The sequence below is a fragment of the Notechis scutatus genome, chromosome 1 (assembly GCF_049901735.1).
Source record: "Notechis scutatus isolate UNSWTSFEM ecotype Mainland chromosome 1, rNotScu1.2, whole genome shotgun sequence".
In the NCBI taxonomy this organism is placed as follows: Eukaryota; Metazoa; Chordata; class Lepidosauria; order Squamata; family Elapidae; genus Notechis; species Notechis scutatus.
Genome location: NC_142009.1, coordinates 50,285,800 through 50,429,978, shown reverse-complemented (window position 1 = coordinate 50,429,978; position 144,179 = coordinate 50,285,800). Strand labels below are relative to the sequence as shown.

Sequence of the window (144,179 nt, the reverse complement as noted above, 5' to 3'; positions counted from 1 at the left end):
GGGTGTCAAATTCATGATGACACATCGTTACGTGATCTATTGCAACTTTTTCCCCCTTCACTAAACTGGGGGTGGGCATGGCCAGCACGTGACACATTTGGCTCGCTAGCTGTGAGTTTGACACTCCTGCTTTCCAGAGTGGTGATATACTACTATATACCTTTTAAGTCAAACTGATGAAACTGTATAAATTCAGATATAAATCTCAGTCGCTGGTCTGGATATTCATAGATAAGAAACATGAGTCAGCAAACTAGAAGGTTTGAAGTACTTTTATTCTTCTACGCACACAGCATTAGGCAAGAACAGTTTACTTCCGATCCAGGTTAGTGCTGGGCGCGTTTGCCTTCCAGTGCAATTTATTCTATTACCTCACCCACCTAATCGCCTCTAACCCTACCCTACGCTTGTTTCCCAATCACTGTTTCCTATTATTACTATGCCTAGCTTCCTTTAAACCAGGGATGGGATGCTATCGGTTCTGCCCAGGTCTATAGAACCAGTAGCTCTGAAGAGCAGCAGATACTGAACCGGTTCTGTGTTTGCTGCTGTTTGGCCCATCCGCCTGCCCAGGTTCTTACCTGTCCTTTATTTCCTGCTTTTTCAACCTCAGCTGCTTTGCGTGGCACAGCTGAGGTTGAAAAAGCAGGAAAAAAGAATCTTTTCAAATGCTGTACACCAGCGCGCAGCGCTTTTCAGCAGTCCAGGTGGCACAGTTTAAGGTTTTTTACACATGTGCGTGCACGCAAAGTGTGCATGCATGCACAAAATGTAGTCACCAAACTGGTAGTAGCACCAGTTGAATCCCACTCCTGCTTTAAACCTTATATGCTAAAGGGCCAGCTCTCCTACAACCGATCCCCACCTAATCCCCTGTTTCCCAGCCTTCAGTATACCCAAGAGGGCTCCCTCCCCAGGAGTCCAAGCCAACACCAAGGCTTATTGGCAATTCGCGTCTGACAGGGATTCCCCCTCCCCAGCCATTGCCCCCTAGTTGCATATAGCAGCTCTGGTTTTGCTTCAAGGAAAAAAAAGATGGTGGGCTAAGGATATGTGTTGATTTCAGGGGATTAAATGCTGCATGTAAGGAACCTTTATATCCATAAAGTTATGAATTTTTGCCGTTTTATCTTTATTTTGAATTTTAGCAAACAATGAAAAGTGTTTCATCCAAATAACTTTTAAAGATCCTTCAGATGTTATTGGATATCTCCATTAGACCATGGCCAAGGTCAAGGATAATAGAAGTCAACGAACATCTCCTCACCCAGTTTAAAGAGGATATCCGTTTATAGTAGTTGCAAGCATATAATGCCAAATCTCTCTGGTAGCAATCTGTACTAGAAGTTATTAATGCCAAGAAGAAGTCTGTGGGAACTTTGGTTGTTAATATTGGGACTATTAATATGGAACTAATATTAATATTAGTTAAGAAGAACATGAAAGCACAAGAATTCCAGCAATCATATTAATTTCAGATGAGCAACAGATACAGGCAAAATAGAGTGGAAAAATTCTGATTTACCTTTGGGCACTGACTATTGATTGAGTTGGTAATAGCTATTAGATTTTAAATCCATTCTCCCAGCACTAGTTTGCTATCACTGAATGCCATACTTATATTCTTCTTATTAAAGCTCTCTTTTGTTAGGTTTTTGATTTGTTTTTTTAAAAATAGGACTAAAAATATCCATGAACTGAGCTATAAGGATACTGCCTAATGGGCGAATATGCAGCAATATAAATCAAATAAATAAATAAAATACTAAGAAATTCAGTAAAAAAATCATCCTGAGTTACAGAATGTAGAAGTATGTATATTTCAGCTTATTGATCAACAATGCAGAGCAGAATCTTCTGGCCCATTATCAACTATGAAAGTCTCTTTACTAACAAGAATACAGCCAAAAATGAAACCCTGTAAAAGTGAGCCTTTGGAAAGTCAATGAAGATAAGGCTCATAAGTAGCTTTACATTTTCCCTATCTTTGGGGAACATTGATACAGATTTTGGGGTTGGAAAGGGAAGAGAAGTTCTGCTCTCCAGCTGACACAATGCCTGTGTGGGTCTTGATACTCAGAAGAGTATTGCCCTTGTTTGATAGATATAAGATGTAAAAAGCCAGAGGCAATAGTGGAGGATACTGCATCTCCACAATCATCTGAATTTGAAAGTAGTTAAAATAAATACAGACACTTAGTATTAGACACTTCACATTTAGTGAAAAACAAAACAAAATGCCACCACCATTAAAAGGTTCTGTTCATTCAGGGAGATGAAGACGAGAAGAAACACCTCTTTCATTCATTTTCTTGCCTTTCTTTAAGAAGTACATCAGACCATATTTCGAATGAAGCTTTCCGTTGTTATCAATAGCACTATGAAATGCGCCGCTAATTTCTTCCTTTTGGGAGGTGGGGGGTTAATGGCTAACAGCCAATGATAAGATGATTGCTGATAAAAGCAACAGTGACAACCATACTATTAAAAGTGGTAACCAAAGCAGGGCATGTAAAACAGCCGTACACCTTTGGCACTTCCATAGAAGAAGTTTGCTGAACATTGCTTGTATGGTAGGCTGAATGTAAAAATCAGCATATTTGTAATACTTCCCAATGCAAAGAGAACAGCAATTATTTATAAAACAACACATGGTTTATTAATTACCCTAATCAACAGTTGACACTTTGACAAGCATGAGTCAGTAATAGAAACTATTGTCCCATCAGGTTTTCATTACTACAGTAATAAAAGTAGAGAGTATATTTGTAACTGTAGTCTCAACCATAAAAAAGTTTTTTCCACCAAGGTGAAGATCACTGAAAAGAATTCTCATTGGTACTTGTGCTTGAACTTAATCAGTGGCTTTTCTGACCTCTGTGCCATGAAGACAAAAATCAGTGGCCAGTTCTGTTTTCTTTAGAACAATCTGGAACAAACTGGAAAGCATCCATGCCAATTGGCAGAAGTAAGCTATGGATCATTTAGCACATTTTTCCGTTGATTTTGGAATTTTTTTCTGGTGATATATGTCCCACAGGTTAACATTTGAATGTTGGGGCATGTAGGAAAAGAGCAATGTAGTTTCTCCTCTAAAAAGAGAAGGATAGATGAGGTATTTAAAGGTATTGCAGATGTGTTTGGTTATAGAGGAATCGTGAGTTTCTTGAAAAGAACTCTATAAGATCAGACCAAATCTTCTCCTAGTTCAATGCTCAGTGGTCAACCAGGTCACAGTCTGGAAAGATCACTGTCAACATGCAAGAATGGTACATATCTTCCTTTGCTAGTCTCTATACAGGTCTTTAGGGCAAATGGCCTTCAGTTCTGGAGGTAATCACCAAGACTAGAACTGATAGATCTATATTGAATAAATCTGTGCGATCATCTTTCAATATAATTGCCCCAACTGATAGTAGTGATTTTCATAGGTGTATAATTATGATTTTTTAAATCTCATAGTTAAACACATTATGGGTTAGAGCTCCATATAAGTCCAATCATCAACTGGAGATGTGAAGGATTTATAATAGATTACTCAGAATATAACTTAATGTCCTCAACATACGATGGAGTAAAACTCTCATAATTCCCATATTCACCCCCCCCACAACATAGTACCTTCCAATGTGGATTTGGGGATGATAGATGTAATGGTTGTCCTCTACTCCAGGATGTAAACTTAAATGACAAAGAACCCATGTTTCAGGTAAATGGGTGAAATATAAAAAAAGAAATAAAAGAAATTAATATCTCAATTATGCTAAAGTGTGTTACATACTTCTTACATCCACAGTGGAAAGGCAAATGGAAATAAAGGACGCCATGGTATTTAATCATAGTATAGTGATTAAATTTTCTGTAGGATGATTTATTTTATATGTTGGGTCAGGCTTACCTTGATTGTTATGAAACATTACGGACAATCAATACAGAAGTCAAACTATATTAATTTCTTTTATCTGGAGCTAAAGACACTGCACTGAGGCCTGAGTTTTGACCGCTCATGTATAGACAGAAAGGAGGCCTATCAGTGAATGCAAGAATGGAAGTAGTTTTCAAGAGATGACAAAAACATTTGTATTGGTAAGGAAAATTTCACAGTTTGATGGCCTTTTCTATATCTTCAATATTACATTAAAAGAGCCAATGTGTTAAGAATATTTTACACATTGTTGTTTTTCTGCAACAATACAGGTTGTGTTTAGTTTGAAAAAGAAGGCCTGAGGGAGCAAAGCAGGTCTTTGCTTTTCTTCAAAGTTAGCTAGTTAGATGCTACCCTTGTGATTTATGCCTGTCATTTAGACCCCAGGTATTAGGCTTGATTCAGAAGCACAAAACTATTTCAAGAGGAGGAACATAATATAGCTCAGGATTGAACTGTAGAGTCCTTGGTACTCTCTGAGCTTGTTTGTTTGCAGACATTTCTGAGGAGCCGTGGTGGTCCAGGGGTTAGAATGCAGTATTGCAGGCTAATTCTGTGGACTGCCAGCAATTTGATGTCACCAGCTCAAAGTTGACTCAACCTTCTATCCTTCCGAGGTCAGTAAAATGAGAATCCAGATTGTTGGGGGCAATATGCTGACTCTGTAAACTGCTTATAGAGTGCTGTAAAGCACTGTGAAGCGGCATATGAGTCTAGGTGCTATTGCTATTCCATTACCTCACTATGTAACATAACCAGTGCTAGTGAGTATGAGGTGTGCTCCCTTTTTATTATACATTAGCTTGCCCTACCAATGTTGGTAGGGGTGTGGTCTTCTCCTCTGTACTTCCTTAATTAGAATCCTGTTTTCTGCTTGATTGTTTGTCTGGTGTTAATCCCTGATTATCTGGATGTTGGCTGCTGGAAAGCACATGTTTGGGTCTTTTTTTTCTCTTAGCCATCAATAGACACTTGGAGATAAACCGCATTTACACACTATTCAAAAGACACCATAAAAATGCTAAGCAAGGATCTATCTGTTTAATTTGCTTGGCAACAACACAGAATTAGTTTCCCATTGTTCTCTGGATTTGGTTTTGAAGTTAATTCTCCTATGGCCGCCTGTGTGCAAGCAGAGTCCCAATGCCCTCAACTCTATTAGCCAGAGGGACAACACCAAGAGCTCATGCTTCCTCATGGTACCATTATTAGGGTCCCTGGTGGGTTCAAGCCCTCTCATCATGACAAGGAAGCAATTCTCTTAATAGGCTATAAATAAGACAAATCCTCCAAAATAGATAGCACTACTTCCAAAATTAAACATTTAATTGCTATAGTCATGAGTCTGGACACATTCAGGAGCACAAAAAATGAGCAATTAAATGGTAGTACTAAGGTTAAAGCTAAGGTTACCATTAAAAAAAACTTTTAATCCACAGTACTTGTAAGAGTGCAACAGACTCTGAGAACAGAGGAATCAAGAAAACCGACTGCCCCAAGTCGGGTGCCATCTTGTTGCTTTGACCAGTCACCTTTTAAATATTTATGTTTTATTTTTATCTCTGTGTTAGGGAGACATTATTTGTGCACAAGGCTGTTAAAAAATCAGTTCTAAGGGAAACACACTTCCAGCTGGTTTCCTCCTGTTTTCCATCTGCTGTCTGTATGAGCTTTTGGAGTCATTTAACTGTTTCCTGCCATGGTAATTGGTATTTTGGAACATTTTAGGCTTGGGAGGGAAGGGAAAAGGCAGCAAAAGCTGGGAGCATCTTTATTTCTGCTGTGGATTAGCCTAGTTTTTCCTAATCAACACTTGCAGTCTATAAAATAAGTACTAGAAGGTTTAGGAGGTAAAAAATGTATGGATTTTATTTGCATGCACGTGCTTTATATGAAACTAAAGTTTAATAGTTAACTTCTTCAATTTAATATCTTTACAGCCCTCTCTTTTTGTTCTGGTACTTCCTCCTCCCCCCCTTTAATCTTAAATATGTAAATCCTCAATTTATCTGGAATTATGTAGCAAAAGACCGATGTGTGTGTGTGGCAGATTATAATATTCTATTGCCACCCCTGATCCTCTTTACCTCTTATTCTTTTCATAGCCGATAAAAAAAAAAAGCTGTATGCATGCCATAAGAATATATTATTTTAAGAGACTCAGACTTGGAAATTGATTTCCTTGATGAGAAAAGGAAAAGTCTTCTTCTGACCCACAGGGTCACTTCATAATCCTGTCACTCTGTATGAAAAAGCTTCCCCCGCTCCATTCTTTTAGTAGAAGATGAGAATTTTTCTGAAAGGGATTCTTTAAAAAAAAACAAAAAACTAGTAGAGAAGGATGACAAGGGACTTAGCTGCTGATAGAGGGGTGTCCTATTCAGAACACATCTCCTGTGATTAGAAGAGACTCCAAATGTATTTCCAGATTGAGCAATTTTAGATTGGAATTCAGGATGAAGCCAATCTTATATATATATAATATATATCAAAAGTGTTTAAGGTTTAAGCTCCAGCTCTTTTTTTTCTTTTTCTTTTCTTTCCATTTTTTGGGGGTTAAATTACATGCAGGGGGATTTGGTTGGTGTTCTATAACAGAGATTGGTACAAGCAGCCCATCATTTTTATATATGAGTTTTCAGTTAATAAGATGGTAGATATGAAATGACTTTTCCCACTAATGATTAAACTCAATGATTTTTGAAGTGCATTGTTGAACAAAAAAGCGCTTGATATCTATTGAATGTTAAATCATCTGTTTCATATAGAATTACAGAATAACCTGAGGACATCTCAACCCATCATGTATTTAAAATGGGAGGATTTAGAATGGTTTTCTAGTAATTCCAGATTGAAGTCTTGCAAATATGAATTAGTAATACTTAAGAATGAATGATCCAATCATACAAGGTTTGGACCAAGTATTATGTATTGATTTTTTCCCCAAAACTGTCAGTGAGACATTTATCTTTATAATATTAGCTTTTCCATTCTAACTAAATAATAATTATATACACAATAATGTGAAACCACATCTGCCAGCCTGTTCTTTAGCTGTTGTTTGTCTTCATATGCATTGAGTTCTTCTCAGGAACTTATGATGACATAATGTATTAGTGTACTATATGCGCAGATACAAGCAGTATGGACTTTTGTAATTAACAAATAGAAATTTCAAAGTGCATATTTTCTTATGTGCCATCCAAGATTATTTGGAATGGCACTCAGTGTGCCAATAACCACTGGAACCACTGCAGCCAGTTTATGTCATAATCTTTCAATTCAATTTTCAGATTTTGATATTTTGTGCTCTTCTATTCCATTATCTCCTGGTATTACCACATTAATCCACCCTTTTTGTCTCTTCATTTTATTTCCAACATTATTCTTATTATGGCTGGTTGCACTTTCAGCCAGATGTTTAAACTAGATTTGGCATTTTACCCATCCTTCCCAAGGACCTAGTCCTTCCCAAGGACCTAGGATAAGCAGATATTGTTGTCTGATAGTATAAAGGTATTGCAGGACGTAAGCTGTCCCAATAAAGCTGCCTTTTGCAGTGTTGACTGATGGTAATTTGGTCAATGCCAGTGGTGTTCAAGTGTGCTCCCCATGTTTTGGGATTGCACTCAAGGCACTTACTTATTTTTACTTATCAGACTTGGGTGCCACCCTTTGCTAAAGGCAGCTTACTGACATTGAATAAAATGATGAATAAAATGATTAAAACAATAAATAAAGATCTTAAATTTAAAAAATTAAATTTAATTTTTTTAATTATCATAATTATTTTATTTTAATATTGTTTATTCATTAAAAATTAAGTAAAACTGAGCAGGATGGAGAGAGAGAATCTTCTATAGCAGTGGCCCCCAACCTTTTGGGCACCAGAGACTGGTTCTGAGGAGAAATGTTTTTCCATGGAATGGAGGGAGTGTTGTTTTGTGTGCTGCCTGCATCTCTCAGATGGAGCTTTGCTTGTTTGCGTGGATCAGTTGCTGGCATGCCATAGACCAGTGCTTGTTCTACGGCAGTTTATTGAGAATGGGATATGATCCCTGAAAAAAGGGGGGGCAATTGTCTGCATTAGTTTTTCTTGGCAGTTTTCTTAGGAAGGTTTTTCAGAAGTGGTTTGCCATTGCCTCCTTCCTAGGACTGACAAAGAGGGCTGGCTTTTCTACCTAAAGGCATTACTTGAACTCAGAGTCTCCCGGGTTCTAACCTGATGCCTTAAATACTGCACCAAACTGACTCTCTAATAAGATTTACAGTATGTATTTATCTTATATATATTTATACTATGCCTTTCTATGGTTGCTAATACTCAAGACAATTAAAAACAAAACATACAATATTAAATGCAAATTAATTAAAACATGGACAATTAAAAATGTAAGGATGATTCATGAAGTCAAATTAACTGCATATTTGTCAAACGAACTGAAAATACAGGTTTGATAAAAAAAAGAATCCTATGTGTGGACAGATATCAAAGATAAAGAAAATGTAATCTTCAGTAGCAACATCCAGAATTTGAGGGGAACCACAAAAACAACCATCTCCAGTATTCTTGCCAAATAGAATTATCACTGTGATAGATCAGCACAATCTTCTAATGCAGGGGTCTCCAACCATGGCAACTTTAAGCCTGGAGGACTTCAACTCCCAAAATTCCCCATCCAGCTGGCTGGGGAATTCTGGGAGTTGAAGTCCTCCAGGCTTAAAGTTGCCATGGTTGGAGACCCCTCTTCTAATGGATTCTGAAACTTGACCAGATTTATATGAAAAACTATGGCCTTTCAGAGTCCAAGCTGTGTAGGATTTTATAGATTCAAAAATTGGGGCAGGAAATAGACACATAGTCATGAATCTGCTGTTAAAAAAGTCACTGATTTGATTCTTATCAATACACTGGCTACAGCATTCTAGACCCCTAGACGTTTTGAATATTTTTCAAAGGCAGTGCCTATAGAGAGATTGTTGCAGGTCTCAGATGTTGCTAATAACTACTTCTATATTATTTATAATAGAATTCCATTATGTGTTTCTCATAACAAAGTCAGGAAGGGTAAATGATCAATGTATGTTCCTAAACATGCAAGACACATTAGAAGTATTAGGTAGTAATAAAAAAACTAATTAGGTAGGGTTTTTTAATTAATCAGAGAATGTCTTATTGTAACTTAGAATATGGATTTAGTTATTTATTAGACTTATATAGTTTTTAAGTAGTTGTTATTGAGTCTAACATACATGTAGATACATGAAATAAATGTACTATGTATTCTTGTTGTAGCACACAGAAATAGCAAAGTATGAGGTTCTCCAGAATTTATCAACTCAAAAAATTCATGCAAGTATGCACACAAAGTTAGTGGCCACAATTGGGGCAGATAACTTGCCATTAAACAAAACAGTCACCAAATGAAACTAAGACTGTGCTTATAATTTTATCTCAGCTTTCTTTGCCTTACAGATCTGTGAAAGTCACAAATGTGGTATTGATTGTAAATTTACTTTCTTATCTGTGAACGATGACTAAACAAGTATGTTGCTTGAACTACCTATAGTTTTGAGAAAAGAACTTCCAAAACTCAGATACTGATGCATTTTAAAAGGCCTGCATTAGGAAAAATTATACTAAAAGTGTTCCTTAATAAAAGCTAAATATTATTATGTATAATTGCAAAAATTGTGACACATATGAACATCTATAACATACATTCTACTATACTAGATTTCAGAAATGGACGTCTTTCCAAAATCTCAGGTCATTTTAAAAGACAAAGATATCCAGATCTGTCTCTGGGATCTTTCTGTGCAAAATCTTTGTTGTATTTTTGAGCTATGGGAGTGAGAATGTGTAACATGTGAGTTTAGGAAAGCATAATTCCTATTCAAGTGCATGCTTGAGTTACTGGAGTTAAGCAAAAAGCAGACTCCTACAAATTCCTATATGTGACTATTATTTTCCGCAAAGCATTTTAATAATATAGACAATTCTGGTTCATTATACTCTTTGAAGGAGTATAATGGTTCAGGAGGCTTATACTTAGTCTGTCCTTTGGCACAATACTCCTCAGCCTTTTTTTCTTGCAGCCTATAGATTGGAGCAGAACAGGTTTACAATTGGGCTACTCATAAGATTGACTTTAACTCAGCTCCTGAGCTGTATTCTGTAATGGTGAACCTTTTCAGGTTTAGCTTATTACTGAGGGCCACACTTACAACTTGTAGCATTGATGTTTCCAGCAAAGAAGCATCCATTTTAATTTTACACAGTTCTTTGAATTGAATTATGGACAAGGGCAGGAAACTAAAATTCATCCATTTTGTGAAATGCCAATTATAAATATGGTTGCATAATAAGCCCCAATAGGAAGCCCTATCTGAATTGGGGGCCCAAGACATTACCTGAAGATGTTGCATAGCAATGCTGGGTTAGCACAAGAGGTTTTGTTGCTATAAAGAAAGATACATTTTTTTCATTGTTTAATTGGGTGCTAAGCAATACAATATTATATGTAAAAGTCATGATAGGACCAGTTGAGTTTCTTATTTCATTATTTTTAATTTTATTATATTTTTATCTGACATTATTATGCTCCAGTTAAACTGGAATTAAAAACTAGTGACCAGAGTTAATCTGAATTACAAAATTCGCTTTCTCACCTACTGTCCAGATTATTCACATATAACTTGAGATCCCCGTTTAATCATACATATATATTTCAAGGGAATCATCCATACAAGCTACTTGTCATGGCTTGGATAGGCCCCACTTACTGTTGGTAGAGGATATGTCCTTACATGGAGCTTCCATATCTTTGGAAACTATTGTTAAAGCAGACTGAAAATAGACCAAAGTGGTCTCACTTGTAAAAAGTATTTTCCATTGGAAAGTGGAAGAAAAACTATTATGGAAATGTTTTTTTTCTTCACAGGGCATTGTAGAATTTTCAGAGGTCAATTACCTGCTAGACTCCACTTGATGTCTTGCAGAACTACTTCCTTCCTTCCCTCCATTCTGAGCTCTGGGCCTACATGTCCATTTCTGCTCTGGATCCATGTCTGGCATCTTCCATTTCTTCCCCTTTCCTTTCCCTTTTATTCTTCTTTGGCCAGGAAATCTTCCAGAAGACTGATATTCCCACTGGTAAGCTTCAGATAAGAGGACAATTAGAATGTTGTATAAACTAAGCTCTATACACTATTTTGTAATGCTGAAATAAAGTTGTGGCAATCTAGAAATCTTATTGTTCAAAGAACTAGTTGTTCTCAAGTCTGGGGAGAAAAAAATGGCACATTCTGTACCCTGACACCAAGAGTAAGACAGATGCTCTCAAGCAAACCTACAATCCACTCAGCACAAGTAAGGTCAAGGCAGGAGGTATAATTCTCTGCTTCTCCAAGGGATCATTTAGTGTCTGCTAATTGTTGCCCTGTGGATGAACCGTCTGTGTGGGCAGCATCATTATCAGTCTCATTCCTGAGGCATGGTTTTTTAAAAAAAGGCTGTTTGCCTCAAGGAGATGAGGAAATTACATCAATAATTATCCAAAAGATAGGTACCCTCTCTTTCTGCCAAAGTATTTCCATAGTGGAGGCAAACATCCTGGAATTGGCAGGGGCATCTGTGAGGGAGGAGATCAAAACACACACAAAAAGGGGGAGATAGTCAACCTCAAGGTCATGGCCGCCATCTTGAGCTTTTTTAAAATTCTCCTTGTGCATGTCCCTGGAATGTGAGCACCCTGAATTTGGTTGTTTTCATTTCCTTGGATGATTGGAGGAAACACGTGTTTATGTTCTGTTAAATTCCACTAGAATAGTTGAAGTGGAGGGGAAAATGGGTGGCCTCATTATTTTGCAACTGTAAACTGTCCCTAAGTGTTCATACTTGCTCATGCACACACACAGAAATTGGTTGACAACATTCAGGAAACAGTGCTATTCTGAAGAAATGACTGTAGTTACAAAGATAAACTGGCAGGAAGGTGTCTTTGGAATGAGATGAATTTAATGAATCATATCTGTATTTCTTTTTAAAAATCCCCAGCTGCTCTTAAATTTCAGGGGGATTTGAGTGATAAAAGATATTTCCTCCATCCTTTTAGATGTGCATAAGAACAGAGACAGCTTGGAAATTAACCCTTCTGGGAATCAAACCTCCCTCTTCCCTAATTTGCGTTAAAGAAAGAATGAGCCATCCATGCTCCTGAAACTTAAAGGAGCATAATTAGTTATTTGCTATTACTGAACTAAAAAGAGGAGGAGTAGACCATCTTTTAGATTTTGCATCTACTGGGCTATTGTTAAAGCAAGAGGGTACTATTCCCATTTGCCTTCCTTCTCTCTCTTCCCATCATGGAGCACATTCTTTCTGAGCACATTGATTTATTTAAATTAAAAATAATGATCCCCTTTCTCTTGTTCATTCGTTCCATTTGTAGAACTCTCTCTACAATCCTTATTAACAATTGATTGCAGGTATTGGTGTCAAAACGTCTAATCTGAGACCCAAAAGTTGAGGTGGGGGATCCACATTCAGAGTTTGGTAAGATCCACTGCTATTTGAATTTGAGTACAAGAGACTGCTGTGGGTTATGTTACCTTGATGAGATAGAAATGGGATGGTTAATCATTCAGCCTCACTGTGATTTAAATTTGCTAATGTTACAACTCCTGAGAGCTGCTCATTTCTATGATATAATATGAAGTAATGACGGCGTTTTTATTTTTGATAATAACTGCATCATCTTAAGGGGGCCTATAAGAACCAATACTCAAAGTAGCCTGTTGCAAGATCAAGTATTAGACCTATTTTAGTAGTCAAAGATCCAGCTAGGTGACAGCATTTACTGGATCACAAGAAGCTAAGATAGCATCTTGCTAGCATTTGGATGAAAGATCACTAGGCAAGCTGTAGGCCGGGATGTTGAAAAACAAAGAATCTCTCCAAAAAGCCATGTCAAACAACTTTTGCACCATTGCCAAAGTCAATGAGACCCATGCTTCTCCCTGCTTAGCTCAGTGGATATGTTCAACTGATGCAGTCATTGGTCAATATTTTTAATAGTGGGTGAACCCAGCCAGTCCTCCTTGTGAGCAATGCTACTGCAAAACATCCACTTTTTTTCTTGTCTGGCAGCCATGTCATGCCAGGTTTGCTTGATATATACTCAGTGGTGTGATTCAAATAATTTAACAACTGGTTCTCTGGCCTAATGACTGGTTGGGTAGGCATGGCTGGGTGGTCACTGGGTGGACATGGCCAATTCAATGTCACTCATGTTGAGAGAGCCTGGCCTCCTGGCCTCACCCGGATGCTCGTATGGCTGCTCACCTGGCCATTCACCTCACCTTCTGGCCATTCATTGACTGAGAGGGCAGGGGTGAGGCAAGGCAGGGGTGGCGAGGCATGCTATTCAGCCAGTTTGCTGAACTCCACAAAAAATTAGCTACCAGTTTTACTGAACCGGTGAGAACTGGTTGAATACCACCACTGTATATACTTCTGGTAAGAACAGAAACAATTCACTATGTGGTTTAAGATGTGTTCATAGAATCTATTTATTCTAATCAAGAATGTCTACAGGGTAAGGTTGCCCGGAGTCGCCTTATCAGGGAGATGGGTGGCATATAAATTTAATAAATAAAATAAATGGTCAAACAGTTAAGGTGATGATCAGAATGGGTCCTCCTCCTTTTTATATGCATCACAAAGGCAGAGGTTCAATACCAAACCACCATGGCTGCTATCTTGACTTGTTTATTTTTACTGTTTCCTGTAGTTATGATTATAACTGAAGGTATTGGATTCACATAAACACAGTTAAATATAATAAACACCATAATGATGTCACTCATGCCACTTAGAGGAGATTAAGGAATCACTAGAAACATTTGTGGCTAAAGCATTGTTGCCAGCAGCCATGTCATACAAATGGGCCCACTTTGGGATTTTCAACTAGTCACTGTCTCTTTGGATTTCAGCCTATCTAATTCTAGCCTATCTCAAAGGATTTTCATGGGAGTCACACTGGAAGAAGAAACTGTCCAGGGTAATATTGGATTCCTGACAGAATAAAAACACAATCTATGTTTAAATAAATTGATATCACAGAAGGTGACAAAAGTTTTCTTGAGCCAAAGCAAAACTAATTGTGTATCAATATATTTCTGAAGATCACTTGCATCTTAATTTACATGAGGGGAAAAAACAACACCAGGGCAAGTCTTATATTTACATACTGTTGAATATGGAAAGAGCTGTTTCGTTGAAACTTTGAATAAGTGAGCTTCATATGGCTTTAAAATTCATCCCCAAAAGCTTGTTGAGAATGGGTACTATAATGCACCCATGGAACATCTCTGTTTAATGTCAGTTTTCCCTGGTGCATTTAGCAGACCAATAGGAATATGGTGGCAACATTCCTCTGAAAGCCAATCACAGTTTTGAGTAGATTGATTTGATAGAGAAGAAAGAGTGAAAATCCCACATCAGAGGTTTACATTAAAAATCTGAAGGTTTCAGTATTTTTTTTTCTTTTTGAAAACAAATATATGAAATCGATGTGAACTTTCTCATACGGCTTAATAGCCTCTTCATGGTATGATAGGAGATTGTATTGCATAGATCCTTCCTCAATCTTTCGAGGCTGATGGACACATTCAGAATTTTTAAATGAATGCCATGGATTGGAAACCATCTGAAATAACCATTTTGCCAAATTGCAAAGCAGCGAGATGTTCCATTCCATTCCTCCCTCTCTCCCACCCACCCTCCCTCCCTCCCTCTCTCTCCCATTTCCTCTCCCTCTTTCTCTCTCCCTCCCTCCTAAACAAGGCAGTGGCTGTAAACACATACATCTTTTTTTCTAAGAAAGCTCATGGGCCTCTTTCAGGACTGATTTTGAATATTTACTGAGCTCTGGGAATCACTACACTTGATAACTATACTTAGACTGTCCTGCTCCTTGAATATATTCCTATTCTTTTTGATTTAAATAAAAGACAATATTCTAAATCAAAGAGAGTAGAGGTAGATAAAACTGTGCTATTTAAACCATGCACACTACAATTCTGTTTTATTTATTTATTTACTTCTGGCTAAGAAAATCCCCGATGAGAAATGAAGTGTCTGTGCTTAGCTAATCTACACCCTTTCTCCAAAACTGACACAAAATGAAGTGTCTAGTAACCATCCCAGCTTCCTGGCTGGGAACAAATGACTCTTCGAAGTTCAGTCACTGAACTAATTATCCGAAAATGATTGCCTGGGGTTGGATCATTTATCATCTCATCAGCATTCAGTGCCACTGCTATAGGATGAAGGAAGAAGTGAGAAGGAAGAAGAAACCCTTAAGAAGAGGATCAGATAAAAGGGGAGCAGGAAGAAGGGAAATGGTTCTGTACACAGCACTGTCTCTCTCTAATCATGCCCCCTCCCAGTCCAACATAAGAAAATAATTTGAAATGAAATTATTTTTGTGAGAGTGTACTGGAAGCTTCAGGGCTAAGGGTACCTATGGATTCTTGAAGGACCGCATTCAGACTTGCTCATTATAATAACTGGGTTTGGTTGTAACTAAATTCATGATTTGGAGGATGAATAAATATACTCCTTGTGAGACATTAGATTCACACATTATGCTAAGATATAGCACAGTCTGTTGGGCAGTTCGATCTTGGCTAATTGAGAGTTTTTGAGGGGCCACACTTGAATAAATGATGGATTTTGATTGATATATGGCACAGTCTAAATGTGCAACCCCATTTATTCTTCAGTAGGATTTACTTTATAGGTCTGTGCTGTATGTTTTAGAAAGAGGTTGGTAAATATTGGCATAAAAATTCTTCTAACTGGAAAGTTTAACAAGAAAAACAAAAAAAAATTCTAACAACTTCTCTATTTCCTTTAGAAATAATCTCTTGATGACTCACTCTCCTAGGCTTTTCTATTTATTCTGCTATAAGCGAATCCAAGTCATTCATTTCATTAGCCTCTCAAAGATTCAGAAGCAGCTATATGATGGATGTTTTCTAATGGAAATTCATGTTTAGAATACATGCCATGAAAATTTTAAAATATTATGCAGTGATAGCTCTCTGAAATAAGTTACCTTTCATTGTCTGTCCCAGAAATCTCAATGGATAGATGCAACTATATTTTATAATTCCAGACTGTGTGTTCCTTCAAGTTCTGGTACATCTTTGTAAGAAAAAAAGACTTTAATTCTAATAAATGAGTAAGTTGTATCATTAAAAAAACCTCTTTGGCTAACTCAATGTTAATGGTATTATCAGCAAGATAATACATATCATGCAAATATTTGTGGCCCACATTGTTATCTCTAATGTGAAATATGACTTTTTCCTCTTTTCTTTCTTTCTTTCTTTTTTTTAAATAAAGTTTTATTTGGGTTTTCACACATACAAAATACAAGTAAAACATCTTTTTTGAAAATAGCATGGTCCGGGGTTGAACTTCTTTATACAGACACAAAACTCAATTTCATGCTCCTTTTTGTATTCTATTCCATATCTTATACTATTTTACATTTTCTATATAGTTTTTCCCCTCTTTTAATTTTCTCAATTTTATTTTGATTATCTCATCTCAATTCAAATAATTATATTTATACTTTTGTCTGTTCTGTTTCAATTTCATATTATCTTTTCTCATTAAACAAATTTTCTCCTGTAGTTACTAATTGGAGTATGACACCTTTATATCTTTTAATTACATCCATTCAACTCTTATTTAAACTTCAATATATACCTTAAGTTTATGACATTCAATATAATACATAATACATAACTTCCAATCGAATTCTGCTTGGTACATTCTTATAATACACACTATATTCTTTAAAAAAAAAGAAAGATTGTAAATATATGTAATTATAAACCCTCATTCCATTCCAGTTCAGTTCTATCATTAATAATCATTAAAATCTTAACATCTTTAACATTTCTTTTCAATTAAATATCATACTTCCTTAAAAACACATATAATCTCCATAATTAATTTTCCCCTTATTTCTCTTCACATATGTTTTATAAATCATTAAATATACCTTTTGTTACATTTATTTATTGACAAGCATTCCACTGAATTATGATAGCTATTTTATCAGACATTTTAATCATACATTGTTTCATATTTTCTAAAATTATTTCTGTTTCTTATGTACCTTTGGAGAATCCCTTTTTCCATTAAGTTTTCACCCATTATCTCTAAATAGGCCCTGTTTCTATTTTGCTTCTGTCCTTTATAACTTCTTTTCCTTTCTTTCTTCCCTCTCATCTTCTCCCTCCCCTTTTTACCCCCTTATCTCTCTAGTTCTAATTCTCTCTTCTGCATTTCCCTCTTCTGTTGCTTTCTGATTTTATACTTATTTTTCACTCTATTTTTTTTTTTTTTTGGAATTGTTTTTCTCAATCTTAAACTTTCCATTCTCTTTCCCCCCTTTCCTTCCCCCCCATCTAAGATTACTTGTTCATTAAAGATGGCTTCTTCTTTGTCGCAATCTTCTTGTTCTGCAGGCATTTCTTGTTGTTTCTCAAATCTCCATTTCTAAAAACTGAAATACAAAGTCAAAAGAACCTCTCCCTTCTTGTGCATCTTCTTTGTACTTTTTAAGTTCCATTTTCAGTTCTTCTAAAAGTGGAGCCATTTTAAAAAGTTTTAAACAACCACCGGATTGATTTTAGTCATTCAAAATAATAACCAAGAATCCAGAAATCATCAAGTAATCTAGATAGTCCTGAGTTATATCTTCTTATTTCTTTTTCGACTTTCTCTTCCTGGGGTTTTTGTTGCAATATTTCAGTTAGAATGTATCTTTTGGAAGTCTTGTTGAGATTTTGCTGTAAGTTCTTTTTTTAATTCCAGGCAGTCTCCTCCCTTCCAGATCCTGCCCTTTTATTCTTTTTCTCTCCTTTCCTGTTTTCAAAAGCTTTTAATTATCCAGAAATCTTTATTATCCCTTTGATTTTTATTTTCAGCATTAAATGCCTATTGATGTCAAAGTGGATTTTTTTCCAATTTCTTGCTTAAGTCTCTTAGCTGTCAGTATAGGAAAAGGAGAAAACCAAATCTTTCCCCTTTTCTCTCTCCTTCGCAGCTTAAAAATCTTCTTAGGGAACAATGTTACTGTTTTTTAATAGTTTCAATTCCAGGGTACCTTATTTGTTGCTTTTGCTGTTTGACCCAGTCAACCAAAACTTTCTCTTCTTATCTTCTTCCTGCACATTCTTTTCCGGTCAAGTTCTTCTTTGTGGTGACCATTTCTGACTACTGCTGCAACTGCCTTTGGGAAAGGGAGTAATGGCCAGCTGGGGAGGAGAGATGCAGCTCTCCTCAACCCTGCAGGCAGTCTCCCCCATCTTCACCACCTCTACGGCGGAGCTTAGCCCTGAAACCAGCCGGCTCGGGGCACTCCAGCGACGAGCATGGATCGAAGTCTCGCAGAGACGAGGTTTCGGTCTGTCACTGAAGAAGCTCAAACTGGAAGCCTTTTTCCTCTTTTCTTATGATCTAAGATAGAAGCTTGAAAAATGGAACTGAAAAATCATTGGTCCTTCAAAAAAATAATGAACAAAATCCTTCAACATTCTATTCAGAATTTGGAATCAGAATCTGGAAATGTTGCATAAGAAATGGAGAACTACAGACCCAACTTGAGTTATCCTGTTCTTATCTTAAGTTGTACCATTATCAAGGTATTTAGTTTATACCAGTTAACTCCAGAAATATACATCAAAAGACAGAAAGGTCTTTATTGATAATTATCATAATTTTCCATGAGTTAAGATGAGAAAAATGTGTCTTGAAATCAGGTTTCTGTTCTGCAGTAGCAGACTGTCATTGCCATCTTTCTTTGTTTCGGAGAGAATTACATCCTAATCTTCTATATACAAATAGCGTTTAGACCGGAGACTAGGATTCTGCAAAGCTTGATGTATGGAACCAGATCTCTTTGATTGGATATAAATGACATTAACATTAATATAAACTCAATCAGGTCTCAATCAGTAAAAAATAGCAGTCCAAGCAAAACTCAAGCCAGCATTGTGAAAGATTTTTCTTTTAGATGGTATGGAATGTCTTTTGGTGATTGCAACACCAGTTCTGATTCCAATTCACTGGTTAGATTTATAGCATAATTGTCCCAGTTTATTTATATCCAAATTCTTCTTTCTTGCAAGCATGTTGTTTTGCGTCTTCTAGTAATTTGTTTTTAATATTTAAGATATATTGTTGTGATAATTTTAAATTCCCATTTAAGTTGGAGTATTTATTTCTCTGCACTGTGTTAAATTCATCACGCCTTTGGGAAGAAAAGCAGTTACTTATTTTAATAAATACACAAATCCCAGAGATCTGATAATATACTAGAGATGGAAACTGATCACACTGAGTACAATATGAAGCTAAAGTCTCAAGATCTGTAATCAGAAGTTTATAATAACACACATACTGTAGGGTATAATTGTGGCATGAAAACAAAACAAAACAAAAGTGAATTAAAGGACCAAGCATAGAATTTGGGCCTTTTCATAAATAAGGAATATCTTTGAAGCCAGCGATGATGTCTAGCCAACTTGGTGCAATTTTTATAAGTCCATTACTGAATTGTTCTACTTGCCTTCAAGAATGGCTGAAACAGAGTCAGGCAAGCTTCCTCTGATTGGAAAAGGAGACAGCATGGACCAACTGAAAGTGCAACCTGGTTGCAGGTAACTTGTGGAGCAGAAGGTGCCTCTTGTCTTTTCCTGATGACCAAGTGGGCCTGCCATCTTTTCCTCTGCATATGGAAGAAGCTATGGTTTCTTTCAGGAAGGGCTCCGCTGCCTCTTTGCACTGTGAGTGGATGGTGGACTTTCTTCAGCTGGATCGAGATGTTCAGGAGAATGCCAGGCTTGTTTTCATTGCTGCGGTTATGAACTTAGATATAACAAGCTGGACTATTAAAATGGCTAAATGAGAGCTGTTCAGTCCTATCTGCTAATTGGGGGCGTGGGTGTTCCTATTTGCAATCCATGGGAGCTGCTTAGTAAATAGGGCAGGTAGAGTAAGTTCAGGATCAACTTTGCATTTAGATCCAGTTTCACTCTGCTGAAAGAACTCAAAGAGAAGAAGTAATGGGTGGAAGCTTGTTAAAGAGAGATCCAACGTAGAATAAAAAGGGGAACGATCTCTTCTGAACAAGGCTACTTGAAAGCCTCCTTTAGACCTTCAGAAATCACACCTAGGAATGTTTGCAATAGCTTGTTTGGGGTCTTGAGATATGTTTGGTCATAGTGTTTATTCTTAACAGCCAACATGGCCACACTTTCTATCTCACGTGGCCCCTTCATGATTCTACTAACACACATTGGGTTAGTAGAATCATGAAGGGGCCATGCTAGGTTGCCAGAACTTGTTGTTGCCTAATTTAGGTAATTCCCATAGTATCTACTATGTAGCAATTCTCAACCGGATTTTCCTATCTGCTTTTGGAGTTCAGAATTCCAGGAAATGATTCAGAAGTGCTATATTCAAAATGCCTTCCCTTTAAGGTTCAATGCACTTTTTCCCCGAACCACTAGGTGTCAGTGAGTCATCTGATTTTCACTATATACAATACTAGATAGAGAAACCAGGGAAGATCCGGGTGCAAAGTTGGCCTGCTGTTTCTTTCATAACATCAAGTACAATTTAGAAAGCAAGGAAAGTTGTTTTTCTTTGTGTCCAGCAGAAGACGTTTAGATGGGATTTACACTTAAGACAGCGACAGTTCAGCTACAGCAAGACTGTGTGCTTTCCAAGTAAGCCAAACCAAATAAAATCCAGGCATACACAACTCGGAATGGGGATTGTTCTTTCTTAAATTCAGTTTTGAAAAGCAATTTAATTCCACTCTTGTCAGATCCTGATACCCACTGATACTTTAATCCCAAGCGAAGCTTTTCACTGATTTATGTAACATCTGTGGGACTTTCTTCTAGGCACAGAAGAAAAGAACCCAGAAATGAGTAGCCTTTTCAGTATCTGAAGGCAGAACTCTTTTGAGCTTTTAAGAATACACAAAGTGTATGGATTAATTGGCTGATGTGAGAAAAGAAAGTCTAGTTGCGGGGTATAGCGGAACAATCCCTCTAGACTGGAGTTATTTTTCGCCCTTCTAAAAGTAGATTTTAGACATGGGTAGAGTTGTAAGATCCAAAGCCAGATCATTTTCGTATTTTATTAAAGCTCTGGAGGTGGCAGACAATACTGTAATTGCAATGGGCCTGTTGTCATCCATCTTCTTCCCTGATTAAGATTTCAGGTATTTCATAAATGAGAGGACTGGGCAATAGATGATAGGGTTGCCCAAAAGATTCACAACAGCCTTTTCTTTATCGACATCTGGAGTTTTAAAGCTCTACATCTGTTCTGTGGACTTTAAATACGGCAAACTGCAGGTGTGAGCAGGAACAATTCACTGTACGAACCATTTGTTTCTGATATTTTTTTTTTATTCCAAGGCCAATATTATTTACACTTGTGCACATATGCATAGTTTGCATTTCCCCCAAATTTGCTTTGTCCATTTAAAACAGAGAAGAGGGAAAAGGTAATAGAAGGAAGTGAGCTATTTTATCATAACTCCTTGAAATAGGCTGAACATTCGGCTCCTGTAATTTTTCCTGACAATTGCATGCACACACTTGGTACAAAATACCTGACATGACCTTGGTTGCCCCTGGTAAATGTCAGCACATAATTGTTTTCTCAAGTAGCCCTAGCAGCTTCTCTTTGCTAATAAAGAATTCTGGTAGAGAGAAAACCATTTTTAAGACAATTTTGCCTGATATGCATATCTATTTCTACAGGAGCTATAACCTTTCCTGGTTATGCAGCTAACAGAGGATATTAGCAATATTTACATGAGCAGCAAGAGGTGTTTTTATGGCAAGATTAATTTGTCACTGAGTTTTCATGCAGCTGAGAACTGTGGCCATTTGATGAATACCAGTGTATTACATATGCAAGGATAGCCTATTTTGAGACCTTGCGCTTTGTAGATAGTGACCTGCCCATTAGAACTGGAAAAGCATGTCCACACTACAAGATTTCAAATGCTACTTGATTGAGGCTCCACAAAATAATATACAGAGCAGTGGTGGGATTCAACTTTTTTTACTACTGGTTCTGTGGGCATGGCTTGGTGGCCATGGCAGGGGAAGGATACTGTAAAATCTCCAGTCACAGATGGTATTTGCCGGTTCTCCAAACTACTCAAAATTTCTGCTACCGGTTCTCCAGAACTGGTCAGAACCTGCTGAATACCACCTCTGATACAGAGGCCTAGGAAGAAAATACTGGGTAGATATTTGCCCCAGCCTTTTTTCTGTATGCAGCAGGAAATTATGCGTATAGCATGTACAAAAGTTAAAATATTTTTGGTGCTAGAATAGCCGGATCACTTTTAGTGTGGGCCATTTTCAGAGGTGGTATTCAGCAGGTTCTGACCAGTTCTGGAGAATGGGTAGCAGAAATTTTGAGTAGTTTGGAAAACCGGCATATACTACCTCTGACTGGCCCCACCCCCATCTATTCTTTGCCTCCCAAGTCTCAGCTGATCGGCTGGGTCTTCTTTTGTTGCCCTGCACAGGAGAACGGAGCTGGAAAGCAGGTTAGTGGGGTGGGGAGGGAATGGGATTTTGCAGTAACCTTCTCCCAGGAGTGGGGAGGAAATGTGGTTTTACAGTATCCTTCCCCTGGAGTGGGGTGGGAATGGAGATTTTACAGTATCCTTCCCCTGCCACGCCCACCAAGCCACGCCACGCCCACCAAGCCACACCCACAGAACTGGCAGTAAAAAAAATTGAATTTACATAAATTAATGCCTAAATTCCTTCTGTCTCATTTCTGTAATAATCTATTACTTTTAAAGACACAGACACATTCAAATCACAGACAGAAAGATCTATTTTCCTTATTATATGCATTTGTAAGTGCACTTTCTTTCAAAATCTATACTTCTTAATATATTTTATCTAAAGGATACACATGTTAAAAGTATCCTAATGCACCTATGAATTTGCAGCTGAATCCCAGTATGCAGAAAAGTGAGAAAAACTTAATTGCATTCTGAAATGCATGTTCATATGGGAGGAATAGATCAAATCAGTAGTGGCATATGCAATGAATTTCACAAGCTTCTCCATGAGGTACAAATATAGTTTACAGTTCAGATGCAAATGTGAGTTGCAAAATCTTCAGGGTTAACAGAATAATGTGTTGACCTCTTCAGTCTCCCTTTCTTGGGAGCTACATGGCAAACTGCCAAAACAACTATTGTCAGAAACCTGACATTTTGCTATCAAGCCAATACAGTTATGGCAACAACAAAAAAAGTAAGAACATGTTGAAACTCTTCTTACCTTTGGACTGATTTGGGGTATTTTTCCAACTTTGAAACTGTCTTTGATTCCAAAAAAGTTAGAATATTATTTTTCTCTCTGTCCAGATTCTCAGTGAAGACAAAAAAGTATCTCGGGGATCATTATGAAGATTTATTGGGGCAAATTCTTTCTTTCCTCAGACCCCTGAAATATATATTCTTAGTCCCGTATATGTATTTATTCTTCTTTTGATTGGACCATCTATTTATTGTTTTTAATTTTCAACATATGAAAAAAGTGGTGTAGTCTGTGGACAGAGGTCCACGTCTATGTTATGGTACATTGAAGTGAGCACCTGTGCTTAATTTATTATTGTATAGTATTTTAGAGGACTTAAATTTCCATTCTTAGCATTGTGGTTGCAAAGCTACACCTGGTTTATGCAATATGAAGATGTATCAGTCAGAGATGGACAGGTCACTCTGTTCTATAGCTTGGTGTAGACTATAATTATCAGCCAAATAGGGAAACCTAGCCAGACTGGACATGATGTGTGATTAAGTGATACTATCTGCAATTCAGCCTGTGATACAGTATTGGGGATTGCAGCTGTGCACATTGTATTCAACATGGCATATCAACTAACACAAAAATACCACCTTCATTTCAGAATTACACGTGAGGCTGCTTTTAAAGTTCATGGATATTGGGAAAGGCTAGGAAGTAAGCGTATATAACAGCAGTAATGGTTTATCTGCGTTTTGATCCCAATTGAAAAATATTTGTTTTAATTTAAAAAAACACACACGTAAACTGCTTTCATCCTTAGCAGATGGCATTCTACAAGCCATCATACTGAGTTCCTAGGTAAATGAGTAAGGACAAGGAGGAAGCCTTTTAGATAGGGTCCCCCTATGAGTGATATGAGCTTTGGTCAGAGGTCCAAAGTCTTATGGAAACCTATGAAGACCAAAATGACCTCACTGGCTTTTTAAAAATTGGATTGCTTGTTTTACTTGTAATGGGTACTTTGAATTGACTTGTTCTACACCATCAATGTACAGCACTGTCTTTGTAGAATGTCTAAAATGTATTTTGTGCTTTAAAAAATCAGAAGGACACACATACATAACTGAAAATTGTGCAAAGTTTGTGTCTATACAAAGCAATCATATATACAGAAACGTGCCATACCAGGATTGGAGAGACCAGATATTTTCTTTAATTTTTTTTGTGGCTTTGGATGGTCCCTGTCATTGCTTCAGAATACGCACAACTTCCAATTATGCATAGATTATTCTGAATATTTAAACTGTAAAATAAGCTTTAGGGCATTACTATAGATTACTAAAGGAAACAGTACAATGAAAAATCATTTGAGACACCTGCTATAAATAAAGCCAGCAATTTTCAAAATGGCCAACGAAGATGGTGTGAACAAGAAAAAGAAGTAATGATTCCATGGTCTGACTTCCCATTTTGCATTCAGGGGAAATGTCAGACCAGGACAAAGATTTTCCCCCAAATTCAGTCCCAGAAATTTCAGCGTAAGAAAAGATCATTTTTCCAATTCAAATACTACTATTTCTGTTCTTTGGCTATGTAAATACCAAGCTACTGAATACAGCAGAGGTACAGTCTCCACAGTGCACTGAAGACACAGAAGTTCATGAAGTGAATCTAGCTAAGTGTATTGACTGAAGATGTTTATTTTAATGAAAGTTAATCATGGGCCTAATCATTCAAATATAACTTTAACTAGGATTGCCTTTGCTGAAGCAACATTTGAGTTGATCCTTTAGGTTGCATGGAGCTGTCCAGGGTACTATCTATTTTTGATTGACTTGACCTTGACTTACATTGCTCACTTTTGAATTATTTTGCTGAAACCAGGAACCTAGATCTTGCCCAGATCTGCTCCACCTGTCTATGACTTTACACTCTCCTTTGGTGGGTGGGTGGGTGTTGCTGGGGGTTTACATTTGAAACAGAACACAAGGAAGATATCATATACAATGTCAGTCCTTCAAGGTAGATCAGGACAAGGAACAGATTCCTCTGGAATGATTAGAAGTCAATTTTACCGATATGCATTATAGTTAACAGAATTTTGAACGTGTGACTGTGCTTCTGTTCCCTCTGCCTTATACCTCATGGCATTAAGGCAGAGCCAGTTTGAGTTTCTAAAATTTTCCAGGCTTAAAACATGTCTTTGTAACTGTTGCCACATAGTTTCTCCAAGGTCATCTCTGGAGCTTGCCAGAGATGCACTAGGGATTCATGCCATGGACAACTGTCCCCATGATAGATAGTTCAGGCTTATTCAATCAAGAGTGATTGAAAGATTCAACAATGAATGGTTCAGTGCAGATAAAGGGCAGAATTATCTTCTCAGGGGAGAATTGCAAGGATCCTTGTACTTCAGATGCACAGAATAAAGACTGAGCCCATATACCAAGCAGCTTTATTGTTTCAATAAACCAGAGTAAATCATATCATGGCTTACTGTTAATCAGGATCTCAGCTATGAGGTTGATTCAATACAAAAATCTTACATTGTTTAGGTAGTGAAATTCAGCTTCTTGATCCTGCTGTATCATGCTTTATGGTCTCCTTTCAGCAATACAGCAAGCTTTTAAAAGCCCCCTTCTTCTCCCCCTCCCATCATTGGCATTTTATGATAGGAGGGCTGTGATTTCCTGGCATTGTTGCTAGCCTGGAAATAATAGTTGCATCCCAACAATACCTTTAGGGATTGGGTCTAAGTATGGTCTATAAGTCAAAACAGCACAGATGGCATAGCACAAGTATGCAAACATTGCTTACTTGAAGACAATGATCTCTGTGTGCCAAAGCCCGAGTCTTGCCAAGCTTTTCATAGGGATCATTGCAAAGACAGAGCTAATGTGCAGAGACTGGCAAGGACAATGTGGAAATCTTGTAGATGTTTACAGGAAATCTACTTCCCGCTATAAAGGCCGGCAAATGCAAAGAAGTGGTCATTATTTGCCGTTTTGAACAGGTGCTTAGTCAAGCCTGACAAGAGAATCTTATCTTTCATGCTTTTCCTTCTGCTTAGCAACAAAACCATTCTGCCATGCATCCCTTACTGCTAGCAGGAAACAAAAGGAAAGGCCGGGTGTTTCTTAGGCTCTGTCTTGTTATGTGTCACATTTCTCAAGCATTTCTAATATATAAACTCTCATAAAGGCTGGGTTTCTTCTAAAGACCCTGAAGAGCCTTGGACAGATCATGCATGAGAGTTTCTTTTCTTTTGGTCAAAAACAGCCAATGTGACCTAAGTTAAACAACTTGGTTGTATCTAGGCAGAATTGGACTTCATATCAAGGACAGCTCCACCATTAGGCAGAGGGAGATGAATGCCTTAGGCAGCAGATCTGGGGGTAGCAGCCTCTAGCTCTTTCCTTGCATTGGAGAATAGAGTTGTCTATTCCCAGTCTCTTCTCTAAAGTTAGACTACTGTCTCATTTGTGTTACAGGATACCATCCTATCTTGAGTTCCAAAGTCAGAATCAACTGCTATCAGTTTGCTGTTGTCTGTGGAATGAAAAAGCAAAATGTCTCAGACTTGCTTTACTGGATATATGAAATGCTTGCCAGTGTGATATATTTGGTTGTTCACTATCCACTTCTTAAAAAACCTTTGCAAGAATCAACCCAAATCTAAGTCTTTTTTGTAGCCAGCAGAGACTCTTAATATTTTTGGAGAGTCTGAGAACTATGTTGGATGGAGTCATTTTTGGCTAAGAATTTGGGATAGTTTTTAAATTTTGATGTTGCCTAATTTGAAGATTATGTTACTGTCTTCACTTGTTCCCCACTTCAAAATACCTTTTAGCAAACACAGTTAAAGAAAGCTTTATGCGATTGTGGTATCTCCTTTTATAGGATGCCAGCATTCCAGCAGTTACACGTTAGAGATATGTTTTACAAATCAGAGATGAGATTGGAAAGCTGTTAAATTGAATTTGTGGAGAGGGAATTTAAGTACAGTTGTTATAGGTTATAGGTCCCGGAGGTGCTATTTAACATATAGTTATTAGGAATGGATGCTTTACAAGTATAATGCTTACTCTTCCTTCATGTGCTTTTTTTTAGTTACACTTTTCCCTCTCCACTTCTGTTTATTTTATTTCCAGTATTTATATACCATCCTAATCCTAGCAGACTCTGAGTGGATAATAATAAATAACGCTAGAATACAAAAACCTATTTAAAAAATGGACACTTGGCAAAGATCATGAAGCAACTAAGGTGTGAAAACATGCTTAGTTTTCATTTGTTTCAAAATGCATTGAGGCTTGCAGCCATCCCTACCACTGGGGAAAGTGTTGTCCAAAGTGTGGGGCCACTACCATGAAGGTCTGCTGCCTGGTCCATATCTTATGAACCTAACAATGAATTGGAAACCCTCAAGAGGCCATTTTTAGATGTGCAGACCAGACAGATTCTATACTGGGAAGACATTGCCAGATACATCCTGGTACATTCTCAACAGGGCTTTAAAAGTAATAATTGTCACTTACTGCAGATGGTTGAATGGAATCACCCAACACATCTTCAGTTGGAAATGCTAGAAAGACAATGTAAATAAGCTACAAATATTTTTCAAGGAAGCAGGACATGAAAAATTCTTATTTTTCCTATACAGATTTCCTCAAATTGTTTGCAAAGATTTGTGCAAGCAACAATTCTAACAGAGTGAAGAAAGGCAGAAATAAACAGCTTAAAGAAAGTGTCATTCACTAAATGACCAAGGTTGCTTTCAACAGCAATTATGTTTTCTTTGACTTTGCTCATCAAAATGCAAAAACAGTCCTGCTGTCCTGTTGTTTGGGAGAGATATCACAGCCCCAGGTATTAACCCCAGGCCATGTTTCATAGTTAATGCATGCATTATGTTGCCATAATCATATACTAATGACACTGAAAAATGGCAAATTCTTAAAAACAAAAACTCTTAAAAATAGGAAGAACCTTTCTAGTGAGGGGTCTGGGTCCCATAGCACAATTTATAGGCAGCAGGATGAGCCTGCAGTCATCACAAGTTTAGAGGCACATTATAACCTGACTGTTTGATAAGCTGAGGTTCTGACAGAAAGACTGCACAGTCCATGTCCAAGATTTATTATTACAATTCACATTGAGATAAGAAATACCTGCAATGTTAGAGTTTTGAAGGGGCCTCTTTACCCAGGCCTTTGATGGGGATGGCTGAAGTCCCTTTTTCACTTAGGTTGCTTTCTTTTGTTTTCACCCTGTTTGCCTCTACTATTTTTTATTTCTTGTTTTTATTGTCATATTTTGAATCACTTTAAACTGCCCAGAGTCACTGGAAGTCAGACAGTATATACAGTTAATCAATCAATCAAATAAACAAACAACAATCAAAACTTAAAAATAGAGATGAAGGAACAATAATTCCCCCCTGCACATATACCTTATGAGCAAGGGTCTGACTCACACACAGGATAGAAGCAATTCAAGATTTATCCCAAAGGTGCTTTTTCAGGAGGCAAGTGGACTTTCTTGTTTTTTCTTTGAAGACAAGAAAGTCCAGTTGCTTCTTGAGAAAGCATCTTTGGGACAATCATGACCTAGATCAGGGGTCTCCAACCTTGGCAACTTTAAGACTTGTGGACTTCAACAGCTTTGCTGGCTGAGGAATTCTGGGAGTTGAAGTCCACAAGTCTTAAAGTTGCCAAGGTTGGAGACCCTTGACCTAGATGACTGAGAATCTCTACAGAATTCAAGATTTAAGTCAAGAACTGAGAAAGTGAAACCAACTAATCTTAAGAGAACCTTTATTGTCATTCTTTTCTGTGGGCACTCTGGCATACATAAAAAATGAAATTCTGTTGCCTGCTCTCAAAAGTGTATACATACATAACATACATATAGATACGCTATCTACATGCATATGTATATACCTACACCTTAACATATGAATGCATATTAATATTAATCACTATCTATCTTGAATACAAAGCAGAAAGAGGAAGCTTGAGAGTTCACAAGGTTAATATTAATGGGTCTGTCCTGCCTAAAGATTCTGATCACTTAGTCTGAGTTTGAATCCAGCAATGTTTAGTATACCGAATTAAGGTTGTTATGTCTTTTCTAATGGCACCATCTAAGCCTACATTCACTGCATGCTTCTTTTCATGCTAAGATCATTTACTCTTGTTGAATGTGGCAATGCAAATGAATGAAAATGTTGCTCAATTAAATTCTGGTAGACGCTTAGCAACTCACATTTTCCCCCATATATGAGAATGAAAAACCATACTATCCCTGCCTTGTCAAACCAGCCATTGGGCTTCTAATATTTCCACAGGCAACATGCTCACAGACATCCAATGGCAGCTTACCCTATCTTCAAATAGTGACACCACTCCAGAGCCTCAATAGAACTGGGCAGTGCTTTAGAGCAGGGGTCTCCAACCTTGGCAACTTTACGACTTGTGGTCTTCAACTCCCAGATTTCCTTAGTCAGCATATGCTTTAGAGTTCTATGCAGGGGTGGGATTCTACCAGTTTGGCCCGGTTCGGGAGAACCAGTATCTCCGAGGATCAGCTGAGAGTGAACTGGTTCAGTTTGCTCTGACAATGCTGGTGCGCTTATGCACGGGGGCGTGCATAAGCGCACCAACGTGCCTACCATCCCTGTCCTATTGTTTCTCTTATTCTTTTATTTTTCTTATATGTACCCATTTCATGTATTCACAACTATGTATACACTTATACTTATTATCTTGTAAACAATTGGCAAATCAAATAAATAAATAAATAAAATAAATAAATAAATAAATAAATAAATTGTTTGGCCCACCCGCTCGCCTGGGCTCTACGCTGTGCTTTATATCTTGTTTTTCAAGCTCAACTGATTTGAGCGGCACAGCAGATTGCTGCGCGTCAGTTGTTTAACAGACAGGGATTGCTAGAGAAGGTCATTAGCAAACGCTCTGTGCGCGCGCGAAGCCACAGTGCCCACAGAAAAGAATGACAATAAAGGTTATCTTAAGATTAGTTGGTTTCCCTTTCTCAGTTCTTGACTTATATCTTGAATTCTGTAGAGATTTTCAGTAATCTAGATCAGGGGTCTCCAACCTTGGCAACTTTAAGACTTGTGGACTTCTACTCCCAGAGTTCCTTAGCCAGCAAAGCTGTCTGAGGAACTTTGGGAGTAGAAGTCCACAAGTCTTAAAGTTGCCAAGATTGGAGACCCCTGGTCTAGATCAGGGTTGTCCCAAAGGTACTTTTTCAGGAGGAAACTGTTACACCGATTGAATTGCACCCCGGCTCTATGGTTAAGTTATGCAGGGAAATGGCAATTTTTAATGGAGTAGCTTTGCCTTTCTGGTTTTAACCCATGTTATCCTCCAACTACAGGTAGTCCTCAACTTACAATTGTTCATTTAGTGACAACATCACTGAAAAAGGTGACTTATGACTGTTTTTCCCACTTATGACCATTGCAGCGTGCCCATGGTCACATGATCAAAATTCAGATGTTTGGCAACTGATTCCTGTTTGTGACAGTTGCAGCATCCTGGGATCATGTGATCCCCTTTTGCAACCTTCTGATAAGCAAAGTCAATGGGGAAGCCAGATTCACTTAACAACCACGTTATTAACTTAAGATCTGCAGTGACTCACTTAACAAATGTGGCAAAAAAAAGGTCAGAAAATGGCACAAAACTTAACAAATGTCTCAGCAACAGAAATGTTGGACTCAATTATGGTCATAAGTCAAGGACTATCTGTTTAGGGATGGAATAGGCAGCAGTAAAAAATAAATTGATCTTGAGATAGCTGAATGCCACTGCGTATCTACAGCAAGAGGTGCCGAGACTCAGAATTATGAAAGAATAGAATAGAATAGAATTCTTTATTGGCCAAGTGTGATTGGACAAATAAGGAAATTGTCTTGGTGCAAATGCTCTCAGTATACATAAAAGAAAAGATACATTCGTCAAGAGTCAAGAATCATAAGGTACAACACTTAATGATAGTCCTAGGGTATAATAAGCAATCAAATCATACTAGGAAAAGTCAATATAAATAGTAAGGATACAAGCGACAAAGTTCAATCATACAATCACAAGTGGGAGGGGGTGGGTGATAAGGAGTGATGAGAAGATTAACAGTAATAGTAGTGCAGACTTTGTAATGGTTGAGGAATTATTTGTTTAGCAGAGTGATGGCATTCAGGAAAAAACTGTTCTTGTGTCTAGTTGTTCTGGTGTGCAGTGCTCTATAGCGTCATTTTGAGGGAAGGAGTTGAAACAGTTTATGTCCGGGCTGTGAGGGGTCTGTAAATATTTCACAGCCCTCTTTTTGACTTGTGCAGTATACTGGTCCTCGATGGAAGGCAGGTTGGTAGTAATTGTTATTACTATATTGGTAGTATTTGTTAAGTTAATCACAGTTTGGGGAAAGGACATATTCTGAGAAGAATTATGGTTTTAATTTTCTGCAAAGCTCTTGAATGATGCTACTTATAGGGCAGTGTGAGAAAATGAAACGGAAGCTTTTAACTCCCTGCCATTGTTTACGAATGCCTTAGAAACTATAAGATGCTATTTACATACTAATAGGTTACCAGAAGGCACTTTCTTAAACTTTCTCAAAGTAAGGATTCTCCATATTTTAAAATATATTTGTGCTAAGAAAAAAAAAGGGGGGGGCGCACAGGCTTGTTGCTAACAAGAAATTGAATGCTGGATGCTATTTTCTTCTGGATTCTATTGGTTTTGTCATGACATTATCGTAAGTGGCAAATGGAAGAAAGGGACAAAAATTTCCTCTGTCTTAAGTGCTCTTCTCTTATGTGCATAGAATTAGGATTCAAGGTTTGGGATTCGGCTCCCCCCCCTTCATCCTTTGTTTCTGTCCTTTGCCAATTCTGTGTGTATTCACTCTTGGTTTCCATCCTTCTATATTTTCTCCCCATAGACTTGTCTCCTTAATAGTAAGCAAGAGGAAGTCAAGTCAAAGAAATGGCCTCAGCTGGCTGGAGTTTTCAGCGTGTCATCTCTCTGACTTGGAACTCCATTTCAAACATGATTAGCTCATTCATATTTCACATTAGTTTACTTATTTATTCATTTTTTTGTGTAGATCTAATTTTTTCCAGTTAAGAACTGTGTAAATAGCCCTAATGAGCCTTGAGGGCTCTCATTTGCTTAGAGAAATTAAAACAAGCTGGGAAATCTCCAAACACGTGGGTCTTTAGGTAAAAATGCATTTTTCTACCTAGAGATGGTCAGCAACTCCCCCCCCCCCCAATTTTAATCATTTATCTGTAGTAATCAGCTCCTGTTGTTGCTTCAAATTTGTGGCATAAAGATCTTATCGCACACAAATTACCAAAACTCTTTGCTGTGTACTGTCTTTGCTGAATTTTGGCTTTCATCTTTGGTAATTACTAACCCAAACATAGTATATAAATTCAGTCTAAAATACACTTTGATTTGGTTGGAGAAATTCATAATTATCATATGAGCCTTCCCTCAATCCCTAACCCAAAATCTGCACGAGTACAACTTATTCCAACTCTTCACTAATTTTCTTGGAGACAGATGATATATCAGTAATATTCACAGTGAGCACTGGTTGTTGTTTTCAAAGAGTAAATAAAATCCTTCCTTCCTTCCTTCCTTCCTCCCTCCCTCCCTCCCTTCCTTCCCTCCCTCTTTCCCTCCCTCCTTTTCTTCCATCCATCCTCTTACATTATACTACCACCTGGCATCATCATTGCTTTCCAATGATTGTGGCAATTCTTTTCCTTAGTGACAGTGACCAAAAAAACCCCAAACCCTTTGTTGTGAAGGACTATCTTTTTATAGAGAAATCAAACTCCTACTCACTTGCATGAGAAAGCTAACAAAACAAAAACCAAAAATAATAAAAATAATTGCCACAACAAAAAACTTTACTCCAACACTCAATGTCTTCATTAAACACAAAATTATGAGATTATTATTATGTGGTAGTCTCTGTTGTGCTCCTTCTGTTATTGTTTGTCTTTCACTGCTTCTGCTTCTCTGAACTTGATGCAGCGCTAAATGCTGAAGAGCAATCTTATTACCCCCGAAAATTATAAGCAATAGATTGAAAGAGAATCTTAACCACTTTTCCACTGTACAGTTTTATCATTTGATCTGTTCAAAGTCCCCAAATACTTTCATTTTCCTAGGTCTCTGCATGCTAGGAGAGTTCGAGGTCCATGCTGGATTATTTAAATCTTTCCAAAATAGCTTTCTTCTAAGGAAATTAGACCCTGGTGTAAGATATGTTAGGTGACACACGGAGTAGAGACAGCAGTCTCTGCAGGTCAAAGTAGCAAAACTGATATTCATGGAGTGCAGGCTCATGGATTTGATGAGGGGTAGAGAAATTATGCCATAGGGATATAGTTACTTGGTGTTAGCCGTGTTGCTCAAATGACACTTTGTAGTTAAATGTAGTTGAAGCGAAGTTAAGCACAATATTTAATATCACTATATCTGCTGAGCCACAGAGTGTTATTTATTTTTAATTGAATTAAATTGCTTGCAAAATGAAGGAAGCATGCTTTCATTTATATTTCATTCTAAAGTATTCAGCAATGATCACAAAATAAAACTTTGCTTCTGCCTCAGGGATTCCTGAGGACCAGTATAGGTTGTGGCATACCAGAAACAGGGCCGCACAAACAAGTTGAAGCCCCATCCACAGAATGCAGGCAGCATGCAAAACCACCAGTAGTGGGATTCAAATTTTTTTCATACTGGTTCTGTGGGTATGGATTGGTGGGCATGGCATGGCTTGGTGGGTGTGGCAATGAAGGGTACTGTAAAATCCTCAATCCCTCCCCACCCCACTAACCTGCTTTGAGCTCCATTTTCCTGTGCAGGGCAACAAAAGAAGACCCAGCTGATCAGAGAATAGATGGCAGTGGGGCCAGTCAGAACTACTCAAAATTTCTGCTATTGGTTCTCCAGAACCTGTTTGAACTGGCTGAATACCACCTCTGGAAACCACACCTTCTCTGGTCTGAGGAAAAACCACTCTCCATGGAACCAGTCCCTGGTAGCCAAAAGTTCAGGGGCCACTGCTCTAGCTGTCTAATCTTGGCATTCTGGGGACAAATTGCCACCCGAGACACATTGATGGCATATGATTATTTCCCTTGGGACCAGAAGAACTGTCAGTCAGTCTTCTTAATATTACATTTTTTTTGTTTCTGGGGGTCTCTGACTTCTGATTTCTTCAAAGTCCAGAACCACTTACTTGATTGTTGTTCCTGGATGTGGAATTGTTGAAATATTCAATGAGATATGAATAGCAATAGCATTTAAGCTTATAGTATCCCATCGCACTCTCTGGACAATTTACAACAAAGAAGTATTATTTGCAAATAGCCCCCAACAATCTGGGCTTTCATTTTACTGGCCTTGAAAGGATGGGAAGCTGAATCAACTTTGAGCCCCATCAAGATCAAACTGCAGGCTATCGGCAGAGTTTGGCTGCAATACTGCACTTTAACCACTGCGTCACCAGAGATGATGTATCAATGATGCAGTCTTCCTCTGAACTTCACTTGTAATAAAATAATTTGTACTGAGTGATCATAATAGTGAAATATCATCAAACCTTGCTTCTTTGCTCACCAGATTTATTTAGTACAATGTCTTAACATTTTCTCAGGATGCTTCTACACAGGTTTGAATTCTCTGCTCATGTGCTCCTCCTTGGCTTGTCAACTGATTTTCTGTGGTTCATAGTTTCACATTACAATACTAGGCCTGAAAATGGCCTCAGCACTCAATGAGACCTCATGTGCTTTTCTTCTATTTGTTGCTTTCCCCCCCCCCCCAAAACATGAGATGTACCTACCTTTGGGGAAGGAAGTACAGACACATTCCAGGGGAAGTATGAAGAAATGTTTAGTTACTCTTATAATAAATCCATATTTTCCAAAATTTCATTGATTGTCTTCATTGTTGATTTGTATTCACTTTGGTGTTTGGATTTTTAGGGAGGAATGTATATTAAGATTACACTAAAGGGAGGAGCAATGACAAAATGTTTAGAAATCTTAAGCGAGACTAATTAGTATATGTTTAGAGTAAGGAAAATAATCTTGATGGAGATATGCAGGAACCATTGCCGAGGCCAGAGGTCTCCAAACTTGGCAATTTTAAGACTTATGTACTTCAACTCCCAGAATTCTCCAGCCAGCTGGCTGGAGAATTCTAGGAGTTGAAGTACACAAATCTTAAAGTTAAAGGGACTTGAGACTAAAACATGAAGAACAGTTACAGGAACTGGGCATCGCTAGTCTAGTGAACTGGGTATGGCTAGTCTACTAGGCATGGCTAGTCTAGTGAAGAGAAGGACCAGGGGAGACATGATAGCAGTGTTCCAATATTTGAGGGGCTGCCACAGAGAGAAAGGGGTCAAGCTATTTTCTCAAACACCTGTAGGCCAGACAAGGAATAATGCATGGAAACTGAACAAGGAGAGATTTAACCTGGAAATAAGGAGAAACTTTCTGACAGTGAGAACAATCAACCAATGGAACAGCTTGCCCTCAGAAGTTGTGGGAGCATCATCACTTGAGACTTTCAAGGAGAGATTGGACTGCCATTTGTCAGAAATGGTGTAGGGTGTTCATTTGGGTGGGCAGTTGGACCAGATAACCTACCAGGTCCCTTCCAACTCTCATTATCTATTAACCCCTGGCCTAGGCAAACAGGACTGAAATATGTTTTGAGTCCAGAACTATGAAATAAATCTGGAAGTCACTCAGGCAGATGCCTCTCTAATTCACTGAACTATAAAAAGGAGCAGGAAATACAGTATGCTGCAGGATTCTATTATTATGGCCAATCTTGATGTAAATAGTTTTAGTCTTCCCATGGAATTGATTTCCTGGTCTGATCTACCTAGTTGGGCTGATAGTAGCAGGCAAGGCAAATCTGCAAAAATCCCCAGAACTTGGTGGCATTGGAGAGATACGTATATAATTCTTTGCTGGCAACTAGTGGTTATATAGATCTTCAAAGCTCAGATTTGATAGTGTTGCATTTGGGCAAGGTCAGATGCTAATTCTCCCACAGGGAGGCCAATTTGTAAAAGAGAGGTATTGCTCTTAGTGTCTTCCCTGGCATACTGTCCCTACATCTGAGCATGGCATTGGGTCATTTAAAACTCTTTGTGCACATGATTTGCTACATATTAATGTGTGATCTTCTTCTTTTAAATCACAGCATGAAATGACTTCTGTATCCTTTTTTATGTTATACTACACAAATCAGTGATTATTTTCTAACTAATATAGAAGAAAAGCTAGGAAGGAATGATGAAAATCAGTGTAGCTTCTAGCTACTGGATTTATCACTACCAACAACAGCAACAATGACAGTACACAATATATGTATTTTTCCAGTCAAAGATGCTGTAAAGCTGATTAAAGTTGTTAGGTCTTTGAATGGATGTCCCATCATAATATTAAAGTGAACTCTCATGGCTAAGAAATATTTTACCTCTCATGTCTTCTTTTTTAAATATTTAGGCTTATGACATTTGATTCTGACTCTCTATTAACAGCATGTTGCACTCACATTAGACATATCTGTCATTGCTCACTAGGAATAGATGACATTGAACATTAAAATTCTCAGAATTTTAATGATTTTTAATGAGAATTAAAATGAAACAAGGAAATGGCATGTTTAAAACTGTATAGTACAGTCTAGTGCAAAATTTCAGCTAACTGATTTATTAGATTAAACCCACCCAAATTCACTTCATTGTCAGGGAATAAAATAGGTACAATTGCATTGCATTAATCAGTGGCTCTAAGAAAAGTTCTTTCATCTAAGAAAAATATATATCCCATTTTAGCCATTTTTTTAAAAAAATCATATTTAAACTATGAAATCCTAATGAAAGACTAATGAAAATTAATGGCTTCTTATGTAACCAAAAAGGAAATTTTATAAGCTATTTTGAATTGGCTACTTACTATGAAAAAATATCCCTTAAAAAAGGGCATCTGATCCTTTATTGCAATACAGATTTGTCTTGGCAGCGAGAAGACGGCTCTCTCTCTGTTCATTGGTGGATCCCTTCCACAGCCCAGCACAAGGTCCTTGAAGAGAGTGCAGAATGATTCACAGCCACCTCTCTATGCTGTGTCCCTGAGTGTGAAATTATCTATCTTTTCTGTCTTCCACTTATGGCATGGCCCAAGGCCCAGGTGGTGCAACCAGCTGCAAGATCTTTAGCTCTTGTTGGCTTTGCCCCAGCAGTCTTCATCTTTTAGCGTTCTTTCACTTGCATTGAAGAAGGGGGAGTGGCAGGAAGGGACAGCAGGCACTTGGCAGCAGCTGTCCCAGGTTGGCAATTTCCCCATGGAACGTTTCTCAGGAGGCATTTATACTGAAAAGTCTCCCCAACACAAGCTTGCTGGACTCAGAGCAGGACAAATGACAGAGAATTCAAATAGTTGTGAAATCCTTTGGACAAATTGATGTCAAACCATCTACAGCAGTACTAACCACTGACCTGGTAGAACTTATTTCTGAATGGACAGGTCTAGGATTATTGTGTGTTCCTTTGAGTAGAGAGGTTTTCTTTTTGAGTGCATTATTGTGACGCAATCCAGGAAAGGGACAATTATGGTGCTTTCTTTACATCATTAGTGTTTGTGTTCTGTGCATCAGGGTCATCTGAGGTGTGGAACCTATTCAGGCACTATTCAGGTGACCCTGAGGACACAGATAAATATCCAAGTGGCCTCAATGACTCTCAGAAAGAGTACTAATGACCAGAAGACTGCAAGGAATATCCTGATCTGTATATAGGGTTTTCATGAGGACAAGGAGATGCTCTGAGATCCCCATTTTTGACGTACAATCCACAGATTAACAAAATTGAAGATCTTCTTTCAGTCATATATTGTCTTCTCTTTTTTTGACTTTGGGTCTTTTTTTTTTTTTCAGTTATGCAGTCTGCATCAGCAGTAATGTTTTGTATTCCTCAGTCTTTCTTCTAAGGAAATTAGACCCTGGTGTAAGATATGTTAGGTGACACACGGAGTAGAGACAGCACTCTCTGCAGGTCAAAGTAGCAGAACTGATATTCATGGAGTGCAGGCTCATGTTCAACCTGAACATCTGGCATCTCCTGTTTTATCTCCTGTTTTATACAAGGTTCTAATCTGCATTGGATGATGCAGCATGTTAAATTAAAGATTTTTATATGATAGTTTGTGTACACTGTTAAATTTCTTTTCTCTAGTACTGGTGTTTAGGCTAAACTCTTCCAATCTGTTGGCCACTCTGTTGTTCTCCAAATTTGCTGGCATAGCGTAGCATAATTTACAGATTATTCTGTTGCTTTCCATATTTCTGTAGCTATTCCATCAATCACTGTAACCTTCTGACTTGGTTATGACCAGAGTTCTGACATAACTTGGTCATCTACTTCTAGAGATGTTAATGGTATTGCTGGTAACTTCTATTACTACATGTTAATAGATAATATCTTTTAAGGTATCTCAGATGCTACACCTCTACTGTACAGAATTTCAGTATATTCTTCCCTCTGTTTTTGATCTTTTGGAATCAGTTATTATATGTCCATTGATATCATTTAATTTGAGGCAAGAGTACCGGTTTTGTTTTTTTTCAGGTCTGTTTCTATCTTTGATGTCTATAGAGGTTGTAAAACTGCTTCTTGTCTCTTCTAATAACCCTCTGAGATTCTTTATTAGAAATCTTTGTTTTCCTTGGCTTTGGTTTCTCTTCTATTTTTGGCAATTTCCACTGTTTGTTCTGATATCCAGTTGGCTATTTTTGATTTTTTTAGTCTTTGGAAGTCTCCTTTCACATGTGAAAAATCAAAGTTCTTTGATTTCATTCCATAATTTCTCTGGTTCTCAACCAATGAGTTTCAGGAACTCAAAGCAGTTCCTGATGATCTCCTTGAAAATGGTGGTTATGTGGTCTTGAGCTCTTTATTTCAGTTTCATAAGCTATACAGTGCACTTATGTTTTCCTTGTTGATATTTCCAAATTTGACATTGTAGTTTTTCAACCGCAAGCAATATATCTTGTTTGCATGTTCTGACAATTACAACTTCACCATAAAATTCATCAACCACCTCTTCCTTTGCCTCAGTGACTGGAGCATAAACACTGGATTAGAAGACCTCCAAGGTCCCTTCCAACTCTGTTATTCTGTTAAACTGGATAATTGTCATATTAAAAACTTGTCCGTAAATTCTAATTTATATTATTTGGTCACTGATTGCATTGTAGCCAAGTTCTATTATTAAAACTTCACTAACCATGAAAGCAACTCATTTCCTTCTTTGTTTATCATGTTGTAACTAGTAAAATGTATGACATTTTGATTATTTCTGCCCAATTCCAATCCATTTCCATTCATTTATGCCTAAAATGTCAATGTGTAGTTGATTCATATCTTATTTCATTGAATTGAGCTTTCCTGAGTTCATTCCTCTTTCATTCCATGTGCCCAACTGTAATTCTGTTTCTGCAGCTTTGGATTTTCTTTTTCTACATAGCAATATCACAGCTAGATATCCTGAAGGCTTTAATCTAGCCATGTCATAAACACAATTAGTACTCAGAAAGATCCTCAGCTGTTCCTCAGTAGCAAGTTGAGTGCCATCCAACCTGAGGGGCCATCATCCAGCACCACATCATCAATCACTTTATATTGCCTATCCATGTGATTTTCTTGTTAAAATCCAGGAGTGGTTTACTACTGTCTTTCCTATGCAGTATGAAATGATGCCTTTGCCATTGTAACTAAGGTGATTATTTGCCTCCAGCATCTTCTGATATTTCTCCTGCCCATTATAGGTGCCTCCCTGCCTTAACTGGGCAGCTGGGATGACCTACATGTCTTTGTTGACCCTGCTGGGGTAATTGTTTGTTTAGCGTATATCCTGGGATTTTTTTCCCTCATCTCTCCCAAGAACACCCCCTGCCACAATAAGGTAGTACAGCAGGACTTGAGGGGCACCTTTGATAGCTGTGTATAAAAATAAAATATAATATTGCTGGCAATAGTTGGATATAACTGACCGGTCTGCATCTGTGTGTATAGAGAGAAAGGCTCTTTATTGTTTGAAATCTGTCCCTAGTTCTACTAGCAAGAAGAAATAGACAAATACTCCTAGCTGGCTAAATGGAGAGCTGCTTGGGCCAGGAGAACCTCAATCTGCAAGAGTTAAGGAGTTCAACCTTCAGCTTGCTTTCTGTTGCAGATATTAGTCTCCATAGCTGCATTTTGCAAAGGAAGAGGATGTTATGAAGAACTGATTGCACATGGCTGAATAGAACCTGACATTGATGTCTGACACTCACCTTGATTGATTGATCAATTAATTGAAGATATTCATGGCTACATAGAATTCACAGATTGGAAAATTTCTGTCCTTAATCTTAGAAGATGACTCTTTTATTACTTTTTTTCTTATCTTTATGTTCTATTCAGTAAACAAAAAATAAATTGATCAATGAAATACCATTCTTTAACTTATAAGAAAAATTTTCAGCATAGAGAAACAGGATAAATTAGACAATTTAAGACCATTCACTTATTGACACTTGGAAATCATTACTTGGGAGTAGGCCCTTTTGTCACCAGCTCTGCTTTTGAATAGGTAGGCTTCTTGGTTTCAACAAAGATGTTCAGTATGTGAACTTTGTCCTTGTATTTGTCCTTGCTCTAGAGCAAAACTGGCCCAAAATACTACTTCCTGTGATTAAAAAAAAAAAGAATGTTCAACAAAGCCACATGGCTGAAAGTTGAGTTTTATATCTCAATGCTGATATAACGGAGAATTTCCCTTCATATTTGCCAGCAACAGCCTCAGCACAAATGGCAAAGCACATACAACCCCAACCTCCAGTACTTTACTGCATCCCACATCTGCCAGATGAGGTGGCTTCTCACCTCTGAATAAAGATAGGGTTGGGTCTGCCTTCCAAGTTTGATGAAGTCCAGATTATACAAATCAATTCTGGATATAACCTTATGCAATGTATGTACTGTAATTGTCTTAAGGTATACATTAATACAATGCAGTAATTCTTTTTGCATTCAGTAATCATTTTCTTGGGGGTGGGGGTGGGGGAAAGGACAAATCTGAAAAAATGGCAAATAAAAGGTTGATAAGTATTTTAAAAAATACTTTACAAAGGAACATTCAAGAGTAAAACCAAGAAAATAAATGATTAAATTAAATAAATGTAAAGGCTATCTTTCAGAAAAAAGAAATGTTTCTATTATAAAGAAGATACACATATCTATTTTAGTCCTAATATGTTACTTGCTTTTCTATCCGTTTTTTTTTCAGCTTTTCTCATCTTGGTGTTCATTTGAACCTTTCTCCATTCTTGGGCAAAAGAGGCTGTACAGTATGCATAAAAAGGTAGAAGGTGAACTAGTTTTCTCCATTAAAAATCTGGACAACCATTTAAATATGAGCCAGCAGTATGCAGCAGCTGCCAAAAAAACCAACACAGTTCTAGGCGACATAAACAGGGGTCAAATCAAGATCACGTGAAGTGTTAATACCACTTTATAAAGCCTTGGTAAGGCCACACTTGGAATATTGCATTCAGTTTTGGTCACCATGATGTGAAAAAGATGTGGAGACTCTAGAAAGAGTGCAGAGAAGAGCAACAAAGATGATTAGGGGGCTGGAGGCTAAAACATATGAAGAACAATTTCTGGAACTGGGTACGTCCAGTCTAATAATGAAAAGAAGGACGAGGGGAGACATGACAGCAGTGTTCCAATATCTCAGGGGCTGCCACAAAGAAGAGGGAGTCAAGCTATTCTCCAAAGCATCTGAAGGCAGGACAAGAAGCAATAGGTGGAAACTAATCAAGGAGAGAAGCAACTTAGAACTAAGGAGAAATGTCCTGACAGAACAATTAATCAGTGGAACAACTTGCCTCCAGAAGTTGTGAATGCTCCAACATTGGAAGTTTTAAAAAAGATGTTGGATAACCATTTGTCTGAAGTGGTGTAGGGTTTCCTGCCTAGGCATGGGATTGGATCAGAAGACTTCCAAGGTCCCTTCCAACTCTGTTATTCTATTCTATTCTATTCTATTCTATTCTATTCTATTCTATTCTATTCTATTCTATTCTATTCTATTCTATTCTATTCTATTCTATATCTTTTCTTTCTGTAATCTATCCTTTCTAATCTTCAAAAATGGTAAGTTAATTTTTTTCTATTTCACACAAAAAGTCCATAATGGGTGTCCAATCAGAAATAAATATAGGTTTTGTCTTTCCTCTGATCAAAGAAGTAAGTTTAGCCATCTTAGAATATGCCATTATCTTTACCAACCAGTCCTCTATTGAGGTTGTGCTGAATCTTTCCATCTTTGTGCATACAATAATCTTGTTGCAGTTGCTTTTTAAATTTCTTTGTAAACCAGAAAGTATGATGACTCACCAAGTGGAAGATTTATCCTACCACTCAGAAAATCTCTTTTGTTGTAAATTAGTTACATTTGAAAGAAATGAGGCTTGGCCAAACCTTATGTCCATACAGGATGCATTATGGCTGTGAACTTGGTTAAAATGCCTCAATTCCCAATCACTTAACTCACAAACCTCCATTCCTGCAGCTGTCTGGAGTAATCTCATGAACAGTCCATTTTACAGAGAGACTGAACCAGCCAGAATTCATTGTCTGGCCACTGATCTTCACTGCAATGTCATCCCTACTTCTTCAGGGGATGAATGTACGAATGAATGAATCCTACTAGAAACTGATAACTAAGTAAGTCCAAAAGCGTATCACACATCATCCATGAGAGTTTCATAAATGCTTATATTCCCCTGAAAGCAAGTGGGAAGAGAATGAGCAGAAACTTCATAAGATAATTATTTTTCATAGCAGTAATATAGCACGATCTCTTATCTTTCTTTATTAATTTGATTTGATTTTGATTTATTTGATTTGTCAATCGCTTACAAGATAATAGGTATAAGTATATATATAGTTATGAATACATGAAATGGGTACATATAAGAAAAATAAAAGAAACAATAGGACAGGGACAGTAGGCACTTTGGTGCGCTTATGCACGCCCCCTACAGACCTCTTAGGAAAGGGGTGAGGTCAATAGTAGACAGTCTAAGGTTAAAGTTTTTGGGGTTTGGAGAAGAAACCACAGAGTCAGGTAGAGTATTCCAAACATTGACCACTCTGTTGCTGAAGTCGTATTTCCTGCAATCAAGTTTGGTGTGGTTAACCTTGAGTTTGTATCTATTGTGTGCTCTTGTGTTGTTATGGTTGAAGCTGAAGTATTCATTGACAGGTAAGTCATTGCAATGTATGATTTTATATACCATACTTAGATCAGACTGAAGATGGCATAATTTAAGGTTTTCTAGGTCTAGAATTTCAAGTCTGGTGGCATAAGGTATTCTACAACGAGTAGAGGAGTGGAGAACTCTTCTTGTGAAATATTTCTGGACTTTCTCAACTGTGCTAATATCAGATATGTAATGTGGGTTCCAGACTGATGAGCTGTATTTGAGTATTGGTCTAGCAAATGTTTTGTATGGTCTAGTTAGTAGTGTGATATTACCAGAGAAAAAGCTACGTAGGATTAGGTTACCAACTCTTAATGCCTTTTTGGCTATGTAGTTACAGTGGGCTCTAGCACTTTAAGACCGAAGAGATGTGATTGCAGGGAGTTGTTAGTGTGTAGATGGTCTCTTGGAAAACATTTAGTAGTTTTGTCTGGTCAGTGACCAAACCCACGGTTCATACTTTCCTTATGTGCCAGGACCAATAGTAATCTGTGCTGCCAGGAATCTCACAGATTCCCATATCAAGACTTTCCTATATAGCTGCTTCATCTACACTGCTTGTATCCTTTCTCTCAGAGCAGTGATGACTCTGAACCCAAGAATGACAGAAACCCATATCAAACTCTCCAATACTCATCAATATTGGGTTGTGAGTTACATCATGATTGATGCAGAGGTTTGGAAATGGTGGGTGAGGTGTACCTGCAACTGAGTAAGAAGATGACCTAGGCCTTCTAATTAGTAAAGACTTATGAGAACTTTGGATATCACTAAGATGGGGAAGGCTGGTACTATACATAATACCCCCATGACTGGTTCAAAGTCATCACTGCCCTCAGAGAAAAGATACAAGCAGTGGAGTAGAACAGCCATGTCAGAAAGTCTAGATATGTACGCACATATCTAGATACACTCATCCACACTTATATATATATATGTATATTTCTAAAGAAATAAAAATAAAAACTAATTGATGTCTGTATATAAACCACAGAATATCCTTTAACATGATCCATGTAATGCAGTCCTACACTTATTCTCCTTTAACCTGTGCCCAAATAAGGTAACAGTTTGATTCTTCAATCAGCACAATATTGAACAGTAGTAAGGAAGGATTACATTTCCACTAGGGAAGACCCTTATCTTCCACAGTCATTGCATTGCATAAATCAAATCTGAATTAAAAAAAAAGCAAGTGTGACATTTGTGAGATCCAAAAGCTTTGTGACAGCAACTCAGATATCTAAACACATGTATTATGACAAAATTGCAAACTGCTGGCTTGGCAGTTTATTTTGAACAGCCGGGGAAGGTGATAGCTCGCTGAAAGTCAGAGAAAGGATCAATATTGAACAAATCAAAACAAATATGTGAAAGGTTCTGAGAACGCTATGAAAAATTAAATACTGGGGAACTGATGACAAGTAGGTTCTCAAATTATGAGAATAACAATACGGTCCTCACAACAGTTGAAAGTCTGGTGACTGGGTGCTTGTGTGTCTAGGATGAAAGCCAAGGGGGTATTTTTGGATGAGAATATCCAGCAATCGTGCAAGGAGCTTTTATTTAAATGTGAAGGCCTGGATGGCCTTTACAAAGGAAAAAAAAAATCCTGTCATTGTTCTACTGTGCAGATGGAGAAAATGAAAAGAAAGACAGACTTGAGGAGGTTATAAATCTTTTATGTGAACTGAGCAGTTGCCATCCAGTTATGCTGTTGAGTTTCTACTTGAAATTTAAGGATACAAAACGCTGCTGTTAAGCATGCAAAAAGATTGTATTTAATATTACAAGCATGAGTCCATGCTTCTAATCTATAACACACACACACTTGTCAGCCATTCTATTTTGAAACCTCTTAGTAAGGAAGATTCGCATCTACTCTGGAACCTCTGTGCCCAGTATGCTAGGTATTTCAAATATTGTAGATAGGAATTTTACTTTCCTTTAAGTAGAGAATCAGCAAATGAAGTATGACATGATAAGCAACTTTGGACCAGTCATTATTTCTTAGCATAATCTACTCTAGAGTTATTCTGAAAGATAAAATGGAGTGGGATTAGAAAATCTACATAAGCTTCCTTGACCCCTTTGAGAGAGTACCCAATTAAAAAATATAGGTTAGGAGAGCCAGTTCAATTAATGGTTCCACAAGGTAGGAAAGGTAGGAGAAGAATATAATCTTTCTTGACCTTCTTGGAGAAAAAGTTGAATTCAAAACAAAAGAAAACCTAGTATGCAAGCTGATTGAACCATATAGAAGAATTTAAGAGTTTGAAAGTCCTATAAAACATGAACTGCTTGTTCATGAATATATTTATATGCCAAAAATCCATCAAGGGAGAAGTGACAGAAACATCCACCACAGTAATATTCATCTGGGCACTATTGAGTTTGATGGATGAATATACACATGAATATCTTGGTCACATGCAACACAAACATTTAAAGCCAATTCAAAGCCAGTCTATTAAATATCCAGTTAACATTAAGCATTTAAAGTAAGCTTTCCTAACTTTGTGCTCCCTCCAGATCAGTTGAACTAGAGTTATTATCATCATCCTACCATAGGCTGGAGAATTGGAGAGCTGCAGTTCAATACATCCCGAGTTGACTGCTGGTAGGCTGATGAAGTCTACTTTAAAGAAAATGTATTTAGTGAACAATGTTTCTTCCTTGTTTTTGGCATTTGTTTTATCTGAATGCATTAAAATGTTCCATAAAAAAAATCCATTGTTCCATCAAAAAATATTAGACCATAATAGTACATGATTAGAAAGATATAACTTACTGGGACAAATTAACCCTATGCTGTTTCAGGTTTTGCATGTTTTCATATCTTCTCTTCAGAAATTTCTACTGATTCCATCTTTTATATATGACAGGTTGAAACGGAATAAAACTTTATGTTTCCAACATAACTTCTTTGGAACTTTACTTTTACTATATTTTCCAAAATATCTCCATCTGGCTATGGCATACAATTCATACAATGGTCCAGGTGCCTCCCCAAATCCCTCAACAATCACAGAACATTTTCTGTTCCCACGAGATTCCTATGATCTCACCTGGACATTGCATAAATTCTCAGGTGAGAATGCTACAATCTCTGTAAAGATAATACTCCCCATTATTGGAAGAAGGAAGGCTTTTAGCTTCATGGATCCCTCCATGATGGGAATGGGTGTGTCTCAGATGTTTTCCCTTTTACATCTGACTTTTTCTGGGATGATGAAAGCAATTGTCTCCTGCATCCCCATCCTGCATGTAGTGGAAGATAAAAAGAATAAGAAGAGGGGAAAAAAAGGAGTGTCAGAAACAGAAACAAATGGGTATCTGGTCCCACCCATAACTTTTGGACACCAGCCCCACCTGCTCTTTGCTTAAGCTCAGCCCACCATTCTCTGTGCCCAACGGCAATTACTGACATGGGAATGTGATCCTCAAGCAGAAAGGTTAGCCACCCCTGATTCATCTAGAAGAAAGTAAAGGAGTGGCACCTCACAATACCATTAGGGAGGATCAAATCTTGCCTGTCAGAACATCCTGCCTCAGGCTACCTGTCTAATTAAACAGAAGTTGGGTGTGTCCTTGCTCACAGCAACTTGGAGAGAGGCAGCATCATAGAGGGAAAGGAGCATTTCTTCCGATGCCATCAACTAAGTAACATCCTCCACCCTAACTCCCTTGTACAGCTTTTGGCAACTTATTGACAACAGAAGACAAAGACAAAAGTTGTACAGTTTATTATTCATTACAACATACACAGCAAACCTGCCAGATCCCATTTTCCAATCTGCATTCAGATAATATTTGATGGCACCCCAATTTACTGAAAAGCGAGAGGTTAAAATTACAAGGGATATGTGCATCTAATTTGTGAGATGGGGTATCAGTTTGTCTTTGTGTGCATTTGTATTTGTATGTCTGTGTATGTTTGAAATGTTGAACCAATCTGAGGAGGGGATCTGAAATTGCTCTTGGCCTCAAACACCTTTCAGTCTAGGGCAAGCCCTCAGCCGAATGATAACACAACAGAAACATATAACATGGATTATTAGACACATTGATGATTAGAAATGCCTCTATGCTATTTTATAGATGCTGCTCGTTTGTGTCAGCACACCCATTATTAAAGGGTCCAAGGGGCTAATAAAAAGCTAGATCTATGAATGTCTCAGACTGAAACTATGAAGAAATTGGCTTGTGGGGGTAGGGCGCCTCCCTCAACTGCAGAGCACCTTGAGACCAATGGAAATTTGTCAGAGAAACTTGTGCGATTATATGGCTGTAGATGTTGAACATATATGTGGTTAATAAAGAAGAGCCTTCCAGTTGCCCAACATTTAGTTAATGGTGACTGCTTCATTTAATACTGTCAATGTGTTATTTTTTTCCATTCATTCCATTCCATGTATTAACACTAAGAAATGGAAGAATAATGGAACTGGAGTTGGTAATAGCTATTGTGAACAAACGGCAAACATCATTGTGTAATGAAATCAGTCACTAGGCTGAATGACTGCCCCCCACCACAACTTCTCCCTCCCACTACTTTTCCTTATGCCTAAAGAATTTGCCATACTCCATCTTCAGGCTCTGAACTCCAATGACCTTTGAAATGTGAATTTATGACCATTTCATCACCTTCTGTGATCAGCTTCCTTTCTGAACAAATAGAAAGAAGAAATATAGGAGTGGGGACTGAGGAGGGGGGGGGGACATGCCGACCCATAATGGTACATTTCCAGGGTCTGCTTAAAATGTCAGAGTAATCACATCCAAGTGCTGTCCTCTCCTCTGATGTGAAATCAAGAAGCAGCTTCAACAAGGGCTGTTGTGCTGTTCCACTTTTGCTAAAGACTCCAACGCTTCCTTCTTTACCCTTTCCAAGGCTGCCGTTTGGAATTGGCAGCCGTGTTCCCATCAGAAATCCCTCTGCCAGCTCAGTACTGTACTTCATTAGGCAGCTCTATTTAATGGTTTCAACAAAAGCCATCATTTTAGCCCAACTGCCTTGACTAAATTAAAATTTCTAATCTCTGTTTTTAGTGTTCTGCAACTGATGTATACATAAGCAAAACTGGTCAACATCTGCTAGTGGGTTGGCCCAAAGTTCGGTAAAGATGTACTTCCCATTTCTGAAGCATGTGAAAAGTAACAACATCCTTATCCTCCAGAGAGCTCTCAGGATTTTACTTCGCCATTTGTTCAGACACACTTTAGCAGCATATAAGCCGTACAGTTGATTCTCCCCTTGGTTGCCGTTTTATCTGTAGTGTCATTTTGAGTAATTGGGGTATGGTAGCTGATCAACTTTCAGGTTTCTCATTGGCAGGAAGGGACTGTATTGGCACCAAGAAAGGATATGATGGGTCCTCTCGGTGCCTGAGCAAGTGTCCCCTTTTTGCACTTGGCTACCCGAGGCTGTTAGAAAATAAGCTTAATAAAGCCTCTCAGTGCTTGCGTCTTCACTATTCGCAGCCAAGGGGTGGCAAAAAAGCAAAGAAATATTTTAAAGCAAGGCGAAAGATGGTAAATGTACATATTTAGCCAGTGATCTGTGAAAGTTTTTGAATTAGTTTTTAAAGCTTTGTTAAGACCAGAATGCACAGATGTTGAAAACAAGTTCAGATGTAGCGACAGATGGTATTTGATTATGAAGCAGACTGTTCATATAATACAAAGATGCTGCTTCTGCCATACACAAGTAACTGCAGAGAGTGCAGCAGAAATTTTGGAAGCCAGAGCAGTTCAAGAGGTTCTTTGTGTGGCAATAACTTTTAACATTTTTCCAGTAGAGTTAGAAATCGGGATAATTTTCTTCTTCAGCATTTTCTCCTCCCCCCTCCCCTGCTGCTTCCCTGATTATTCCTCGTTTGGTTTTGCAAGTGGCTTGCCTTTTCATAACTGAGTATTACATCCCCACTGCATTGCTTTGAATGGAGCATGTTATCATTGTGTGTGTGTGTGTGTGTGTGTGTGTGTGTGTGTGTGTGTAGTCTCTTTTGCATTTACATGTTATTATTGCCACTGAACCAGGGAAATGGGAAAGGAGGGAAGAAATCTACCAACACTGAAAAATGAATTAAAATCCATTTGCAAGTTACACCTAAATACTTAAATATTTTAATAGTAATTAAGTCATACCAGCAACCTTTCTTTCAGGATTGTCAGAGAGCCATCATAGGTTGCCCTCCTATTACAGACAAATGTAATGTGTGAAACACCATTTTGACATTTCCTCCAAACAGACTTCCTTAGATATGTGTCCAACTGAATGTACCAATGATGCTCATGTGTTCAAAGTTTGACTGGTTAGCAGAGACTGGTTAGAATATAGTATTGCAGGCAAACTCTGACCACAGCCAGGAGTTCGATCCTGACTGGCTCAAGCTTTCTATCTTTCCGAGACTGGTAAAATGAGGATCCAAATTGTTGGAGACAATATGCATCTTATCCATTATGTAGTGACATCCAAACTGCTGCTGTTTTCAATATTATTAGTTCCCATCACCACACAGCTAATGCTTGTTTGACTTTTTACAAACTGTAATACATTGCATAGAATGCCTGCTTGGTTGTTAGATTGGGCATCAAAACAAAATCTGACCTCTCGTGTGTATCAGTTGTACCTACTCAATAGAATACTGAGGGTAGCAGAAGACAAGGAAGAAAAAATGCAAAGGAGCGATGAACAACTACAATTCCTACTACCTTATTTAAGACTGCACCAGAATGGAGAAAAGCTATGGCATGCAGCATGACTACAATGACTTGTATTTTTTTTTTCAGGTGATTGGGTCATTCATAACTTTTTGGGATGGGGAAAGCTAGACATTGTTAATGTATGGCAGATAAAACCAAATCTGTTGGGAGGAACATAGTTTGTCCTCAAATAGACATGTTGTATTAGAAGGAACAAAGACAAAATTGAGGAAAAGTGGACTCAGTCCCCAAGTAGAATAAGGCCATGTTCGCCATGAGAGAAAGCATTTTGTTCCTTCTGCTTTGGTATCCACTCTTTTCCAAATCTCTCTCTCTCAGAATTACCTTGAATAAAGATATTTTTATTAATTCAAGTTATTTAAGATATGTCATGACAATGATAAAATACTAGATAACTTGTAATGTATGTGAAATGCTGCAAGTACTGCAAAATGTATGTGATGCATAGTAACGGTTTTTTACAACTACCTGGGAAAATGACACTAATAATCAAAGTGCACCTGGATTAAAAATTTATTCCAGGAGGATTTGGGCATCTATATGATCTCACTAAGAAACTATTTGTAACTTATTGCAGAGATATGGTAGACCAGGGCTGTCAAACTCGTGACCCGCGGGCTAGATGTGTCATACCCAATTTAGCGAAGGGGAAAAAGTTGTGCTGTGTCACATGATGATGCCATGACGATGCAAGTTTGACACCCTTGTGGTAGATAATTTGATCCCAGCCTTTTCAAAAAGAAGACTTTATTTCAGAACTTACCCTACACTTTTCAACTGATAGGGCACTCAGAATGAATACAGAATGAAATATTAGCCAGCAAAAATTATTATAAATGCAACCAGTGGTGCCCTGATAAATGCATAACTGGCTCTGCTAGCTTTTCTGCTGCTCCCAAACAGCAGATCGATGCACTCGGTGTTGTGGCTCACCTCTGCTCTTCACTAGCTCACAACTTTTCTAACTATCTAACAATCAGTTCTTCTGAGACATACGAGCCAACTGCAGCACACCCTGAAAGTACAACCTGAAAGCCTGGCAGGAGCCTTTTACTGATCCACAGAAGCTCTTCATCTGAACTTCCTTTCAAGGTTATTGCTGTCTGCTATCCAGCCTTCTCTTAGTATGTGGGTTCTGATAAGAGCAAGAAGAAAGAAAACACTTTTGCTTTCTTTCTCCATTCCAAGCTGAAAACCTCTTCCCTTCCAGATGCTTGAGTATGACTTTTATAGGCTCCAACTTATCTATTAGGTTGGTTATTAACCTTCTGCTTTTAACTTATTCTGAATCTCGGGTGTAGCTTGTCTTGCAATTATAAATAAATTTCTTTTAAGATAAGAGGAGAGAAGAGAAGAGAGACAGGCAAATTGGAGGCCCCCCCCAAAAGGACAACCATAAGAATCCAGATGCTTTTGCTCCGACACTATGGATTCGGTTTGATTAAGATTGGGGATAAGATTGGTCTCTCTTCTTCTGACAATTATTAGATGTTTAAAAGATTCTCTTTGGCTTTTGCAGCATGCTGGCAGAAAATTATCACTGATGATAGCTGTTTGTACTAAAAGGTGTTAAACACTTGTAATAAATATTTTTCATTATTTCCCCCAGGATCCAGTTCTATCTCTGGCTGGTGAAGCATAAAAAAGAACGGTCATGCCCAGTTTTAATAGGCAATAGGATTTTCAGGCCCCAAGAGTTGTTTCATAGCCTGGCAAGGCTATAATGAAACTGGCCACTGTTGCCACAAGATTTTCCCCATCAAGTGTTCTCCCTTGTCACCTCCCCCAGCTGCCCATTTATTGTGCCTGTTACAAAGGAAAACAGGCCATTTGTATTGGATCTAAAAATGCATTTTTTCCCCCAGCATAAACATTTTCCTAGGGCAAGCATGCATTTCTAAAAACCGACAGTCGATGCAACCAGAATGATCCTTGAAGACAACTGAAAACAAATATTATTGATGCCTAAATTTTAAATATTTTATTCAAATAGGAACGTGATTTCTTCTTAGTACCCTTGGAATACTCATTAAGTACAACAGAAAAAACACATATGTTGTACGATAGCCATGTTGTCCAAATGGAAATCAAAATGGCAGATGAGGTTGGGATACTGGGCTCTTACAGAAAAGGTGCTGTTTTGATAAGACTCAAGCATGGATTCTATTTCCCAGGTCTCTAGAACATCCTCTACTGCTAGCAGAATCATTTATGTTGTAACAGAAGTAACCTTGAACTAAAGAATATACAGTACATAGCAAGCTCTCTCTCCAGGTGCATGCACATGTGCGTATGCATGCACACATAAAGAGTCTCCTGGTTGTTTTGTTTTGAATCAGGCAGTGGAAAATGTGCCTACAAACCCCATGAGAACTGGGAATTTGGTCCTCAAAGTTAGAGGGGATTATAGACCAAGGAATTCCAAAGTTTCTTCTTTATGTTTGTGGTTGTAGAAAGAATGGAGGAGACAATCTTCTTAGATTCCACCATCCGTCTGAAATCCCTAGCAGCTTTTCCTGAGCTCTTCCTAAGATTTCTTATAATAACTCTGGGTTCCATTCATAAAGTTTTCATTTAAATCATTTAAAGAGTACATATCAATCAATCAATCATTTAAGGAGTGCATTTTGAAACCAAAGTGGCTCCCTCATTGAATGAATCAGCATCATTGGGCGATGTGTCCAATAAATGATTCAATTCATAGTAAAGAATAGTTAAGAAAGATGTCAGCAGTTTTTGCTATTACAATTGTGTAGGGTGCATCAAGATTAGGTCACTGGTGATTTAAATCAGTGTTCCTCTGCATTCTGTCTACCATCCATCAGTAATGACAACTTCCACCACTGCTGTTGTAATTTTAACTAATAAATCTACCATGACTCTTCATTGGCTAACAAAACCACCAAGAAACTCTACTGTTCATTTGCCAAACCTTTCAGCACTCTTAGGGCACAACCAGAGGGCTGTGTTAGCACAATCCTCCAGTCCTTGTTTTGGCAGAAAAGTATGTCAGCATAAATTGTGCTTTCCTCCCTCATTGCTGATTCTGCTTCTCCCTTAGTAACAAGACGAGCAAATGGTGCTATTTTTACTGTTTGAATGTGGGACCAGTTAAGAAAAATGATTAGTGGATCCTCTGGCTTCATTCCTTTCTCACTAAACACCACCTGCTATAATTGTTCCCCTTAATATGTGGAGAGTTGGAGAGGAGTGAGTGTAACTAGTCACTTGAAATGATGTTTTAAGCCACCTGACAAGATGCCCAACTAACAGGTGATAGGTGCAGAGGTGTGCTCTGCCTCAAACTTGAGAGCCTGATTGTTTTTGAATATGGAAATAGTTCTCTTCTAGGTAGGAACTATGTCCTCAAATAGATCAAGTGATAGGCTAGAGAAACAGAGGAAGGAGAGAGAGAGCAGGATGTGATTGTTTATTAATTGGATTTGTATGCTACCCAAACCATTAATAAACATGGTGTCTTACAGACAACTGACTTCCTCCGGGTAGTACTGCAGGGGAATGGAGCCATTCTCCATAGTAAAATAGTGAAAAAGTGTGTGCATGTGAAATTCCTCATTGCTCTCCCTGGTGACATTTCTAGGAATACACAGGAGATAAAAAACTTATTTCAATCAATGTTTAGTGTAGCACAAGGCACCATTCTCTCAGGAAGAACCAGCAAATATCACCTCTGACTGGCCCCGCCCCCATCTATTTTCTGCCTCCTGAGTCCCAGCTGATTGGCTGGGTCTTCTTTTGTTGCCCTGCCCAGGAGAACAGAGCTGGAAAGCAGGTTAGTGGGGTGGAGTGGGAATGGAGATTTTGCAGTATCCTTCCCCTGCCACGTCCACCAAGCCACGCCTACCAAGCCACACCACACTCACCAAGCCACGCTTACAGAACTGGAAGTAAAAAAAATTGAATCCCACCACTGGTGTCTGGATATATATGTGTATGCATATCTGCATGTATGTGTGCAGGTAAGCATGTAAGACAAATCTATCTACCAAGCTGCCAAAATCCTGATCATGGGGAAACCAAGGAGACTTCCCACGAGGCAGGCATCATTATTAACCTTGATTTCATGTGTAATTTTAAAAGTCTTCTGCAAATAACAAACAATTGATCAGAACCTTCTGTGTAGGTAGGGAGGCAGACAGCTATAATCAGAGATTGAATTTGTCTATCATAGTATGCCTACATTTTGTTTATTCAAGACTTGATGAAGAAACTACAAATAGAAGACTTTCTTCAATGTTCTTATAAACCATGCTGTATCAATTGGGTTCACATACAGTTATTCATAAAGAATACATTCTATTTTGGGCTTTTGAACATCAAATGTGCTCCATTTTATATTGGATTTTATATGAAAATTCAGGGCTCCAGAAGTAATCTGCAAAGTGCTTTGGAGCATGCATGCTTACAAATTTAGTCCCTTTCTTCATCTTTTAATTCTTCTCCAACTTTTGAGTAGTTTCACAGTGGTACTTCCTAAGAAAGAATTTTAGTAAGAATGTAAGCCAGGAGCAATGAGCTTATAATTTATATTTTATTTTGCACAAGCTTGCATATATACTGCACATACATTCAATTTAGAGAAGATGGAAGGCACACAAGGCAATTGAACTACTGTATCCTTTAAGTGGTACAAAGCAAAAAGGTAAAGATCTGGAGAGTATACAAAAGCTGAAAACACACACAAAAAAAGAGTTCCCCCCCAACTCCTCCCCCCCAAAAAACAAATTTTCCTGATTTCTTTTCAATTTAGTAGCTGCCAAGCTAGAATTGTAAGTTTTTCAGTCAATTGTCTACTGCACCTTTTTTTCCCTCCATACAGACAGGGGAGTCTTCATGTTTTATCACATCATCAGTTAATATTACAGTACATCCTTGGCAATACAAAATTGTACACCATCAAATAAATTAGGATAAATTAAACCAATAAATTATGCAAAGTCTTCAGAACAATAGACAACAACAACCCCCCCCCACACGCACAGTTGAAATTGCCTCTATCTAAATAATAAAATTAAAAATAATCCAAAAATTGAATCAATTAATTCAGTTATTGTACTAACTTCAAATTAAAGGGTTTTTATTACAAAAGAACTTTGATAATGCTATTTACAACATATTGCTAAATAATATAAAGGCAGTGTTTTGTAACTTTTGTAACTATATACATATGAGAAGTAGCTGGGACAACAGCAATATTTATGCCTTAACCTTTGATTCTTCCAGTTTATAAAGGTACAGTATCTCTTTGATTCTTGAGTTCAGATTAATATGAAAATCTTTTTTTCTGATAAAAATGTATATGTGTGTTTACATTTTTTAAATAAATTCTACACTATTATATGAATGCCTTAACAAAGTCTAGAGTAGAAAGACTGGGAACAAACTTGCCATCTTATCTACATTTTACCATATATTCCGTGGACATTTTTGCTGTCTGAGTAGAGAAAATAACTGAAGATTTAGCACTTTTCATAGTTTGAAACAGAGTTAGCCCGAAGAAGATTCAAAGGTTAAATGACGTTTATATCCCAGGTCAAACTCTTAATATTTTCAATGGTTTATAACCAACAAAACTGTATTTCCTTTAACAGAACATTTAAGTGCAATATAGTAACTGTTTATTAATATAAATCAGTTACATTCATTAAGGGAGCTTTTTAAAAACAATGTTTATTAAAATTTCCAAACACAGAACACATATCCAAAAGAAGTCTTTGCACTAAAACACCAATAATTACTATATAATACACATGACAAATAGAAGAGGATTAAAAAAAAATACTTCTCATGTACAATGCTTCTTTGAGGGGATTTGCAAACCACTTTTATATATATATATATAATTATTTATTTATATATATATTTTATATATATATATATATATATATATTTATATCTTTCAGTTCTGCTGGTGAAAGTCCTATATTTAAAGCCACAAAATCTTCACTTTTACTTTTCACTTAATAGTAACCTGTGGAGGAAGGAATCCATTGCCAATAAATTACATTGTGCCCATAGAAAAAAATTCTGTAACGTTACGGAAAGTGGATCACTCTTCTCCTGGATACATGATGAGAGAAATCTATCTTTAAAAAGTATTGAGCTGGGTTTTAAAGAATGCTTTCAACTATCTATGCAGTTACTGCAGCAATTCCTATAAATTTAACAGATGTTTTCAGAATGTAATTATTAAAATCATATGCTTTTTGTTCAAGAAGAGCCCTCAAGCTGAATATATACATTGCTTTATAAAAATTCCCCTTGGCTATCAATGTTCACCCACATACTTAGTACAGTAACAATGATTCTGCAAACTTAAAACACTTTAAATTAAGTAATACTCAGAGGCACAAAGCAAACCTCAAGAATATATGGGTGAACACTTCCTTAAATAATTATTACATCCTAATATCTTTCACTTTTTAAAAATCATTTAATGTGAAGCGTTCCCATTACACAACCAAAGATACAGTAAGAATTAAGTGTTTTATAGCTTCAAATAGAACATTCTTCTCACAAAGCATAACAAATGTCTAAAATAGGTTCTTAATCTACACTGGAAAAATGTAAGCGTTTCACTTCACACGCTTATTGTGTGTGTATAGGTATATATACATATACATATATATTAGCAAGTGTGTATATGGTTATATATGTATGTATATGTATATACATATATATAACACGTATGAAATATTGCTCCTATACTACTGTTTGTTAGGCTAAGAAAACACAAGATTTGCACCACTGTTACAAAAAATTGGCTTCTACAAGAAATTTTCAAAATTGAATGCTGCTCAAACAATTGAGAAAAAATAATTTGCATTATCAAACTGTTCTAAAAATTATCTTCTTCAAAAACTTATTCTCCTGCTTTTGTTTTTAATTTTCTTTAAAAAGACACAAAATGTGCATAGCTATCAACATTGTGTTAAACAGCTGGAAAAAAAGTGGAGAGAAAACCAGTGTTTATTGCATCTGGGGAATTGTGTGAAGGAAAGAAGGAAGGTCCAAACATATGAAAATTGTAAGCCACAGAAGGCACAAGAATAATTGTACTGGTTAAGGGACTGGTAATTTGTACTAGTAATTTGAAGGATTTGTTTGATCTAATCCTTCCGCTGGTGCATTTAAGGTCTAGGCACACACTATAAGCTCCAGTTTCTGTAGTAGGGAAAATAAGGAAAGAAGAGAAAAATGAATGTCAGCCCAGAATTCCCAGGTCTTTTTTAAAAAGTGTTTTAAATCAATTTCTATATGACAATTTCATTTTCCTATATTAAAAGTAACTTCTGTCTTTTCTAACCTAGTCCCATCCATTGTTGTTAACAAAAATGGGGGAGGGGCATGGGATGTTCACAGGAATGGTCAAGAAAGGAAAAATAGTGGCCTTAATGGTGTGATCAAAGCTCTACGCACTTTTTCTCTGTGTTACATTGTACATAAACAGGCAGAGCTTTGATTATACTGCCATGGTTGCTATCTTTTATTTTTTAGTATAGTCTATGGACAATTTGAATAATTACTATTGCTGGACGTGTCTCAGTTTTACATTTGCTGCAGTGTCCTGACATTAGAAGTTGATCAAGGAAAGCCTGGTTACAAAATCAACAGTAATCAGGTGCAGCATTATCAAAAATTAGAATACTCATTAAAAAAAAATCCATGTCAGATTCATGGAGGTGAGGTGATCACAATTCTCTCTCAGGAATTCCCAGAAGATATAATTAGAGAAATTGGATTACGGGGCTTTACTTCATAGAATTGTTGGTCTGAATGCTTCCAAATTCTAAATCAATCAAGCCACCCTCTTGTTTTTTCTTTCTCTTTTTCTTTTTGAAGGGACAGGAGAAATAATACGACAACTTCAGCAACTTGTGCTGCTCTAGTGTCTCGGCGTGGCAACAAAATCTATGGCACGAGGTGATCATTTTATTCTTTAAAAATGGAATTCTAAAAAAATAATTGGGAGGATGAAAAACATATATCCTTAAAATAGAACAAAAAATTCACACTCAATCTAATGTGCTTTGGAAGGCAGAAAGGCAACACAATGACATTATAATGAAACAACTAGGGAAGAATCAGGTAAGATCTTTTTAAAAAAGCAAATCAAGGTTTGCTTGGTTCTCTCCCCACCCCATGAGCGTTTTGAAGCCTCACTTGCTCTCCTTCTTCCACAAGCTACATTTCAAATAAATAAACGGCATTAATTTCAAAAGGTAATTGAGTTCAATGAATCACCTTTCATTTCAAGACAAACTGCGCTAAAGTTTACAGCACTAATGTTACTAACAATGTATTGCCTTCAAAATTGTGTGTAAGAAATGAAGTATGGCTTTAGTTGGGTATATCTGGTCATGGCCAAGGTGATGATACAGTAGGAGGGTAATGAAGTGAACTGTTAGAGGATTTCATGTTGTTTTGAATATGGAGAGAGCTGAAGAGCTTTCTGTAATAAGGTGAGGACAATGTCTCTCTTTCAGAAGCGAGCTTTAAATCACTTCTTTCAAAATGAGAAGATAAAAGGACGTAATCATAATGATCATTCCCATTTTTTAAAAAAGTTGGATTGGCTCCAAATGGGTTGAAATAGCAACTTCCAGAAGGGTAGGTATGCTTTCCCATAATCTTTTCTCTTTGTAAACTACTTCTGGTAATTTAGTTCGATTTGATTTAAACTATGAAGTTCCTTGTATATATCAGGGACAAGGAATGGATTTTTTTAATGTTGGTTAAATTACATTTAGGATCCTAAACTATGTTCCAATAATGATTTCAGATCCTACTTAATAACTGATCTTAAACCCGGTTTCTTGTGTCAGATATATTGGAGAATACATCACCAGAATAAAAATATCAAAAGTAACATTCAAGAAGAAAAGCAAATATGGGAACCTATCCCTGGATTAATAAAAGATGTTTTGTTTTATTTATTAGCTAGAAGTATTACATAATATCAATCCATCCAGCTTATTGGGGCCACATAGAAATCTAGCTTTAAAAAGGTAATTCACATTTTGTTAGAACAATTAACCAGTGGAACAACTTGCCTCCAGAAGTTGTGAACGCTCCAACACTGGAAGTTTTAAAGAAGAGATTGGACAACCATTTGTCTGAAATGGTATAGGGTTTCCTGCCTGAGCAGGGGGGTGGACTAGAAGATCTCTAAGGTCCCTTCCAACTCTGTTATTCTCTGCTATTCTATATGAAAAGACCCACTGGACTTTTTCTTTAACACAGTGTGTGCTTTAGTGTATCTTGCTGGCTTCAGCAAAGCTTTTGCACCAAGAAAACTGCTATTCTGCATATTGAGAACCCTGTGTGTCTCTGTCACTAAACAAAGGCCTGTGCCCTCATTTTTTTAAAAAAAATCAGCAGGTTTTAAGGCTTTTTACTGTCAACTCTTTTAATCATTTTTGTCTCTCAAGCAATATTTATAAATGAGGCATCATTGCAATGACTAGGTCAGCTTTTTATTATTGTAATGTATACGGGGTAAACTTTCACTCTCCAAAGCCAAAATACAATTTATGTTTTGTTTTTCCTAAAAAGCAATTTCAAGAAAGGGAGGAAAAAAGGAAGATCCTAAAGAAAATATCTGCTAAACTGTAAAACTGCCAGCATGGTCAGTTAGGACTGAATCTGATTCAATTTCCTGGGGGAGACAAGAGGTAATGATAAATACCAGTCCAGATAACAATAAATTCTTACTGCATCTGTACAAAAGACACCAAAAACAACAAATACATAGTGCCATAGCATGTAGGTAATTCTACTAGACGCTACCACTTTCCCAATGTGTGAAAAGAAAAGAAAAAAGAGACCTCTGAAGAAACCATAAAAACATCCAGGATTCATTTCAGCTAGAGCCATACCACTCTTATTCCTGCTTTTCATTGAAAAATCAACATTGTTTTTGTCACTTTGAGATAAAATTCCATTTTGGACTTCAATGAGCATTCTTGTCCAGTAAATACCAACAATCATATCCAAGAAGAAGTAAACATATTCTGTCCTTGCTGAAAACGGCAGCCTTAAAATAAGCTCCTCCCATCAACAGCAAGGAACTTGCTGTGTTTGGATATTAGGACATTTTGGACTTGCCAGCCCTTGTGTCATCAAGTGCTGGTGGGGAACTCGAAAGATTGTGGTCTCAGTATGCAATTAGATTAATATCATAGAAAGTATGGAAATATTAGCAATTTCAGTGGCAGCTCTGCATTCGGCATGATGAGTTTAGCTTTATTGAAGGATGCCAGAAGTAGGACTCAGTGGCTCTTCATTGCAAAAGATTATCTTGAAAATATCAGGACAACTCTGAAGAGCTCCATTTTTAATACATTATGCACTGCTCTCGTGTTTTGTTTGGTGCAAACTTTTGCTGTAGAACAGAAAGTATTTAAATACTTCTATTCATTGGTTATTAATTATGTAAATCTGAGGAATGAATAAAGTGACTAGCGTTTATTCTTCTAGCCAATGGGACAGAAAAACAAATTTTGCACAATGTTTAGGTGCAATCCAGTTCTTATGAAGCGTGCTCAAAACTTAGAAAGTTAGTTAGCACAGTTAAACACTTAACTGTATGCAGGTTTCTTCTCCAGAGTTGTGCTTTCAGTATATATTGTGCCTAGTCTATTCCTTTAAACAATATTTTATATAAAAATGTTTCTATTCCATTTCTAATATATTGAAAGTATTCTTGCACTCTGAGATGATATCATTTTTGCCACAGTAATTTAAGAACAAAACAAACATATCTTACAACACTTTTAGATGAAAAAGTAGTTAAAACATGTTTCAGGTAAAAATATGAAATATCAAATATATACATCACGTAAAGATTTCAGAGAAGAAGGGGAGGAATACATTTGTATCAAATGCTATTTAGAAGGTGGCCCAGACCCAACTATTCAATGTGATGAAGTAAAAGGGTACAATTCAGCCAAAATAAAACATTCATCAATCATCATAGTCATTCTATAAACATATGGTTAGAAATAACTTCTGGACTTAGTCCCCAAATGCATGTGCATGGGATTGCCCCTTTGGATTCCATGGATTTCAATAGAAAATCTTTTCCCATGACCAATAAAATAATTTAAAATGCTTCATTAAGACAATATAGCAGCAACCCTTTTTTTTTTTACTCTATGAAGAGTGAAATGCTGTTGTGTTAAGGAGCTGACCATATCACAGAACTGTATTAGCCAAACTACAAATGTTCTTGCCTTCATTTGCTTTGCACAGTATTGCCTTGCTTGAAAGGAGAAAGGGAAACATAGCTAGATAAATATAGCTGAGGCAAACATCAAAAAATGAGGGCATTCCAACTCTGGAATTTGGGTTCATTCAGTTCCATCTCCAGTCTACTTTATTTTGTATCCAGTCCCTCTAACATGTGGTGAACCCAACATGGAACAGAACAGAGCATACTTTCAACTCTGTGGTGCCTTCTGAAAGAACTTGCCACTACTGTTGTTTCCCCAAATTTCCTAATAACAGAAATAGTAGGTAGATAACTCTCCCCAAAACTTGACAGTAGGGTTCAAGAAGCTTGAAACATGCTTAAGTAGAATAAAATATGCCAAAATATGGGCATACATTGTTCTCATAAAAGGAAAGTAAAAAAAACTTAGAAGAGATGATGTCTTTTGCTCTCAGTTGAACAAGAAAAAGAGGATTTATATATCTTGTACAGTGTTACACAAAAAGTGCACTTCCTTCATTAAGCAGTTGAATTAAAAATTTAGAAATCTTAGCTGTGAAAGTACCCCATAGGGTTAAGAGCTTTTAATACAAAGGGCCATCAGCTTCTGTAGGATTTTACCATGACATCTGGGGAAAAATCAACCAAGTAATGAGCAATATATAGGTGATAGATGATAGATAGATAGATAGATAGATAGATAGATAGATAGATAGATAGATAGATAGATAGATAGATAGATAGATAGATAGATAGATAGAAGGCTTGTACACACTTCAAATCATTCTTCTTCTCAAGGGATAAGAAAAGAGACCAGAAGGGGAAGAAAATGCCCCAATACTGTTTTGCCCCCAAAATGTTAAAAGTCACAGGCAAAAGTAAAACAAAAGCTGGAGTTAAAATAATTATACACTTATTATTGACCTAAACTTATAAGAAATCACAAGGGATTCTGATCTGATTTCATATATGAAATTAATATAGAAACACATACACACACATTCACACATAGCTTGGGCATAAAAAGGAAAAGTCTGCTACTTTTTTAATACATTCATAAATAGCGGTGGAAAATCTCTACTCATGAAGAAGCTCTTGGAGGCAGTTTGGGGATTTGAAAATCTCAGGAACTTCACTGTCCAGCTTACAGATGACCTTGTATATGGCCTTCTTCCAGGAAGGATCAACATCTTTGCCTGCGATAATGGCATTGAAAAACTCTCGTAATGTGATCTGAGCCACTTCCAGGAATCTCTCTGGAACCTGCTGATACAAGGAGACAATGGCATTAATAAAAGTTTTCAGTTTCAAGTCTCTGGATCTTCAAAGGAAACTGAGCTAAGTCCTTGCTTTCAAAAGGGAGCTTACATAGCACCTGCATTTTCTAAATGTAGCAGGACTCTATTCTCTTAGGCAAGGCTGTTATATATAGTACAATAACTTTTAAAACATGTGTTAGCTAGCTTTGTAAAGATGAACTACAGAATGCTAGTATTAGAATATGAACATCTGGGTTTAAAGGGTGCTGTTTTTATAAGATATAATTAACAAAGGAGGGAATGAGGGGGGAAGGTGATTGCCTTGAGGTCTGCAGGATGTAATGCTCATATACGAATTCATTACTTTCTCTAAGAGCATTAAACATGTGCTAAAAGCAACTTCTGGTCTTTGTTTCTGTGTGCTCCTAAGGTACCAACTAATGCTAAAAATCAGCAAAAGAAGAGGGCAACTATGAATTGTTTCTGAGAGAATCCAATAAAGCTTTACTCTTAACAGCTTGATTCAGAAGTTACTCAATTTCTAGTGATTCCATCAATGGTACCTCTTCAGACATAAAGCCTTATTAAAATGAATGTATGCAGCACAGGCCTCTGTACATGTGATGACCATAGATCAGGAATAGGTAAGATACAGTCATTTAAAATTTCTTCATTCACAACTTCCTGCAGCCCCAATTGGCATGGACAATGTAACTGATATCAGAACTGTATTATGGTAACACTCAGAGACTCCCAGATTCCTCATTGTATGTATGTATGTATGTATGTATGTATGTATGTATGTATGTATGTATATATGTATGTACATATAAAATACACATACACATACACACACACACATATATATATATAGTATGTGTACACACACATGTGTGTATTTTATATGTATATACACACACACACACATATAGTATGTATACACACACACGTGTGTGTGTGTGTGTGTGTGTGTGTGTGTGTGTGTGTGATGTTTGGAACTAAGTGATTAAGAATGTTTTGTTTTCATAATATTTCATTACTATCTTTTGGGGGAAAAGGAACTTGTTCCAAGAAGACAAGCAACTTTGAATCATTCATTACCTTATTGCTACCTTTCCATTTTAAAAAGCATGTAGTGAGTGTAGATTGATGGCTGCATCAGTAATTCACAAGTCTGTGAGTAATCACAATCTGAAAGCAAGTATCTTTCAGCTGCTTAGGCTGAGTAGTTTCTAAACCCATTTTTCAACAACATATTTTTGCAAGAATTCCTCATATTAAAATGCAGCTGAGTGTTAATGTTAGACAGAAGGAAAAATAATTACATTGATTCTTTAACAGAGCTCATATTTTGCTTTAAATAGGGGAACAAATTTAACTTCTGCCATTTTGATGAAAAGAACCTGGCTAGCAGAAGATTGTCTGAGATTCTGAAAAGTCATTGCCAGAAAAGAACAATATTGATGAGACAGATTGACAGCTTGACTCACATGAAACATTTTAATATGTTTTCTCAAAGTAAGGACTTGAATTCAGCACAAGCATAGGCACTCCTGAGGCAGCTGATCAGTCAATAACCCCCCTCCCCCAAAACCCCAACCCAAAACAAAAAAACAATATAATCTTCACAGATTCTTTGCAAAGAAGAGGGCAATTGCCTCAAACGTAGTAGCCATAAAGTGTGTATTTTTTATTAAAAAAAGGAAAAAGAATCAATTAAAATATAAGCCAAAGAAACAATTCTGCATGTAGGATTTCTTCATACATTCCTGCAAATGGGTAATTTTTTAAAGGCCAAAAACATAGCTGGAAGGTGAAAAAATGTAATATAAAAAAAGAAAATGTGAGGTAGGAATGAAATAAAAGTCTTTATCTTCCTTTGTTGCATCATTTTTTAAAAAATACAGTGCCAGAAGTTTTTATTTATTTATAGGGATCAAGTAGCTTTCCAGAAGGATCCATTAAAAATTTGAACCCCCCAAAATAGTCTGTAATTTCACATTTGGCTAATTAATCCTTATGCCCTATTGTTGCAAAGATGTTGGCCCAAATGTTTTGCATCCTACGTGGAAAGCTTGAAAATTTAGCTTCTTCTACTATACATAATGCACTGAAACTTTCTTACCACTGTAGCAGATCAAACACAAGCACTTCACAAATAAGATTTTGCCATGAGGCAGACATGTGATCAGCAGCTACTGAAGTCCACAGAGATTGCTTGAATACACTCAAAGGTGGAATTTGTACCCAAACACTAGACACATTTTTAAAAAAATAAATTGATTTACAATGCAAAAGAAACACTAAATGAAAACAGTTAGAAAGGCAGTCCAGACATAATTTGTTGTCACTGAAAAAAAACCTTTTAAGCAGTCAGCACATTTGTTTTATTTTAATTATATGAATACTGAATCTAATGATATATGATGCTTCTAATTTCTAGAATTATAGAAATTCTTTCCTTAACATTTCCTAAATGTTGCACGCAGTAGACATGCATCTGTAAGTTTGGGGAAGGTGGAAGGCATTTGCTAAATTTTGTTTTTATATCTCTTCCTTCGGAACTGTGACATAAGTAAGGAGGAGGGCAGACAAATATTAATAATTGTTTTATGGGTGTTATTAAAATGGCAAGAGAATTTCCTATAAAATATGAAGCTGCCTTATGTTTTTTTTTAAATCTAAATTAGGACCATCTACTTTCTGGAGTTGTCAAGATTGTGGTTTAATGCAGTAATGCAGTTTTGTTTTTGATTTTCTTCAAATGCCACTTTGGCAGAAGAAAGCAACTATTCAGAACATAAGTAGAACTCTTGGAAAATATGGTAAAAAATGGAATGATAAAGGAAGAAAACATGAAAGAATAGCTGAATGAATTCTCTATATCTTTAGCTGTAGGCCTTTAAATGAATTGCTGGAAAACCAGGGTCAAGCAGGTGTGAAACAAATTTGCCAGGCCATCAGTGCTATTTTTTGTACTAAGGAAAAGAAGAGAGGCCAACTTTCCATAGTCTGATGTTTCTCCAAACATTTTGGACTACGGTTCTGAACATTCCAGTTAACAGGGAACTAGAGATTATCCCAAACAGTTGTATATGGAAGGTAGGAATATAAAGATAAATTCTTAATTATCCTTTCCCATAGAGTAAAATTTAAACTTCATAAAATTTCAGAATGTGTTTGTTATATCTTCATTCTTCCCCATCATCAGAGATTTACTGACTTTTCCTACCCAACTTTGACTTTAAATTAAAATCAGATGATCTTACTTATCATTAATCTTATATTCATGACTGTAAGCCACCTAGAATCGCCTTTGGCAAAATAGACAGCATATAAGTTTAATAAATAAATAAATGCCAATATTACATCACTGACTATGTACAGGCATTCCTCAACTTACAAAAGTTCACTTAATGGTTTTTTAAAGTTACAACAGCACTGAAAAAAGGGACTTGTGACCATTTTTCACACTTAGGATCACTACAGCATCCATGATCACTTGATTGGATGTTTGACAACTGACTCACATTTATGACGATTGCAGTATCCCAGGGTCATGTGATCACCTTTTATAACCGTCTGACAAGCAAAGTCAATGGGGAAACCAGATTCACTTAACAATGGTATGAACAACTGCAGTGATTCACTTAATAAACATGGCAAGAAAAGTTGAAAAATGGAGCAAACCTCACTTAATAAATTTCTCACTTAGCAACATAAATTGTGGGCTCAATTGTGGTTGTAAGGTGAGGACTACCAATAATCACTTAAAGATAATCAATATTTTCCAATTTATGTAATCAGTTCCACAATTCAACAGCCCTACAATCCTGTGAAAAACTGGCTGGCCTAATGTTAACCAATGAGTCCACCCACCTATTCACCTATTCACTAGAACTGGTTGTTAACATTCTAAGCAGTTTGGAGAATGGGTTGTTAGAAGAAATTACTGGCCTAATCCTGTAAGGAAGGCAGGAAGGAAACATTCTGGTGTTGCTTACAGAAACTGCCTCTCCATTAACCCTTATTACATTCTTGGCAGGACTAGACTTCCTGTCCTAGGAACGTTTCTGGAGTTTTTTTCCCTTCCTTTGCTGGTACCTTGCTTGTTTGGAGTGACCATTCAAAGTTACAATGGCACTGAAAAAAGTGACTTATGATCATTTTTCACACTTAGACTATTGCAGTATCCCCACAGTCATGAGAGGCCAGGCGAGGAGATGCGTGCCTCGATGTGAGTGATGTTGAGTTGGCCACATCCAGCCAGTCACATGACCACCAAGCCACACCCACCACTAAGCCACACCCACAGAACCGGTTGTTAAAAAAATTGAATCCCACCCCTGCCCCTACTCCCCCATAAAATACACGCAAAATATTTGATAATAAGGATGACATGGAAAGGAGATATTAAAACAGGAATATAAACAAATACTTTTCTAAATGTAAAAATAAAACATTTTTGGTGTTGTGGTTGTAGGCACAGTGTCTACTACAGGGCTGTCAAATCTCGCCCTATGGGCTGGATGTGTCACATGCTGGCCATGCCCATGGCATGGTTTAGTGAAGGGGGAAAAAGTTCCAATATGTCACGTGATGCTGCCGTGACAACATGAGTTTGACACCCTTGGTCTACTGCAATAAGCAGTAGAACAGACCAAAAATAATAGGATTCCTTAGGAATCTAAATCAAATTTAACTTTCTATAATAAATTATCTACAATCAGAATAAAGAGTAGCCAAATATGGAGGTCATACTTATTTAGTTTAGTTATATGAAGTCAGGAGGAACTTAAGTGGCTGTTACAGGTAGTAATCCTTGCTTAACAACAGTAATTGGGACTGGCAACTCCATTGCTTTAACAATGCAGTTATAAACTGAGAGATTACACGACCATGCCAACTTGCAACAGCAGTTGTAGTAGTCCCAGTTGTTGCCAAGTGAATCACTGCAGGTCGCTAAATGAGGATGTCACATGATTATCCTTTGTGACTTCCTGGCCAGCTTCCCAATTAACTTTGCTTGTTGGAAACCAGCTATGAAAGTTACAAAGGGTGATTTATATGTCTGCAGGATACTACAATTATCGTAATTATGAGCTGGTTGCCTAGTCATAATTATGTGACTGTGAGGATATGGTAATGCCAGAACTATGAGGACTGGTCATAAGTGTCTCAAAATCTCATAACTCTGAATGGTCTCTGAATGAATGGCCATTAAGTGTGGACTATCTGTAATGCATATCTTCAAAACAATGTGTATGGTGCTTATAAAGCATGTGCTGCAAACTTCTATAAACTGACAATAATCCCTCTAAGAGAAAGATTTTAGAAAGTAAGGAATATTTCAAATTTGTGATAGCACCACAGCATAGCCATTGTATGTAATCTCCAAAAGAATTGCCCACAGCTAGAAAATTCAAAATTGTTTCGAATGTAGTAGTTTTCAGTATTTCAGTTCTCCAAAGCACAAGCAATGGAATCACTCCTAAGAAGTAATGGTTGTAAAAGTATGTATCTTTGTATGGATATGTTCGTGAGAATGAGAGAGAAAGTCCTGGGATCAGAAGAAAAAGAGAGCAATATTTTATACTGATATAGTTAAAGAGAACTGGAAAACTTAAAGAGAATCTTGTATTCTGATAAGTAGGTTCAACCTTCATAAATAATATGATGAAGAGATTTATTGAGAAGCCTTTTGGGCTTGGCAAAAGCAAAATTTCAGAAAATGCTTAACCTGTCTCTGATGGTGTGTTCTACCTCTCCCTCACTGAACAAAAGAGGAACAACTATCTCTCACCATTCCATCTACCGTAGTCCACCTTGAACAGCAATACTCAGTGGCAGCAAGTGAAGCCTGGGCCTCAATTTCAGACTTAGTGCCACTGTTATCACTCAAAGTACCGCCTCACATTCCCCCGGCATATGAGCCTTGGAAAACAACATAGTCACCCTGTGGCCCAGTTCTCCTCAGGATCAGCAGTGCTGCTTACCTTTAGGTGGTGTTCTCTTTCTTTTGACAGGCCCCTGAGGGCTACCCAAGGCTGCTCCGGGTCGCACAAGGCCTTTAGTTTTGCAGTAGCTTCAGAGAATTATCTTCTATGGTCTGAAAACCATGTGAAACCATGCCCCCGTTCTTGTGCAATTTTCAGATGCTCTGGAGGTTGCACAAGAGTACACGCCATTTTTACCCAGTGGCCGCAGCCTTCAAAAATTGCACAAGAACAGGCATGCTTTTGAAAATAGTTGTCAGATGTTGAACACTGGTGTGTCACCCAAATCGTTATGGCATGACACCTTTGATAATTTGCTATCATTGACCTATACTGAATGCTTTTTAGTACCTCATGTGTAGCCAAAATAAGTGACCACATGACCACAAAATAAGTGACCATGTTGCCTTTGGGGCCTATAAAAGTTTCCTGCTCCAGGCTATTTTTTAAAAAATTAAAAATCCAGTAAGCTTGTTCCTGACTTATTCCTTATTAACATATTAGCTAGATTTAGTTCGTAAACTTCACACCATTGTCTGGGTCCTGTTTTTTTTCTTCATACTGTACAATCTTTCTGAAGTTTATTTTCTTTCTTTTGTTTGATTGTTGTCAAAGGCATTTAAAACCTCCGAAGAACCCTCTTGTTTCACCACAAACCATAGGATTGGATGGCGTGGAAAGATTTCTAAGTCAGGAAATGTAATGACTGTCGCCCTTCTTTTACAAATTTAGCACTGTTCAATGCTTAATCTAACAGGCTGCCTCCCCTTCCCATTTCATAAGGTGCATGTCATAATTTCTTAAGAGAATGCACATTCTGAAGCAAAGCATCTAATTGTTTAAATGGATGAGTGATTAGAGAGTTAGATGATCTTTTCTTTTTCCTAGTGAGCAAATAACCAGTCAGCTGTGCTAATTGTGTGTGTCTGGGGGCAGCTTTTCCCTGATCCTAAGTAAGAATGACCTACTAAGTACATCTTTACACCTATTAGATTGAACATCTCTCCAGCAGAAACATCTGCAGAAACAATGCCTCAGTGACAAATAAGAGCCCTGTCCAGATTTCTTTTTATAGACTCAACAACAATCCCTTCTATGAACCCAGAACATTTTCCTAGCATCAGGTGGCTACAGTCAATCAAATAATAATACTTGACATTCATTTGGAAGAAAGACAATGCTGAGAGGAGGAATGAGGTGGTGGACTTCAGACATACAATCTTCTCGCAGAAAGGGAGAAGACAATGTTCCTTGTAAATTGGAATAGCCTGGAAAAAATGGACTCATATGCAGATATGGAAAAGAAACAGAAGTGCATGTGAAAGTATTATTAGAATGATTTCCTACTGATGGGGTCATAGTAAAACAAAGAAAGAACAACTTTTCTGGTGTCTGCTGATAAATATTGTGTCCTATGGCTCCCATAGAAGCCACAGATTTAGCAACTGCTTATCCTTCAAGGCTCCTTTAACATATTAACCTTCCTACCAGGAAGGAGAATAGAGCTTGATGCGGGGGAAATGTTCACTTGATCTTAACTTCAGAAAGTAATCATAATATTGCATGCTCGCCACATTTTATGAACAAACTCAGGCATGGTTTTCACAGGAATGCAGACTAATAATGGAAAAACTGTTGATTCATGTGCATGAGCAAACATCCTTGTATACAATCAGGCTTGGTACCCAGCTAAGATAATATATACAATCTGATTGTCTATGAATCATGCATAAATAATAATGACGTTAGAAATGTTGCAAGCAGATAAAGGTCTCCCTGATGTAATCATTTTTTGTATAGCATTACAGAATGCTCTACTATTATGTCATAAAATTCCCAAACACCTTATCATAATGCACAACAATTGAAATAAAGTAAATAAACTGAAAATCATGAAAACTCATAAAATTAATGCAATTGGCTTTATGAACATCATAAGATTCTTTATTTATCAAATTGAGAGATTCCCTATCTCATTCTCAGACAGTCTCTGGGCAGTCTACTACTACTACTATACTGCAGGGGTGGGATTCTACCAGTTCGCACCTATTCGCTAGAACCGGTTGTTAACATTCTAAGCAGTTCGGAGAACCGATTGTTAGAAGAAATTACTGGCCTAATCCTGTAAGGAAGGCAGGAAGGAAACATTCTGGTGTTGCTTACAGAAACTGCCTCTCCATTGACCCTTATTACATTCTTGGCAGGACTAGACTTCCTGTCTCAGGAACGTCTCTGGAGTTTTTTCCCCATCCTTTGCTGGTACTTTGCTTGTGGGAAGTGACCATTCAAAGTTACAGTGGCACTGAAAAAAGTGACTTATGATCATTTTTCACACTTACGACTGTTGCAGCATCCCCACAGTCATGAGAGGCCGGGCGAGGAGATGCATGCCTCGATGTGAATGATATTGAGTTGGCCATGCCCAGCCAATAACATGACCACCAAACCACACCCACCAACTAAGCCACGCACACAGAACCGGTTGTTAAAAATGTTGAATCCCACCCCTGCTATACTGCCATTAGTGTAGTAACAACTGCAGCAGTATTGTATTTATTCAACATGGAACTTTTAAAATCAAAGTCCAGAAAGTTTTGAGGAAGGAAGGAAGGGTTATTTTTTTAGATCAGATATTTAAATATAGTGCAGCTAAACACATTCAGAAGTTTCTCCAGTGGAATGTTGCTTAATATAGAGAACTGAAATCAAATTACTTTTCAAAATTATTCATTGGCAGTATTGTAAATTTGCAGAGAAAATTTCACTGCAACCACATCAAGCATGAAAATCCTACAGTTCCCTCAACAGGACTTAGATTTGTTCACCAGTAGGCCTTTAGGCTTCAATATTTTATCAGAAATAATGGCCACTAAACTTGATAGAACTTCAATTTGAGTAGATGCATATTCTGCTAAACCTTAATCTGCCAATAGAAAAGGTGTTTGTCTACTAGATAGAATTGTACTGATGCCAGAGCTTCAAATGGGATGCTTTGCTGTCAGTCCTTCACTCCCCACTTTTGTCCCTGTCTTTTCTTGGGAGGTTTATTTCTTTATTTTTATTTTTGCCGGAGCAGCAAAGACTTTCCCTCCCTCTCCTCCCCCCCAGCCCCCCTCCCTTCTCCTCCCAGTTGCTTTACCTTCAAGGATGATTTGTTTTATTAAACTGATTGTCCCCAGCCTCTGCAGTACATAATAAAAGCCTGACATAGCAGCCTGCCTGCCTTCTGTGTCCTGCAGATACTCATCATAAGTGTCAGGACATACCAAGGTTAGCGGTCACTGGAAGTGTGCTGGCTGGCTGCAGCTTTTGCCAAACACACTTGGCAGCTGAATGAATGTCAGAGAGAATAGAAGGAGAGTTACAAAGGTTAGCAAGAAGGCAGCCTTGCCTCCACTCCCCCCCCCTTTCTTCTTACATCTCCTACCTTCTCCCCTTTTGAAGACCCTGGTCCATTTTTGAAAGTTTGTAGAAAAAAAATATTGATCAGCCCTTTACAACTTTTTGACCAAAGCTTTTCTTTTCCCTGCTTGAAGTGTGTGTGTGTGTGTGTGTGTGTGTGTGTGAGGCAGAACTGATGTTCTTGCTATTTTTAGACACCCATGTGTCTTACCTAATTCTATTGTTCTTTATTAGTGGCAGAAATTGATTTCATTACTTTAAGGTGAAAACAAGAAGCAACCTGCTCTGTTTAAAGGATGGTGTTGGTTTTTTTGCCTCGTTAATTTTTAACAGGCAGGCTGGTTTTAAAGCTTCTCTCTCTCTCTCTCTCTCTCTCTCTCCCCCCAATGCAATCACTTATGAGCTACCTTTGTACAATCTCAACCGAAAGGGATGAGAAAAGTTAAGAAAACATCCTTGCATTGCTCCTCTTAATCCCAGAGGCGCGTGTGCATAAAAGGCAGCACCTGAGATATCCCCTATGCCAGGTTTTCCTCTAGACTGAATCACCTTAAAGTCAGAGGAGAGGGAAAGTAAAGGCGAAAGGAAGATCCCCTTTATGTCAAAACAGATCTCCCTGGGAATTGCACTTTGGTTTTGTTTGTGTTTCTTTACTATAAAAGGGCAATAAAATGCTGAGTGTAAGAAGACAATGTCAAGGAGAAAAGGGTATTGGTATTTTGGATACTCTTGACTGCTCGCCTTGGAGAGAGAGTTATTCTTGTCACAAACCCTTTTGTCTGCATCTGCTGACTGCTTGCCTGTAGCCAGCAGCATACTTTAACTGTTTTGTCACCTCCTAACATCACACGCATCAGCTGTTGTGCTTTTGTTACGGGTATTGTCAAACTAATCCACTGTGGCTGTTCTAGTGTGCAGTAAATAAAACAGAAACTGCTTCTCAGACAATTCTGCATGAATATTTCAGATGGCTTTTACAACTCTGATTCACAAAATAAAAAAGCACACACAACTAGGCTCAGATGCCTTAAAGCTAATTGTATGTGGCCGGTTCAATTGTTCTAGAGGAGAAGATAAAGAGCTCTTTTCTATCTACTTTTTAGGCTAGCTGGTTGGATTCAAAGATGGGGAAAAGTCAGAGAATGACAGCTCAGGATAACATTTTACTACATATACGTCCCTTCAGAAACAACATGTGTTTCATGAAAGTAATGGGGTTATAAAAGATACAGAAGTCTTATCTTAGTATATAAACTAAGAATTTCTCAATATTAAATATGAGTACAACAATGGAAAACATTTTTAGAAGTGAATTTTAAAATAGTCAGCAGGAAGTGCAATTATGCTGAAGTATTTAAAATACATTTTGTGCACATAAAATGTATTTGTTTAATAATAATGCTGCCACGCTGGATCTGCAAGAATACATAAAGAGATAAGCCTGCCCCACAACTATGGAAATCCTTTCCCATGGTAACAGATCTAAGCCTGAAGATCTTTTGGAAGAGACCTTGGAGAGTTATTGCCAGGAGTCCTCCAAAAACAAGAGCAGTTTTTCTAAAGGGCAAAAGCAGAAAAGACATGTTTGCAGCATCTATCATTATTATTAATATTAACAACTTGATATAGTTTCCAAAATATTTCGTAAGTATAATAGCATTTATTACCATATAAGCTTTTTGTAACAGTTCTGTTCATCATATATAAGGAATACTGAATATGTGTATAAGAAGCAAGTAGAATTTTATCTACAAAAACACATGCAATCATGTGTTTGTTAGTCCTTTACATGCCACAGGACTCTTGGTTGTGTTTGTTGCTTCTTTTCTGCAAAATAATTATAACCAATACTCCATTTCTCTATATTACAGCTGGGAGAATGAAATGGAGAAAGAATGGGATTACTTAGGCTGCCATACAGTTTATAACAGAGGAGATATTTAAAATGTAAACCTTCAGATTCACAATCCAGTCTTTTAGCCATTATACTAACAGAAGTATTATGCACCACATCTTCTCTAGGGAGAGTTATTAAACCATTTCTGAACATGATCACAGTTCCTTAGCATTATCACAGGGCAAGAAACAAAAATTGAAGTCTGAATGCCGAAAAGAAGAGAGGAAAAGAGCAACAGTGACAAACAGGTGAAGTACTTAACCGAGCATTCATTCACCCTTATGTGCACATGATTCTTCTAAACAAACTCTCCTACTATCCCTTGCTGTTTGTTAAGTAAATATTGATTAAGGAGAGATCTATCTCCTGACACCAATGACACAAGCTGGGGGACTTGCACTACAGATAAAGGGGATTTAAAACAGATAAACTTGGCAGTTTCAGTAACTCCTCACATCATCTCTTAGGTAAAGGGACAGGATGAAATGGGACTTGTTTTTTTTTTTTTCTTACCAAGGATAAACAACTGAAGTTTTAAAAAAGCATTTTTTGCCATATAAACTCCCAGAGAAACAACACAGCAGAGTACCCCAACAGCCTTGAGCAACAACCTGCTAAATCGAAATGTCATGATTTAAATTGATTTGGGCTGTATAATTAAGACATCTTAAAATCAAGCTTTCTGGTTTAACCACTTTGTGGACTGATTAAATGCAAAAGTTACATGTTGTTGTTTTTGTTATTTTTCTTTCTAAACAGTGAAGTGATGACTAAGTCCATCATAGAGAAAAACTATGGATGGTCTTTCCTGAATGGATGTGCAGCCACCATAAAATCTGAATGACAGAAAGGCATGACTTAAAATGCTTGAACTTCAATTATAATTTCTTCATTACCCAACAGAACTCTCCGACTTTCAAAAGGCTGTATGCCAATTCATTCTTATTTAAAAGAAACTCCCATTTACAGGAGTTTCCAGGAAGCCTTCTGGTTTTTTTTCCAATTATAACAAATTATAGCAAATTTCTCATTCACAGTGCAGAGAAGGATCTTCTTGAAGAAGTTATTCTAAAAGGGCCTATTAATATGTGTCTAGCTTTGCAGCCCTCAATCTAGCAAATTATAAAAAAATAAAACTTGCCAAGTATGAAACTGTTCAAGAAGTATACAACATCAAAAGGGAATTCCATCCAGTATCTGCCATACGCAAGAAAATGAGATGATTAAATTTGGACCTCAGTTTTTACAATGAATGAATCAGATCCCCCTTTCCCCCTGCAAATTCATTTTTTGCTTTCTCAAAATTCACAGTACACAGTAACCCTTTAGAAACATTCAGCTACTTCAATTGGCTATGTTCATTCATGGTCCTTTAATGATGTCTTGCTAGCATATATTGTGAACCTGCCTAATTCTTTTGAGGTTGTGTATAAAAGATAATAGAAAAATTCAACTCACTCCTTAAGCTGAGTCCTCAAACCTTCTTGCATAACAAATCTTATAACTTAAGAAAGTCTAACAAAATTCATCACTGGTCTAGATGGAAGAGAAAGCCCTGGGTAGCAGTTTCAGCTGAGCAACAGGGTGCCTGCTGTGCATGCAAAAACCCTGCAGCTCAAAACCTTGACATTTGTGGTGTAAAAAGTCATGTTGCGGGTCAGATGTCTGGAGACCTATTGCCAGTGAACAGTGCTAGGCAAGAATAATATGGTTAGATCATTTCATTATTCCTAGCCTTTTATTAAACTGGAAATCAGCAACATTTTCAGACTCCAGGCACTGGAAAAAATATATAATGATGAAATTTATGAAACCTTGTGAAATTTTAGTTGCCCCAATTCACAAATTCATGGGTATTTATTTAGCATTTGTAAGACTGAGACTGGGAAATCATTTATTTAAAAGGAATTAATTGAAATTTGTTTTAATTGAATTTGGATTTTCTGACCCAGAAAATCTAAACTTCAGTTTTCATCTGCTTGGTATAAGCCAGGCTTTGAATTCTATAATCCCCAGCTGACAATACACTGAGAAGTTATGAAGCTTGGGGATGCTACAGTGTCCCACAGTAGATTTGAATGAGGATGTTCTTGGTATGGACTTGATGAGCCTGAATATGAATATAACAACATTACCTTGCAACATTGATTATTAAGAACTTATGAGCTATATTAATTTCAATGAGACAGTTTAAATAATATCAAGTTTCCTCTAATATATTGTCCTGTATGTGAGCAGTAATGGGGAGAACAGATACAATTAAGAAACTATATCCAGAGTTTCCTAAATCGTCCTTTCACAGCCACTTTGGTTTTCTTTTTCTGCAATGCAAATTGTAATACATTCTCCTTACTGAAATAGGGCAAATGGAAATGAATCAAAGGAGAAATTGACAGGATCACATTACTTCAGCAGTTTAATGCTTCCAATATGAAAATATCAAAAGGGAGAAAGATCCAAAAGGATCTTATTTGAAAAGACCATGATGACTTGGAGGTTTTCTAGTCCAAGCTCCTACCCTGGCAAGAATCCTCAGACCATCCCAGATAAATCACAATCCAGATTTCATTTGAAAACCTTATATTGGGAAGAACCCAACCTGGCATGGAGGATCAAGCATGGAGCTAGCCTGAAGTCACTATGCAATTGCAAAAGAGCTAGGGTTGACTCCTCCTAAGTTCCTTGGAGCCTTATCTAATTGTTCCAAGGAGTAGGTTGCCATACTGTGGAAATTCCTGTATTATAAGGAGAACACAATAGTTTGATCCCTGCACATTTGAGTCTTGTTGTTCATGCCTGACAGTGTGTCACCCATGACTCCAACAGTCAGGTGGTTTCACTGCTTGGAACTTACTTTTTACTTAAAGTTTGAATCTTTCTTTGTAAGATTTTCCATCCTTTGATCTTTAGGCCTTTCGGCATTATGGATAAAAATATCTTTCCCCCTTTCCCCATGGCAATAGTTTGAGTACTGGAAAACCACTTTCAAGTGTTCTATTTTTTAGACTAAATATATCTGGTTCTTTTAACCAGAGGATTTGACCACCAAATCCCTCAACATATTTGTTACTCTTCTCTGCAATCTTCCCAATTCATCAGCATCTTTCGTATCCTGGATACAATATTGCAGAGGGCAGTTTGACTAGTATAGTGCTGAGTGGAAGTGTAACTTCCTGTGATCTATGGATGTAGCCCAAGATTATATTGACTCTTTAGATAATAGCAGCACACCTCTATCTAATGCTTAAATTGTTGTGTATCAAGTTCCATTCACAAATACAACCAAGGAGTTATTTTTTTCCTACCTAAGTATAGAAGCCTACATTTCTCATAATTAATCTGCATTTTAATGGAAAGGCCCATTGTTCAAGTCTACCAAGACCCCTTTGAACCTCAAGCTTGTCTTCTGACTAGGGACATGTGACAAGCCTCCCAATAGATGAAACTGGAAACTATAATTTACAATAAACCAAGCACAAATTCTTTAAATCTCTTTCTCTGATCTACGCTGTCATGTTTATTAACTCTGAACCAGGTCTTGATGTTTATTATTTATACTTATCAAGAAACTGCCAGAACATTTGTGGGGCATGTGACAAATGATGTGACACATCAAGGAAACCTGAAGATTTTCTATAAACAACTCTGGTGCTTTATAGCATTTCTTTAGAGAATCAAGCAGATGACCTTGACAGAAATATGCAAGAATTGTTACATAAGCAAAGAAGGCTGAAATATTTGTTTTAAGTCCTGAGAAGCAACATTGTGTTTAGAAGTGACTCCTCTCTGATTCACTATGAAGAATAGGAGGGGAAGCACAATGCAAGATTCTGTAAAGAATAGTAAAGGAAAGAATAGTTTTAGCGTTTTCTAGTCTGATCCACCTAGTGGGGCTTACAATTTCCTTAGAACAGAGCTTACTGTGTGATGTGTTAACCATGATATAGTATTACGAGAATAAGCTCTAGCAAAGCTGAATATCCTCATACAAGTAGAATTGACTAAAAATTCTATTTTAAATATTTCTAAATATCACAAATAAATGTGTGATGCTGTGGCTCCTTCTTATCAATATGAACTTGAATAAATGAATATCAAACTATGGACTTTGAATTTGGCTTTTAAAGTATCAGAATAAACTAGAGACTTAACAAGAAGCTGTAGTTTATTCAAAAGTAAAGTTAACCACCTTACACGTACAGGAAGAAGGAGATACAAAGCCAAACTTTACTACTTACGTTATGCTTGCCTTCACAAAGCTAAACCACATTGCATGAGCCTGTATTCTGCCTGAATATTTTGTTAAAAATGAAATATATTCTCATTTCTGGCATACTGATAGCTCTGTTGCATCTAGAGATGTCTAAGCAGAGTAGAATGCTGGAGTCTAATACTGTGTCACATTGCTAATGTACCCAGAGTAAACATACTTGTAGGAAACAGCTATAGTTCAAGGCTGGCCTTAAAAAAAATCAGAATGTTTCATCAGTCCTAGCACAAGAACTAAGAGCAAAAACATTCTGTCTCGTATTTTACTAAGCTTCAAAAGAACAATGTCCCATTGAGTAAAATTCAGCAGCATTCTGTAAACATTAATTTAAGGAAATCAATAAGCTCTGTGAGCTAAAGGCATATTACAAGATAAACTGGACAGAGAGCTAGTTGGTCAAACAGTTTTTAGTTTTCTTGTCCAGATAAAGATGGTTTCAAAATGGGGCTAGCGTGTCACAACCAAGGTTTGAAAGCTATGTGGCCTTCAAACAGTCTGCTTGTTCCTATTACAAAGCTGGACAAACATACTTTAAATATGATAAGGCTAAGCCAGGACAGGTTTGCTTAGCAATTTTACAGAAATGTAAGATTTTTAGGATGGCAGGCTTCCCATGCTTTCTCTGGCAATCAAGGCTTTCTCCCATGCCTTGAGAAATTATAATTTTAACAAGGCAGCTTCTTTATTTTTAATAGGAAAGCCTTTCCAAATTCCAGTTTTATTCAGTCAGTGGCCTATCTTCCCAGAAAGACTAGTTTCTATCTCCTGAAGATTTGAGACCAGAGATCTCGGGTTGGTGAAAAGTGCTTAAACTGCAGAATTAAAATGTACAAGGTGGTAAACAGGTTCAGGAGGTTCAGGAGGGAAGCTAGAAATTTCCTTTTTGTGTGCTGCAATATGAATTTCCCTTATACTGATAATAGTACATCAAGGTAGATGATTTAAAACATTTACAGCATTAGAAATATGAAACATAAAAGATAATTTTCATTATGTGCCATTTCAAGGAATAACCTTATTTCAAGACAATATAACAGGGAGAAGATAGGACATCTAGCCAGTTGAAGAGAAAATCAGTAAGGCTATCTCTTTTCTACTCCTTCTCCAAATCAGTTGGAGTTGGGTTGTTTTGCTAATTTGTTTTCTAGCCAAGAAATGTTGCTTCTAAATTCCACTAATAAGGTAGCTCTCACCTAGTCAACATACTGATGATGTCTTATTCAACTCTTCTTCTGAGTACACACTGTAACATGACAAAGACTGGAAGAGCAACCTTCCTCCTCACTAAGATATCATTGATTTAGATTAGGAATTATATTGCTACTTTGACCATTTATTCCTGATACTTCTGTCTGTCTGTCTGTCTGTCTGTCTGTCTGTCTGTCTCTGTCTCTCTGTCTCTGTCTCTGTCTCTCTCTCTCTGTCTCTGTCTCTCTCTGTCTCTCTCTCTCTCACACACTCACACACACACACACACACACACACACGGACCTGGGGTAGAATAGGACCTTCCTTAGTGGATGTCAACATTCGTGTTAGAAGTGTCTTAGAGATAGACAATAATGGGTTTACATCATCATGTCAAAGGATTTATTGTCATGTTTTTGTTTTCATCCAATTTTGAAACCAGTAGTTCAAAAATGAGAGAGACTACATACTGTAGTAGAGTTTTGACTGGTATTAATCATCCTGCTTTACAAATGTGGACTAACTTAAGATGATCTGCTTTAGGAAATGTTTGTAATCTGGAGGGTTTCTGAATGTTCTTGGAGAGCTTCTGATTAGCATAGCTAATACTCTGGTCTAGTTCTGGAGTGCAGATAATGCAAAAAGGTTCTTGTCTTGTCAAAGTGTGCTTAATGTGACAAAGCAAAAACACTCCCATTATGGAATACCCACCCTATGAAGATTTAAATACAATCTTTTTAGTGCCACCACATAATTTTTTTGTTCATCCATGCATTTAACTAGCTGATATGTTCTGTTTATTGCATGTCCATTTCCATTGAAGTTTTGTTTGGGTCATATCTTTGTAAAGTGTCCTAGTAATTGCAAAGATAAAGTCTGCTTAAAGATATTCAAACACAAATTAAAAAACAGATCTAAAAAAATTACATTTCCTTTACACAAAACAGAGTAGGTCATAAAAAGGAAAATATTAGAAACTTTATAAACTTTCAAATTACTTTGAGAAGACCCTGTGAGAGAGTATGTCAATCCTTCACAACTTACTTTAGGCTTCAAGAGCCAAATATATTAGTATACACATATTGCAGCACAAGTATTTCCTTCCATTTTTTAAAAACCAAAACATCATTCTAAATTGGTAATTTCAATGGGGAAATGATATTGATACTCAGATTCAATATTCTTGTAAGGCTTACTTTACATCATGTGAAATTTCTGCTGTAATTTGTAAAACCCCACCCCCATTATTTTGGTGACACTTGATGTATTGAATTTGGTACATTTTTCGTCCCATGAGGGAGAGGGGAAGAACGTGAAATAATTTACAAGGGGAAAAAAAAGAAAAAAAGCACGGTGTAATATTTGTTCCTGAATGATATTGTACCTAGCTCATCTGAATAAAGGGATTCTGATTCTTTTGGAAAGCTCCTTTTCCCTCCCTCCATTCAGTAAGTTATACATCCCTGCTGGTACTTGTTTCTTGGCAAGCTAATTTCATACCACAGGATATTATTTGTGCTTCTACTGGTGCTATAATTCATCAGTATCAATATGTCAAATACAAGTTTCCTGGATTTTTAAAATACAAGCTTACCTAGATTTTACCTTCCACATGTTGGTGAAAATACTTTGAAAATGAAAATGCTTTGAGATACTGTGATTTTGAAACAGTCCAATACATGTAGCAGGATGTAAACAATTAAATATTGTTAAAGGCATCTGCCTTTGTTGGCTTCACATTCTATATGAACATTTAGCTTTATCAATGGCTATTACTCATGATACTAGAAATAGAGTGTCCTTAATCAGTTGTTGTATATTTTCATTTGCTCAGAGAAGCCTGAATGAATAACTATCCCCTACAGATTTTGCCTGTGCACTTCCAAATAGTGAGATCTGGCAGATCACTGAGAGTTAGATTCTTTCATCAGCTCATCAGGCCTGTGGCAGGGCTGATTTTAGCTTTGCTTCAGCCTCAAAGGCTCACCTAACTTTTAACTCCTTGATCTTTTCCTTTTCAGCTGATATGATGGTTTATGTTGTGATTTAACATTATTGTATTGATGCTGTTGTGAATCTGCAACAGATCTTGCAGATCTAATACAGGAATGAACAATAACACAAAATAAAGAGTCAAACCAACAAAAATGCCTGAAAATCAGAAAAAAACAGGATTTGCTTATCCACTAGGTAAGCCTTCTGCCATGCATTTCACTGGAGCCAATGCAATATAGTAGATAAAAAAAGGTGGGTAAACGGATGACTACCACCAAAAGCCAGGTTGAAATCTTCCCTAAGCCAAGCACCCTGGTGGCTTTGGACCAACTCTCAGCCCAGCCTACCTCAAAGGGTTATTGTGAGGTAAAATGGGAAGAAAGAATTCTATGCTTACCACCATGAGCTCCTGAAAGAAAGGTAGGAAATTAACAAATAAAAAAGCCTCTAATGATTTCTTTACCAAACGAGATTCAGTGCTGTAGCAGATGAGAAAAAGATTGTAATTACTGCAACCCCTTTTATTGCTTGTAAGCTTTTAAGAGGTACTGACAAGATCTGTGGATTAAGCCACTTAAGAATCAGTGTTTCTGGCTTTGGAATATTGATGTTCCTAAACTGCAAGTCTGACTGAGTGATGTTTAGTAATTCCTTCCTCTGCCCTCAGAAAAACAAAGGTTCTGCCTAGAACAAATGGCTATTAAAATTTCTACAAAATTCAAAGGAATAGCTGCTCGTGTCCAATGAAGTTTCAATCTGCTTGTGTTGCGAGAAGAATCAAATCGTCCTTGGCCCACTTTCATCCTTTATTTAAAAAAAAGAGCAGGAGAAGGAAGAGCCCTATTTACAATTGTAAAACATTAAAGTGTGTTAAAATGTTATTTATGTTGCAGAGAAAAACAGATCCCCTGCTCAGAAACCCTACACTTTAATTAAGATAGCAAAGGCAAAGTAGCTAAGAAGGAAACAGTCTTTTTTAAAAGGAAATCAGGAAAGATAAAGCTTGGATTCGGTACAGATAATAATGTTAGCTTAAGCATACAGGAAATGCTTTGCAGGAGAACTAGAGCACATTGCAATAAAGAAGAGATGAAATGAGAATATTGGTTTAGAAGTGAAGAGTTTTAAAATGTAAGGATTAGAGTTGAAGAAAGCAGCAGAAGGCCCCAGCTATGGGAGAACACTGATTTTAGCAAAACCCATCTGAATCCACCATGTTATGAAGCAGAGAGTTAAGAGAGGACACAGTATGACTGGGGAGTCTCTAGTTCAAATCTCAGCTCAGCTACTAACTCACTGGGTGGCCTTAGGCAAGTCATTATTTCTCAGCCATTTGCAATATGGGGATGGGAACATTAGCAATCAACTCAGCACTCCCAAGATAATATTTGTGAGGGGGAAATGGCTTTGAAAATAGACAGCAGCAGCTGGATGAGAACTATTCTAACTCCCTGATATTTTCCTAAGCACTCTTCAATGTTTTGCTCTAAAGGGTTTGCTACACTGTTATCTGCTTAAACTTATGATCCTTTTCTTCTCATCCTCTTTATCTGCTTCACTGGAATTAGAAATGGATGGATATCATTATCATGCCGCACACCGTATTTGATTATTTAAAATATCTCAAATTCCATCTTATTATATGAAGAATGTGTGAATTTTTACTGTTCCTTGCTTTTTAAAATTATCCCTTAACAAATGAGTTCTTTTCTACCGGCACAGGCTGAATTCAGTGGATACATATAGCCGTAAAGAGCATGTCAAGGAGGAGAAAAAAGAGGAAGCAAGTCCAATTTAGCTTTGCAAGTATGGATGAATATGTAGAGATTCAAAGGCAGACTTAAAAAAAAAAAAAAAGATCTAAGCACACAAAGCTCTCTGCTTCTTGTACCAGTTTTACTTTCTTCCATAATCCATGTTTAAAAGGGAAAGGGAAAGTACACTTTGTCATACATATTTTAAAAATATATAAATTTATTAAGTTCTGATTAAAATTCTAAGTCACATCTTACTGGTACTTTCCCCTATCTAAAACAGCTCCCCCTCATGAGAAAAAAAAATGTCTGAATATGCTGGCCTATTTGTAAGGAAAGATGGATTACGAGCCTCTGTTGCTCTTTTTATTCCCAAACTTTAGAGGCGGTGGGCAATCTGCAGCCCATATGTCTCCAGACCTATTTTTGTGAGCCTTGGATTACTCCTACAATATAAGCAGTACCATTTTTGGATTTAAACAAGTGAAATAAAGGGTAAGATATGTGCTAGATTTTTTTTTTATATATCATGAAACCCTAAGCATACCCATCCACCAAAAAGAGGCAAATTCTAAAAATGCAGATTTATAAATGTTCATGCTGCAGGAATTTTTCCATATCCCATACAGCAATATGGCAGGTTCACATTGCCTACCATATTAAAAGTACATAGAGTGCTGGCAGGAATATTATATTACGACCATAGTGCTGACACTCGTTCTATTGTCATCATTCAGGGAGAAAAAAAACCCATTCAGTTTTCTCTGATGATCTTCTATTAATATATGCCTAGACTGAAGATGCCCAAGACAAAAGATAAACTGCACTTAGGGCAAGCAAGAGATTCAAGCAGAATTAGTTCTTGAGGGACAAACAAATATAATTCAGGTTGACAGGATTTAACTTGTACTTGAAAATAAATGAATGAAAATGAATAAACTTAAATAGTTTATGAGTTTATGGTTTCCCAACTTATTAAAACTTATACCCCAAAGAACAGCCATATTTAAATAGCTTTTTAAAATACTATATCCAGTAGAACATAAGAAATGGGCAAAATAAATGTTTGCTCCCAAGTCTCATGTTTGAACTTCCCAGAAAGACCTATTATAGGATCTTGTGTTTTTTGAAATATTGGAATAAATATAGAATGCATTTATTGTTACAGATAGAATGAGGTCAAATACAATGACTTATCTAAGGTTATTTTGTAGTTCTTGATATTAAACTTAACAGTACCAATTAACTATTTTCATAGTGCCCTGGACTAACATCTCACTTTTTTTCAATCTCACTTCTAATTTCAAAAGTCTTTGAAGGTATACATTTAAAAAGCAATAGCCAATCCTAAAATTAACAATTACCCAAATTTTGTTTCTTTCTCTTATGCATAAAATATTCTTTTACCAAAGCTGTTATTTAAAATATTAGAATTAGAAAAAGGCACAATATAACAATATACCAACTATAAAAGCATATTTTAATGTTACTTTCCTAGCAGCGCTTTTATTCTCTTTTTAAATGTGAAAGTTAGTTAAATATTATGAAAGAAATCTTGCTATTTTTAAATAGACTTAATTATTCAAGACTCTGAATTTCAATCCTGTTATTTGATTTTTTTAGAATTGGTGACAAATGAAGACTTTTTTAATTCTATAAAAAGAATAGGACAATTATACCGCCTGAAAGAGACACAACTTCTGTGGCTACTAGACTTAAGTCCCAAAATGACTCATCAGATTACTCTTTTAAATTTGTTTGGCATTGGTCATTGCAATTAATCGGGATAAATGTGAATTATCCTTCATAAATCTCTATTTCCTGAAACATCTTCAAATTTTAAATCTAAATTAGATTTACTTAGAAAATAGGCAAGGTCCCTACTGTTAATCCCATTGAAAGAAACAGTATCTCAACAGATTGAGTTGCCAAAATCTGAATATCCACTAGATAGCAGCAAAGTTTTTCTATATTTCTTTGCTGTCATCTAGTGGATTTATGGATTTTTGCACCCTACATCCCATGGACCTAATTCTATACTTCGAGAATTTAAACTCAATGTGTTGGTAAGAAATAGCTACTGTGAAAATGGCAAAATTAGAATGCAACTCTCAGGCATTTTCTAATAATCTTCACTGTTTTGATCAGAAAAAAATATCAGTACTGGATTTCTGCTTTCAAAATTTAAAATAAACAGCCCAAAATTTAAATGTGTCATTATTATTTGGGTAAATTCATTAAAAATAAAATTTAAAATGCCTGTTTTAATGTTGGTACCCTGATTGAAAACACACTAATGCATCAAAGGCCAGAATATTTTAAGGATTGATTAGGTTTGATTGATTAAACATGACAAATACTTTTGAATATTGTAGACACAAGACACCATTTTAGAATAGACACTCCTATTTTCTTCTCATGATAGAGGATGAAACTCTTCAAAAGCAGTATACAAATAAAAAAGACACAGTCTTTTTCTTCAACACTACAGTTTAGTCACATGAAAATTTAATTTGTTAAAATTTGATTAATTTACCATGATATTTTAAAACAAGATTATAGTTCGGCAACATCCAAATAGTGAAAAGACCATTCAGTGTAAATTAGATTCATGCATGTAGCACTTTTGCCTATAAATGTAGAAGAGAGATCCAAAGCAAGGTAAAGTAGCTAGGGAGAACAGGGCAACAACTTTATTATAAATAAATCAACTACCAGAATAGATTTTGGATTAAGATGTTCACAACCTCAAGGGTAGTGATATAAGAATGGTGGCACCCAGCCCTTGTAATGGCTAGCAAATGATATGAAACAATACTCTGGAGAAAAAAAAATATTGTACATGAGGAGGAGTATGTTCCATAGAACCTTTTACAATAGTAACAGGCTTTAAAAAAGAATTTAAAAAACCAGACAATGGATCAACACATGTATCTAAAATTGTAAATGAGGCAGAAGCAGAATGCAAGTTTACAAATCAGCACTTGCATGTATGGCATTTTTCCTGCTCACAACTCAGTGGTGGGTGGGCTTATTTTTGGGTGGGGGGCTTATTGTAGCACATGCATTCAAAAACCCAATTGGGCTTATTATCTGGAGAGGTCTTAGTTTGAGGGAAACACGGTATCAACCAATATGGTTGCTAACTAAGGACTACCTGTAATACATTCTGCATTCTGAAGAAGTTTGAAAACTCCTGATTTAAATCATTTATAAGCAGGAGGCAATATGTGCTGCTTTAGAGAAGTTCCAAGGGGTAACATGCCATTTTAAGTAGATGGATGGTTCCATTCTCTTGAGTCGACTTCCAATTATTAACCAGTAGTTTCACATTCATTTCAAACTGCACTAGAAAACAAGACCGAGAAAAACACTTCTGATCTTTGATGACATGCCCTCATAGTATTTTGAAAGATGCCCCTGAAACCAAAGAAGTATAGACCTCCTGCTCCATGGCATTGCAGCCTCTTTTACAGAGACGAAATAATTTATCCGCCAGCAGTTCATTGAATAAGGGCATGGCAGGATTGTCAAAAGGAGTTTCTAAAGCATGCCGGCTCCTCAAAAAGAGATCTTAAATGTTGTCATCACTGAAATAATGGATCCAGTGGACAAGTAAAGCCTTACATTCCAACTCAAAAAGTAGCAAAAAATCATCACATCTCTCACACAACCTACTATGAATCAGCAATATGTTACCCATTGCCATTCTTTCCTCTTCCTCCATCCATCCCTGTACCTAGAAATGTCTTGCTCACCTTTAAAGCATTATGATCAGATCATCTTTGGACAGTAACAGTGTGTGTGTGATCACACGAAGCACAAGGCAGCTACACTACTTATACTCATGCATATCATTAAGGCCTAATGTTCTTCGAATCTTGTTCCTGCAGCTCCAATGCTCAGGAGGAGAGCAGCCTATGTGCTGTCTATCGTAACTCCTAATCAAACACTATTCATTTTCAAAGTACTTAACAGAAGTGTTCATGTCAGGTTCCCTGTTACAGCCACGAGAACAAGATACTCATAAGTTTTTGGAGGGACTATGAGGAAACTATAAGAGATAGCACATAGAGTCTATGTTCCACTGTGCAGTCATGGGCATTTTCAAATGTGTGCTAAGCATGGTTATACAACGGAAGTCTTTCTTTTTTTAAGTGAGTCAGGGGAAAGATATTAGGGCATTCAGGTTGGTGTACAAAAGGTTAACTTGCTGTCATCTCCATTTTTGTCACAATCCTTTTAAGGGAGAGTTGTGAGCTCAGGACATCTGGAGTTCAGGAAAACAGGGAGGAACTGGGAAGATGAATAAAGGCTCATCATGCTGCACAAAAGAACACAGCAAAAAGAAGCCTGGGTTTGGGCATTCTTGTCTGGCAAGGCAGGCAGGCAGGCAGTAAGGCTAATGAAGCATTTGCAATATGGGATGTATGCCAGCGTAACAAAGAAGATGTGCATCAGCTCTGCAGATGTGCCAAAGCCCCCAGAGCAAAATAATGACATAATCACCATCAGTGTCACAGGCCAGACTGTACACAAGGTGACATGGGAGGGAATAAATAAGAGTCTTTAGAGGCATATAGCACACAGAGAGGAAGAAATAGCCATAGCCGTCAATGCTGCCAATTCAGATACCGTCTTATAAAAGTTAAAATTGTACTATGAAATGCTAGCAAAAGAAACCTTCAACCGAGCCAACCCTGGAAAGTGTGGCTTGTCCTCAGACTCTTCCTGATTTCTTAATTCCCCTTGCCCCGCATTGCACACAAAATGAAATGTCAGCAGAGTTTCATAATGTTTGCCAAGTTCTTTGTATGAATGATGGCAAGGAGAGAAGTGAAGGAAGGGAATGAAGTATTGAAAATAATTTTTATGTCTAATATTTATCAAAGGCTTATATACTACTCCAAGTAAAATAATCCCCAGATCAATTTAGAAAATCAATCATTATTTTTAAAAATATGATTTTCCAAACTACATCTTAATTATGTACAAGGCCATACATTCTGGGCAATTCTGACTTCAATATATTTAATAAGATCATTGGACTTCCAAAGTCAGCAATTATTAAAGGACATTTATTTTCAATAAAATATAATAGAAATTCAGTAGTAAATATTTTAGCATGTTCAACTGAAAGAAATGGTACTTAAAAAAGAGTTGCAGGAAATGTTTATACATTATTATACTTAACCAGTGACTACAAGATACCAATTCAAATGTGTAAGAAGAAGGAAAACATACTATGTAAATTAGTGATTGTGTGTAAATTAGTGTAAATTAGTGATTATGCTCACAGCAGAGAACCTTATAGAGCAGTATTTCTCAACCTTGGCAGCTTAAAGGATTTTCCAGCCAGCATCTTCAAGATCCCAAGGTTGAGAAATTCAACTATAGATAGTTACGTTCCCTTTTGGGATGGGGTAGCCAATCAGAGTGAGCAAAACTGGAACTAATATTTGGCAGGTTCAAAGAGTAGATGGACCATCTCTTTATTATTTTTCTTGTTGTCATCCCATTCTATTTTACCCCATGCTCTCCAGCAGGATAATATGGAAGGATTCTATTCTTGGCTCAGGATCTCAGCTAATTGCATGCCAAATATTCTCAGCCCATTTTCCATTTCAGATCCTCCCAAATCTATTGTTTTTCATCTTTTTCTTTTCCCTTCCATTTGAACTTCAGGATGCCCACCTACGTTAGACAAGATATCTTGGAAATACTAAACTCCACTAAATTCATGGTTCTTGATCCCACATTCATTAACGTATTGAACAGCCATAGGCAAATAGTTATTTCAAGCTAAGTTCCTGATAAGAGTTACCTAAGTAATATCCTTGTTATTTGTACAGGATTCTGCCTAAATGTTATCATAATTCCATTGTTGAATAATTTGTGGATTTTATAGCAAAAAAAATATATGAAATCCTAATGCTTTATTGCCATGCTCTGTAGTATTTTGAAGTCCTTTTGTAAAATGAAATGCTGATGTTTGGTTTCCCCAACCTTCTCTCCCCCACAGATTGTTTGGGTATTATTTATCTATACAATCCTGAATTCAAAAATAACTGCTCATGTACATAACTACTGTGATGCAGCATTTAAATTGCAAGGGTGATTCCAAACAAAGCTCTTTGCTTCACTAGTGGCTTTTTTATTTCTGACTCATGAAAAATTCAGCTGAGTAACTTTACATTTTTTTGATCCATTTTGCTTCGCTATGCTAGCAATGCTTGCCTTGCATACAGTAAAAAAAATAACCCTTGGATAAACCTGTTGCAGAATGCTTTATATAATTATAATTCATAGTGAGTTCAGAGGTACAGACTGTGTACTCTCATACATGTGTAATCAGGAATAAATCCTATTGAATTCAACTGGGATGGGAGCAATTTTGCAGGTAAGTGAGCATATGATTGCGGCCTTAGTGTTAAACCAGCTAGTTTGCAACCATTTCCCTACTGTAATTATGCGAATTTAACAAAATATCTAAAGCTCCACATGGAAAAATATTTTTTTTTGAATGGACAGCTTATCTGATACATTATTTAATGATATGCCTCTTCCTAATCTGTTTCTTGTTGTAATCTTCATTGTTAGATGAACAGTACTACTGTATTCCAACCAGTATTAATATTGTTTGGGTATACTTTTACATCTTCTCTTCTGACCAAACCTTAGCTTACTAAATCCACCAGGGAATACAACTAAATATGTATATCATTCAGTTATGTTGTTGTTCATTGAAGTAATTAAGCCACAGAGGATTCCAAATTAATCACAGAAAGTAAAACAGTATTAATAATCTGGTTAGCAAACGCTGGTTTCTTTGCTGTTTGATAGATATTATTAGGCTATTATAATTTTAATTAGGAGCACTTTTTTCAGGAAACCTGAATAGCAAAGTATTTATCGTTGATAGTTTCATCAGCTATGGTAACTGCAGGAAAGACTGCTATGTTCCTTTACTGTAAGACAACCATTTTCTCCATTCTTTGAATTAAATTATGCAAACTCAGTTTAGTGACTTATAATAATTGCATTTGGGTAGCATTTCCCCATATTTCATTACTCATTTATAAGAAACCATGTACTGAAGAAAATAATTCTATTTTCATGGACAGGGCAGGGCTTTGATTGCACTGTAGTAACTGCCTGATTTGAACCACTTGTGGGCCCTGCTGATTTGGACCTCTTAGATGAAATCTTTGAAGAATTTTGTGGAAAGTTGAATTTTGAAAAAGCTACCAAAACAACAACAATGTGTGCAATCCTTTACATACTGGACAATAGCTTCTTATTTCACACAGAGAAATTAAATTATTTACTAATGACAATACACACACACACACACACACACAATATTTCCCAGAATTATTTACTAATGACAATACACACACACACACCACAATATTTCCCAGAAATATATCACAATATTTCCCAGTGGGCAGTACCGCTACTCTCTCTTTGAATGTGGAATCAGGCCAATTCTTTCAGAGCATAGCTATAGTAAAGAGACTCACTATTTCCTGTGATACTTCAATGGCTATAACAATGAATTTAAGTTTTAGTATTTATGAGACCAGCCTATCAGAGAGTCTGTCTACCTGTCTATCTATCTCAAGCCAATGCTTCCATTAACGAGCCATTATTTCTTCCCTGCCACCTTCCACCACAAATCTATTTTGAAGGGATGCTAAAAACAAGAGTGAAATAGTGCTTACACCGCAGTAAATCCGCCTGTATTGGCTTACTCCTGAGAAAACACAGATGGGATGGGAGAGGCACCACAATGTTTAACCTCAGAAACACCCGAGTGGGAAAACATGATAAAAAGTTCTAATGATCAAAGTTGCTGAACAGCACACAAAATGGCTCTGCTGGAACGCCTATGAAATGCAAGGCAGTTTTGAGAAGGGTTGTCAGAACTTTGCAAGGCCATTTAATCCACAGACTGTGGCAAGACAATGATAGGTTTCCCGCTGAATGCAACACCTGCCACCTGCAGTTATGAAAAGGCACCCTTGCTCTCGGCTCCTATTGATAAACCTTTTGGTGTAAAGAAAAAGAGCTGAACGAAGGAGAACTCAAGGTCAGACAATAGCCCTTGTCTCTGAACTTTCCTCAGCTTGGAGGAACCATTAATTATGAAGGCCTTGGGGGGGGGGGGTCTACACAAGAGGAAACTCGCAGTAGCCCAGATCTCCAGATTTGGTTTGCCCTGTTTGCTCAACAGCCTTGCTGGTTGGACACCCAAAACAACTCATAGAACCTGTGGGTAAGCAGAACTCTGGGCACAAGAGTGAGGAGAGAAAGAATAAGGAGCTTTAATGCCTGCTAGGCCATGTATCCTTCTATGATCTGTGCAAAACTCTCCAAATGCAGAGCACGCCTATTCTGCCTTCTCTACCCACCCCCCTTCCAAAAAAGCCACAGGGTAGGTTACAGCTGGAAACAGCCTCAGAGTGGCGTTTTAAAAAGGATGGTCTTTTTCTTTGCTTCCCCCTCCTCTTCCCCTCTCTCTCCACCAAATCACTTCACAGAGGCAGAAAAACAGACAAACACAAAGGAGTTTGAGACTTTTTCTCCTACATTAAATAGAGTAACTGATAAGGTCAGACATATGATACCTAAAGACATGAATCTGTGAACTCTTGAAGTCAAAGGACTTCTCTGTGCAAAAGAACAATCTTTCAAAGGAAACAGATCACAGAACTCCACTGAATCCCCTTTAAACTTTATGAAGCAGGAGGAGAAAAAGCTCTAAGTAGGGAAGCCTGACAGAAGAGCCTTGAACTCTTTTCTGAAGGAAAGATGAGACCTTCACTAGGCTGCCACAAACTTCTTTTTTTTTTCCTTCCTAAAGGCTCTTCTGAACTTCGATATGTGCCAAGACACCACCATTGAAAGCTGTATAATTATGTGCTATAACCACTGTAGAAAATGCTTTGTTCACCTCAACAAAGAACAATAAGCCAAGTAAAGTGACATTACACTGTATCTTTTTCTTTAAGAATGTTGAGAGAGGTCACGGAGCATTATAAGTAATAGAGCTGGTGAGTAAGGAGGTTTAAAACCTGATCTTGCTGTGCTTAAATGTAACTCAATGACCAAAGGGGGGGGAGGGAATTGTGAGGAGTTATAAAATCTAACCACATCACATCAAACAAAACAAAAATCTGGGGTCTCTTTCGATGCAGTAATGAACACCTTTATTTCAAGGGGAGCAAACATCAGAACAAGGCAGCATTTTTACTCAAAACTTTATCAGATTTGGTAATTGACAAATAAGTCTGTCTGTCTGTCTGTCTGTCTGTATGTATGTATGTATGTATGTACATATGTATGTTGTGTGTTTTTATTTCATATGCTGAGCCTGGTTCAGTTTAGGAGAATTCTATTTAAACAGTAATTTATGCTATATACCATCCCTTCATATCCTTGCACACATTTTACATCTTATCATAGTAAGAGTTTGGGGATAGCAATATAATTAGTTGACGGAAGAGTGATTCATACTAAAAACAAATATAGCCTAAAATTCCATGATATAGTTACAATCTGTATCAACATGCATGTGTTTTAATGGAAAAGAAGGGGAACCAACAACTGAAAAAATTCAGTCTGTAATTTTTCTATTCCTCAATGTTATCCATTATTAATTTATTAAGGAAAATATATTCACAGACTTCAACATATGAGATTTATGACTTTCTGGTGCAGATAATAAGATTCTTATGAATAATAATAATAATCATAATATGTAGGAAATAAATGACTGCAGTTAAATTACCCTAAAAGCACCGTAGCTATTGAAAAACATGCATGTTCAGCATGTACATATGATACATATAAGTATTCATGATAAATTGAGGTACATATTTAGTATAGCCTTAAATCTGATATTATGACATGTTTAAGTCTAAACAAGGCAGGAGTCTCACTTTCAAGCTTGGCTTGGATTGACGTGATAAATCAGATCTCCTTTTTCAAGTCGTATAGTTTCTAGCTATCTGTATTTTAAAATCTCCCATACTTATTTTAATTCTAATATTTCCTATTTTTACTTTTAAAAGATAAAACAATAACAGCTATTGCAGATAATTAATTATCTATGCTCAGAATACTTAAAGCTCTCCAAAACAGATTCAGATCCTAACCTTTTATTAGAAAATATAAATACATATGAAAATGAAAAATTTGGGTCTAAAGATGTTCAAAATATGTTTAAACATGTATTTTCATTGCATTTCAAATCTTCTTAAGCACCAGTAGAATTATCACTTTTAAGACATGTACAAAGATTGAAAAAGTAGGGGAGTTCTAATGGAATTGTAGTGTTTAATTTGTAGTAGCTACATATTCAACCTTGGTTTGTCTCTTTTCAATTTTAAAAATTGATTAACAATTTTTTACATTTTGTCTTCATTTTTTAAAAGAAATTCCAAACCTCTCCTTAATAATAGCAAAAAGTAAATAAAAAATTCAAATCCTGAAACACAATGTTATATAATGTACATACAATATATATTACTATGTTACTATATTTCTGTAATAAACTCTGCATATTTTAAAACTGTTAGAGTAATGGCATTATTGTTTATGTGCTTAACAAGTGGCTGGGAAAAGAAATGGGTAGGGGCATACAAAAGTTAAATTTGATTTAATTTAAATAAACTATATTAGTACTATTAGCCATCTACATTTTGGCAAGAGCATTGGAGGCCGTATGTGAAACTTTCAGAAGATGCCGGTGAGCACTTCTATGTATGAAATTAGATTCTGTCTGTAGCATCTCCAATTGTTAAATAAATTAGAAAGCAGGAGTGGGGAAACTTCTTAACTGATTATGAAAAGCACCAACAAGTCACTGGATCAACAAGAATTGTCTTTGTAAAGTAAGCTTCATTAACTTCACAATTGTGAAAATGATGATACCTTGGTATACATTTTTAAAATTTTTATTTATACCATGTAAGCTGCCTAGAGTCACACTTGTTATTGAGTAATAAATCTCTGTTGTTGTACAGTTCAGAGATGCTATATGTTTCAATATTTGTGTCTATGATGTAACATACATTAACTGACCTGGAAATCACTAGAAGCTTTATTGTTTTTGATAAAAAATCCCCTATGATGGACAAAAATGTAGTTGTTCTTCTCAAACAGAGAAACTCAGTCCCCGAGTCAGAAAGAAGAAAATGTTTCCTTAAATTTCATTGAGTTTCTGTTATTTTGCAGTTTTGCAAATGCCTCACTTAACTATAATGAACTGTCACAAAGGTCACTTATGAAAGCTACTATGTCCTTATCTTCTTGCAGCACTAAGGCTGAGTCTATTCTTGTAGAGCCAAAAGGAAAAAGAAATAAATGAACACTGACTTGTTAATACAGTAATTTACAGTAATTTTTTGTATGTCATAGTACCATCATGCAATTGACACAAATCTGCATCACCCCTCTCATGTGAATTATGTAATCCATGTCATTCATGCCACATATTGTGGCTCCTTACAGATTCCCAAGACCTGACTTTTGTGATTCTGACTTACTTTATCCTTATTTCTTTAATATTGCATTAAAGTATCTATTATGAACATTAACTTGGCAATAGAAGAAGAAATAAAAGGCATTTATGCTATTTAAAATGGAATGCATATCAGCCTCAATTGTATTAAAATATTAGCAATAAAGAAAAATGGGGAGAAACTTTGATGATGCTAAATATAGAAAATGCTCCCTCTGCTCTGAGTATTCAGATCCAATTTCTGTTGATGTGGCAAGAATGCATACTTCCAGATTTAGTTATATGCATTAACAGTCTCTTTAGGACAATTGCAGGTACTCTTTTTAAAAAAAAGAAAATTTCCATGTCAAAGAACAGTGCATATTTGAAAATAGTAATTGCAAATCTTTGCCATGTATTTAAGGACCTCAGTTCCAGTAAAAAAATACTTGCACTATGAGTTACTTACTGGAATTATATTTTCATGGCACAGAGTTCAAATCTCTTATTCATGAAATTCTCTGGATGAGTTTAAGTCAGTCCTTGTTTCTAATCTACTTCACAGGATCATAAGAATAAAATGAGGGAGAAGGAAGAAAAATGCATGCTACCTTATGATAGTTTAAGGCAGGCAGTATATAGAAAAAGAGAATAAATAATATTTAATATAGTGAATTCTACATTACAGTCTAAGATTTGCTTTATTTAAAAAAAATGAAATTAAAATTTCTTTGCCTGAAACTAAAGCAAAGGAAATATTATATGAGTAGGTGGGGGGAAAAAAAGGGCATTTCGGTATTTAGTTAAATATAATCTTGTATCATTTTCACACGGGAGAGTTATTTTTAGAATAAATCCTGCCAAGTAATGAATACAGCTTTTATTTTTCACAATTGTTTCATCTCTGAAGGTTGCACATAATGGCCTGTATGCACATGGACATAAATGATGCACACATGCATTTTGTATACATAGAAAGTTCTATAAGTTACTTTGATATAAGTGAGGTTACAGGAAGGAAAGCTAACACCCTCCCAGTTCTTCTCTATATTTTCTGACTCATGAATATTGTAGCACCATTCTCATCAGAACTATTATATTTTAACTGCAAAATTCTGAACAACCAATAAATAACAACAGGGAAGTAGGTGGTCATCCAGATTTTTTTTCAGCCTAGATATGCTAGCATTGGTCAAAAATTCCTTCAAGAAAATGTCATCTTTATTAAACCTTTTGATTATTGCAGTGACCAGCAACAACAATATCTGCCCTGTACAAAACCTACAGTATTAGATAATCTGAGTTTGCACTGAAAAACTCTATGGTTGCTTCTCCTTGCATAAAACCCAATTGCAAGTGGAATATTGACAGATCAGGATTAAAAAGATAAGTAAGGTAGGTGAAAAACAGGAGACTTGTGAACACATGAAGAACACTATTTTTTAACTATATTCTATGGAATACAGTGTCCTATGAACAGATGGAAGTTGAGTATACCTGCTAGCTATACTTTTACAATGCAAGTGTGATTAAACTCCATAGCCAATTAAAGCTCTGTTTCAACAGATGAAAATTAGTTAATAGTCATTTAGTTATCGAAAAAGAAATCATAGATACATTAAAAAGTGTTTGGTATTCTGTGGACACAGCTATAGATGGCTATACTCAATCTCCTGAGGAAATGTATTTGATCTTAGAAAGGTATCATTGCTATACTCTGAGCTGTCCTTTTCCTGTTTGATAGAGTAGGGTCGGGTGGGGTGGGATGGAAAGGGGATGATATTGGATGGGCGGGAAGGGAAGGGAAAGAAAGGGAGTGGTCTTTACTTTTGATTTTGGCCTTTTCTCGTAATGGTTTGTGGTCATATAAGTTCATAGTAATTGGCCACCAATTTCTACTTTGAGACCTATCTACCACAAAGCAAGCAATAAAAAAAATTTCAATCAGGGAGTCTTGGGTAAAAAAAACCGTGAAAAACTGAGACAAAGTGGCCAGTCATATCTCCAGTGGCAAATTCCATGGTTTAGATCACTGAGGCAAAAAATGTGACTGGAAAAACAGTGCTGCCTCCATTAACGTTTTCAGAACTCCCTTAAGTGGGTAGGAGCAAATTATTTGAATGGTTCTGAGTTTTGTAGGTCAAAGAGCTATTTATACTTTAACTGTTCCCCCAAAATCAAGTCCTGAAGGACCTACTTACTTTGTGTGACCTTTATACTGATGTAACTTCAGCAGTTTTGGTTTAGGCTGTGCCATGAAGAAGCAACATTAGCTATTTATGCTACATATTAGTATCAAAAAAATGTCCCGTTGAAAAGTTAAAAACATAGAGCAGTAGATGGTCTTGCAAGTTGTGAAACAAAAGTCATTAGTCCAAAGTTTGCATTATTATTAAAAATTACAAGCATGCTCTCTTGAAAAACAAAAAAAAAAAAACACATTTTGATTTCACTTTTCAAATTTGATTCTCAAGAGAAGCACAGTTGATAATTGTAAGATCATAAAGCTGGAGAAATTTATGTATAAATATCATTCAATTCCAATTGTATGTGATTGACTACATGCACTTAAATGCTACATGCACTGAGAGCATTTTAAATGAGTAAAATTGCAAATGAAACTTGCACTATAACTTCCTCTATCCCTTTCCTTTTAATAAATAGCTTTATCCTTTTTCTTTTATAATTATAATCACTGATCAAGTTGTTGTTGATCCAGGCACATATATTAAACAGCAGCAATATAGAAAGACCCTGGAATCACGCAATCACTTTAGCATGGACATCAATTAATACTTTGTGAAAAAAGGCACTGCTAAACCTTTCCTATATTTTTTTATCAAGGAAACCACATGGGTAGAAAATATGAAATGTATTAGCTGCTCTTAAAATAAAGTTTTGAAGTGAGCTTACAAAGATGTTAATTTCAATCTTAGCAATGTCAATCTCGGTAGTAAAAATAATTACATATAAACATAACAACATGCATATACAATTTCAGATATGTTGATGATGGCCACCAATTAGAAAGAGAAATGTTTCAGAGAAAGTTTAATGCCTAACACATACCCTACTTCCATTAGGAACAGAACAGAATCAATATCACCGTCTGACCACCCTACTGTGAAGCTTAAATTCCAATATAACATTGTACATGTTTACAATATGGTACAATAAATACAATATTTAACATGTTTGATTAGTTCATGTTAATATACTGTCAGAAGACCTCAGGGCCATACCCTTACAACTCCCAAAACTCTCCTCTTGCCTTATCTCTGCATGAATCTATCTGGATGTAGCAAAATGGCATTGTCAGCATTGAGGAATTTGCTACTATGGGTCAGCACATTAGCAACAAAATCTGCTGAGCTGTTGCCTCAGTGGCTAACTCATGCTCGCTGATGATTAGCTTATAAGGAGCTTTTACATTGAAAGTCATCAAGCAGCAGAATGTATTCCAGAAATTTCAATGAAATTCTCCAATGGTTTTGATGGAACTGAAGGACAACCAACCTTTTCTGCCTTGTTTCTTTATTTATTTTGCAAATAGGGTACATTTTCCTCACTCAAAATATTCATTTCCAAGAAAAGCTCACGAAGACTGACCTTTTAGATAATAATGTAAGCACACTTATCTGGCATTCAAATGGAAAATGTTGGAAAGGAAGAAGAAAGTGATACCACTAAAACTATGCCTATTACAAAAGAGAGCTTTCCCATATTCTAACAAGGTAGGCTAGTTAGATTTGTCTTTATGGATCCATTTCATCATTACCCAAGATGAGCTATTTTCAATGAGGAGACAAATGAAAATACTGTGCAATCCTGTAGTTGTCCCCCCCCCCCAATTATCCATAAACCCAGGGGAAGGGGGAATAGAAAGATCAGTGCGTACCTCAAAGTCATTTGCTTTATTGTAGTGCATGTTGAGGGCTCTATACAGCTCACAGTCTCTGGTTATAGACAGCTCTTCAGTGCTTGTTACACCATCATTGATGGCTTGACGTGCATACTTCTCCATCTGAATGTAGTAGAACTCACGGAAATTGCTAAACCACTTGATGAGCTGAGAAGTAATACATCTGTTGAACTGTTAAAGTGTAAAGAGTACAAAGGATTAGATCATTCACATTTCCTCCTTTTCCTCCCCACAGCATTCTTACATCCCTTCCTCTTCCCTACCCTCACAAAGCTCACATCTTCAAAAGCTTTTAAACCTGAGGGATAAGGAGATACAAGAGGTTGAGCCAGATGATATAAAAATGTTGCACCAAACTTTTAAATAGCAAAATACTCTTTGAGTCTCATTCCTGAAGTTGCTATCCAATGCATTACTGTTCTACTAGACACAGCATCAGGCATGGAAAATATTTCAAGATTTCTAGGCACCACTATCAAGATTCTGGCACTTAACCTAGCAGGTGCCTTGGATTTCCAAGCTTTGTGCAATAGCCAAAGCATCACTATCAATAGTAAATTAATACAAGGTCCTATTGAGAACATTTATGGAATGATATATAGAGTAAAGGGAAAAACATGAGCTGCCTATTATGTCATTTTTTATGCTTCCCCAATTAATAAGAGTTTAACATTGTACAAGATTATAGACTCTGATTTTGAAAGTTAAATGAGGTATACGTAAGGCAGAACAGAGAACATATTTTTCTGATTAGAGTAATGAGGGAACGTGTTATAAAATTTTATACTTCTGCATATTAAATTTAAATTTTGTTAGCTCAGTAATGCATCACTTTAACTCATAGGGAATAAAGCTAACATGAAAAATGTTGGTATCTTTAAGGATGAGTTTTCTTACTATTTCCTATGACCTTTGAACTGAAGATGTCATTTAGGCTATGCTGCAGCTGATACCCTCTTATTGACAGCCTCTTCTATGTGTAAAGGACAGATGCAACTCAACTTGCCATGTTAAAGCCAATAAATCCATAGCTATATATCAGGCAAGCTGATATACTATCCCCTGCCTTTTGTCATCACAGGCATTCACTTCCCCTGGCCCCCAGAAAGAGATGTGCATTAATCAAAAATCAACAAAGAACACTTATCAAATGCTGGCTATGAGGACATCCAGGCCTCCAACAAGATGACAGCTAAAGTGTGCATTGGGGCTGTAATTACTACACAGAAAGTTGTTTCCATGCTAGCAAAGATAATAAACGAATGAAAATTTATGGCAGAGAATCTAAGCAACAAGGAAACAGAAGCAGGGAGACTGGTGTTTCTCCCAAAAGGCCAACTTGCATCATAATTGCCATGCAGTTGCAAGGGTCCTTACAGATAATTGACCAGAAAATGATTAAGTCATCATCAAATCGCTTCTGCTTGCAAGAGTTCAAACATGTACTTAACCTATCCAAGAATTATATTTTCCCTGTGTGTCTGCTCTGTCTCTATTCAGCCCTTGCGGGGAACCTGATTAAAAAGACAACTGAAGGACCCCTGTTATCTGATCTTCTGGTTACCGATTTCAATAGAACTTAAACCCATTATGATTTGCTGAACTTGGAGTTCTTTCCATTTTATCTCAGTAGTAAAATACACTGTCCAAATTTCCAGACACTGAGATAAGGACCACAGGCCCCTGTGACAGCTTACTGTTCCTTTTTAATTCTTTTAGAATAAGAAACAAAACATTACAAAATGATAGCAGGGTGTGCACTGGGGAATGAAAATTGCTTTGACATGGAGATTAGACTCTTGCATTGTTACAAGACATTGTCTCATATGGACAAGAGTTCTGGAAAGAGGAAAAATAGAAAGAGGACTCCCCCCGCCACTGAATCCTAGAATGGTCATGAATGCGGATAGCAAACACAACAAAAAAAAGTAGTTGCACACATATTATTATTAAGCAACAGGATACAAAGGGAGATTTAATATTTATTGTTGAGACATGAAAATGGGGAGGGGGAAGAACTAATGACAATAGAAATATAACACATGGAGCAATTACATACATAACCACTAAAGAAACAAAGACAATAATATGAAAAACATTTGAAGAATAAGTTAACACAAATGCATGAGGAAGATAGATGGACACATACATACGTAGACAAACATGCACACACATATACCTCTGCCCTTGCCTCAACATTTTAGTAAAGATACATTAGGCTTCTTTAAATTGCCAAACTTTAAAGAGTTAATTATTTCATGACACCCCTCCTTTCTGCAGTGGAGTACAAGAAAGGGATCAATTGTTCTATAAAAGAAAAGCTCTGTAGTGCGTTAATGTGTTACTGCAAAAACTAATCGCTACAATAAAGAGTCTGTGCTTCCACAGTGTTAGAGTCTCTGTGACTTTGATTAATGCTTCCCACGGGATACCTCAGCCTCAATATGGGCTGAAGAAACTTCCTAAATATTCAATGAGCATGGTCAAAAGATGTATAAAACAAATCAATCTGACACCTTAAGCTAGCTAGGCAGCAGTTGACTCAAGGGGTGGAAGGAATGAGATACATCATTTAACATGCTGAGTTGAAAAGCCTGGAAGCTCCCGTTCTTCAAAGCTAAAATGACACTGAATCTGTTGTATTTAGCAGTCTAAGAATTATTAGTTTACACATTAAAATCGGCACCAAGTGGAGCGAAAGAACTGGATACATCTGGTATTTCTTTTTACAATACCAATTAAGAAGAATATGTTCACCTTAAGTTAAAAATGGTGCTTGCATCTTATTCAGCTCTATTTAGTTTAGCCCCTTAACTAAAATAGGGGGGGTCAAAGTGCAACTGTGCATTATGACTCAAAGAACATTTCTCAGAATTCTAAGTGCAATTGATCCCCTGAAACAATTTGAATTTATTTTCAAATAAATGTACTAGGCTTATTTTTATGAAAAATACTCCATTATTTCATAAAGTTTGTTAAATTAGCTTTGATTTAAACTAAGTTGCTTTAAACATAGGACCTGTATAGACCAGCACATGGCATTGAACTGGACTTTGTACATTTATTGTGCAACATATTAGGATAAATTGTAGTGTGTGGGCTGTGATCCAAAGAGCCCTTGTATATTTTCCAAGTATTTAGTTCCAACTCAAGCTCATGTTGTATGAGAAATGACCTGAAAGATTCTTGGATTTTTTGGAATTAATTTTAAATAGGTTTTGAAAGCAATGTTTAATGATGAGTTTCTACATATGGAAGGCCTGTCTATGACTTCCTGGAACTCTATCCATGAATTGCAAAAAACCAACCAACCCATCCACCCAACACCCCAACTTCTAATTTTTATAGCCACAATTGATGATAAAACATTTTTGTGTTCTGCTGCAATATATTATTATCAATTTTAAAATCCCTTCCAATTAACTTTTAAAGTGATCCTAATAATTCCAGGAATAATTGCACCACATTGAAGGCAAATATTTTTCTCTACCATTAAAAACTTGGTTCCATAGCCCAAGATATGCTGATGCCTGAGGCAAAGAAGCAAATGACACTCTATCATCAACACAAGATGTATACAACCTAAAGCTAATTTTTCACCTTAGACATTTATTTCCCTTTTTGAATATAAAAATGTAATAATGAATTAAATGCCTAACAATTTTCTGTCATTTCAAAATAATTCCAGATCATGTCCTCAAAATGGTTACTTAATTCTGGCTAATAGTAAGACCAGACCATATATGGTTAAAGAGACTTCTTTAGTTTAACCTATTTTTTGTCCATTTTTCTTTACATGTGATACTCACAAAAACTACCAATGTATCTGACAATTGTAATGGTTTATTGACTATATTGCTGTACTACCAAGGAATTCAGTAGTTCTAAAACTCAGCTGCAAAATCTTGTGATAAATTTTTTTTACTATAGAAGATTTTTTAAAAAAGTGATCTTATGTCTTTTACTTAGTTATTCTTGCATGAAGGCAATGCTCACAACCATATCACATATCCTAGATCAGATAGTGATAGTTTGCTGAAAGAATGATTAGTGCATCATATAAATTTCTCAATATGGTGCCTTCCAGATGTGTTAAAATTAAACACTTCCAGAATCACACTTGGAATTATCAGATTGTAAAGAAGTAACATATGTTACCCCAAATAATTATTTCCCAACACTTTGTGTGGAAATTATAATTTATTTCCTTGCCATTAGACATAAGTAATAAATTATACGTCTTTTGTACTGTCAATTTTCCATTAGTTTTTAAATTAACATTGTTTCATATAGTTTGGCTAATGAGCTGATATTAAAGTTATTGGGGCATGGTATCCATTTTGGGTTCAACAGGAATTGTCTGTAGTAAATGGACAATACTGCATTAAGTTGTATCACCTGTATAGACCAGCGGTCGCCAACTGGTGGGCTGGGGCCCACTAGTGGGCCATAAGAAAATTTTGGTGGGCCAAAGAGAAATCTTATCCCCAGAGCACCCCCCCCCCAAAAAAAAAACAATTAACATGGCCTGTAGGAACCCTCCCCGCCCACTCACTCCTTACCCTGCAAACTTGCCTGCTAAATTGCTATTTTTCCTTTTTCTGACTGTCATCTGTTCTGCTGTGCTGGGAGGTTTAGATTAGCTAGGAAGCAGGAAATGGTTGGATTTCTTGTGTTCTAGCTAGTCTTTAGATTTTCAGCTCTGTTTTTAAGTATAGCCAAACCTCCCTTAGGACTGAAGGTTCTATTATTCAGTGCAGACTCATGGCAAGGAAATTTGAGAGACTGAGCTAGCCGATGGCAGATAGATAGATCACTGAATGATTCTGTGAGCAACTCAAACTGCCTGCCTACATTGCCTGATTTTGAGTAAAAGTTGCTCTTTTTTTAAATAAAAAATTCAATATTTACATACATGGTGTGTTGTGAGTTAATTTTGTGAGTTTGCTTGCAAGGAAATTTTATGTGACAGACTGAGCTAGCCAATGGCAGATAGATAGATTTATGAATGAATCTGTGATTCTGTGAGCAACTCAATCTGCCTGCCTGCTTTGTCTGATTTTGGGTAAAAGTTGCTCTTTTTTAATAAATAAATATTTATTATATTTACATACAAGTCATGCCCAGCCAGTCACAAGATTACCAAGCCACACCCACAAATTAGGCCATGCCCACAGAACCAGTTAGTGGTCACCGGGATTTAAAATTATGAGTTTGGTGATCCCTGAGGTCTAAAAGATTGGCGCCCTCTAGTATAGACCATGGCATAAAAATGGCATCACAGCATTTTAGTTCCAAACAAAATAACATGAAAAGGAACTCATCATGGGCCTCTAATCTATTTTTACATCATATGACTTTTTTGCCCTCTTACATCTGGAAAATTTTATTCAAAAACAATATCAGTCCTTCAGCATTGCACAGATCCTGCTCATTCTAAACTATGTCTATTGAGTGATATTGAAATGTTCATTTGAATCTCAGTTAATAGAGCTTTGAATGAACATGATTCAAGATTTCATTATAAAAATAGAATCTGTTGCTCTTTAGATTTTGCTGCATACCAGCTCCCATATGTCCTAGCTAGCTTGGGCAGTTATGGCTAAATTTATTGGTTGATACATGGAAATAAATACTCTAGAATGATTCCTAATGAGATCTAGCAAAACCAACAAAAATCACTTTCTTGTATTTTTCACCCCATTTGGAGTATCCATGATCATTGTACTATATATTCTATTAGGCTGCTAGATTTCTCACTTTTTCTTTAATTTGAGAATGCAAAGACTGCTGTCATATTTGAGATAATTTCCTACCGTGACAGCTTGTTATTTAAAAAAAAAATCTATCTTTCTAACTTTCCTATCTAAACACAGAAACATTCACACAGACAATGAGAGATTGAGACAGAGAAAAAAATGGAAACGATGGGCACAATTACACAAGATTCTACTCTGTAGATTGCCTATATGAACCAGGAGCTAAACCCAGATCAGTCTGAACAAATCTGCAGAGCAAATCAAAAGAGAAGCTGATTTCACTCAAGAATTGTTACATAAAATAAACATCCCAAATGTATCAACGTGGAAACCCACCCTCCAACCCCACTCCCCAAGAAAAGAGGAATGGATCTAATATTTACATCTACTGGTGTGTGATGTTGCTGACCCCGAATGGCTGTTGCCTTCCACCACGGAAGCGGTTGCCTTTCTGTGGTGGGTGAATGATCCCTATATTGGCTGTTTGTAAAGCACTTTGGGCTTCTTCTGGATGAATGATGCTATATAAATATAAGGTGGCATAACATCAAAATGTTTCATATAAACTTGGCAACATTGTAAGAAGACTGAGTTTGGTTGTCACATGCTGAAAAAAACAACAGGCACTAAATACTAGTGAAATGCTTCTGTGCAACTGCTTGAATTAGCATCCACTACAAAACAGAACATTAAGAGAGTCCTCATGAGGTTGTCTCAAGCCATCCTGAAGTCAAGCTGTAGTGATGGCTTGAAATCTCCACAGAGAACCTTTGCATTGTTACATTGCAGATAATACTTCCACAGAAGCATTGCTTTTCTTCAGTTCGTTACACACAGTTCAGAGACAATAATCAGTTGTGGGTTAAGTATATAGGACAAAACATTTTTAAGAGGCCTGAATGGCCAATGTGGAGTGGTCACTGACCACTCTAGACACATTCATCCTGTACACCTTCACTGGTTCACTTACTAATCAAACAGCTTTTCAAACTATTATCATGGCTAAATCAGTCTCTCCAGATATTTTCATTGGACAGAATAGGTTAACTCTATGTACCATGCAAACAAACAAACAAACAAAAAACCCCATATATTAATCTAGCACAAAGAATGATATTAACAAGACTAGGACAGTAATGGTTAAATTAAACAAAATTTTAGTTACATTAAATACAGTATTGAGGTTTAGTTTATTAAACCAATTAATAAAATATGACAGCTAATAAAAAGAAGGAAAACCCCTACTTAAAATACCTGTTTTATTTTAGAAGGGCACATAAGAAGAAAACTGTAAAGCTGCTCTATTATAGAAGCAGGCCATTTTTACAAATTCAGATTTGCTAGCGTCTGGAGGTGGGAATAGAGTTAAATATGCAGAGAATTTCAGAGAGAAAGGGACAGGATAAGAAGAATTTAAATACAGCAAATTTAAACTAATATGATGTTTATTTTTAAAGGTTTTCAAAATTATTCCATGTATGTCATTATAATAATTGGAACCAAAACTAGTTTTTTTAAAAAAGATGATTAACACAAAAATCAAGTTGATATAAAGAAACAATTACTTTAGAAAAAAAAATATCAGGAGGTCCTAATATTCTTAGAATAAGGGGAGGATGCAGCTGTACGTCGACAGCTTTCATATTCTCATTTGAATAATGTGGCCTGAATCTGTCAGTTTATTCATCCTCCTTATGTTCAGTGTACTCTGCATCAACAACAAATTAAGTTGTAAATAAGAGACAATCATCACTTTTGTTTTTAAGCAGCCACTGCATGGAGAATTTCAATGTTGCATTCCTTTTTTGATGGAAGAAAAAGGGATCTCCATAGTGGGCATTAATGTAAGCAGAATATTAGAAACAGGCCTGCAATAAAACAATTAAAGGAGAATTTTAAATCTGTCTTCCAAAATGCCCTCAGATAGTAAGCTAATGCCACTAATAGAAATTTTCAGCATTTGATTTTTTTTTCTTAATATCTATGTCATATTTGAGGTCAGAGAGAAACATTAGAAAGAAAGTACAGTTCATAAATACATATGTAAATTGAAGGCAGGCAGGCAGGCAGGCAGGCAGGCAGGCAGGAAGGAAGGAAGGAAGGAAGGAAGGAAGTTTATAAAACTTTGTCAGAATATTTTATTAGCAAAATTAAATGAAAATTAATAGGCATTCAAGAAACATTCAAACATGCAATCAATAGGAAGAGAATAAACATTAAAATAGCATTTCCTACCTTTACATCTGAGAAGTAGGTTTTCAGCATATTGGAACTTGGGTACCGAGTATAAAAGAACATAAGCTTGGCCTTTTTTAAGTGGTTTGGTGACAAACCTTCCTGCATGTAGGACAAAATGAGTTAAGGAAAACATATTTGGATTGAATGACAGCTCTCAATATTAAGGGCTAACAAATAATTGTACTACTAAATTAGTGTTCAGTTAGCATAATATACAATTACTTAGAAAGGGGGAAATTATGAATCTGAAAATTATGAATCTGAGCTTACAATATAATTTACAGATCTCAAGTGGTACAATTCCTTGAGCATAGTTCCTATTCAACACAATAAAATATGGCTACAATTTCTCCTTCTTGGGAAGAAGAATTGGAAGAAATATTTCAAGTGTGCCATTTGCAAACATGTATGTTCATTTGTTGCTAGGAAAAAATATATGCAAATATGTGCATATAAAAGTTTGCCTTTCCTTTACTCAGTTTCCTTTTCCTTAAGCATCACATTGTTCACATGAATCTTATGCAGAAAATACCAACAGAAACCTTCTTCTATAGATATACCAAAGTATATGGGGTCATTTAACCTATCTGTTTTCTGAATATTGTTACCTTTCAGGTCTGCAAACTGAACAATCAAAAGAGTTCCCAGGAGAATATGGTACTAACTATAACAATCCAGGCATTCTGGTGCTCCTCTCCTCCTCCCCCTTACTGCTTCTTGGCACTCTTTTGTGTACTCTGCTAGGGCAGTTTTGGTCACATCTGTGAAGCAGGCTGGCCCTGCCATTTCCTCTGTAAATTAATGGCTTTATAATGTATCAGAAATGAAGAAGCACATGACAAAAGTCAATGTGGCCCCACAAGGTCAATTAAGATAGCTCCCAGTAGCTACTTGGAAGACTGTCTCCCTTAAAGTCAGTCAGTATGCACATATAAATATGTCATTTATTAAATAGCACACTGCAAAGCAGAGAAAGGTCAAACAAATTCAAAGTGATCCAGAAATTGAAGCACTTTCACTAACGACATGGTGAAAAAAATATTAAAAGGCAGTATTTGTCAAGTTCGCTGATACAATTTACAGTGCACCACAATTAACTTTTTATTGTTTTTAGGTTGTTGGTTTGGATCAATTTGTTTAAAACAAAAACAAAGCAGTAGCTTGTAGAATTTTTGAAACATGAAGTGGATGCAAATTGTATTCATTTGTTCTGCTGGCAAATAACTTAATTTTAATTCTCCAATGATAAAAAAAAAACCCAACTATTTAAGGTTGCTGGTTTGCATAAGCACATTGCAGACCATGCTCAAAAATTGAAAAAAAAAGATAACTTATGATGAGCATAGATTTCATGCCAGAAGAAGAGTTTAAAGGACCTCCATTAGCTTGATAGTGAAAATTAAAGGAGCATTAATGCCTTTCTGCCATCTCTTAAAATGTACATATAAAATAAAAGTGGCAATCTGTCATCACCTACAATAGCAATACGAATCATGGACAAATAAAAGTTTTCCAATGGAATCCATTTTATTACGCAACTCACTGAGGGGAAGGGAAATGTATTGACACATGTACATACATGCTGGTATGTTCGCACCTTTAAATAACAGTTAATTGTGAGGCAATTAACCTTGGAAATCATTTGTTAGGAATTTTTCTGAAGCAGATCCATATTAACAAATGACAGGCACACAGAAAACGAATGGACGAAGTAATGGGTGTTGTTATTGTTTCATTATTTTGTTTGTATCTTGTTTCTCCTGAAAGGAATTCAGCCTGATCTGTAGGTTACTATCCATATAACCTCAAACCAGCCTATTAAGGATAGAGTAAACAGAAGGATGGTAGTTTGGTCCAAAATCAATTGTATATTTTGTTGGCCACATGGGTATTGGAACCCAGAAATTTCAATATTCTAATCATGAACGTATCTAAGTTCTTTAAATGCTATTGGATTATTAAGATTCTGCAAAATATATATTATGAGCACATTTCAAATTTTCAAAGGTTATTTTTTTTTTGCTTTCAAAACCTTGCCGGGTACTTTTAATGCAATCCTATTTTGCTTTTTTTTTTTTTTTGGGGGTTGTTTTTCAAAATACTTTGTTTCAGAGATGACATTATTGCTAAAAAGCCTCACTAATAGCAACTATTAAAAATAGATAGCAAAACATTTAAAGGCCAATAGTGAGATGACCCTTTGCTAAAACTGAGTTGACCAATTGGTTAATTTTCCTTTTAAGTGCTTGTGCTGAAAAGCAACCGTTCTTCCAAGAAAGCACTGCCTGTTTCCAGGATACTTACACACGCACAATGAGTCATGATGGAATAGATTCAGTAAACATACAGCTGTACTGAACACGAGCTAAGCTCCATTCAAGGCCAGGAAAGAAAATGAGCACAAATAAATATTAAGGAGGTAAGGGGAGGGGAGGAGAGAGAAAAGAGGTAGGAAAGCAGGGAGGACAAAAAAGCAACGAGAAGGCAAACACGCTCTGCCCCAACAGCTGATGTTGCTTGCCTCAGTACTCTGCCATAGCTTTGTGAAGACAGATGACATTCAATTGTATGTCTAATGCAAAAGACAGTAACTGCTGAAACCTGAACCAGCTGCCAGGTGTAAAAAAAGGGGGGGGAGGGGAAAAGAAAAGAAAAGATGATAAATCCATAAATTAATGAAAGACATCTGCTCAGGAACATAAAAGATCAGAGGAGCCGTGTACTGCAGCTGAACTAAAACAGTGTTCAAACAACCCGAGGATCTGATTGTTATATATTTACAAAGCATAATGTATTTCTGCTTAGAACAGGAGCAGCAGCAACAGCAGCAGCAGCAGCAGAAAGGGAATTGTGAAGAACAGGCAAAAAGAAAAAAAAAATTAAAGGAAGAAGGATATATATATATATATATATATATATATATAATGTTTTCTGAGGTTTTCGCAGGTATTTGTATGTGGATCTTTGGTTATTTGGGTTTTCTCCCACGTAAAATTGGAAGTAGCTAGCGATGTTTCGATGAAGTCTCATTCATCATCTTCAGGCTTGTGTCTTCGGCTTCCTCGGATTGAGGAAGAAGCACAAAGCCGAAGACACAAGCCTGAAGATGATGAATGAGACTTCATCGAAATGTCGCCTAGATACTTCCAATTTTACGCGGGGAAAAACCCGAATAACCAAAGATCCACATATATATATAAACATATATATATGTATCTTTGCAGCTCTTCTTTTTACAAGATAGATTGTTCCTCCTGATTTGAGAAGTTTGGAGAGAAAGTATGGGGTAGGATGCGGCAATATTTTTTTTTTCTCCGACAGGAGGCTTCCTCATCAGAATTGCTACAAGAAGAGATCTTTATTTTTATCCCTTCACACACTATACACATGCATATACATATACACAAAGAGAGAGAAAAAGAAATATGAACATAGGAGCAGACAAGTGCTTCAATATGTATTATCTTATGTATCATCCGCTTGAATCAATGCATGTCCAAATTTATAGACATTGTATTTAGGATTAGGATTAATAATATACTGAGGGGGGAAAGCTTCTGTTGATTTAATCAAAGTGCATTGGATGATGTACAAGTAGCCCTCGACTAATAACAGTTCATTTAGTGGCCGTTCCAAGTTACAATGGCACTGAAAAAAGTGACCTATGGCCATTTCTCACACTTCTGACCATTGCAGCTTCTCCACAGTCACGTGATGTACATTTGGATGCTTGGCAACTGACTCACATTTATGACGGTTGCAGTGTCCTGGAGTCATGTGATCTCCTTTTGTGTCCTTCTGACAAGCAAAGTCAATGGGGAAACCAGATTAATTTAACAAGTGTGTTACTAATTTAAGAACTGCAGTGTTAACACATGTGGTGAGAAAAGTTGTAAATGGGGCAAAACTCACTTAACAAATTTCTCACTTAACAGCATAAATTTTGGGCTCAGTTGTAATCGCAAGTTGAGGACTATCTGTATAGTAGCCATGCATTTACTGCAAGTGATTTTATTTTACTCTGAAATAGTCCTGATCCAATTTGTTGTCATTTGTTAAACCTTGCTGCTTTTTAGTATTGCTTCTTAATACTCCGTACTGAAACAGTCTCATCTTGCTGAGGAATTATCTGCCTGACTTTCAAAGTTTTTCAATAGTATAAAACTACTTTCTAGAAAGGTAAAGATTACAATCTTTACTTGGGAAGAAAAATAGATGTATTACAATAACAAAACTACACCCACAATCTAATGTTGTGGCTTAATATTCTGTATGCAAATGCCCTGAGGCTGAACAAGGCTACTTTTCTTGAGATGCAAAGAGGGTGCCTGACAAGGAAAATCATGTTGTAAAACAACTAGCTGTCTGTTTCTTTGGCAATTTGAATAAAAAAATTCAGTATTTGATTAAACATATTTAGTTTGCAAAGATACACAATGCATTCATGAAGCAGACAGGAACTGTGAGGCAGGTGCAGGTGCATCTTTCTATGTTGTTTAATGTGGCATACAAATGCTAACTCTCTCCCTTCACTTAAAAAAAAGTAAGATAATGGTTAAAAATTTTGTACAGTAAAAGCAAAATATACCAGGATGGGCTCTTGCTCCGAAAACCTGAACTTGGCTTTTACATGCTTGGTTTCCATTCTTATTCTGGGTACCTTCTTCAAGGAGATGTGCTGTTTTCTGTTCCAAAGGGAAGAACTGCTATTCTTAAGAAGAAGAAAAACTCTTGATATATAAATACATGAATATACATATGCATGAACACACATGCACCATGTAAAGCAGAGTGGAACAAAAACCTGATCAAGAACAACCTCTCACATCTCTCTTATCTGTTTTTCTTTCCTATGGACTCTAAATAAGCCAGATAAATGGGCTGTTGTCATAAAACATAATAGTTTCATATTTTAGAAACAATTGATGCCTCATTGGAAATACAATGCTTTTAAAGATACATTTGCAGCCCTTACTGCAAGAGGGACCTGTAAGATTACCTGATCAATAAGATTGTGAACTCTTTTTTTAAATTTTAACATAACACCTGTACCAAAAGCTAGGACATTCCTACAACTTTTAATGGATATATGGAAGATTTAAATTTCTGATCCAGATGAGAAATACATGGGAGGCCTATGCATTTTCTCTTGCCAAATTTCATAGATAAGTACAGAAAGTTTTTTTTAAAATGTATTCAAGCCAGCAGAATTCAAGATCAAACCAGTCCTTCACTAAGTACTTGGAACTGCTCGGTATTTTATAACATTGTGTTTTGGAAATATCAGATGAAGAATATAGACAGATGATTATTAATGTCCTTATATTGCATATTTATTTTCAGAAATATGGTTTATTAATTTTGATACCAAATTCTCAAAGTGCCTTTAATTATAGCCTTATGAGACAATTGGTATCCCCCTCTGTGTGATACATCTGGGGATATGAATTCATGGGTGATAAAGAATAAGAATTATGTCTCTACCACTGCATCCTCCATACAATATAGAGCTCTGAACAAGGTATAGATTAAATTTCACCAAATGAATATCCTTTTAGTTTGGAAACTTTCATCTTCCAATATTCCCCGGCATTGTGCCTACCACTGAGAATTATGGAGTTGAAGTCCACACATCTCTAAAGTGCCAAGGTTAGAACAAACTGTCATAGATCATAAGACAGAATTTTTGCACAGATAATAGTTTTGTTCTGAGCTCCATGATGGAAAATTAAAGTTGGATTTCATAAACAATAATCTCAGAGAAGGAATGACAATGAGACTGTAAAATGGCTATTCTCCAAAAGTGTCATACTGAAGTAACAGTTGAATTTGAGAAATGCAAAGAACAGAAAATATGTAGATGGATGAGCAATGAATCAGAAAATCCTAAATTCAAAACTCACCTTTACCATGAACTTACAATATTAAGTAAGTAGCCTTAAGGCATATGGGATTATTGTAGAATTTAGACTTTGATTTCTCCTAGATTTAATGATAACTACATGGTTTCAAAAATTTGATTTTTAACACAGCTGTGCATCGCACATTATTTCAAAAATATGGACAGTTATCCAGAAGTTTTGGCAATGTTCAAAAGTGTTCTTTTTAGTGATTGATGGCTTCAATGTTGTTATGAATCCTATTTCCTTACCTAGTGCCTTCTAACATTATGAATAATGTTATGCTATAGTCCTTATGAATTTTTTTGACAGGAAAGCCACAATTTCAAAAATCTCAATTTTCAAATTATAAATCTGTCTGTGGATTGGTGGGACTCAAAACTGAGATATGGCTTCATAATTTTTTATAGTTAAATGTTAATGACTTTTTAACAAGGTCCTCAGGAATTCATTTTGAGCAGAGCACTATAGATCTTAAAATCTATTTCTTGAGAACTTCATTGTGACAAAGAGCCAAAGTTTGTCAAATTTATGTAAGATGGGGCTGGCCAAAATCAGCCCTGGTTGTTTAATGAATTAATTCTATAACTAGTCCTAATTATCCCTTTAATTGGCTTAAATGAAATAGGGAATAGGGTTTTTCCCTCCATCCTGACACAATCAAAGTTGGATGACTTTGTTTATTAAATGACCCTTTTTCATTTGTTCACTCAAACACCATTTATGTACTTAAGGCCCATATAAATCTCAGAAAATATTCAGTTGCAAATATATATAATTCAGAAACTCCAATGGAGGAGAATGCTTCCTCACAGAATTGTAAATCATGATCTATAGGAAGGCTTCTGATTAATAGTAGATATGCATAAGCCTCTGTATCCCAGTTCTTTTAACAACAGCTAATGAAATATCTGCCTACCTAAAGTCAAATGAAGAAAGCAGGATAACCAAGAAATGACTTTTATGATGTCTTTGTTTTTAGTACAATACTGGTTATGAAAACATTTTTTAGATTGTAAACATGGTCAGGGAACATTCTGTTTTTTATTCTTAATATACATTTTGATACTTTTCTTTAGATCTCAAATGTTAGCAAAAAATAAAACAAATCTGACAAGTGATTAAGTCCATTACTGCCCATTCCTGTTGTAAGCACTTTAAATTACAGGTCTTGGGTTGAATATGTAGTTAATTTTGCTCTGTTAATATGTCTGAGGATTACATTTCAGCATCCAACTCTTCTACATAAGAAAGTGGTTCAGTTTTCTTGTTTAATTTTCTTCACTACCATTTATATTGCTAGTCTAACTTTTGCAGTGGCAATATCAGCACAAGGCAATTGTCAAATTTTTGAATCTCTAAAGAACAGCCTTTAGAAGTGGCATTAAAGGATAATATTTCTTGCCATTCCTAGTGAAATCTTGATCAATGTGTTAATGATTAAAGGTGCTGTAGACCAAATTTTCCAGTGGGAATTATAAGAACACCTTAAAATAATATATAAAGAAGAACACTATGAATTGCCTAGGGTAATTTTTGTTTTGTTTTGTTTTATTTTAAACCAGGATGATTTTTTGTCTTATCTATAATATATTTTTGGTATTGCCTGTTAACTAGAGTCAAGGTTAGTTATCTTTGAAGCCCAAATCAGTCTAGTGCTGCTACTTTCTGAAACAAATATATTTATCATTCTGTAAATCAATGTATGCTTTGTTAAATATTTTTATTATGCAGAAAAGTGCCTAAACTTTCAATTCATCAGATGTCACTATGTTCTTAAGTAATGCACCAGTACTGTTAATACTCCTTTATAATGAAGCTACATCATCATTTAATAATGGCTTTTCCCCCAGCTTATTGAAACCAGACACTGTATTTAATTCTCTCTCAATTGTAATCTCAGGTTGATGAAGTTTGCCTTTATTTCAAGACTTCTTGAGTCTATATTATGACTTTCTGTACAATGATCAGATTTAACTAATGTATTTGACTATATTGGGAGGTAAGTTGGATGCATAGATAGGAGTAAGCTAAAAAAAACAAGGGAGAGGATCCTAACCCTGAACATATTTTTTAGAAGTATGTCCCTTTGAATGGCAGAGAATTTCTTCCAATTGAACATGAATAAATTGGAATGCCAATGATCCAGCATCACATGTGTGTCTTCTTTTAGAATCCTTGTGATGCACAGGGTTCCTTTTATAAAATATTACTTAAAGCTTTCACAATTGAGGACAAATTTAAGGATAGGGAAAAGAAAAAGATGTGCCCTATAAGTTTAATCTAGCTGAAGTTCTATATCTAATTGTGCTCTCAAGCTTTGCCAAATGATTTGCTTTTTGTATATTAGGACAAAAGATTTTCTGTGTATGGCTGAGCAAAGGTTAACCATGCATACCCAGCAGCTGCATAGGAGTCGAGAAGAGGACTTGGGAAGGAGGGGGAGAGACAGGGAAAGGGATTCAATATAGCTTAAATGCATCAATACTTGCATCTTTATTTTGTTTGATGTCACTTTTTTATATCCACCTGAAAAATGTATGCAAGATTTTAAAATACTTCACTCATTTATTTGGAGAGAAGAAATATGGGCCTTATATTCAGAAGCAGTGAGGTTTTTTAAAAAAATATTATGAAGATTATATATTGGATTTTGGATATCACCTGATATAAGTTTTCCTCCCATTCACCGTCAACATTCAAACTGCCAAATAATTTTTCAAGCATTTGGTAGGTGGATGTCTACTCTAAAGTAAGACTTATAGATTTCAGTAGGAACAATAGAAAAACTGTACGGGTAAATCTGGTAAAGATCATATTTGCAGATGACCACCAGAATTAGGAAATTATTTGAGAGCTCTATAACTAATTTGCCACTATTTTATTAATGGCAGTGAGGAAAAAAGAAGAGTTTACAAAGCTGCATTAATGGAAAGTAGTGTGGTGTTGTTTTTTAAAGAAAAACAAAAAGTTACAATATAGTATTAGCAAGCCTTAATATTCATTATATTATCTATAGGACCTTAATATTCATTATATAAAATTATCTGTATGTTTTTGGAGACCACTAAATTAGCACAGAGATTATTTAAACGTATATGGCAATGCTTGCAAATACAAGTTTTACACTGTGGGACAATTTATACAAGCAGCTGAAGCACTTACCAAGAGATTCGGTTTATTTGGATTGATATTTTGCCATCAGGCAGGTTGAGTTTGCAAGATGTTCTGCACAGATTAATTGATCTTTGGTAGCCAATAGATTCAATAGATCAGGATGTAATTAGAACAGAAGGAATCAGGGCTATTGCATCTCAAAACTCAGGGTCAAAATGGCTCTCAGACAGCTCCTAAATTTGCTTTCTTAGCAAATGCTATAAAACATAAATATTAACAGAACAAAATTTTATGGGGATGGATATGTCCTTTCCATAAATTTCTCCTGTTTTATGGCTGTGGTTTTGTTTAATATGTGGTAATGATGTATTTTTCCTGCATCTTAAAAGTCAAAGTTATTCTGCCTTACATTGGAACTTTGTCAACCTCTTTATCAAGATTAAAGTCAAGCATTTTAGGAAAGATTATCTTCAGAAGGACCCGTTTAAAACTGTATCAAAAGACAAATGGATTAGATTCAATAATAAACATCTTCATTGACTATAAAATGGGAGTTCTCATAAAAAATAACAAGTTAAGAATAATGGATGTTATGCCCACCTATTGCACTCCCAACATTAGAGTTATTAGTACCCATTACCAAGTAAAAGCATATCAACATGCAGAATATGGGCTATGTATTGTAAAGGATATGGCACTGCCAGAATAAGGTGAGATTTCGGAAATATCTTGAAGGTCACCACACTCAGACTTGATGAGAGATATTGAGAGGCTTTCTGCAGTGCTAGGAGGATGTGCTGGTGAACAAGGGTGATGGTTCATATGATGTGATGACATCTTGGTCCTCAGACTTGTGGTCTCTCTTGTTAAATCTAAGGATTCTGGGGAGGCTCTGTCTTTCCCAGGGAAGGAGGCAGGAGGAGCCGCTAAGGGGTTCTGAAATGGGTATGCCATAAGGGGCAGAGGAAAGGGATGGCGAAACGAAGATGAAGTGAACCCTGTGGTGGCGGACAGTGGAGATTGATGGAGAGCAGCATGGTGGCTGCCAGGAGGTGGGGCAGAAGTAGGCTGGTCTGATGAATTTTTGCGGACAACTAGGGGCAGTGCTTCTGTTTGGTCTGTGGAATTCGACAGTGGCACATTCCCAAAGGTGTCTAGTGGGTTTGGAATGATGATGTCCCCAAAGCACTGGAGGCGCTGGTTTGCTGTGTGGAAGTTGTGGTTCTCCCCATTGACAGCAAATCTTGCTTGGGGGATCTGAAGAGGTGGGAAGACCTGAGGCAGTTGACGTACAGGCTTTGAAGAGAAAATCTTGACCACAGTGTCCACAACCTGAGACATGGCAGTGTTCAATTCCTGCTTTAGCGTCTCAGCCAAGTGCTTGCCTTCTGGATGAAAAGAGTTGGGCCCATGATCTTTTTCTTTGAGGCCATCTTTTCTGGGTTTGTTCTCCGCTATTTCCTGTTCTCTAATCAGAGCTCTTGCACGATCAATGAATTGCCCTGGGTCCAATTCACACATTTCATTATCTGACCTTCCCACAGAATCTCTCGCCCTGCCATTCAGTGTTTCCGAATGCAGGCTGTCTTCAGAGAGGTTACCAGCATCTTCGTCATTTTCAGAATCTGTGCTGTCATAGATTTGGTAGAACTTTTCCTGAAGTTGGCGCAGCTGCTTCTGCATGTCTTCCAGCTGCTGTTTCAGCTGTCTGCGCTCCTCTCGCTTCTGCTCTTTCCTAGCTGAAACCAGCTGCTGGAAACTCTGTTGCTGCTGTTGAGGCAGCTTTTGCTTGCGCTTATTTTCTCTGTAACTTTCTCGGGGACTCACAGACTGTGGAGCCATCTCTCTTTCATTTTCATTGCCCCTTAATGCCACACTTGGGGAATGGCTCATCCCTCGAATGATATTCTCAACCCGGGCACGCTTAGCTCTCAGGTGCTCATCGCACAACCGATCCATATCAAACTGGCTCATCGTGGGTCTGCCAAATGGAGAAAGACACTCTTGGGGGCTGTCTCTTGAAGAGTTGCTGCACACATCCTCCTGATGTACTTCTGAGCCTGTGCTGGAGAGGCCACTCGCTTGAAAGCTGGGCTCGTTGCCACCATTTTTGTTCATGTTATTTTTCAACAGCTGGGAAATTATAGTTGCTCCTGGAAAAGGCATCATGGCATCTTCATAGGAGTTTGCCCTCTTCAGCAGCTTGCGAAGCACATTTGACTTCTCCCCATCTGCATGCTGCACCACTGAATACTCCACATCCTGCTCGGAACCTTGGGGATTCATGGCACTAAAAAACGATGCTCTCGCCTTTGCAAAAAAGGCAGATGCTGTCCCTACCGTCCGTTTCACTCCAATGTCAACTCTTCTTCTCTTGGTCTGCCTACTTAAGAGGGCTGTGCTGTCATGGTCAGGCATCACTGAACAGTTATTGTGCCATCTTCAAAAGCTTGTCAGCTGGGCACAGCTCAAGAATCCTGGGACCCTGGCCAACAGAACAAAAGGACTGATGAATCATTTTCTTTAAATTTCTCCAAATTTCCTGACCTCAATCCTGAATCAAATGCAAAATGCATAGGCTCTGGGATTTATGGCACATTACAATTATTGCAATTTATTATGCACTCTGCTTGAAATGAAACACTTTAAATATTTCTGCTCCACTGGTTTAAGATGGATTAAGATATTTTTTTTAAAAAGGGGAAAGGAAAAACTGCTTAAGCACCAGTAATATATGGTTCTTTGCACAAATGCCTAAAATAATACTGTTTATCTTTAGGAAAAAAAAACTCTAAACAGTAGATTAGAAGAACACAGACACTGAAAACCAATTGATTAAATTTAGGGTTTGAAATAATGTCACAAAAGAAAATGAAAGCATATCTTGTTTCTTAGGTAAGGCTATCATATAGAATTTGGGCTTTAAAAAAAATCACATATAATTGCAAAACAGACTTGAGATTAAACCCAGAAAGTTGTTTAATTTTATAAGGGTGTTCCAGTATATCTGTAAGTATGAGCAGGTGCAGTGTGCATACCTATAGACACGCATGTTAAATAGGATGATACAAACCTTAGAAATCATTGTAGGAAAACTATTTAAGGAAGAATTTACATTTTGGTTATAAAATACATGTTATATTGCATTTTGCAGTAAAAATAGGAGTTTCAAAAACATATTATTCCCATGATGTCATCTTTAAACATTCCAGAAAGGGATAAGATGGGGTGGGAATGGGGAGGGAACCAAATTTATCATCCTTGAGATATTTCCCCATTTCATAAACTAAGATATGTGGCATCAAGTTCTTTGCCTGAATTAGAAAGAAGGCATTCTCAGCACCGTGTCATTGTTTCTTACATCAGCTTCCCAAGATAATATCTCAGGTGACTTATTGAAATAATTATTTCATGCAACGTTGTACTTGTATAAAACCTTACTTCCTGTAAAACACACACGCATACATGCACACACATACAAAGAGGGGGGGAGAGAGAGAGTGTGATTCTGAAGGAAAGAAACGGAGAGATGAAAGAAAGCAACATCAAGCAATAGCGTGAGAAAGGCAGATATCTTTTCTTTTATAGGAATTATCATTGTTTCCCAGGAATACAGAATTTAAAAAAGAAGACTGATAACACATTTCCTTGCATTTTATAATAGGCTCTTGACATCATTCATGACTTATTAACCATGATGCTAAACTCACATGGCATATGAAGCATTACAGACATCTTCCGGTACCTTCAAGTTGAAAACTATACCAATGTAATATTAATTTTTCCCATACTATGTTTATCTAATATTAAACTCCACATTAGCCTAACAGTGCACAGTTTCCACAATAATAGGGTATCTTGCCAAAGGCAGCATTCAGACTTTTGGATCTGTTCCCATCTGTTTCGGTTCACCTGTAAAAACATCTACGTGCTCCCTAGGACTGCATCTGTAGCTAGCTTTTAAAGAATGACTACCCATGCAAATAAGCATAATTTCAGCTTGAAATAATCTACGCTATCAGCGTGTATAGCCAGGGTTTGTAAGTGTAACAGTAAAAAAAATAAAAAAATAAAACCCTACAAAAACTTTTAGAATGAAACCTATATTTGTTTGTTTATTATTCGAAGGCTGTGCAATTATTTTGGAGGTTATAAAATAATTTTTAAGAAATGCTGTACAAGCTTTGGAATATTCAGCTACATTTATTTCTTATTTTTTGCAGTGTATTCCTAAGGAGGCTACACTATTGTTTTACTCAGAACTGCTACTAAGAAACACAAACACACATACAGAATTTTGCAATAGCAAGTGTAACTTTGGATCAAACATATCTGATTAGCACCTTAGTATAAATTCAGTTTCACCACAGCAATCTTTTGCAGTGTACTTTTTAACGCAACTGTCTTTCCTCCTGTATTGTTTCCATTGAGATAAAAATATTCAGTCTCAGATTATATAATGGGACTGAATTTACATAAAGACCTAAGGATCCAATATTCAATAATTAGAATAATTAAAAAGATACTTTACTGTATCATGTCATACATGGAATTATGTGAGAAATTAAATGATTCCAATTCCCTCTGAGATAAAAGGAATTTCGCTACTAAGTGGCAGTGGCTTTTTTATATATAAAAGCTTTTTTTCCCTCTGTTTATTTCATATGATTATGGATCTAGTTCAGATCCTTTGTGTATAAACTAGTATCAGTGTATTTTCAGATATACACTGCTTCATTTAATTTAATGGGAACATTCCACTTCACAACAGAAAGTCATTTTTTTGGCTTCTAGGTTAATTACAACTAAATAACCTTGCCCATAAATAAAAGGCAAAAAAAATGTGCAGGGGTGAAAGTCCCCTACATGGGCAAGATTTGTAGCCTGTCATTATATGCTGATGTAAATATCTTCTGAGGTCTGCCTCCACTCTCAAAATCCGTCATCACTCTAAGTCTCAAAGAGGTTGCTTGTTGTTGGGGTGCATTAATGAGAGTGCATCGTTTTAGAAGGGACATAACGATATTAGCAAAAAGGAAAAGCAAGAGCAATACAAATTTTAACTTTAGATTTCAGTGGACTTCTGATATATAACACAGTATTCCCAATATGCTTTAAAAAGTGTTTGTTCCTAATTTCTTTCCCCTTTCATTGTATTTCATTTAAGGGTGGAATGAGACATAGGACGTCTGCAAAGCTCATAAACTCTTGAATTGAGAAAAGACATAAGGTCAATGCCATGGATCTATAATCCAAAAAAAATAAATTTTTCTTCTACATCTTTGCTTCGTAGAGATACCAGAAGGGAAGGCCAGACTATCACTGGAAATAACAAGTAGTATTGCTTATAAATGATATGTGTTAGTTGGTCTTCTACTTTCTTCATGTTTCCTTGATTCCCGACGACACTTATGCTATCTCCTTATATGACAAAATATTTTGCCTTCCAAACTTAAATCGTTATTTTACGTTATGTTTTTACTGGGGCTGAAAAATGCCTCTGGATCAGTCTCTTGATTTGAAAAGGGCCGGAATGCATTAACATTCTGAAGGAAAAAGAATGCTGTAGAAAGAAAAAATATCTAAGATTCTGAGTCATCAAGAATCAGATCTTTGGATAGGATTGTGGTGAGATTTTCCTATTAGATATGTAGAGGAATATATATATATATATATGCAGAAGGGTAAACTGGTCATTGAATTAGAGAGTTGCTCCTGTCCAATTTAGAGGAAACAAATCTGCTCAGCTTGATTTATTTCTTGTCCAGAGGTAATTCAGAAGTCATTTAAATTTTAGCTTTCATTATGGTTCACATAAATATCGTTGCTTAGTTTACTGGTTTGAGCTTTAAGTTATTTTGACAAATCCCTATTTGCCAAGCTTTCATTATTTGAGACTTCAATTTATATAGGACTTCACAAGGACTCCATTTTTCAAAGTTACTGAGTGGTATGACATACACAGCTTGTTTTTAAAGCACCTGATAATAACCCAATGTAATGGAAAAAAATTATTCTCTAAACTTAGATAATAACTTGCACTTCTGAAATCAACCCTCTTCTCTATTTCACTGAATTCCCAATCTACCATATCCACCAAACAAACACATTGCAAAAAATATGAATATCCAATATTATCACACATATGTAGACAAAAATACCCATTGCTCACAAGTACAAACATTCTATTTAAGAAGGCAATTCAGTCATTAGTTCTCCATATATTAAATACATCGCACACGTGGGTTATATTGTTTTAGGTGATACTACTGTAAAGCAATTATACTGTATATTATGAATTTTTGCTAAATTGCTTTTCCACTGGTACAATGTAGATTGAGTTAAAATAAAAATAAATAAATAAATCTAAAATAAGTAGAATGGAAATTGGGGGGAAATTATCTGGGGAAAAGAAGTACTTTTTATAGGAAGAATAGAATTTCTAATTCATTTTTAAAGTCCAAACTGATATAAACTGCTGGTTGTGAAAATTAGCAATGAACTTTTCAAAGCGAAACTGCATATTTTAAAATTGTTAGTTCTTCTCATAGAATGCAGCTACCCTTTTTCCTTCATTGCACACAGCACTACACGCCATACGCAAGTAGAGTACATTGCACTGACTTGGAAACATAAAATATTTTTGCTGCAGTTCAGAGAAGTGCAAAGCATGGATATGTAAAATTTGCATAGCTTCACTTCCCATACAATAGAATTATACAGCCTTCTGAAGGAATTTAGAAATAAAGTCCATTTTTCTACCACTGATTAAAAAATAAATAAATGACATTATATAAAAATGTAAATGTCTGTTATAACACAAACATCATTATGATTTTTTAAAAAACAAAGAAAGCAGACAACTGTTTAGCATCATTGGCACAAGAAGGCCAATCTGGCAAGATATGGAAAAGCTGCTGTGAGATATTTCGCATTCTCTCCCTCCTATATAGGTATGTAGTGCCTTGATGACTACAATGAGTTCTATCTTATTGGTTTTGGAAGACATTGGCAAAACGACTCCTGGAGAAACATATCTACAATTTACCCAATTGGTATCAGAAATATATAAACTAATATTTTTCTAGCAATCCAACATTTTCATGTAACATTAAAAAAAAATTTGCTACCCAAATCAACAACTACATATAACAACAACTGCTCATACATTATTCCTAACCTAAGGTCACCCTACACTTTCCCCCTCCTCCCTAAGGTTATGGGACATCCAATCAGAAGACTGAATCAACTCATCCATAGCACATACTTGAGAAGTTACTCTAGCATGCAATGGAACACAGTCAAGTAATCCATGACCAAACATTTTGAACACTGAAATCCGCTACAGAAATCCTCAGTATCAAGACCCAGCCACCTGAGAGATGCCAATTTAATTTTGAATTGATCATTAAAGCAATTTGGAATGGTAGCAGAGCATTCTCTTTCCCCTATTAAAGTGCAGAAAGTTACCTATTAAACAATAATGTGTGAGGTAATGTCTAATATTAATATAATTTAATCCTAAATTAGTAACCAAGTATAAATTATATAGCTTTCATTTTTTTTAAAAAAAGTTTATCTCTTTTAAATATGAGATGTCAAATACTTAATACTGTTCATGGTGGGGGGACAACTAAATGTCAGAAGGGAAAGCAATGAAATGAGTGATAGAAGGGGAACCACTTACGGGAACCATTTATAAAATGCTTGATGGCAGAGTTAGCAAAGAACAAGTCAAGAAACAAAGAATATAGGGCCACATGCAAATTCATTTGCAAACTAAATTAATATTAAAGCGTATTAAGCCTGCTAAAACAGTGGATAGAAGTATTAAAAACAATGCTTTCCATTTAAAAAAAAATCTAGCAGTAGATATGTGTATTTCTCATATCCCCACTAACCTAGCAGATGGCATTAAATTAAAGAAATGACAGGTTCGCATATGTCTGCATTTAGACTGTCATCTCTAAGCATGCAGATTCCAGTGCAGACCAAAGACTTGCAAATTCAGAGGCATGCATTGGTTTGAAGGAGAGAAAAGGGGATTTTTTTAAAAAAGAAAGAAAAAGAAAAACAGCATTTTATCTTTGATAGATGAGAATGTCACCTTTAAAAGTGCTTGTTCACAATTTCTCATCCATTACACAAAAATATATCACAGGTTCTGTTTGTGCCGTGACAGTACTTTGACATATTCTTGTGTCAAATGTGTCAAAACTTGCCTAGGTTCCTTGTATCATACTTACCGTTTTTCACCTTGATTAAGACATAAGGCCCAGTCTTAAATACATTCAGAAATAACCTCCAGCCCATTCAGTGGAAATCCTTCCCAAAGAAGCACACGCATAATTCATTCTTTGAATAGGCCCCATAGAATTTTGAAGGGCTTAATTTCTGAGGGGAGGTGAATAGGGTTAGGATGTCAAATCATTTCAATTGGGGCTAGGTGGATGCCTTACTCTGCAAACTAATTCCTATTTAACTTGGGGAAATATTTCATTTAAAGCAAGGGGTACACTAACTTACAAATGAAATCCAGTGCCATTTGCTCCAAATAAATGTACACAGAACAATGCTCCAATTACCACAGCAAATGATTTTACCAAACCACCAGTAGAATAGGCAGAACAGCAATTCCCCGGTTTACCTCCCCCACACTCACACACGCACTTACACACCACACAGAGCAAAAGGAGCCAGGTTTTTTTTATAAAAAAAAATCCTTTTTCTGTGCTCTTTTACAAATTCACAGTGGAAACAACCTGCTTTGCAGCCCTCAAGAATCCAGCTAACAAAAGAGCTCCGGCGCTTCCCTCCTTTCTTAGCCCGACCATCTCCAAACAAAGCGCCATAAATTCATAAATAGACGTTATACTCGGGCTCAACAGCGGGAAACTTGCACCTGTCTTTCTTGACACAACACACCTGTCCGACGCTGCCCATGCGCACTTAGACCCGAGCGCCCCTTGTACAATTTCAATGCTGGATCTTTGTCAGGCGGAGCCAGAGAGAAGCGCACGAACAGTTTCCCCCGCTGCTCCCCGTCCGCCCTTGTTAGAAGAGGCCCCCGGGGGCTGTTCACAACAACCGCTTTATAGCCCAAACCGATGTTCGCTCGCCGTTTTACCACCGGTTCTCTCTCCCCCTCCTTCCCTCTCCCTTCTCCTGAAACACCCTTCGCCCGCCCGCCTTAGAAGTTCCTTAGAAGAAGAGACCAGCTTTCCATTCTAGCCGGCACTTTGACTAGCAACTTTTGCACTGCGCGCTGAAAGTTAGTGCGCGCACTGAGTGAGGCGTTGCAGCAGCTCTCCCGTGGGCACCAGAGCTGAGAAGAAAGGTCGCCTCTGGAAAGGCGGGAGGGGTGTGTGGAGAGAGAGAGGGGTGTGTGTGTGTCTATCTTTGTCGTATTGAGTTTGTGCACGAAGTGGACATAATCTCACAAGTTAATCTAAAGCTTTTGGAAAGGGGGGGGGGTGGAACCCCGGTGTTCCCATCGTTAGGCTTCTGGTGGCAAGGACCCCCTTTTTCGTCTAACTGCAGCATTAGAATGCGCGCAGGCGTCTGCTCTCTCTCTCTCTCCTGCTAAGTCAATGGCATCAGGTCAATGGCATCACTCTGGAAGGAACTGTCTGTCAATCGAGAGACCCCCCGAGGTAACCCCTCCCCTCCCGTTCGGTATTAAACCGTTTAAAACAAAAAAGAACAAAAAAAAAAAAAAACCCCAGAAGAAATCCCGAAGAGTGGGCTCCTTGGCGTCGATAAGGAGTCGGGACTCAGGTAAATCCCACCGAAGACTGCCCGGCTCAGTTTAAACCTGGCCTCAGTCTGGATCCACAACAATGCGCGCATCACCCGCAGACGGGGCAAAGTGTGGCAAGCGGGACAGCCGCTCCACAAACCGCAAACAATTCTAATTAATGGGTGTGTGTGTGGGGGGGGGGGAATACAGCGCACGCCTCAGCAGTCTTCCTTGGGATAAAGCAGATCCAATCTCTACTCGCGTTCCCCACTGTACGCCGCCCCCGCCCCCAACACATACGGTACATATTTACTGGGATCCAGAATAAAATCTCTATGGGTTCAAGGAAAAGGCGCTTTCGCAGAAAAGTGGCGGGGTATAACCAAACCTAACAACCTGGCTTCAAAACTTCCCTTGCGTCCCGTCGTTCATTCCCCCTAAACAGCTTCTTTCCGCAACTCTTCCCCTAGCCCTTGGGTAGCTCAAAAAGAGAAGAGTGTTCAAAGACGCCTGCTTTATCTGACTGGTGCGTGTGCTTTCTAAACTGCTCTCCATCGCCGGGAGGGAGGGAGGGAGAGAGAGAGAGAGAGAGAGAGAAGGGGGGAGGGACGAAGAGCGAAGAGAGAGAGAAAGAGAGAGAAGTAGTCAGGGACATGCAAATAATAAGCAAATCAGAGAAGACAAAAAGAAAAAGGCAGCGACACAATACGAAGAAGAAAGGCCGGACTTGGGGAGTTGAGAAAGGACCGATTGCGGAGGGGGCGGGGGGGGGGAGAGAAGGGGAGAGGTAGGAAAAATAAGAAAGAAACCTCACAACTTCACCTCACAACTATTTTCTCATCTTTAAACTGTAATAATACAAAGGATCAATAAAGACTGGGGAGAAGAGCAAAGGAAGAAGAAATGCAGTCTGAGGAAAGGCTCGAGAAGACATTTTTCGCACCAACCTTGTCCTTTCACACCGACCAAACTATTGTGATGGTTCCCATGAAGCTTCGGAATATGGACCATCTGCCGGCTTATTTTTCAGTCTAACAATCTTACTCCGGTCACAAACTCAGCAGAAGGGAGAAACAGGGGAAAGGAAACGTGGAGAGAGAGGCGGGAGGGGAGGTATCCAAAGACGAAAGGGGGAATCACAATTTGCCCCCCCAGAAGCAGTATTTCAAACAAGCCCGTCTCAGTGTCAAGAATACCCCTTCCCCCTCCCCAAAAGAGAAAGCAAGAGAAGGGAAGGGAGAAAAAGGTACTTACTCAGTTACAAAGGCGAAGAAACTGAGTCCCCCTCTCTGTCTTTGCCCCCCCTCCCACCACTCTTGCTGGTTAGAGAGAGAGAAAAGAAAGAGAGAAAAACGCGCTCATACAAATGCTCAGATCGCCTTGATAATCTGGCTGCTGATGAATATTGCAACTGGACAAGGGAGGGTGAAAGCAAGAGTGCCCGCGTGCGAGAGAGAGGGAGGGAGGGGGGGTAATGAGTGGGAGAGAAAGGCTACTAGAGACAGACAGAGAGAGAGAGAGAGAGAAAGAGGAGAGGGGAGGAGAACCAGCTCTTCTGCGGCGCTCTTCTCTCCCCGCTGTAATTGTCTTTTTCTTTCTGCAAGCAGCAGAGCAGCCTCGCTGAGCTGAGGGCTCCGCACCACAACAAGATTTACTTTAAGACACAGCTGAAGGAAACAGGAAGACTACACGTCACGGTCTGAGTGACGTGCCTAGGCCCAGCGCCCAATCGGGAAGCTCCTTCGGATTCAAGGGGGATAGCGAGCGCAGAACTTGGGAGGAGTAGTGGGGGGGAGAGAGAAGAGAGAGAGAGAAAGAGAGAGAGTAGGAGAGAGAGAGAGGAGGAGGAGGAGGAGAAACTGAATCTGTCCTCCCTCCTCTTCGTATTCCCTCTATTCCCTTTCTCCACCCCACCCCGCCCACCTCTCCCCCCCCCCAATTTGCTGATGGGAAGGAAACTTCATCACCAAATTTGGGGGAAGATGACCTTGGCAGTAATTTGTGCTCAGTTCGGAGTTCAACTTTGCCGGGTGGTTCAGTTGCTGTACGCCAACACCTTGGTGTGGGGTGTGTGTGCGGGGCTCTGTGAAAGCCCGACCCACTACCACCAACACCAACACCACACACGCCAAAAAAAAAAAAATCAACTGGCCGAAAACACGGGAGAAGCATCTGATCTTTGTAGGCATCGCGTGTGTGTTTGTGCGCGCGCGCTCGCTCGCGCGCGTGTGTCCGTCCATCCGTCTTTCTTTCTCTCCTGTGTTAAACGACCCCACTTGCATACCCAGAAATAAACGGGAGTCGAGCTTGACTCCAAAAGGGCTTCACCTCTTAAGTCTTAGACGAGCGCTTTGCCGCTATCTCCAACAATTTGCGCTCCAGGCTGCCGCCGCCGGTTAAAAGCGAAAGGATCAGCTCCGGAGCGCAACCCATTCGCTTGGCAGAAAATTGCGCGTGTGAATTATTGGCGAGGGTCTTTTCAAGGTTTCTCTGAACTGTGCCATACCGGGAGTTTTAAGGTTTTAAGATGGCGGGAATGTCTTCTCCCTTGAATAAATCTGATTTAAAGATTTTTTTTCTTCTTCTTTTGGGTGTCGCTAAACTGGTGGATCGGACGGCGCGGTCTTCCTTGGGCTGCTGAGAGGGAGGGTGGCGCTGCGCGAAGTCAAGGTATTTGGGGCGCACGCAGGCAGCCGTCCGTGGGGCTGATCAGCCAGAAGCCCTCGCCTTATAAGAAAACCGTTCCCTTGTCAACATGAAAAAGTCCCTTGAAATCATGGACGCATAAAAACGTCCTTTCTTCCCGTGTGTGTCTATCTCATCTGTTTGTAGCCCTGGATCCTTATAGCTTCAGATTCGGACGGCTCTGAAGGGTGTAGACAATGCCAATCTCCTTATTATATCTATTATATCTTCAAAACTTTCAAGAGAAATTCGCTGTCCATCTTCTGCACCTAAATTCAGCGTTGTTCCCTCACGACCTGCACGCAAGTTCTACTTCTTAAGGGATGTTCAATCTTAAATTCCTCCTAAGTATTATTGTTCCTGTTTATTACAAGCGCGTTCTTTAATGTACGGAAATAACAAACTCGCTCATCTAAAGTTGAGAGCAGTGGGTTTCCGCAGGTCATCAAACAAAAGCCTTAATTTCTATTTTAAATAATTAGAAGGTGGAAATTAGCAGTATCTTTCCCCAAGATATCAGGAATATCAAGGAATGGAATTCTTTTTTTAAAAAAAAAAATCCTACAACGCTTTCAAATTTATGAAGTATGGTCATACCTCATTCTTCTATTAGAAACGTTTTCTTCACTCGTCGCTTCTTTCTTAAAAAAGAACATTACAAATTGTCTTAAAAAGAAAAAAAAGAAGAAGAAGGAAGATATATTTAAGGGCAGGCGCCTCAAGCAGATCGGCTGTTCAGAAGGTGCCCGGTTAGAGTAGGGGGGTTTAATCATTGGGGGGAAGGTAAAGTGCACGGCGATGCTTTCTTTGGATTTGAGTACACATTCAAGAAACACACTCCTTTTTTCCACTCTTGTCTATGTAAAACATTTACAGATATAGACTTTAAAACCCCGACTTCATCCGCGTGAGTTGGGGCCTCCATTAAAACAAAAAACAAAATAAAATCATGCCGAGATAGAAGATTGTTTGGATTTCTTTAATATGGTACATTTAAAGGACTTGAAGGGCGCATTCAACAGTCGGCCACGTCTGAAATGAAACACCACGTTTTAAAACCTCGCTACCATATTTCTGGCGCTATTAGGATTGCTATTATTATTAATTCTGCATAAGCCCCCACTCTATAAAACTCCACTCCCTTTCTTCCTTTCTTCCCCACCCACCACAGCTGCCCTCCAACTTTAAGAAAGCTAGCCGAAGAGGGTAGCACACTTTTAATTTCCTAAGAAGGAGAAGGAGAAAAAGGAGGAGGAGAAAAAGGAGGAGGAGAAAAAGGAGGAGAAGAAGGAGAAGGAGAAGGAGAAGGAGAAGGAGGAGAAGAAGAAGAAGAAGAAGAAGAAGAAGAAGAAGAAGAAGAAGAAGAAGAAGAAGAAGAAGAAGAAGAAGAAGAAGAAGAAGAAGAAGAAGAAGAATTGAAAGGCGATGAAAAAGAAACGTCTAAAAAGCTTCTTCGAACACCTTTAAAACAAACAAACAAATCCATGAAAACGCCAGCAAAGAGCGACCTCCACTCGGGAAAAAGCCTCGGGCGGTCTGGCGGAAAGCGCCAGCGACTTTCGCGCGCGTGGAAACGCGGGGAAGAGGGGAAAGTGCGGGCAGCTTTTTGGAAGGCCCCGTCCTCGTGGGAGAAGGACGGGGGGAGCGACCTGGCTCTTTCGCCCGGCTTCCAGTTACTTCAGAGCAGAGTGGAAACGGGGAGGGGGGCGGGAGGGGACAGACTGTCCCTGGGAGGGGGCCACGCTCCTTCCTTCCTGCCGCGGACTCTAGGACTGGGTCTCACCCTTGGGGCTGAGAAGCTACGGCCACCCCTTCCAAAGAATGTTTTCCCCCACCATCACCTCCTGTTTGCTGCCCTAGACGACCGTCCACGCAGGATTTCAGCTGGGCTGGCAACGGCCCTTAGGAGCCCTTTGCGGGAGAATATGAAGAAGGTCCAGGTCTCTCTCTCTCTCTCTCTCTCTCTCTCTCTCTCTCTCTCTCTCTCTCTCTCTCCCACCCTCCCTCTCCCTATCCCTCCCTCCCTCCCTCCCTCTCCCTCTCCCTCTCTCTCTCTTTCTCCCACCCTCCCTCTCTCTATCTCTCCCCTCTCTCCCTCTCTCCCTCTCCCTCCCTCCCTCTCCCTCTCTCTCTCTCCCCTCCCCTCTCTTCCTCTCCCTCCCTCTCCCTCTCTCTCCCCCCCCCCTCTCTCTCCCTCCCTCCCTCCTTCCCCTCTGCCCGGCCTTTCTTCGCCGCTTCCTTTTCCCTGGAGAAACCCTCCTGAATATCTGACGCGCTTCTCCCATCTGTCTCCTAATCTGTTAGGTGAGGCAGAAGAGTCAGGCGGCGTGAAGTCCTCGGTGTCGGGGCAGTCCCCTCGTTCCCCTTGGGAAGGATTCCCTTCCCCCTCCTTCTTATCTTTCTCATAAAAGAGGAAACCAAAGATTAGGACCTCTTGGGAGGGCCGTTTTCAAAGAAGGAAAGGGAGGGGAGAGGCAGAGGGTGGCGGGCAGGAGTTGGACTTTGTAAGTTCTTCTTCGGACAACTTCTGCTTTTCCCTGCCTTCCTTTCTTCCTTTCTTTTTTTTTTTTTTAACCCTTTCCCTTGGGCCGTCAGAGTTGGTCCTCGCCTTCCGACCGCCCACCCGCCGCCCTTCCCAACGGGACATCCCGTTAATGTATCCCTCGCAAAGCCTCCGCCGTTCTGGTTTATTTTTAGATGGCGGGAGTGACTCCGAGGACGAGGAGCCGAGGGACCAAACCAAAATTCCAGGGGCAGCTCCCACTGTCCTGGGTGGCCTTCGGGGATCCCCGGGAAACCCTCCGCCCGATTAAGCGCGACCTGTCAGGAACTGCCTCCCTGCCCACCCCCTCCAGGTTAGCCCTGCGGCGGAGGAGGAGCTGGGCCGCTTCCCCGCGCACCTTCCCCCCACTCTCGCCCAGTCCGCGCTCCGCGAAGCGGTCGGCAGCTGCGGAGAGGAATTCCCTCGCGGGAGTCCCTCCGCTGCCTTCTGACCCCTTGGAGAAGCGCGGTTTGTTTAACCGACGGCTTCAGCGTTGACAAGAAATGCCCGGGGAAAATAGACAAAGTAGGCAAACCAGGTTTTGCCCGCGGCGTTTGAAATTGAGCGCTCAAAGTTTCTCGGTCTCGAAATGACCGATATCTGCCTTCCCAACCCGTCCGCTCAACGTAATAGGTACCCGGTGATTAAAAACTCGCTTGTCGATAAGATCCTGGCGACTTCTTAAGGCGCTTTGAGCAAATTGTCCAGTTCTGCGCAACTGTTTTCCTTGGGACTCCTTTCCCCCTGGCCCGGCGATGGCAACGCCACCGACTTTAGTTTTACACATCTAACTCCTTTACAGATAAAGCTATCCTTAGACACTCTCTCTCTCTCTCTCTCTCTCTCTCTCTCTCTCTCTCTCTCTCTCTCTCTCTCTCTTCATTCTGGATTGCTTCAAGGACGCTCTCCTCCCCCCCCCCAAGCGAATTTAGTTCCCGATCCATTGATCCCACATTATGGATGAAGATTTAAGACTAAAGGGGAAAATAAGAGATGGCGTAAAATAACTTCCCTCTTGTCCCCATGGCAGCACAGCTCTTGGAGCCTGGAGAGAGGCAGCCCAGTACTAGGAATTGCTTCCCTCTGGATTATATTTGAAGCCAGTTTCCTTGCCTTTTAGAGACCCATAACACAAGCTGGGCAGAGAGGACTGGCTGCAAAGCCAGTTCCGAGTGGAGCGTTTAGAAGAACTGCACCAGTTGAACTTTAAGAGGTGGGTGAAAATTCCAGATTAGCCAGACGCTCTCTATTAGGTAAAGGACTTGAACCCAGTCCCCATCTCTATGCCCACTGCTTAGGAAGAGAAGGGGCAGGGGGAATGGAGCATTTTTTTTTTTAGTGTGACAATAAAAGAGCCACTTGCAATTGGCTCTTAGCAGAGATCTAGCCAAGGCTGGCTTCGCCTCAGGCAACCAAACTTTCCAAAAATCAAGACATTAACAGATGGTGGCAACCACATGGAGAGATGGTGTTGCTTAGAGAGAATCTAGTCATTTCACTCAAGCCGAGAAAAGAGTGAATCCCAGAAGGACACCATGTATTCTGAAGAGTTCTGCACTTGGCCCATCCTTATCCCTCTCCCTTCTGCTCCAGTTTCAGCAGCTTCAGTTTTTGAGAAATGGAAATAACAACAACAATAGTAGTTTTTAGCGTGCTTCCTAAAAGGGACAATGGCTTGCCAACTGTTTATATGACACGAAGGATGCTCAGTGATCTTTATTTGTGCTGCATCGGAGGGCTGTCTAAAGACTAATAAACGGATGGATATATAAAATGAAGAAAGACAATCCAAAGGGAAATGAATAGCAAGCAATAACGGCTTGTAAACTGGAAATACAATCTTTCAACCCAAAGGAAAATAAAATAAAAACAGTCCTCAAACCTTTGGTTTGTTAGGGAATATGAATTTGCAGGATTTGGTATAATTCCCTGAAATCTTCTCAATAGGAATCTTGTATGTCACTCAGTCTGATTCATGAAGGAAGAAGTTGTGCTATAGTTTTGAAAATGATTACAAGCCTTGGAATGCTTTGGGATTGTCCAAGGATGCTTATAACGGAGTGGGGGAAATTTATCTAGTTTAATCCCCACAACTACAGCAAAGCTGTGAAGTGGGCTTGGTTGACGTCTTAGTTTCCATGGTTGAGGGTGGTTTTGAATCTAGATGTTCCCACTCCTAATCCAATATTTTAAATATTATTTTTCACTTCTCTTCATTACTTGCAATGACAAGAGCCAAACTGACTTCCTGAAAGAGAACGGAGGGCAGTAATTAACTCCCTGGACTAAGAGAGTTAACACAGTTGGTTTTTTTTTAGAATAGAATAGAATTAGAATAGAATTTATTGGCCAAGTGTAATTGGACACCCAAGGAATTTGTCTTGGTGCAAATGCTCTCAGTGTTCATAAAAAGAAAAAAAAATACATTCATCAAGAATCATAGGTATAACACTTAATAGTAGTCAAAAGGTACAAATAAGCAGTCTAATCATACTAGGAACCATAATAATAAGCGATCAAATAAAATCATATTAAACAGTCAATAAAAAATCATAAGGATACAAGCAACAAAGTTACATTCATGCAGTCTTACGCAGGAGAAGGGTGGAAGGAAGGATGAGAAGATGAACAGTAATAGTAATAGTAATGAAGACTTAGTAAATAGTTTGACTGTGTTAAGGGAATTATTTGTTTAGCAGAGTGATGGCGTTTGGGAAGAAACTGTCCTTCTGTTTAGTCGTTCTGGTGTGCAGTGCTCTATAACGTCGTTTTGAGGGTAGGAGTTAAAACAGTTTATATCCAAGATGTGAGAGGCCCATAAATATTTTCATACCTACATTACTTAATATTAACATCTACAAGAATCCTACTGAATGCAAAGGACAGCAATTTGGAAAGATATTTGGGGAAAATATTCCATGGCTATATTCAACTATTATTGTTTGCAGCTTTTAAACCTAATATCCTTTAAAATGTTAAGACTACAAATCCCAGAATCCCAAACCAGCATGTCCAGCATATATAAATCTTAAGGATACCATATTGGGGAGAAGTGATTTTCACTATACTAAGTCTATTAAAAAAATTAAACTTCTGAAATATAAACAGGTTTTCATATCATCCAGTTTTTATCTGGATCCATTTTATTTTCATCTGGAAATCGGGAACCCTACCTTTCTTGAGAACATCTATTTACATTGATCTACCAGGATACAAAATGAATAACTGCTAATTTCATATAATGCTGTGTTGTATAGAGATAAGATTATGAACACTTCAGTTTCACTTTGGACTTAAACTGATTCCTGTTGCTTAACGATTAGCAACTGAATGACTTTGATTTTACCATTAAATCAAATTGGCTCTCAATTATAAATTTCCTTTTCTTTTGGTTTAATGTCCCCTCACTATTCTTTCTTTCTTTCTTTCTTTCTTTCTTTCTTTCTTTCTTTCTTTCTTTCTTTCTTTCTTTCTTTCTTTCTTTCTTTCTTTCTTTCTCTCTCTCTCTCTCTCTCTCTCTCTCTCTCTCTCTCCCTCCCTCCCTCCCTCCCTCCCTCCCTTCCTTCCTTCCTTCCTTCCTTCCTTCCTTCCTTTTTATAAATTGCCATCTTGGTTCTGCTATTGTAATATCCAAAAATCTGAGGGCTTTGGTAAGTTCATCATAGAATATTCTCACATGGGAGGGGAGGTCTTGAGTAAAATAAGCAGATGCCCTTTGTCACAGGCCAGTCTGTTTGCTATCTAGTCCAGAATGATTTCCTGGACTCATTTTCACCACCTACTGTCCAATCTTTTAACTGAAAGATCTCCACTATTCATCCAAGTGCATGGTCTGGGCTGGAAATGGAAATTAAAAGGAAGATCCTCTCCTTTATTTCCATTTTACCCAATCTGCTTTCCCTCCAGTCCAGATATACTGTATTGGGATTATTATTAAGTTCTATGTCAACCACAGTTCACACCTCTGCCTGAAAAAATGGGAGGTGTGCTTGTGGCATTTCCATTGTATGACACATGCCTATTACCTCTAAGTTTCACTGTAATCAAACATGTCTTGGATTCAGAATTTTTGTTCCTGCTGTTCATATTCAGTTAATCATATTCCACTATATATGGTTAAAGGTAAAGGTTCCCCTTACACATACGTTCCAGTCATTTCCAGCTCTAGGGGGCGGTGTTCATCTCTGTTACAAAGCCAAAGAGCCAGCACTGTCTGAAGACGTCTCCATGGTCATTTGGCTGGCATGACTAAATGCCAAAGGTGCACGGGACACTTTTACCTTCCCATCAAAGTGGTCCCTATTTTTCTATTTGCATTTTTGCATGCTTTTGAACTGCTAGATTGGCAGAAGCAGGGGCAAGTAATGGGAGCTTACTCCATTACGCGGTGCTAGGGATTCGAACTGCTGAACCGCCGACCTTTCTGATCGACAAGTTCAGGGACTTAGCCACTGAACCACTCTGTCCCTTTATGGTTATGGTTATGATCCGTTAATTGGCTGATCAGCAATTGATAAGGTGCAGTGAGAAGAATGGGTTTGGAAGCCCAGCAAGTGTGGAAAGTCAAAAAATATTTTTCATTCCTTATCAGAAAAAGTGCTGCATGTTTTTCAGGGCCAGGAATCTGAAAGTCTCATTGGTTAAAAGGTACATTTTATTTGAAAATGTTGCTCTTCTGTCTCCCCCGCTTTCTATCTTTTATCCCTATCTGATGAAAACAGACCACTATCTTGATTTCTATTTCCTTAAATAGCAAAGCAAATTTTCATTGCAAAAATTTCAGGTGACCCAGAATAAACCCCCTGGCTTCTCAATCTGGGACCTTCTTGATGGTGCAAAGTTGGGAAAAGTTCTTCAAGCTATTAATTGCTCTATCCAGCAGCAAGGCTTATTCACTTCTGCAATATAAACACAAATTCCCCCACTTTTTTTCCTTTCAACTTGCTATTTGTCTTCTGTATTAGGATAGGATAGGATAGAATTCTTTATTGGCCAAGTGTGATTGGACACACAAGAAATTTGTCTTGGTGCAAATGCTCTCAGTGTACATAAAAAAAAAAAATTCATTCGTCAAGAATCATAAGGTAGAACACTTAATAGTCATAGGGCACAATAAGCAATCAAATCATACTAGGAAACAGTCAATAAAATCGTTAGGATACAAACAACAAGGTTACAGTCATACAGTCATAAGTGGGAGGAGATGGGTGAAAGGAGGGATGGGAGGATTAATAGCAATAGTAATGCAGATTTAGTAAATAGTTGGACAGTGTTAAGGGAATTATTTGTTTAGCAGAGTGATGACATTCAGGAAAAATTGTTCTTGTGTCTAGTTCTGGTGTACAATGCTCTATAGCATCATTTTAAGGGTAGGAGTTGAAACAGATTATGTCCACGATGTGAGGGATCTGTAGATATTTTCATAGCCCTCTCTTTGACTTGTGCAGTATACAGGTCCTCGATTGAAGGCAGGTTGGTAGTAATTGTTTTTTCTGCAGTCCTAATTATCCTCTGAAATCTGTGTCTGTCCTGCTAGATTGCAGAACCAAACCAGACAGTTATAGAAGTGCGGATGACAGACTCAATAGTTCCTCTGTAGAACTGTATCAGCAGCTCAGTGGTGGGATTTAAAAACTTTTACTATCGGTTCTGTGGGCGTGGCTTGGTGGGCATGACCATGTGACTGGGTGGCCGTGGCATTTTTTTTGCAGCCCCCACCCATTTTGGGGAACTTCCCAGCCACAGAGGAGCCTCTGGGGGGGCGTTTTTGCTCCCCAAGGCTCCTCTGGGGCTCAGGAAGAAAAGGAACAGAGCATGGGAGGGGCATGCAGCACCCCTCCAAGCTCCGTTTTGGGAGCTTCCTAACCTCAGAGAAGCCTTGGGGGGGGCATTTTTGCTCCCCTAAGGCTCCTCTGAGGCGCTGGAAGGCAAAAAATGGAGGGGGGGGGGCTGAGCTCCTCTCTCCATTTTTTGCTTTCCTGGTCCTCAGCAAGGGAAATCCCAGCACAGCTGATCTTATCAACAGCTGATTGTTGGGAGGGAAAAAAACAAAGAAATACCTTAGGCGAATGTCAGGCAGACAGGCGTGGTGAGTGAGCATCGAGGGGAAGGGTGTCTGGGTGGGGGGGCGTGGCCAGCCAGAACTTACTACCGGTTCTGTGACCCACACCAAATTCTTGCTACTGGTTCGCCCGATCTGGTGCGAACCAGCTGAATACCACCACTGTAGCAGCTCCTTGGGCAGTTTGAGCTTTCTGAGTTGGCGCAGAAAGAACATTCTTTGTTGTGCTTTTTTGATGATGTTTTTGATGTTAGGTGTCCATTTTATTGATACAGGTCAGTTTTCAACTTACAACAGTTCATTTAGTAATCATTCAAAGTTACAACATCACAGTAAAAAGTGGCTTCTGACTGCTTTTCACACTTACGACCATTGCAGCATCCCTGTGGTCATGTGATCAAAATTCAGATCCTGGGCAAGTGGTTCATATTGATGATGGTTGCAGTGTCCTGGGATCATGTGTTCACCTTTGGTGATCTTCTGACAAACAAAGTCAGTGGGGAAGCCAACTTTGCCAAAGAGCCCTGTTCCTAACTTAACAACTGCATTGTTTCACTTAAACATCTGTGGCAAGAAAGTTTGTAAAATGGGGGCAAAATTAACAACTGTCTCACTTAGCAACAGAAATTTTGGGATCAGCTGTGATCGTAAACCGAGGACTACCTGCATATGGAGTGAATCTGCCTTAAAAAAGAAAAGAAAGAAGACATGCTAATATAGGTATTGGATCTTTTGCAGGTATCTGCATAAAATATATTTAAGTTCTATTTCTGCCTTGGCCATCAGTCTGGGCTCAAAGTACAGGAATTTGGATGAATACCAAATTCTAATTGAAGGAAGAAAGTTCTCTGTGGAAATATCTTTTATTTGATTTGTAGTATTTAATAGCATAGGTAACATGAAACAGCTTTTTAATCAGGTTTGATCTCCTTTTCTTTTCTTTGTCTACCTGGTTTTACCAAGCATGGAAGATAGAGTTGTTTTATGATTAGAGTTGGAAATAATATGCTTAGTTTCCTGAAACGGGACTGAGTTAAACATTGTAAGGCAAGCTATCAAGTTATTATTTGTAGAGAGTTTCTAGAGAAAAGGTCTTCAATATTTATTCTGACTGACTGGCACCATTTTCCACATTTTGGACAAATATTATTTCTGTATCATGTTAGATTCCCCCCCCCCTTCCATTCAATCATAACTGATTCTTGGAAACTACCTGGAAAAGTCACTGCAGTTTCCTTGGCAAGATTTTTCAATGGTTTGCCAATGTCGCCACTCTAGGGCTGAGAGAAAGTGACTGGGCCAAGGTCACCCAGCTAGCTTTGTGCCTAAGGCAGGATTAGAATTCATGGTCTCATGATTTAAGAGAAGGCCTGGCAGAACCTGAGGGTGGAATTGAAAGAGTCAGCCTACAGTCTCTACATAGCCACAAAGTCCAAGCCCTCTTGAATTCCATTGACTCCATCTAGCGCTAAAATACTGCTAACCATGGGTTGAATAGATTCTTGTGCATGGACATGAATTGCAATAAAACCATGTACAGTAATTGTAACTTCACTTGTGGTCTTTATCTGTTATGTCTGCTATCTGGTTTCTAGCCGCATGCCTTAACAACTACACCAAACTGGTCCTATTTTTGCTAAATAGAGGCATGTAGATATTGCTGCAGTGGCAGATATTTTATTCAATTAATTATTACAATAATTTGGGGCATCAAGTTAAAATATTGCTATCCTATTGGAATCTATCTTTCCCCAAAACATAATTTAAATGAAGGACTATCTTCTAAACTTATACAATTTTAAATAGATGAACACTTAAATCAATAGATACCTATATAAATACCAATGTGGGATAGAGATGAAAATGCTGAAATAGGAACAGAGAGCTTCCACATTGGAGTTACTGCTGTAGAATAGGGGAAGTAGGGCTTCAGCATTCTGAATCTTATCTTACATATTATGGTAATTTCAAATGCAATATTTCAAAAGATTTTGGCTTAGTTTGGTCTGATTTTGGACAGGCATAAAGTAAAATCTAGTCTTGGTGCAATGAGAATTCCTCAGTGCAATGGGATATTTTGGTAAAGATGAATCCATTCTTTCTTTGCCTTATTAAGACAAACCACTCAAACAGAAGAAGAGGCTAATTAATTAGGCTTAAATGGGATAATAGTCTCAGCAGGTGAGATGACTTTCTTTAGCTGTGGAAGCTAAGCAGGGTCAGATCAGATCAGTATTTGTATGAGAGACCATCAGATTATACCAGGGCTGTAAATCTCGATTGGCAAACTGAAAAACATTCTAGATGAATGCAATGGCAAACCACTTCTGCGCTTTTGACACCTGCATGTTACGTTCATGGACTATAATCTCTAGGAGTCAACTAGAGGGTATGTTCACAAACCACAAATTTTAATGCAAATGTAATTGGTATATGAAAGACACCTTCCATTCCCATCCCATCTATTATAACTCAGACTGAACCAGAGATTTGGGATTTAAGCTTGGAGTGAGATATAGGTACTGACTAGTGTAAGAAAGCTACACATTATTATAAGCTTTTTTGGGGGGGTGGGGGTGGGGGTTACTAGGCTCTTTAATTCTATCTAGAAAATAACGTGCCAGAAACTTTTGCTGTTTTTGAATAGAATTAAATGATATTTGCGGAAAAAGGATACTGTAAAACCTTCCCACAAAGCACTGTGATTGAAGAGCTTTTGATGACCCATTCTCTTTGATTAGAAGGTAGATCTGTCAATCACACCATTCCTCTCTCTCTTTGTAGTTCCCAGAATTGCCAAATGGTTCACAAAGCCTCCCAGTAGTCCTTATTACAGCCTGGATGCCTTTATAGGGATCCAACTCCAACAGTGGAGATAAGGAATCGACTCAAGATTTAAATGTGAATTAATCCAATGCCTATTTCCCAAATCCAAGCCTCTGGATTGTCTTACCAGTTGGATTTCATGAGTTGTTTTTGAAAGAGGATGTTCAGAAATGTCATGCTATCCGCTCATTAATAAAAGGTAAGTAAACCTTTGCTAATGGACAGCCAAGAAGTAGCTCAAGAATACAAGTGCTCCAGTATGCTTTTTACATAGCTTATTCCATGATATTATTGAAATTCAGGTATAACTATTTTAGCAATTAAAGCCAAGTGTCTTTCAAGTTTTCAGAAAAGTCTTAGAAAAATATGTAAACTTCATATAGTATTATTCAGAATGGGATAAGCCTTTAATTGCCTTACTGAATTCTTCTAGATCATTTTCAGTAACTTCAGTGTAAATAAATTAAATGATTTAGCACCATTCCTTTAATTCTGGATTGCTTTGGACCAGTATCTTCAACATGGCATGTGAAGTAAGATAAGATCACATTTTCTTATCTCATGCCTGGGTACATGAGAGTTGAAGCAAGTCAAGATGGCGTCAGCATCCACGTGATTAAAAGCCCACCCCCATCGGGGTGCATGTAAAGAAGGGGCAGGGTTTCACCTGCATGATTATGGCTGTCCCCTACCTCCCAATTGTGCCTGCTTCAAAAAGGATTTCACAAGATTGTTTTGGATTTTGTATAACTATGAGCACAGTCTTAACTCACTTTTTCAGGCATTAGCAGGAGCCTAAGGAAAAAAGATGTTGCTCCCTTAAATTCAGTGTGACTCTGTAGTGTTCATCTTCTTCTCTGGGTTATATATACTAAAGCTTGAAAGAAAAATCAGGCTGCTTTAATGAATAGCAGAGAGATTGAGTCCTGGGCACTTCTTCCAATTCATTTTCAAGCAGAGAACAACTGTAATAATTAGCTATTTAATTCAAGAATGTGTTTGTCACGCCTGTCTGCTGCTTTGTTATGGACACTATCAGTAATTTTCTCTGCTTCACACCTCTTCATTTACCTTCCATCTTTCCCTCTATACTTCCCAAGGGAAGCTCTATGTGTTTATATGCTACTACTCTCATGAATCTATCACGTGAAATGGGCTACGATTTACAAAAGCTTATGTGGTAATAAATATGTTTATCTCTAAGCTGCCTATGTCTACTTTTTAAAGACTTATTGCCCCCAATGGCTTCTTTTAAACAAGTAGGAAATAAGGTACCAGGTGCACAGAAATACACAGACAAGTGAACTGTGTACAGCCACACAGACTGGAGAAGTCTTCAATACCCTTAGATAAAGGACTTGGAATCCAAACGCCATCAGGTTGCACAATCATGCAAAATGCACCCGACTTCTGAAGCACTTTGGAAATAGTGGACCACTGCAATCTAATGAATCATTATATCACACCGATAAACCATTTAAATATTTTATCCCATTATTTTGATATCTGACTAATTCATATTTCCCCTTACCATTCCTCCTAATGCTTTTTTCTTCCCTTCAATACTCTACATCAGGGCCCCCCAAAATTGGCAACTTTAAGACATGTGGACTTCAACTCCCAGAATTCCTCAGCCAGCATAGCATAGCTGGCTGAGGAATTCTGAGAGTTGAAGTCCACAAGTCTTAAAGTTGCCAAGTTTGGAGACCTCTGCTCTATATATTTCTTGGAACAGATTTTATATTATTTATTTATGTATTTATTAAGCCAATTCGTATAGTTGCGCAATTCACAGAAAAGCAAATCTGGAAAGCATACAACAGAGCTAAAAACAATTAATAAAAACATTAAGAAGCCTTAAAAAGAAAGAAAGAATAATACACAAAGGGATGTTTAAAATAGCAAAGCTCCTGCACTATTTGGAAGTCCTTCGGGGGTATTGGGATTTCCACGAACCGCTGAGTAAGTTTCTTTTAATGATGTGGAAGTCATCATAGTAGACAACTGTTTGTCTGAAATGGTATAGGGTTTCCTGCCTGAGCAAGGGATTGGACTAGAACAGGGGTCACCAATCTTTAGGACCTCAGGGACCACCAAACTCATAATTTTAAATCCCACAGACAACTAATATGAATTTTGACTGACGATGGCTTGCTGACATTGGTGGGAAAGTCGGTTCCATATTCCAGAGCTGCAGTAGTCACAGCACTGGCTCTTTGGTCATCCCAGAGCAGCTGCTCCTGCACCCGGGTGCACCGGCTTGCCATGGACTGGAGGAGCTGCTCCGGGATGACCAAAGGGCCAGTCTTGTGACTACTGCAGCTCTGGAGTATGGGACCGACTTTCCTACCATCAGCAAGCCACCCTGGGGTGGATTTCCCTCCCCTGCCATTGGTCTTACCTTCCAGTTCCAGCTCGCGTGGCTCTACTCAAAGTAAGGTTTGTGCTTGGCCGAAGGGTGGGGGTCAGTGGGTGGGCGAGCCATGTGTGCGGTGCAGTCTTGTGTTCCAGCGCAGCTTGTATTAATTGCTTTGGGGGGGGAGTGCTTTGGGGGAGGACATTTCTCTGTGGACCACCAAAATTTTCTTGGAGACCACCAGTGGTCCCTGGCCCACCGGTAGGCGACCACTGCTCTAGAGCATTGCAGATGGTTGTTTTTTTAAATGACTTTTAGGCATATGTAAAATGGTGGCATTTCAAGGCGTACATATGCAAGGGCTAATGAGTTTTACTTTGAATTGTGAAAGTCTGCAATCATGTCAGAGCTTATTATTCATTCAGGGATGATAAGCCTTCTAAGTTCAACTTTAAAGCCAATTGTGAGTTTCAGCAGCAACAAAAGTTTTAATCAAGATTATTTCTAAACCTAATTCCATAACCAGAACATTTTGCTACAGCTTTCAGTTTATATGTCTAAGTTTACTTTTGCTGTACTACCAAACACTGCTGCTGTATTTGGTTGAAGATTCCAGTTTTGAGCAATTGCTGCCTCCCCTCTGCAGAATAGAAGAGTATAGTTTCCACTTCAGTGAATCTCCTTAACCCTCTAAAGGGATGTTGGGAAGGAAAATAGAGGAGGCTGCATAGCAGAGGACTTGCAAAAAGAAAGTTTGGTTGTAAGAACTGTCTTTCATTTATAATATGTTGGCACATTTCAATCAATCAATCAATCAGAATAGAGCTAGTAGGGACCTTGGGAGTCCAGTTTTAGTCCAGTTCAAGCAGGAGACCTTATTCTTAGTCCTTTCCAAGCATTTAGAGGCAATGTTCATTAAACTAGGGAAAAGAATAAAAATAAATATGCTCATTTTATTTCTTTCCTCACCTCTATCCTCAGTCCACCAGGTTCCATGAGTTGGCTCTTTAGAGATATAGATATCTAATTTCCAGAGTCTTCAGTTTGTGGGTAATTAATACAGCTAGAGACAAATTCCTACTTCTGGGAGAAGGAGAGAATGGGTAGGATCATGAAGATACTGTCTTCAGATTCAGATGTAGTCAAAACCAGAATTTAATCTGTACAGAATTTCAGTTTTTGAACAGGGGATCAGCTGAAAGAACTGCATTACAAATAGCAAATGAAACAAGCTAAAAATGAATAGTTAGCCAAACACACCCTTCAATCCTACAGCTTAAACAGGAGCTTTCTTTAAAGATGTTTATTTTGTTTATTGGGTAGACCTGCCTAAACTTTGGTCATATATAAACTCACTGAAAGGTAACCAATACATTAAAAATATAAAAACAAGCTTTTAATTGATTACAAAACTACAATTTAAGGACTGTTTGGCACAAATAATAATATTCATATTACAAAACCTCTAGGATAAAAATATATCATATCGCCACTGGATGATACCCAATTGTTAGCCAGCAAGATAGAACCAGATCAGACTTTCCATTTCCCAAACACATTCCAGAGGGTCCAAAGCAGATCTGGTTGTATGTATGAAGTGCAGAATGGAACTGAGGAAGAAAAACTTTCACTGCCTTGAGCAGAACCAACCAGGATAACCTGGCCGGTAGCTTTTAATAATGAAGATAATTCTCACCACACATTTTACCATCTTCTTTAGGAACCTTATTGGTGTGTGTGTGTGTGTATGTGGAAGTGGGGGGGGGAGGTTCTTGAGAATGATGATTCAAGGGAGAAATGTCTAGGAAAAAGCAGACTCTTGCACTGGTGAAAATAGATTTGTCAAAGGAAAGGGGGTGGGAAAGAGGAAAGAGCTCATGAGAAGGGAAAGTGAACTCTCCTAATCCTATTAAACGCAGTAGTATGTTTCTGTGGACCGCAGGGAGAGATTAAGCACAGGAAAAGGGATAAGTGTTGCTTCAGTTTCACTAAACTAATGTGACAACTTGTCATTGGAAATCTTTACAGCTTGTTAGTAGATGACTAGCTGATTCAGATATGTTTTCTACCATTTCCTTTGTGTCTGGGTATGAATGCCACCTCC

General features: G+C 37.6%; 1 protein-coding gene across 4 annotated transcripts; it reads right to left on the bottom strand.

Annotated features, from left to right (window-relative positions):
• Positions 1 to 54,963: 54,963 nt before the first annotated feature.
• PROX1 (prospero homeobox 1) lies at positions 54,964 to 127,392 on the bottom strand. Of its 4 annotated transcripts, XM_087963823.1 has the most exons (7): positions 126,553 to 126,732; positions 124,113 to 124,260; positions 116,561 to 118,351; positions 106,847 to 106,955; positions 104,995 to 105,132; positions 98,829 to 99,023; positions 54,964 to 62,926 (listed from the first exon to the last, which is right to left on the bottom strand). In XM_087963823.1, exons 3-7 carry the CDS (start codon positions 118,282 to 118,284, stop codon positions 62,741 to 62,743), a joined length of 2,352 nt encoding a protein of 783 aa, XP_087819949.1. In that variant the 5' UTR covers positions 118,285 to 118,351; positions 124,113 to 124,260; positions 126,553 to 126,732; the 3' UTR covers positions 54,964 to 62,740. The 4 variants fall into 4 exon arrangements, with proteins under 4 accessions (XP_087819949.1, XP_087819937.1, XP_087819926.1 ...); XM_087963811.1 differs by lacking the exon at positions 124,113 to 124,260 and having other exon boundaries at positions 126,553 to 127,392; XM_087963800.1 differs by lacking the exons at positions 124,113 to 124,260; positions 126,553 to 126,732 and adding an exon at positions 126,860 to 127,392.
• Between the last annotated feature and the right edge of the window lie 16,787 nt (positions 127,393 to 144,179).

Coding starts and splice junctions, on each gene's coding strand:
- PROX1 (XM_087963811.1), bottom strand. CDS start 118,284: ATGCCTGACCATGACAGCACAGCCCTCTTAAGTAGGCAGACCAAGAGA. Junction 99,024..104,994: donor AACATCACACACCAGTAGAT/GTAAATATTAGA, acceptor ACACTTTAACAG/TTCAACAGATGTATTACTTC. Junction 62,927..98,828: donor ATAAAGCAAATGACTTTGAG/GTACGCACTGAT, acceptor TTGTATCAGCAG/GTTCCAGAGAGATTCCTGGA.